The sequence below is a fragment of the Sinohyriopsis cumingii genome, chromosome 16 (genome assembly GCF_028554795.1).
Source record: "Sinohyriopsis cumingii isolate HCF-2022 chromosome 16, ASM2855479v2, whole genome shotgun sequence".
Taxonomy (NCBI): domain Eukaryota; kingdom Metazoa; phylum Mollusca; class Bivalvia; order Unionida; family Unionidae; genus Sinohyriopsis; species Sinohyriopsis cumingii.
This window is the reverse complement of record NC_142976.1, coordinates 87,133,880-87,278,058: the sequence shown is the minus strand read 5'-3', so window position 1 is coordinate 87,278,058 and position 144,179 is coordinate 87,133,880. Positions and strand designations below refer to the sequence as shown.

The 144,179-nt window shown below is 35.8% G+C and overlaps 1 protein-coding gene across 1 annotated transcript; it reads right to left on the bottom strand.

The window, feature by feature from the left end:
* Positions 1-60,552: 60,552 nt before the first annotated feature.
* Positions 60,553-126,861, bottom strand: LOC149780953 (putative G protein-coupled receptor CG31760). Its single transcript, XM_089938054.1, has 13 exons — positions 126,225-126,861; positions 91,260-91,443; positions 81,552-81,675; positions 79,919-80,062; positions 78,676-78,870; positions 74,796-74,864; positions 70,973-71,082; positions 69,557-69,702; positions 67,839-67,907; positions 67,062-67,200; positions 66,576-66,687; positions 63,167-63,379; positions 60,553-61,690 (listed from the first exon to the last, which is right to left on the bottom strand). Exons 1-13 carry the CDS (start codon positions 126,859-126,861, stop codon positions 61,481-61,483), a joined length of 2,352 nt encoding a protein of 783 aa, XP_089794180.1. The 3' UTR covers positions 60,553-61,480.
* Between the last annotated feature and the right edge of the window lie 17,318 nt (positions 126,862-144,179).

Sequence of the window (144,179 nt, the reverse complement as noted above, 5' to 3'; positions counted from 1 at the left end):
TACTTCGAGACAATTTCATCCCATTTCCCTTTTGAAATGTACACCATTAGCTGAATCCTGCAGCTATTTACTTGTAGATCGAACCAGTAAAGATTACATATATAGTTTCTTTGAAATCTTTTTGTCGGTTATGAAGATTTGTTCTAAATTGTCGAAATTACACTGAGCGTTACGTTCCATTTGTCACGCTGCGGAATACCAACAAATAAATATTTCTTGAGTTTTATTGTATTTCTCACATTTTTCCGAATTTAAAAATTGAATAAAACACTTTTAAGTAGTTATTGTTGATTTATCGGTGTAAATAGTATGACAAAGAAAGACATCCTGTCTGTATACACTTGTTGCATTCGTGTGTATGTGTGCGATGCTTTATTTGAATTAACGTTTGTCTTTCACCATTATTTTGCATTAAGTATGACAGATGGCCAGATGGGTGGAACACTACCTAGAGCTATACTCCCAAGAAATGTCAGTCACCGATGCGGCCCCTAGCAGCATAAAAACTGCTAACCATGGACGAGCTCAACAAAGTGCCCACCTTAGAGGTGCTCAGCAAAGCAATTGACTCCCTCCCAAACGACAAAGCACCAGGTAGTGACATCATCCCGCCCGAAGCTATCGAACGTGGGAAACAAACATTGCTTCAGCCACTGCATGAGCTACTTTGTCTCTGCTGGGAGGAAGGAGCGGATCCCCAAGACATGCGCGAGATACCGTTTACAAAAACAATGGCGACCTCAGTGACTGTAATAATTACAGAGGGATCTCGCTTGATCTCGCTTCTGAGCATCGTTGGCAACGTGTATGCCCGCATTATATTCAACAGGCTGCAGTTGCTGGCGGACAGTGTGCACCTGGAATCCCAGTGCGGCTTTAATGCAGGCAGGTCGACTACAGACAGGATATTTTCCATACGACAACTCCAAGAGAAAACACAGAGCAAGGTCAACCACTCTACATGATGTTCATCGACCTCACCAAGACCTTTGACCTGCATGATAATTAGTTTTATTATGTAAACTGAAGACTATTAAATGCATCGAAGAGGTCATCTAAGCTGTTATTTATTACATTTTGTTTACAATTGCTTGGAAGAGCTGAGATATGTAATAGTTTATTAGACTAGTTACAATTACCTCTAAGAGATGAGCTATGTAATCATTTATTGTACTTTGGTTACAATTACTTCAGAGAGTTGAGATATATACTCATTTATTACTCTTCTTACAGTTATACAGTTGCTTCAACGAGTTGAGATATTTACTCGGCTTTAGTACTCTGGTTACAATTACATCAAATTGTTGAGATACATACTCGTTTATTACATTGTTTATAATTACTTCAAAGAGGCGAGCTATGTAATCTTTTAGTACACTTTGGTTACAATTACTTCGAGACAATTTCATCCCATTTCCCTTTTGAAATGTACACCATTAGCTGAATCCTGCAGCTATTTACTTGTAGATCGAACCAGTAAAGATTACATATATAGTTTCTTTGAAATCTTTTTGTCGGTTATGAAGATTTGTTCTAAATTGTCGAAATTACACTGAGCGTTACGTTCCATTTGTCACGCTGCGGAATACCAACAAATAAATATTTCTTGAGTTTTATTGTATTTCTCACATTTTTCCGAATTTAAAAATTGAATAAAACACTTTTAAGTAGTTATTGTTGATTTATCGGTGTAAATAGTATGACAAAGAAAGACATCCTGTCTGTATACACTTCTTGCATTCGTGTGTATGTGTGTGATGCTTTATTTGAATTAACGTTTGTCTTTCACCATTATTTTGCATTAAGTTTGAAACATTTCAGAGAAAACACATGTTCATGCCACTGAGCATACTTGTAGAATACATTCATTGAACAGATAACAGGGTCGGATGTGAGGAAGTGGGTTTGCAGTACAATATATTTCCATTTATGCAATGCAATTCTTATAGCATAATGCTTGGTCAGAATAATTAACAAGTATATATGCTGCAGTAATAAGGATTATAACTGATTTTAAATATCCAACTGCTGTATGACACAGCCAGAATAAAAAAGATCAATCAAAGAATTTATAAATCTTACACGTGCACTTTTTGTAATAATTTATATTTAAAAAAAGTCTATTTGCATTATGTTTTGGTAATATATGAATCTTATTGGCTATTTTTTTCCTTTTCCATGGTACATGCGTTTATATAAGTAAAATGTGGCACCTGCAGAATTGTGCAGTTCTTTCATGTAATTTGCTTTTGATAACCTCGAACTAGAACATTCAATACCAATCAAATTATAAAATGTTTAATTGCATTTTGATTGAATGGTCGTACGTCTCTGAAACAATCTCAGAGCTGCACTAGTAGAATTGTGATATACTCTTGTATTGTCATACTAGCCCTGGACCAGACACTCCCGGACCTGCCAGACCACGATGCCACAGCCATGTGGAACGCCATGAAGGGTGCAATCTACAGCACAGCCATGGCCATGTTTGGCAAAAAGGAACGGCCCAGCCAGGACTGGTTCAACGCACATCTATCAAGGATGGAACCAATAATCGAAGACAAACGAAAAGCCTTCAAACGTTACAAAAAAATGCCTTAATGGACGGACGCTTGCTGATCTCAGAAGTGCTCGAAGCAACACCCAACACAATCGCTAGACAGTGCGCGAACGAGTACTGGTAACAACTATGTGAAGGACTCCAGCACAGTGCCGAGTCCGGAAACATCCAAGGTATGTACTGTGGTATCAAGAAGGCTCTAGGCCCTACGGTGAAAGGGGCCGTTCCCCGGAAATCTCTGAGGGGAGAGGAGATCACTGACTGTGAGGAACAGATGGCCAGATGGGTGGAACACTACTCAGAGCTATACTCCCAGGATATGCTAGTCACCGATGCGGCCCCTAGCAGCATAAAAACTGCCCACCATGGATGAGCTCGACAAAGTGCCCACCTTAGAGGAGCTCAGCAAAGCAATCGACTCACACCCAAACGACAAAGCACCAGGTAGTGACAGCATCCCGCCCAAAGCTATAGAACGTGGGAAACCAACATTGCTTCAGCCGCTGCATGAGCTACTTTGTCTCTGCTGGAAGGAAAGGAGCGGTCCCCCAAGATATGCGCGAGATACCGTTTACAAAAACAATGGCGACCTCAGTGACTGTAATAACTACAGAGGGATCTCGCTTCTGAGCATCGTTGGCAAAGTGTATGCCCGCATTATACTCAACAGGCTGCAGTTGCTGGCGGACCGTGTGCACCTGGAATCACCGTGCGGCTTTAAAGCAGGCAGGTCGACGACAGACAGGATTTTTTCCATACAACAACTCCAAGAGAAGAACACAGAGCAAGGTCAACCACTCTACATGATGTTCATCGAAATCACCAAGACCTTTGACCTGCATGATAATTAGTTTTTATTATGTAAATTGAAGACTATTAAATGCATCGTAGAGGTCATCTAAGCTGTTATTTATTACATTTTGTTTACAATTGCTTGGAAGAGCTGAGATATGTAATACTTTATTAGACTAGTTACCATTACCTTGAAGAGATGAGCTATGTAATCATTTATTGTACTTTGGTTACAATTACTTCAGAGAGTTGAGATATATACTCATTTATTACTCTTGTTACAGTTATACAGTTACTTCACCGAGTTGAGATAATTTACTCGGCTTTAGTACTCTGGTTTCAATGACATCAAATAGTTGAGATACATACTCGTTTATTACATTGTTTATAATTACTTCAAAGAGGCGAGCTATGTGATCTTTTAGTACACTTTGGTTGCAATTACTTCGAGATATTTTCATCCCATTTCCCTTTTGAAATGTACACCATTAACTGAATCCTGCAGCTATTTACTTGTAGATCGAACCAGTAAAGATTACATATATAGTTTCTTTGAAATCTTTTTGTTGGTTATGAAGATTTGTTCTAAATTGTCGAAATTACACTGGGAATTACGTTCCATTTGTCACGCTGTGGAATACCAACAAATACAAATTTCTTGGGTTTTATTGTATTTCTCAAATGTTTTACAAATTTAACAATTGAATAAAACACTTTTAAGTAGTTATTGTTGATCAGCCGGTGTATATAGTATGACGAAGGAAGACATCATGGCTGAATACACTTGTTGCATTCGTGTGTATGTGTGTGATGGTTTATTTGAATTAACGTTTGTCTTTCACCATTATTTTGCATTAAGTTTGAAACATTTCAAAGAAAACCGATATTCATGCCATTGAGGATACTTGTAGAATACATTCATTGAACAGATAACAGGGTCGGATGTGAGGAAGTGGGTTTGCAGTACAATATATTTCCATTTATGCAATGCAATTCTTATAGCATAATGCTTGGCCAGAATAATTGACAAGTAGATATGCTGCAATAATAAGGATTATAATTGATTTTCAATATCCAATGCCTGTTTAGTTTAAAAAACATTTCCTGTATGACACAGCCAGAATAAAAAAGATCAACCAAAGAATTTATAAATCTTACATGTGCACTTTTTGTAATAATTTATATAAAAAAAAGTCTATTCGCATTATGTTTCGGTAATATATGAATATATTTGGCTGATTTTTCCTTTTTCATGGTGTCTGTTTTTATTTAAGTAAAATGTGGCACCTGCAAAATTGTGCAGTTTATTCATGTAATAAGCTTTTAATAACCTCGAATTAGAACATTTAATACAAATGAAATTATAAAATGTTTAATTGGATTTTGATTGATTTTCGTACGTCTCTGAAAAAATCTCAGAGCTGCATGAGCATAATTGTGATATACTCTTGTATTCTCATACTAGCCCTGGACCAGGCACTCCAAGACCTGCCAGATCACGATGCCACAGCCATGTGGAGCGCCATGAAGGGTGTCATCTACAGCACAGCCATGGCCACGTTTGGCACTAGTTCAGTGCACATCTATCAAGGATAGAACCAATAATCGAAGACAAATGAAAAGCCTTCAAAGCTTACAAAAAATGCCCTAATGAACGGATGCTTGCTGATCTCAGAAACGCTCGAAGCAACACCCAACACATCGCTAGACAGTGCGCGAACGAGTACTGGTAACAACTATGTGAAGGACTCCAGCGCAGTGCCGAATCCGGAAACATCCAAGGAATGTACTGTGATATCAAGAAGGCTCTATGCCCTATGGTGAAAGGGATCGTCCGCCATAAATCTCTGACGGGAGAGGAGATCACTGACTGCGAGCAACAGATGGCCAGATGGGTGGAACACTACTCAGAGCTATGCTCCCAAGAAATGTCAGTCACCGATGCAGCCCTAGCAGCATAAAAACTGCCCACCATAGAGGAGCTCCACAAAGTGCCCACCTTAGAGGAGCTCAACAAAGCAATCGACTCCGTCCCAAACGACAAAGCACCATGTAGTGACAGCATCCCGCCCAAAGCTATCGAACGTGGGAAACCAACATTGCTTCAGCTGCTGCATGAGCTACTTTGTCTCTGCTGGGAGAAAAGGAGCGGTCCTCCAAGATATGCGCGAGATACTGTTTACAAAAACAATGGCGATCTCAGTAATTGTAATAATTACAGAGGGATCTCGCTTCTGAGCATCGTTGGCAAAGTGTATTCCCGCATTATACTCAACAGGCTGCAGTTGCTGGCGGACCGTGTGCACCTGGAATCCCAGTGCGGCTTTAAAGCAGGCAGGTCGACGACAGACATGATCTTTTCCATACGACAACTCCAAGAGAAGAACACAGAGCAAGGTCAACCACTCTACATGATGTTCATTGAACTCACCAAGACCATTGACCTGCATGATAATTAGTTTTTATTATGTAAACTGAAGACTATTAAATGCATCGAAGAGGTCATCTAAGCTGTTATTTATTACATTTTGTTAACAATTGCTTGGAAGAGCTGAGATATGTAATAGTTTATTAGACTAGTTACAATTACCTTGAAGAGATGAGCTATGTAATCATTTATTGTATTTTGGTTACAATTACTTCAGAGAATTGAGATATATACTTATTTATTACTCTTTTTACAGTTATACAGTTACTTCAACGAGTTGAGATATTTACTCGGCTTTAATACTCTGGTTTCAATTACATCAAATAGTTGAGATACATACTCGTTTATTACATTGTTTATAATTACTTCAAAGAGGCGAGCTATGTAATCTTTTAGTACACTTTGCTTACAATTACTTCGAGATAATTTCATCCCATTTCCCTTTTGAAATGTACACCATAAACTGAATCCTGGAGTTATTTACTTGTAGATCGAACCAGTAAAGATTACATATATAGTTTCTTTGAAATCTTTTTGTCGCATATGAAGATTTGTTCTAAATTGTCGAAATTACACTGGGCGTTACGTTCCATTTGTTACGCTGCGGAATACCAACAAATAAAGATTTCTCGAGTATTATTGTATTTCTCGCATTTTTTGTGAATTTAAAAATTGAATAAAACACTTTTAAGTAGTTATTGTTGATTAGCCGGTGTATATAGTATGACGACGGAAGACATCATGTCTGTATACACTTGCTGCATTCGTGTGTATGTGTGCGATGCTTTATTTGAATTAACGTTTGTCTTTCACCATTATTTTGCATTAAGTATGACAGATGGCCAGATGGGTGGAACACTACCTAGAGCTATACTCCCAAGAAATGTCAGTCACCGATGCGGCCCCTAGCAGCATAAAAACTGCTAACCATGGACGAGCTCAACAAAGTGCCCACCTTAGAGGTGCTCAGCAAAGCAATTGACTCCCTCCCAAACGACAAAGCACCAGGTAGTGACATCATCCCGCCCGAAGCTATCGAACGTGGGAAACAAACATTGCTTCAGCCACTGCATGAGCTACTTTGTCTCTGCTGGGAGGAAGGAGCGGATCCCCAAGACATGCGCGAGATACCGTTTACAAAAACAATGGCGACCTCAGTGACTGTAATAATTACAGAGGGATCTCGCTTGATCTCGCTTCTGAGCATCGTTGGCAACGTGTATGCCCGCATTATATTCAACAGGCTGCAGTTGCTGGCGGACAGTGTGCACCTGGAATCCCAGTGCGGCTTTAATGCAGGCAGGTCGACGACAGACAGGATATATTCCATACGACAACTCCAAGAGAAGAACACAGAGCAAGGTCAACCACTCTATATGATGTTCATCGACCTCACCAAGACCTTTGACCTGCATGATAATTAGTTTTATTATGTAAACTGAAGACTATTAAATGCATCGAAGAGGTCATCTAAGCTGTTATTTATTACATTTTGTTTACAATTGCTTGGAAGAGCTGAGATATGTAATAGTTTATTAGACTAGTTACAATTACCTCTAAGAGATGAGCTATGTAATCATTTATTGTACTTTGGTTACAATTACTTCAGAGAGTTGAGATATATACTCATTTATTACTCTTCTTACAGTTATACAGTTGCTTCAACGAGTTGAGATATTTACTCGGCTTTAGTACTCTGGTTACAATTACATCAAATTGTTGAGATACATACTCGTTTATTACATTGTTTATAATTACTTCAAAGAGGCGAGCTATGTAATCTTTTAGTACACTTTAGTCACAATTACTTCGAGACAATTTCATCCCATTTCCCTTTTGAAATGTACACCATTAGCTGAATCCTGCAGCTATTTACTTGTAGATCGAACCAGTAAAGATTACATATATAGTTTCTTTGAAATCTTTTTGTCGGTTATGAAGATTTGTTCTAAATTGTCGAAATTACACTGAGCGTTACGTTCCATTTGTCACGCTGCGGAATACCAACAAATAAATATTTCTTGAGGTTTATTGTATTTCTCACATTTTTCCGAATTTAAAAATTGAATAAAACACTTTTAAGTAGTTATTGTTGATTTATCGGTGTAAATAGTATGACAAAGAAAGACATCCTGTCTGTATACACTTGTTGCATTCGTGTGTATGTGTGTGATGCTTTATTTGAATTAACGTTTGTCTTTCACCATTATTTTGCATTAAGTTTGAAACATTTCAGAGAAAACACATGTTCATGCCACTGAGCATACTTGTTGAATACATTCATTGAACAGATAACAGGGTCGGATGTGAGGAAGTGGGTTTGCAGTACAATATATTTCCATTTATGCAATGCAATTCTTATAGCATAATGCTTGGTCAGAATAATTAACAAGTATATATGCTGCAGTAATAAGGATTATAACTGATTTTAAATATCCAACTGCTGTATGACACAGCCAGAATAAAAAAGATCAATCAAAGAATTTATAAATCTTACACGTGCACTTTTTGTAATAATTTATATTTAAAAAAAGTCTATTTGCATTATGTTTTGGTAATATATGAATCTTATTGGCTATTTTTTTTCCTTTTCCATGGTACATGCGTTTATATAAGTAAAATGTGGCACCTGCAGAATTGTGCAGTTGTTTCATGTAATTTGCTTTTGATAACCTCGAACTAGAACATTCAATACCAATCAAATTATAAAATGTTTAATTGCATTTTGATTGAATGGTCGTACGTCTCTGAAACAATCTCAGAGCTGCACTAGTAGAATTGTGATATACTCTTGTATTGTCATACTAGCCCTGGACCAGACGCTCCAGGACCTGCCAGACCACGATGCCACAGCCATGTGGAACGCCATGAAGGGTGCAATCTACAGCACAGCCATGGCCATGCTTGGCAAAAAGGAACGGCCCAGCCAGGACTGGTTCAACGCACAACTATCAAGGATGGAACCAATAATCGAAGACAAACGAAAAGCCTTCAAACGTTACAAAAAAATGCCTTAATGGACGGACGCTTGCTGATCTCAGAAGTGCTCGAAGCAACACCCAACACAATCGCTAGACAGTGCACGAACGAGTACTGGTAACAACTATGTGAAGGACTCCAGCACAGTGCCGAGTCCGGTAACATCCAAGGTATGTACTGTGGTATCAAGAAGGCTCTAGGCCCTACGGTGAAAGGGGCCGTTCCCCGGAAATCTCTGAGGGGAGAGGAGATCACTGACTGTGAGGAACAGATGGCCAGATGGGTGGAACACTACTCAGAGCTATACTCCCAGGATATGCTAGTCACCGATGCGGCCCCTAGCAGCATAAAAACTGCCCACCATGGATGAGCTCGACAAAGTGCCCACCTTAGAGGAGCTCAGCAAAGCAATCGACTCCCACTCAAACGACAAAGCACCAGGTAGTGACAGCATCCCGCCCAAAGCTATAGAACGTGGGAAACCAACATTGCTTCAGCCGCTGCATGAGCTACTTTGTCTCTGCTGGAAGGAAAGGAGCGGTCCCCCAAGATATGCGCGAGATACCGTTTACAAAAACAATGGCGACCTCAGTGACTGTAATAACTACAGAGGGATCTCGCTTCTGAGCATCGTTGGCAAAGTGTATGCCCGCATTATACTCAACAGGCTGCAGTTGCTGGCGGACCGTGTGCACCTGGAACCCCGTGCGGCTTTAAAGCAGGCAGGTCGACGACAGACAGGATTTTCTCCATACGACAACTCCAAGAGAAGAACACAGAGCAAGGTCAACCACTCTACATGATGTTCATCGAAATCACCAAGACCTTTGACCTGCATGATAATTAGTTTTTATTATGTAAATTGAAGACTATTAAATGCATCGTAGAGGTCATCTAAGCTGTTATTTATTACATTTTGTTCACAATTGCTTGGAAGAGCTGAGATATGTAATAGTTTATTAGACTAGTTACCATTACCTTGAAGAGATGAGCTATGTAATCATTTATTGTACTTTGGTTACAATTACTTCAGAGAGTTGAGATATATACTCATTTATTACTCTTGTTACAGTTATACAGTTACTTCACCGAGTTGAGATATTTACTCGGCTTTAGTACTCTGGTTTCAATGACATCAAATAGTTGAGATACGTACTTGTTTATTACATTGTTTATAATTACTTCAAAGAGGCGAGCTATGTGATCTTTTAGTACACTTTGGTTGCAATTACTTCGAGACATATTCATCCCATTTCCCTTTTGAAATGTACACCATTAACTGAATCCTGCAGCTATTTACTTGTAGATCGAACCAGTAAAGATTACATATATAGTTTCTTTGAAATCTTTTTGTTGGTTATGAAGATTTGTTCTAAATTGTCGAAATTACACTGGGAATTACGTTCCATTTGTCACGCTGTGGAATACCAACAAATACAAATTTCTTGGGTTTTATTGTATTTCTCAAATGTTTTACAAATTTAACAATTGAATAAAACACTTTTAAGTAGTTATTGTTGATCAGCCGGTGTATATAGTATGACGAAGGAAGACATCATGGCTGAATACACTTGTTGCATTCGTGTGTATGTGTGTGATGGTTTATTTGAATTAACGTTTGTCTTTCACCATTATTTTGCATTAAGTTTGAAACATTTCAAAGAAAACCGATATTCATGCCATTGAGGATACTTGTAGAATACATTCATTGAACAGATAACAGGGTCGGATGTGAGGAAGTGGGTTTGCAGTACAATATATTTCCATTTATGCAATGCAATTCTTATAGCATAATGCTTGGCAAGAATAATTGACAAGTATATATGCTGCAATAATAAGGATTATAATTGATTTTCAATATCCAATGCCTGTTTAGTTTAAAAAACATTTCCTGTATGACACAGCCAGAATAAAAAAGATCAACCAAAGAATTTATAAATCTTACATGTGCACTTTTTGTAATAATTTATATAAAAAAAGTCTAGTTGCATTATGTTTTGGTAATGTATGAATATATTTGGCTCTTTTTTCCTTTTTCATGGTGTCTGTTTTTATTTAAGTAAAATGTGGCACCTGCAAAATTGTGCAGTTTATTCATGTAATAAGCTTTTAATAACCTCGAATTAGAACATTTAATACAAATGAAATTATAAAATGTTTAATTGGATTTTGATTGAATTTTCGTACGTCTCTGAAAAAATCTCAGAGCTGCATGAGCATAATTGTGATATACTCTTGTATTCTCATACTAGCCCTGGACCAGGCACTCCAAGACCTGCCAGATCACGATGCCACAGCCATGTGGAGCGCCATTAAGGGTGTCATCTACAGCACAGCCATGGCCACGTTTGGCACTAGTTCAGCGCACATCTATCAAGGATAGAACCAATAATCGAAGACAAATGAAAAGCCTTCAAAGCTTACAAAAAATGCCCTAATGAACGGATGCTTGCTGATCTCAGAAACGCTCGAAGCAACACCCAACACATCGCTAGACAGTGCGTGAACGAGTATTGGTAACAACTATGTGAAGGACTCCAGCGCAGTGCCGAATCCGGAAACATCCAAGGTATGTACTGTGATATCAAGAAGGCTCTAGGCCCTATGGTGAAAGGGATCGTCCGCCATAAATCTCTGACGGGAGAGGAGATCACTGACTGCGAGCAACAGATGGCCAGATGGGTGGAACACTACTCAGAGCTATGCTCCCAAGAAATGTCAGTCACCGATGCAGCCCTAGCAGCATAAAAACTGCCCACCATAGAGGAGCTCGACAAAGTGCCCACCTTAGAGGAGCTCAACAAAGCAATCGACTCCGTCCCAAACGACAAAGCACCATGTAGTGACAGCATCCAACCCAAAGCTATCGAACGTGGGAAACCAACATTGCTTCAGCTGCTGCATGAGCTACTTTGTCTCTGCTGGGAGGAAAGGAGCGGTCCTCCAAGATATGCGCGAGATACTGTTTACAAAAACAATGGCGACCTCAGTAATTGTAATAATTACAGAGGGATCTCGCTTCTGAGCATCGTTGGCAAAGTGTATTCCCGCATTACACTCAACAGGCTGCAGTTGCTGGCGGACCGTGTGCACCTGGAATCCCAGTGCGGCTTTAAAGCAGGCAGGTCGACGACAGACATGATCTTTTCCATACGACAACTCCAAGAGAAGAACACAGAGCAAGGTCAACCACTCTACATGATGTTCATTGAACTCACCAAGACCATTGACCTGCATGATAATTAGTTTTTATTATGTAAACTGAAGACTATTAAATGCATCGAAGAGGTCATCTAAGCTGTTATTTATTACATTTTGTTAACAATTGCTTGGAAGAGCTGAGATATGTAATAGTTTATTAGACTAGATACAATTACCTTGAAGAGATGAGCTATGTAATCATTTATTGTATTTTGGTTACAATTACTTCAGAGAATTGAGATATATACTTATTTATTACTCTTTTTACAGTTATACAGTTACTTCAACGAGTTGAGATATTTACTCGGCTTTAATACTCTGGTTTCAATTACATCAAATAGTTGAGATACATACTCGTTTATTACATTGTTTATAATTACTTCAAAGAGGCGAGCTATGTAATCTTTTAGTACACTTTGCTTACAATTACTTCGAGATAATTTCATCCCATTTCCCTTTTGAAATGTACACCATAAACTGAATCCTGGAGTTATTTACTTGTAGATCGAACCAGTAAAGATTACATATATAGTTTCTTTGAAATCTTTTTGTCGCATATGAAGATTTGTTCTAAATTGTCGAAATTACACTGGGCGTTACGTTCCATTTGTTACGCTGCGGAATACCAACAAATAAAGATTTCTCGAGTATTATTGTATTTCTCACATTTTTTGTGAATTTAAAAATTGAATAAAACACTTTTAAGTAGTTATTGTTGATTAGCCGGTGTATATAGTATGACGACGGAAGACATCATGTCTGTATACACTTGTTGCATTCGTGTGTATGTGTGCGATGCTTTATTTGAATTAACGTTTGTCTTTCACCATTATTTTGCATTAAGTATGACAGATGGCCAGATGGGTGGAACACTACCTAGAGCTATACTCCCAAGAAATGTCAGTCACCGATGCGGCCCCTAGCAGCATAAAAACTGCTAACCATGGACGAGCTCAACAAAGTGCCCACCTTAGAGGAGCTCAGCAAAGCAATTGACTCCCTCCCAAACGACAAAGCACCAGGTAGTGACATCATCCCGCCCGAAGCTATCGAACGTGGGAAACAAACATTACTTCAGCCACTGCATGAGCTACTTTGTCTCTGCTGGGAGGAAGGAGCGGATCCCCAAGACATGCGCGAGATACCGTTTACAAAAACAATGGCGACCTCAGTGACTGTAATAATTACAGAGGGATCTCGCTTGATCTCGCTTCTGAGCATCGTTGGCAACGTGTATGCCCGCATTATATTCAACAGGCTGCAGTTGCTGGCGGACAGTGTGCACCTGGAATCCCAGTGCGGCTTTAATGCAGGCAGGTCGACGACAGACAGGATATTTTCCATACGACAACTCCAAGAGAAGAACACAGAGCAAGGTCAACCACTCTACATGATGTTCATCGACCTCACCAAGACCTTTGACCTGCATGATAATTAGTTTTATTATGTAAACTGAAGACTATTAAATGCATCGAAGAGGTCATCTAAGCTGTTATTTATTACATTTTGTTTACAATTGCTTGGAAGAGCTGAGATATGTAATAGTTTATTAGACTAGTTACAATTACCTCTAAGAGATGAGCTATGTAATCATTTATTGTACTTTGGTTACAATTACTTCAGAGAGTTGTGATATATACTCATTTATTACTCTTCTTACAGTTATACAGTTGCTTCAACGAGTTGAGATATTTACTCGGCTTTAGTACTCTGGTTACAATTACATCAAATTGTTGAGATACATACTCGTTTATTACATTGTTTATAATTACTTCAAAGAGGCGAGCTATGTAATCTTTTAGTACACTTTGGTTACAATTACTTCGAGACAATTTCATCCCATTTCCCTTTTGAAATGTACACCATTAGCTGAATCCTGCAGCTATTTACTTGTAGATCGAACCAGTAAAGATTACATATATAGTTTCTTTGAAATCTTTTTGTCGGTTATGAACATTTGTTCTAAATTGTCGAAATTACACTGAGCGTTACGTTCCATTTGTCACGCTGCGGAATACCAACAAATAAATATTTCTTGAGTTTTATTGTATTTCTCACATTTTTCCGAATTTAAAAATTGAATAAAACACTTTTAAGTAGTTATTGTTGATTTATCGGTGTAAATAGTATGACAAAGAAAGACATCCTGTCTGTATACACTTGTTGCATTCGTGTGTATGTGTGTGATGCTTTATTTGAATTAACGTTTGTCTTTCACCATTATTTTGCATTAAGTTTGAAACATTTCAGAGAAAACACATGTTCATGCCACTGAGCATACTTGTAGAATACATTCATTGAACAGATAACAGGGTCGGATGTGAGGAAGTGGGTTTGCAGTACAATATATTTCCATTTATGCAATGCAATTCTTATAGCATAATGCTTGGTCAGAATAATTAACAAGTATATATGCTGCAGTAATAAGGATTATAACTGATTTTAAATATCCAACTGCTGTATGACACAGCCAGAATAAAAAAGATCAATCAAAGAATTTATAAATCTTACACGTGCACTTTTTGTAATAATTTATATTTAAAAAAAGTCTATTTGCATTATGTTTTGGTAATATATGAATCTATTTGGCTATTTTTTTCCTTTTCCATGGTACATGTGTTTATATAAGTAAAATGTGGCACCTGCAGAATTGTGCAGTTCTTTCATGTAATTTGCTTTTGATAACCTCGAACTAGAACATTCAATACCAATCAAATTATAAAATGTTTAATTGCATTTTGATTGAATGGTCGTACGTCTCTGAAACAATCTCAGAGCTGCACTAGTAGAATTGTGATATACTCTTGTATTGTCATACTAGCCCTGGACCAGACACTCCAGGACCTGCCAGACCACGATGCCACAGCCATGTGGAACGCCATGAAGGGTGCAATCTACAGCACAGCCATGGCCATGTTTGGCAAAAAGGAACGGCCCAGCCAGGACTGGTTCAACGCACATCTATCAAGGATGGAACCAATAATCGAAGACAAACGAAAAGCCTTCAAACGTTACAAAAAAATGCCTTAATGGACGGACGCTTGCTGATCTCAGAAGTGCTCGAAGCAACACCCAACACAATCGCTAGACAGTGCGCGAACGAGTACTGGTAACAACTATGTGAAGGACTCCAGCACAGTGCCGAGTCCGGAAACATCCAAGGTATGTAATGTGGTATCAAGAAGGCTCTAGGCCCTACGGTGAAAGGGGCCGTTCCCCGGAAATCTCTGAGGGGAGAGGAGATCACTGACTGTGAGCAACAGATGGCCATATGGGTGGAACACTACTCAGAACTATACTCCCAGGATATGCTAGTCACCGATGCGGCCCCCAGCAGCAAAAAAACTGCCCACCATAGAGGAGCTCGACAAAGTGCCCACCTTAGAGGAGCTCAACAAAGTAATCGACTCCGTCCCAAACGACAAAGCACCATGTAGTGACAGCATCCCGCCCAAAGCTATCGAACGTGGGAAACCAACATTGCTTCAGCTGCTGCATGAGCTACTTTGTCTCTGCTGGAAGGAAAGGAGCGGTCCCCCAAGATATGCGCGAGATACCGTTTACAAAAACAATGGCGACCTCAGTGACTGTAATAACTACAGAGGGATCTCGCTTCTGAGCATCGTTGGCAAAGTGTATGCCCGCATTATATTCAACAGGCTGCAGTTGCTGGCGGACCGTGTGCACCTGGAATCCCAGTGCGGCTTTAAAGCAGGCAGGTCGACGACAGACAGGATTTTTTCCATACGACAACTCCAAGAGAAGAACACAGAGCAAGGTCAACCACTCTACATGATGTTCATCGAAATCACCAAGACCTTTGACCTGCATGATAATTAGTTTTTATTATGTAAATTGAAGACTATTAAATGCATCGTAGAGGTGATCTAAGCTGTTATTTATTACATTTTGTTTACAATTGCTTGGAAGAGCTGAGATATGTAATAGTTTATTAGACTAGTTACCATTACCTTGAAGAGATGAGCTATGTAATCATTTATTGTACGTTGGTTACAATTACTTCAGAGAGTTGAGATATATACTCATTTATTACTCTTGTTACAGTTATACAGTTACTTCACCGAGTTGAGATATTTACTCGGCTTTAGTACTCTGGTTTCAATGACATCACATAGTTGAGATACGTACTTGTTTATTACATTGTTTATAATTACTTCAAAGAGGCGAGCTATGTGATCTTTTAGTACACTTTGGTTACAATTACTTCGAGATATTTTCATCCCATTTCCCTTTTGAAATGTACACCATTAACTGAATCCTGCAGCTATTTACTTGTAGATCGAACCAGTAAAGATTACATATATAGTTTCTTTGAAATCTTTTTGTTGGTTATGAAGATTTGTTCTAAATTGTCGAAATTACACTGGGAATTACGTTCCATTTGTCACGCTGTGGAATACCAACAAATACAAATTTCTTGGGTTTTATTGTATTTCTCAAATGTTTTACAAATTTAACAATTGAATAAAACACTTTTAAGTAGTTATTGTTGATCAGCCGGTGTATATAGTATGACGAAGGAAGACATCATGTCTGTATACACTTGTTGCATTCGTGTGTATGTGTGTGATGCTTTATTTGAATTAACGTTTGTCTTTCACCATTATTTTGCATTAAGTTTGAAACATTTCAAAGAAAACCGATATTCATGCCATTGAGGATACTTGTAGAATACATTCATTGAACAGATAACAGGGTCGGATGTGAGAAAGTGGGTTTGCAGTACAATATATTTCCATTTATGCAATGCAATTCTTATAGCATAATGCTTGGCCAGAATAATTGACAAGTATATATGCTGCAATAATAAGGATTATATTTCATTTTCAATATCCAATGCCTGTTTAGTTTAAAAAACATTTCCTGTATGACACATCCAGAATAAAAAACATCAACCAAAGAATTTATAAATCTTACATGTGCACTTTTTGTTATAATTTATATAAAAAAAAGTCTATTTGCATTATGTTTTGGTAATATATGAATATATTTGGCTGATTTTTCCTTTTTCATGGTGTCTGTTTTTATTTAAGTAAAATGTGGCACCTGCAAAATTGTGCAGTTGATTCATGTAATAAGCTTTTAATAACCTCGAATTAGAACATTTAATACAAATGAAATTATAAAATGTTTAATTGGATTTTGATTGAATTTTCGTACGTCTCTGAAAAAATCTCAGAGCTGCATGAGCATAATTGTGATATACTCTTGTATTCTCATACTAGCCCTGGACCAGGCACTCCAAGACCTGCCAGATCACGATGCCACAGCCATGTGGAGCGCCATGAAGTGTGTCATCTACAGCACAGCCATGGCCACGTTTGGCACTAGTTCAGCGCACATCTATCAAGGATAGAACCAATAATCGAAGACAAATGAAAAGCCTTTAAAGCTTACAAAAAATGCCGTAATGAACGGATGCTTGCTGATCTCAGAAGTGCTCGAAGCAACACCCAACACATCGCTAGACAGTGCGCGAACGAGTACTGGTAACAACTATGTGAAGGACTCCAGCGCAGTGCCGAATCCGGAAACATCCAAGGTATGTACTGTGATATCAAGAAGGCTCTAGGCCCTATGGTGAAAGGGATCGTCCGCCAGAAATCTCTGACGGGAGAGGAGATCACTGACTGCGAGCAACAGATGGCCAGATGGGTGGAACACTACTCATAGCTATGCTCCCAAGAAATGTCAGTCACCGATGCAGCCCTAGCAGCATAAAAACTGCCCACCATAGAGGAGCTCGACAAAGTGCCCACCTTAGAGGAGCTCAACAAAGCAATCGACTCCGTCCCAAACGACAAAGCACCATGTAGTGACAGCATCCCGCCCAAAGCTATCGAACGTGGGAAACCAACATTGCTTCAGCTGTTGCATGAGCTACTTTGTCTCTGCTGGGAGGAAGGAGCGGTCCCCCAACACATGCGCGAGATACCGTTTACAAAAACAATGGCGACCTCAGTAACTGTAATAATTACAGTGGGATCTCGCTTCTGAGCATCGTTGGCAAAGTGTATTCCCGCATTATACTCAACAGCCTGCAGCTGCTGGTGGACCGTGTACACCTGGAATCCCAGTGCGGCTTTAAAGCAGGCAGGTCGACGACAGACATGATCTTTTCCATACGACAACTCCAAGAGAAGAACACAGAGCAAGGTCAACCACTCTACATGATGTTCATTGAACTCACCAAGACCATTGACCTGCATGATAATTAGTTTTTATTATGTAAACTGAAGACTATTAAATGCATCGAAGAGGTCATCTAAGCTGTTATTTATTACATTTTGTTAACAATTGCTTGGAAGAGCTGAGATATGTAATAGTTTATTAGACTAGTTACAATTACCTTGAAGAGATGAGCTATGTAATCATTTATTGTATTTTGGTTACAATTACTTCAGAGAATTGAGATATATACTTATTTATTACTCTTTTTACAGTTATACAGTTACTTCACCGAGTTGAGATATTTACTCGGCTTTAATACTCTGGTTTCAATTACATCAAATAGTTGAGATACATACTCGTTTATTACATTGTTTATAATTACTTCAAAGAGGCGAGCTATGTAATCTTTTAGTACACTTTGCTTACAATTACTTCGAGATAATTTCATCCCATTTCCCTTTTGAAATGTACACCATAAACTGAATCCTGGAGTTATTTACTTGTAGATCGAACCAGTAAAGATTACATATATAGTTTCTTTGAAATCTTTTTGTCGCATATGAAGATTTGTTCTAAATTGTCGAAATTACACTGGGCGTTACGTTCCATTTGTTACGCTGCAGAATACCAACAAATAAAGATTTCTTGAGTTTTATTGTATTTCTCACATTTTTGTGAATTTAAAAATTGAATAAAACACTTTTAAGTAGTTATTGTTGATTAGCCGGTGTATATAGTATGACGACGGAAGACATCATGTCTGTATACACTTGTTGCTTTCGTGTGTATGTGTGCGATGCTTTATTTGAATTAACGTTTGTCTTTCACCATTATTTTGCATTAAGTATGACAGATGGCCAGATGGGTGGAACACTACCTAGAGCTATACTCCCAAGAAATGTCAGTCACCGATGCGGCCCCTAGCAGCATAAAAACTGCCCACCATGGATGAGCTCGACAAAGTGCCCACCTTAGAGGAGCTCAACAATGCAATCGACTCCATCCCAAACGACAAAGCACCAGGTAGTGACATCATCCCGCCCGAAGCTATCGAACGTGGGAAACAAACATTGCTTCAGCCACTGCATGAGCTACTTTGTCTCTGCTGGGAGGAAGGAGCGGATCCCCAAGACATGCGCGAGATACCGTTTACAAAAACAATGGCGACCTCAGTGACTGTAATAATTACAGAGGGATCTCGCTTGATCTCGCTTCTGAGCATCGTTGGCAACGTGTATGCCCGCATTATATTCAACAGGCTGCAGTTGCTGGCGGACAGTGTGCACCTGGAATCCCAGTGCGGCTTTAAAGCAGGCAGGTCGACGACAGACAGGATATTTTCCATACGACAACTCCAAGAGAAGAACACGGAGCAAGATCAACCACTCTACATGATGTTCATCGACCTCACCAAGACCTTTGACCTGCATGATAATTAGTTTTATTATGTAAACTGAAGACTATTAAATGCATCGAAGAGGTCATCTAAGCTGTTATTTATTACATTTTGTTTACAATTGCTTGGAAGAGCTGAGATATGTAATAGTTTATTAGACTAGTTACAATTACCTCTAAGAGATGAGCTATGTAATCATTTATTGTACTTTGGTTACAATTACTTCAGAGAGTTGAGATATATACTCATTTATTACTCTTCTTACAGTTATACAGTTGCTTCAACGAGTTGAGATATTTACTCGGCTTTAGTACTCTGGTTACAATTACATCAAATTGTTGAAATACATACTCGTTTATTACATTGTTTATAATTACTTCAAAGAGGCGAGCTATGTAATCTTTTAGTACACTTTGGTTACAATTACTTCGAGACAATTTCATCCCATTTCCCTTTTGAAATGTACACCATTAGCTGAATCCTGCAGCTATTTACTTGTAGATCGAACCAGTAAAGATTACATATATAGTTTCTTTGAAATCTTTTTGTCGGTTATGAACATTTGTTCTAAATTGTCGAAATTACACTGAGCGTTACGTTCCATTTGTCACGCTGCGGAATACCAACAAATAAATATTTCTTGAGTTTTATTGTATTTCTCACATTTTTCCGAATTTAAAAATTGAATAAAACACTTTTAAGTAGTTATTGTTGATTTATCGGTGTAAATAGTATGACAAAGAAAGACATCCTGTCTGTATACACTTGTTGAATTCGTGTGTATGTGTGTGATTCTTTATTTGAATTTACTTTTGTCTTTCACCTTTATTTTGAATTAAGTTTGAAACATTTCAGAGAAAACCGATATTCATGCCACTGAGGATTCTTGTAGAATACATTCATTGAACAGATAACAGGGTCGGATGTGAGGAAGTGGGTTTGCAGTACAATATATTTCCATTTATGCAATGCAATTCTTATAGCATAATGCTTGGTCAGAATAACTAACAAGTATATATGCTGCAGTAAAAAGGATTATAATTGATTTTAAATATCCAACGCCTGTTTAGTTTAAAAAACATTTCCTGTATGACACAGCCAGAATAAAAAAGATCAATCAAAGAATTTATAAATCTTACATGTGCACTTTTTGTAATAATGTATATTAAAAAAAAGTCTATTTGCGTTATGTTTTGGTAATATATGAGTATATTTGGTTCATTTCTCCTTTTTTATGGTATCTATTTTTCTTTAAGTAAAATGTGGCACCTGCAAAATTGTGCAGTTGATTCATGTAATATGCTTTTGATAACCTCGAAAAAGAATATTTAATATCAATGAAATTATAAAATGTTTAATTGGATTTTGATTGCATGGTCGTACGTCTCTGAAAAAATCTCAGATCTGCACTAGTAGAATTGTTATATACACTTCTTTTGTCATACTAGCCCTGGACCAGGTACTCCAGGACCTGCCAGAGCAGGATGCCACCGCCGTGTGGAACGCCATGAAGTGTGTCATCTACAGCACAGCCATAGCCACGTTTGCCAAAAAGGAACGGCCCAGCCAGGACTGGTTCAACGCACATCTATTAAGGATGGAAGCAATAATCGAAGACAAACGAAAAGCCTTCAAAGCTTCCAAAAAATGCCCTAATGAACGGACGCTTGCTGATCTCAGAAGTGCTCGAAGAAAAACCCAACACATCGCTAGACAGTGCGCGAACGAGTTACTGTAACAACTATATGAAGGACTCCAGCGCAGTGCCGAATCCGGAAACATCCAAGGTATGTACTGTGATATCTAGAAGGCTCTAGGCCCTACGGTGAAAGGGGTCGTCCGCCGGAAATCTCTGAGGGGAGAGGAGATCACTGACTGCGAGTAACAGATGGCCAGATGAGTGGAACACTACTCAGAGCTATACTCCGAAGAAATGTCACTCACCGATGCGGCCCCTAGCAGCATAAAAACAGCTAACCATGGATGAGCTCGACAAAGTGCCCACCTTAGAGGAGCTCAGCAAAGCAAACGACTCCCTCCCAAACGACAAAGCACCAGGTAGTGACATCATCACGCCCGAAGCTATCGAACGTGGGAAACCAACATTGCTTCAGCCGCTGCATGAGCTACTTTGTCTCTGCTGGGAGGAAGGAGCGGTCCCCCAAGACATGCGCGAGATACCGTTTACAAAAACAAGGGCGACCTCAGTGACTGTAATAATTACAGAGGGATCTCGCTTCTGATCATCGTTGGCAAAGTGTATGCCCGCATTATACTCAACAGGCTGCAGTTGCTGGCGGACCGTGTGCACCTGGAATCCTAGTGCGGCTTTAAAGCAGGCAGGTCGACGACAGACAGGATTTTTTCCATACGACAACTCCAAGAGAAGAACTTAGAGCAAGGTCAACCACTCTACATGATATTCATCGAACTCACCAAGACCTTTGACCCGCACGATAATTAGTTTTTATTATGTAAACTGAAGACTATTAAATGCATCGAAGAGGTCATCTAAGCTGTTGTTTAATACATTTTGTTCACAATTGCTTGGAAGTGCTGAGATATGTAATAGTTTATTAGACTAGTTACAATTACCTCCAAGGGATGAGCTATGTAATCATTTATTGTACTTTGATTACAATTACTTCAGAGAGTCGAGATATATACTCATTTATTACTCTTGTTACAGTTATACAGTTACTTCAACGAGTTGAGATATTTACTCGGCTTTAGTACACTGGTTTCAATGACATCAAATTGTTGAAATACATACTCGTTTATTACATTCTTTATAATTACTTCAAAGACGAGAGCTATGTAATCTTTTAGTACACTTTGGTTTCAATTACCTCGAGACAATTTCATCCCATTTCCCTTTTGAAATGTACACCATTAACTGAATCCTGCAGCTATTTACTTGTAGATCGAACCAGTAAAGATTACATATATAGTTTGTGTGAAATCTTTTTGTCGGTTATGAAGATTTGTTCTACATTGTCGAATTTACTCTGGGCGTTACGGTCCATTTGTCACGCTGCGGAATACCAACAAATACAAATTTCTTGAGTTTTATTGTATTTCTCACATTTTTCCGAATTTAAAAATTGAATAAAGCACTTTAAAGTAGTCATTGTTGATCAGCCGGTGTAAATAGTATGACAAAGAAAGACATCCTGTCTGTATACACTTGTTGCATTCGTGTGTATGTGTGTGATGCTTTATTTGAATTAACGTTTGTCTTTCACCATTATTTTGCATTAAGTTTGAAACATTTCAGAGAAAACACATATTCATGCCACTGAGCATACTTGTAGAATACATTCATTGAACAGATAACAGGGTCGGATGTGAGGAAGTGGGTTTGCAGTACAATATATTTCCATTTATGCAATGCAATTCTTATAGCATAATGCTTGGTCAGAATAATTAACAAGTATATATGCTGCAGTAATAAGGATTATAACTGATTTTAAATATCCAACTGCTGTATGACACAGCCAGAATAAAAAAGATCAATCAAAGAATTTATAAATCTTACACGTGCACTTTTTGTAATAATTTATATTTAAAAAAAGTCTATTTGCATTATGTTTTGGTAATATATGAATCTATTTGGCTATTTTTTTCCTTTTCCATGGCACATGTGTTTATATAAGTAAAATGTGGCACCTGCAGAATTGTGCAGTTCTTTCTTGTAATTTGCTTTTGATAACCTCGAACCAGAACATTCAATACCAATCAAATTATAAAATGTTTAATTGCATTTTGATTGAATGGTCGTACGTCTCTGAAACAATCTCAGAGCTGCACTAGTAGAATTGTGATATACTCTTGTATTGTCATACTAGCCCTGGACCAGACACTCCAGGACCTGCCAGACCACGATGCCACAGCCATGTGGAACGCCATGAAGGGTGCAATCTACAGCACAGCCATGGCCATGTTTGGCAAAAAGGAACGGCCCAGCCAGGACTGGTTCAACGCACATCTATCAAGGATGGAACCAATAATCGAAGACAAACGAAAAGCCTTCAAACGTTACAAAAAAATGCCTTAATGGACGGACGCTTGCTGATCTCAGAAGTGCTCGAAGCAACACCCAACACAATCGCTAGACAGTGCGCGAACGAGTACTGGTAACAACTATGTGAAGGACTCCAGCACAGTGCCGAGTCCGGAAACATCCAAGGTATGTACTGTGGTATCAAGAAGGTTCTAGGCCCTACGGTGAAAGGGGCCGTTCCCCGGAAATCTCTGAGGGGAGAGGAGATCACTGACTGTGAGCAACAGATGGCCAGATGGGTGGAACACTACTCAGAGCTATACTCCCAGGATATGCTAGTCACCGATGCGGCCCCTAGCAGCATAAAAACTGCCCACCATGGATGAGCTCGACAAAGTGCCCACCTTAGAGGAGTTCAGCAAAGCAATCGACTCCCACCCAAACGACAAAGCACCAGGTAGTGACAGCATCCCGCCCAAAGCTATAGAACGTGGGAAACCAACATTGCTTCAGCCGCTGCATGAGCTACTTTGTCTCTGCTGGGAGGAAAGGAGCGGTCCCCCAAGATATGCGCGTGATACCGTTTACAAAAACAATGGCGACCTCAGTGACTGTAATAACTACAGAGGGATCTCGCTTCTGAGCATCGTTGGCAAAGTGTATTCCCGCATTATACTCAACAGGCTGCAGTTGCTGGCGGACCGTGTGCACCTGGAATCCCAGTGCGGCTTTAAAGCAGGCAGGTCGACGACAGACAGGATTTTTTCCATACGACAACTCCAAGAGAAGAACACAGAGCAAGGTCAACCACTCTACATGATGTTCATCGAAATCACCAAGACCTTTGACCTGCATGATAATTAGTTTTTATTATGTAAATTGAAGACTATTAAATGCATCGTAGAGGTGATCTAAGCTGTTATTTATTACATTTTGTTTACAATTGCTTGGAAGAGCTGAGATATGTAATAGTTTATTAGACTAGTTACCATTACCTTGAAGAGATGAGCTATGTAATCATTTATTGTACTTTGGTTACAATTACTTCAGAGAGTTGAGATATATACTCATTTATTGCTCTTGTTACAGTTATACAGTTACTTCACCGAGTTGAGATATTTACTCGGCTTTAGTACTCTGGTTTCAATGACATCAAATAGTTGAGATACGTACTTGTTTATTACATTGTTTATAATTACTTCAAAGAGGCGAGCTATGTGATCTTTTAGTACACTTTGGTTACAATTACTTCGAGACATTTTCATCCCATTTCCCTTTTGAAATGTACACCATTAACTGAATCCTGCAGCTATTTACTTGTAGATCGAACCAGTAAAGATTACATATATAGTTTCTTTGAAATCTTTTTGTTGGTTATGAAGATTTGTTCTAAATTGTCGAAATTACACTGGGAATTACGTTCCATTTGTCACGCTGTGGAATACCAACAAATACAAATTTCTTGAGTTTTATTGTATTTCTCACATTTTTCCGAATTTAAAAATTGAATAAAGCACTTTAAAGTAGTCATTGTTGATCAGCCGGTGTAAATAGTATGACAAGGAAAGACATCCTGTCTGTATACACTTGTTGCATTCGTGTGTATGTGTGTGATGCTTTATTTGAATTAACGTTTGTCTTTCACCATTATTTTGCATTAAGTTTGAAACATTTCAGAGAAAACACATATTCATGCCACTGAGCATACTTGTAGAATACATTCATTGAACAGATAACAGGGTCGGATGTGAGGAAGTGGGTTTGCAGTACAATATATTTCCATTTATGCAATGCAATTCTTATAGCATAATGCTTGGTCAGAATAATTAACAAGTATATACGCTGCAGTAATAAGGATTATAACTGATTTTAAATATCCAACTGCTGTATGACACAGCCAGAATAAAAAAGATCAATCAAAGAATTTATAAATCTTACACGTGCACTTTTTGTAATAATTTATATTTAAAAAAAGTCTATTTGCATTATGTTTTGGTAATATATGAATCTATTTGGCTATTTTTTTCCTTTTCCATGGTACATGTGTTTATATAAGTAAAATGTGGCACCTGCAGAATTGTGCAGTTCTTTCATGTAATTTGCTTTTGATAACCTCGAACTAGAACATTCAATACCAATCAAATTATAAAATGTTTAATTGCATTTTGATTCAATGGTCGTACGTCTCTGAAACAATGTCAGAGCTGCACTAGTAGAATTGTGATATACTCTTGTATTGTCATACTAGCCCTGGACCAGACACTCCAGGACCTGCCAGACCACGATGCCACAGCCATGTGGAACGCCATCAAGGGTGCAATCTACAGCACAGCCATGGCCATGTTTGGCAAAAAGGAACGGCCCAGCCAGGACTGGTTCAACGCACATCTATCAAGGATGGAACCAATAATCGAAGACAAACGAAAAGCCTTCAAACGTTACAAAAAAATGCCTTAATGGACGGACGCTTGCTGATCTCAGAAGTGCTCGAAGCAACACCCAACACAATCGCTAGACAGTGCGCGAACGAGTACTTGTAACAACTATGTGAAGGACTCCAGCACAGTGCCGAGTCCGGAAACATCCAAGGTATGTACTGTGGTATCAAGAAGGCTCTAGGCCCTACGGTGAAAGGGGCCGTTCCCCGGAAATCTCTGAGGGGAGAGGAGATCACTGACTGTGAGCAACAGATGGCCAGATGGGTGGAACACTACTCAGAGCTATACTCCCAGGATATGCTAGTCACCGATGCGGCCCCTAGCAGCATAAAAACTGCCCACCATGGATGAGCTCGACAAAGTGCCCACCTTAGAGGAGTTCAGCAAAGCAATCGACTCCCACCCAAACGACAAAGCACCAGGTAGTGACAGCATCCCGCCCAAAGCTATAGAACGTGGGAAACCAACATTGCTTCAGCCGCTGCATGAGCTACTTTGTCTTTGCTGGAAGGAAAGGAGCGGTCCCCCAAGATATGCGCGAGATACCGTTTACAAAAACAATGGCGACCTCAGTGACTGTAATAACTACAGAGGGATCTCGCTTCTGAGCATCGTTGGCAAAGTGTATGCCCGCATTATACTCAACAGACTGCAGTTGCTGGCGGACCGTGTGCACCTGGAATCCCAGTGCGGCTTTAAAGCAGGCAGGTCGACGACAGACAGGATTTTTTCCATACGACAACTCCAAGAGAAGAACACAGAGCAAGGTCAACCACTCTACATGATGTTCATCGAAATCACCAAGACCATTGACCTACATGATAATTAGTTTTTATTATGTAAATTGAAGACTATTAAATGCATCGTAGTGGTGATCTAAGCTGTTATTTATTACATTTTGTTTACAATTGCTTGGAAGAGCTGAGATATGTAACAGTTTATTAGACTAGTTACCATTACCTTGAAGAGATGAGCTATGTAATCATTTATTGTACTTTGGTTACAATTACTTCAGAGAGTTGAGATATATACTCATTTATTACTCTTGTTACAGTTATACAGTTACTTCACCGAGTTGAGATATTTACTCGGCTTTAGTACTCTGGTTTCAATGACATCAAATAGTTGAGATACGTACTTGTTTATTACATTGTTTATAATTACTTCAAAGAGGCGAGCTATGTGATCTTTTAGTACACTTTGGTTACAATTACTTCGAGACATTTTCATCCCATTTCCCTTTTGAAATGTACACCATTAACTGAATCCTGCAGCTATTTACTTGTAGATCGAACCAGTAAAGATTACATATATAGTTTCTTTGAAATCTTTTTGTTGGTTATGAAGATTTGTTCTAAATTGTCGAAATTACACTGGGAATTACGTTCCATTTGTCACGCTGTGGAATACCAACAAATACAAATTTCTTGAGTTTTATTGTATTTCTCACATTTTTCCGAATTTAAAAATTGAATAAAGCACTTTAAAGTAGTCATTGTTGATCAGCCGGTGTAAATAGTATGACAAAGAAAGACATCCTGTCTGTATACACTTGTTGCATTCGTGTGTATGTGTGTGATGCTTTATTTGAATTAACGTTTGTCTTTCACCATTATTTTGCATTAAGTTTGAAACATTTCAGAGAAAACACATATTCATGCCACTGAGCATACTTGTAGAATACATTCATTGAACAGATAACAGGGTCGGATGTGAGGAAGTGGGTTTGCAGTACAATATATTTCCATTTATGCAATGCAATTCTTATAGCATAATGCTTGGTCAGAATAATTAACAAGTATATACGCTGCAGTAATAAGGATTATAACTGATTTTAAATATCCAACTGCTGTATGACACAGCCAGAATAAAAAAGATCAATCAAAGAATTTATAAATCTTACACGTGCACTTTTTGTAATAATTTATATTTAAAAAAAGTCTATTTGCATTATGTTTTGGTAATATATGAATCTATTTGGCTATTTTTTTCCTTTTCCATGGTACATGTGTTTATATAAGTAAAATGTGGCACCTGCAGAATTGTGCAGTTCTTTCATGTAATTTGCTTTTGATAACCTCGAACTAGAACATTCAATACCAATCAAATTATAAAATGTTTAATTGCATTTTGATTCAATGGTCGTACGTCTCTGAAACAATGTCAGAGCTGCACTAGTAGAATTGTGATATACTCTTGTATTGTCATACTAGCCCTGGACCAGACACTCCAGGACCTGCCAGACCACGATGCCACAGCCATGTGGAACGCCATGAAGGGTGCAATCTACAGCACAGCCATGGCCATGTTTGGCAAAAAGGAACGGCCCAGCCAGGACTGGTTCAACGCACATCTATCAAGGATGGAACCAATAATCGAAGACAAACGAAAAGCCTTCAAACGTTACAAAAAAATGCCTTAATGGACGGACGCTTGCTGATCTCAGAAGTGCTCGAAGCAACACCCAACACAATCGCTAGACAGTGCGCGAACGAGTACTTGTAACAACTATGTGAAGGACTCCAGCACAGTGCCGAGTCCGGAAACATCCAAGGTATGTACTGTGGTATCAAGAAGGCTCTAGGCCCTACGGTGAAAGGGGCCGTTCCCCGGAAATCTCTGAGGGGAGAGGAGATCACTGACTGTGAGCAACAGATGGCCAGATGGGTGGAACACTACTCAGAGCTATACTCCCAGGATATGCTAGCCACCGATGCGGCCCCTAGCAGCATAAAAACTGCCCACCATGGATGAGCTCGACAAAGTGCCCACCATAGAGGAGCTCAGCAAAGCAATCGACTCCCACCCAAACGACAAAGCACCAGGTAGTGACAGCATCCCGCCCAAAGCTATAGAACGTGGGAAACCAACATTGCTTCAGCCGCTGCATGAGCTACTTTGTCTCTGCTGGAAGGAAAGGAGCGGTCCCCCAAGATATGCGCGAGATACCGTTTACAAAAACAATGTCGACCTCAGTGACTGTAATAACTACAGAGGGATCTCGCTTCTGAGCATCGTTGGCAAAGTGTATGCCCGCATTATACTCAACAGGCTGCAGTTGCTGGCGGACCGTGTGCACCTGGAATCCCAGTGCGGCTTTAAAGCAGGCAGGTCGACGACAGACAGGATTTTTTCCATACGACAACTCCAAGAGAAGAACACAGAGCAAGGTCAACCACTCTACATGATGTTCATCGAAATCACCAAGACCTTTGACCTGCATGATAATTAGTTTTTATTATGTAAATTGAAGACTATTAAATGCATCGTAGAGGTGATCTAAGCTGTTATTTATTACATTTTGTTTACAATTGCTTGGAAGAGCTGAGATATGTAATAGTTTATTAGACTAGTTACCATTACCTTGAAGAGATGAGCTATGTAATCATTTATTGTACTTTGGTTACAATTACTTCAGAGAGTTGAGATATATACTCATTTACTACTCTTGTTACAGTTATACAGTTACTTCACCGAGTTGAGATATTTACTCGGCTTTAGTACTCTGGTTTCAATGACATCAAATAGTTGAGATACGTACTTGTTTATTACATTGTTTATAATTACTTCAAAGAGGCGAGCTATGTGATCTTTTAGTACACTTTGGTTACAATTACTTCGAGATATTTTCATCCCATTTCCCTTTTGAAATGTACACCATTAACTGAATCCTGCAGCTATTTACTTGTAGATCGAACCAGTAAAGATTACATATATAGTTTCTTTGAAATCTTTTTGTTGGTTATGAAGATTTGTTCTAAATTGTCGAAATTACACTGGGAATTACGTTCCATTTGTCACGCTGTGGAATACCAACAAATACAAATTTCTTGAGTTTTATTGTATTTCTCACATTTTTCCGAATTTAAAAATTGAATGAAGCACTTTAAAGTAGTCATTGTTTATCAGCCGGTGTAAATAGTATGACAAAGAAAGACATCCTGTCTGTATACACTTGTTGCATTCGTGTGTATGTGTGTGATGCTTTATTTGAATTAACGTTTGTCTTTCACCATTATTTTGCATTAAGTTTGAAACATTTCAGAGAAAACACATATTCATGCCACTGAGCATACTTGTAGAATACATTCATTGAACAGATAACAGGGTCGGATGTGAGGAAGTGGGTTTGCAGTACAATATATTTCCATTTATGCAATGCAATTCTTATAGCATAATGCTTGGTCAGAATAATTAACAAGTATATACGCTGCAGTAATAAGGATTATAACTGATTGTAAATATCCAACTGCTGTATGACACAGCCAGAATAAAAAAGATCAATCAAAGAATTTATAAATCTTACACGTGCACTTTTTGTAATAATTTATATTTAAAAAAAGTCTATTTGCATTATGTTTTGGTAATATATGAATCTATTTGGCTATTTTTTTCCTTTTCCATGGTACATGTGTTTATATAAGTAAAATGTGGCACCTGCAGAATTGTGCAGTTCTTTCATGTAATTTGCTTTTGATAACCTCGAACTAGAACATTCAATACCAATCAAATTATAAAATGTTTAATTGCATTTTGATTCAATGGTCGTACGTCTCTGAAACAATGTCAGAGCTGCACTAGTAGAATTGTGATATACTCTTGTATTGTCATACTAGCCCTGGACCAGACACTCCAGGACCTGCCAGACCACGATGCCACAGCCATGTGGAACGCCATGAAGGGTGCAATCTACAGCACAGCCATGGCCATGTTTGGCAAAAAGGAACGGCCCAGCCAGGACTGGTTCAACGCACATCTATCAAGGATGGAACCAATAATCGAAGACAAACGAAAAGCCTTCAAACGTTACAAAAAAATGCCTTAATGGACGGACGCTTGCTGATCTCAGAAGTGCTCGAAGCAACACCCAACACAATCGCTAGACAGTGCGCGAACGAGTACTTGTAACAACTATGTGAAGGACTCCAGCACAGTGCCGAGTCCGGAAACATCCAAGGTATGTACTGTGGTATCAAGAAGGCTCTAGGCCCTACGGTGAAAGGGGCCGTTCCCCGGAAATCTCTGAGGGGAGAGGAGATCACTGACTGTGAGCAACAGATGGCCAGATGGGTGGAACACTACTCAGAGCTATACTCCCAGGATATGCTAGTCACCGATGCGGCCCCTAGCAGCATAAAAACTGCCCACCATGGATGAGCTCGACAAAGTGCCCACCTTAGAGGAGTTCAGCAAAGCAATCGACTCCCACCCAAACGACAAAGCACCAGGTAGTGACAGCATCCCGCCCAAAGCTATAGAACGTGGGAAACCAACATTGCTTCAGCCGCTGCATGAGCTACTTTGTCTCTGCTGGAAGGAAAGGAGCGGTCCCCCAAGATATGCGCGAGATACCGTTTACAAAAACAATGGCGACCTCAGTGACTGTAATAACTACAGAGGGATCTCGCTTCTGAGCATCGTTGGCAAAGTGTATGCCCGCATTATACTCAACAGGCTGCAGTTGCTGGCGGACCGTGTGCACCTGGAATCCCAGTGCGGCTTTAAAGCAGGCAGGTCGACGACAGACAGGATTTTTTCCATACGACAACTCCAAGAGAAGAACACAGAGCAAGGTCAACCACTCTACATGATGTTCATCGAAATCACCAAGACCATTGACCTACATGATAATTAGTTTTTATAATGTAAATTGAAGACTATTAAATGCATCGTAGTGGTGATCTAAGCTTTTATTTATTACATTTTGTTTACAATTGCTTGGAAGAGCTGAGATATGTAACAGTTTATTAGACTAGTTACCATTACCTTGAAGAGATGAGCTATGTAATCATTTATTGTACTTTGGTTACAATTACTTCAGAGAGTTGAGATATATACTCATTTATTACTCTTGTTACAGTTATACAGTTACTTCACCGAGTTGAGATATTTACTCGGCTTTAGTACTCTGGTTTCAATGACATCAAATAGTTGAGATACGTACTTGTTTATTACATTGTTTATAATTACTTCAAAGAGGCGAGCTATGTGATCTTTTAGTACACTTTGGTTACAATTACTTCGAGACATTTTCATCCCATTTCCCTTTTGAAATGTACACCATTAACTGAATCCTGCAGCTATTTACTTGTAGATCGAACCAGTAAAGATTACATATATAGTTTCTTTGAAATCTTTTTGTTGGTTATGAAGATTTGTTCTAAATTGTCGAAATTACACTGGGAATTACGTTCCATTTGTCACGCTGTGGAATACCAACAAATACAAATTTCTTGAGTTTTATTGTATTTCTCACATTTTTCCGAATTTAAAAATTGAATGAAGCACTTTAAAGTAGTCATTGTTGATCAGCCGGTGTAAATAGTATGACAAAGAAAGACATCCTGTCTGTATACACTTGTTGCATTCGTGTGTATGTGTGTGATGCTTTATTTGAATTAACGTTTGTCTTTCACCATTATTTTGCATTAAGTTTGAAACATTTCAGAGAAAACACATATTCATGCCACTGAGCATACTTGTAGAATACATTCATTGAACAGATAACAGGGTCGGATGTGAGGAAGTGGGTTTGCAGTACAATATATTTCCATTTATGCAATGCAATTCTTATAGCATAATGCTTGGTCAGAATAATTAACAAGTATATACGCTGCAGTAATAAGGATTATAACTGATTTTAAATATCCAACTGCTGTATGACACAGCCAGAATAAAAAAGATCAACCAAAGAATTTATAAATCTTGCATGTGCACTTTTTGTAATAATTTATATTAAAAAAAAGTCTATTTGCATTATGTTTTGGTAATATATGAATGTATTTGGCTGATTTTTCCTTTTTCATGGTGTCTGTTTTTATTTAAGTAAAATGTGGCACCTGCAAAATTGTGCAGTTTATTCATGTAATAAGCTTTTAATAACCTCGAATTAGAACATTTAATACAAATGAAATTATAAAATGTTTAATTGGATTTTGATTGAATTTTCGTACGTCTCTGAAAAAATCTCAGAGCTGCATGAGCATAATTGTGATATACTCTTGTATTCTCATACTAGCCCTGGACCAGGCACTCCAAGACCTGCCTGATCACGATGCCACAGCCATGTGGAGCGCCATGAAGGGTGTCATCTACAGCACAGCCATGGCCACGTTTGGCACTAGTTCAGCGCACATCTATCAAGGATAGAACCAATAATCGAAGACAAATGAAAAGCCTTCAAAGCTTACAAAAAATGCCGTAATGAACGGATGCTTGCTGATCTCAGAAGTGCTCGAAGCAACACCCAACACATCGCTAGACAGTGCGCGAACGAGTACTGGTAACAACTATGTGAAGGACTCCAGCGCAATGCCGAATCCGGAAACATCCAAGGTATGTACTGTGATATCAAGAAGGCTCTAGGCCCTATGGTGAAAGGGATCGTCCGCCAGAAATCTCTGACGGGAGAGGAGATCACTGACTGCGAGCAACAGATGGCCAGATGGGTGGAACACTACTCAGAGCTATGCTCCCAAGAAATGTCAGTCACCGATGCAGCCCTAGCAGCATAAAAACTGCCCACCATAGAGGAGCTCGACAAAGTGCCCACCTTAGAGGAGCTCAACAAAGCAATCGACTCCGTCCCAAACGACAAAGCACCAGGTAGTGACAGCATCCCGCCCAAAGCTATCGAACGTGGGAAACCAACATTGCTTCAGCTCTGCATGAGCTACTTTGTCTCTGCTGGGAGGAAAGGAGCGGTCCTCCAAGATATGCGCGAGATACCGTTTACAAAAACAATGGCGACCTCAGTAACTGTAATAATTACAGAGGGATCTCGCTTCTGAGCATCGTTGGCAAAGTGTATTCCCGCATTATACTCAACAGGCTGCAGTTGCTGGCGGACCGTGTGCACCTGGAATCCCAGTGCGGCTTTAAAGCAGGCAGGTCGACGACAGACATGATCTTTTCCATACGACAACTCCAGAGAAGAACACAGAGCAAGGTCAACCACTCTACATGATGTTCATTGAACTCACCAAGACCATTGACCTGCATGATAATTAGTTTTTATTATGTAAACTGAAGACTATTAAATGCATCGAAGAGGTCATCTAAGCTGTTATTTATTACATTTTGTTAACAATTGCTTGGAAGAGCTGAGATATGTAATAGTTTATTAGACTAGTTACAATTACCTTGGAGAGATGAGCTATGTAATCATTTATTGTATTTTGGTTACAATTACTTCAGAGAATTGAGATATATACTTATTTATTACTCTTTTTACAGTTATACAGTTACTTCAACGAGTTGAGATATTTACTCGGCTTTAATACTCTGGTTTCAATTACATCAAATAGTTGAGATACATACTCGTTTATTACATTGTTTTTAGTTACTTCAAAGAGGCGAGCTATGTAATCTTTTAGTACACTTTGCTTACAATTACTTCGAGATAATTTCATCCCATTTCCCTTTTGAAATGTACACCATAAACTGAATCCTGGAGTTATTTATTTGTAGATCGAACCAGTAAAGATTACATATATAGTTTCTTTGAAATCTTTTTGTCGCATATGAAGATTTGTTCTAAATTGTCGAAATTACACTGGGCGTTACGTTCCATTTGTTACGCTGCGGAATACCAACAAATAAAGATTTCTTGAGTTTTATTGTATTTCTCACATTTTTTGTGAACTTAAAAGTTGAATAAAACATTTTTAAGTAGTTATTGTTGATTAGCCGGTGTATATAGTATGACGACGGAAGACATCATGTCTGTATACACTTGTTGCATTCGTGTGTATGTGTGCGATGCTTTATTTGAATTAACGTTTGTCTTTCACCATTATTTTGCATTAAGTATGACAGATGGCCAGATGGGTGGAACACTACCTAGAGCTATACTCCCAAGAAATGTCAGTCACCGATGCGGCCCCTAGCAGCATAAAAACTGCTAACCATGGACGAGCTCAACAAAGTGCCCACCTTAGAGGAGCTCAGCAAAGCAATTGACTCCCTCCCAAACGACAAAGCACCAGGTAGTGACATCATCCCGCCCGAAGCTATCGAACGTGGGAAACAAACATTGCTTCAGCCACTGCATGAGCTACTTTGTCTCTGCTGGGAGGAAGGAGCGGATCCCCAAGACATGCGCGAGATACCGTTTACAAAAACAATGGCGACCTCAGTGACTGTAATAATTACAGAGGGATCTCGCTTGATCTCGCTTCTGAGCATCGTTGGCAACGTGTATGCCCGCATTATATTCAACAGGCTGCAGTTGCTGGCGGACAGTGTGCACCTGGAATCCCAGTGCGGCTTTAATGCAGGCAGGTCGACGACAGACAGGATATTTTCCATACGACAACTCCAAGAGAAGAACACAGAGCAAGGTCAACCACTCTACATGATGTTCATCGACCTCACCAAGACCTTTGACCTGCATGATAATTAGTTTTATTATGTAAACTGAAGACTATTAAATGCATCGAAGAGGTCATCTAAGCTGTTATTTATTACATTTTGTTTACAATTGCTTGGAAGAGCTGAGATATGTAATAGTTTATTAGACTAGTTACAATTACCTCTAAGAGATGAGCTATGTAATCATTTATTGTACTTTGGTTACAATTACTTCAGAGAGTTGAGATATATACTCATTTATTACTCTTGTTACAGTTATACAGTTGCTTCAACGAGTTTAGATATTTACTCGGCTTTAGTACTCTGGTTACAATTACATCAAATTGTTGAGATACATACTCGTTTATTACATTGTTTATAATTACTTCAAAGAGGCGAGCTATGTAATCTTTTAGTACACTTTGGTTACAATTACTTCGAGACAATTTCATCCCATTTCCCTTTTGAAATGTACACCATTAGCTGAATCCTGCAGCTATTTACTTGTAGATCGAACCAGTAAAGATTACATATATAGTTTCTTTGAAATCTTTTTGTCGGTTATGAACATTTGTTCTAAATTGTCGAAATTACACTGTGCGTTACGTTCCATTTGTCACGCTGCGGAATACCAACAAAGAAATATTTCTTGAGTTTTATTGTATTTCTCACATTTTTCCGAATTTAAAAATTGAATAAAACACTTTTAAGTAGTTATTGTTGATTTACCGGTGTAAATAGTATGACAAAGAAAGACATCCTGTCTGTATACACTTGTTGCATTCGTGTGTATGTGTGTGACGCTTTATTTGAATTAACTTTTGTCTTTCACCATTATTTTGCATTAAGTTTGAAACATTTCAGAGAAAACACATATTCATGCCACTGAGCATACTTGTAGAATACATTCATTGAACAGATAACAGGGTCGGATGTGAGGAAGTGGGTTTGCAGTACAATATATTTCCATTTATGCAATGCAATTCTTATAGCATAATGCTTGGTCAGAATAATTAACAAGTATATATGCTGCAGTAATAAGGATTATAACTGATTTTCAATATCCAACTCCTGTTTAGTTTAAAAATCATTTCCTGTATGACACAGCCAGAATAAAAAAGATCAATCAAAGAATTTATAAATCTTACATGTGCACTTTTTGTAATAATCTATATTTAAAAAAAGTCTATTTGCATTATGTTTTGGTAATATATGAATCTATTTGGCTATTTTTTTCCTTTTCCATGGTACATGTGTTTATATAAGTAAAATGTGGCACCTGCAAAATTGTGCAGTTCTGTCATGTAATTTGCTTTTGATAACCTCGAGCTAGAATATTCAATACCAATGAAATTATAAAATGTTTAATTGCATTTTGATTGAATGGTCGTACGTCTCTGAAACAATCTCAGAGCTGCACTAGTAGAATTGTGGTATACTCTTGTATTGTCATACTAGCCCTGGACCAGACACTCCAAGACCTGCCAGACCACGATGCCACAGCCATGTGGAACGCCATGAAGGGTGCAATCTACAGCACAGCCATGGCCATGTTTGGCAAAAAGGAACGGCCCAGCCAGGACTGGTTCAACGCACATCTATCAAGGATGGAACCAATAATCGAAGACAAACGAAAAGCCTTCAAACGTTACAAAAAATGCCTTAATTGACGGACGCTTGCTGATCTCAGAAGTGCTCGAAGCAACACCCAACACAATCGCTAGACAGTGCGCGAACGAGTACTGGTAACAACTATGTGAAGGACTCCAGCACAGTGCCGAGTCCGGAAACATCCAAGGTATGTACTGTGGTATCAAGAAGGCTCTAGGCCCTATGGTGAAAGCGGCCGTTCCCCGGAAATCTGTGAGGGGAGAGGAGATCACTGACTGTGAGCAACAGATGGCCAGATGGATGGAACACCACTCAGAGCTATACTCCCAGGATATGCTAGTCACCGATGCGGCCCCTAGCAGCATAAAAACTGGCCACCATGGATGAGCTCGACAAAGTGCCCACCTTAGAGGAGCTCAGCAAAGCAATCGACTCCCACCCAAACGACAAAGCACCAGGTAGTGACAGCATCCCGCCCAAAACTATCGAACGTGGGAAACCAACATTGCTTCAGCCGCTGCATGAGCTACCCTGTCTCTGCTGGAAGGAAAGGAGTGGCCCCCCAAGATATGCGCGAGATACCATTTACAAAAACAATGGCGACCTCAGTGACTGTAATAACTACAGAGGGATCTCGCTTCTGAGCATCGTTGGCAAAGTGTATTCCCGCATTATACTCAACAGGCTGCAGTTGCTGGTGGACCGTGTGCACCTGGAATCCCAGTGCGGCTTTAAAGCAGGCAGGTCGACGACAGACAGGATTTTTTCCATACGAAAACTCCAAGAGAAGAACACAGAGCAAGGTCAACCACTCTACATGATGTTCATCGACCTCACCAAGACCTTTGACCTGCATGATAATTAGTTTTTATTATGTAAACTGAAGACTATTAAATGCATCGAAGAGGCCATCTAAGCTGTTATTTATTACATTTTGTTTACAATTGCTTGGAAGAGCTGAGATATGTAATAGTTTATTAGACTAGTTACAATTATCTTGAAGAGATGAGCTATGTAATCATTTATTGTATTTTGCTTACAATTACTTCAGAGAGTTGAGATATATACTCATTTATTACTCTTGTTACAGTTATACAGTTGCTTCAACGAGTTGAGATATTTACTCGGCTTTAGTGCTCTGGTTACAATTACATCAAATTGTTGAGATACATACTCGTTTATTACATTGTTTATAATTACTTCAAAGAGGCGAGCTATGTAATCTTTTAGTACACTTTGGTTACAATTACTTCGAGACAATTTCATCCCATTTTCTTTTTGAAATGTACACCATTAACTGAATCCTGCAGCTATTTTCTTGTAGATCGAACCAGTAAAGATTACATGTATAGTTTCTTTGAAATCTTTTTGTCGGTTATGAAATTTCTTCTAAATTGTCGAAATTACACTGGGCGTTACATTCCATTTGTCACGCTGCGGAATACCAACAAATAAAAATTTCTTGGGTTTTCTTGTATTTCTCACATTTTTACGGATTTAAAAATTGAATAAAACACTTAAATAGTTATTGTTGATTAGCCGGTGTAAGTAGTATGACGAAGAAAGACATCATGTCTGTATACACTTGTTGCATTCGTGTGTATGTGTGTGATGGTTTATTTGAATTAACGTTTGTCTTTCACCATTATTTTGCATTAAGTTTGAAACATTTCAGAGAAAACACATATTCATGCCACTGAGCATACTTGTAGAATACATTCATTGAACAGATAACAGGGTCGGATGTGAGGAAGTGGGTTTGCAGTACAATATATTTCCATTTATGCAATGCAATTCTTATAGCATAATGCTTGGTCAGAATGATTGACAAGTATATATGCTGCAGTAATAAGGATTATAACTGATTTTAAATATCCAGTGCCTGTTTAGTTTAAAAAACATTTCCTGTATGACACAGCCAGAATAAAAAAGATCAACCAAAGAATTTATAAATCTTACATGTGCACTTTTTGTAATAATTTATATAAAAAAAAGACTATTTGCATTATGTTTTGGTAATATATGAATATATTTGGCTGATTTTTCCTTTTTCATGGTGTCTGTTTTTATTTAAGTAAAATGTGGCACCTGCAAAATTGTGCAGTTTATTCATGTAATAAGCTTTTAATAACCTCGAATTAGAACATTTAATACAAATGAAATTATAAAATGTTTAATTGGATTTTGATTGAATTTTCGTACGTCTCTGAAAAAATCTCAGAGCTGCATGAGCATAATTGTGATATACTCTTGTATTCTCATACTAGCCCTGGACCAGGCACTCCAAGACCTGCCAGATCACGATGCCACAGCCATGTGGAGCGCCATGAAGGGTGTCATCTACAGCACAGCCATGGCCACGTTTGGCACTAGTTCAGCGCACATCTATCAAGGATAGAACCAATAATCGAAGACAAATGAAAAGCCTTCAAAGCTTACAAAAAATGCCCTAATGAACGGACGCTTGCTGATCTCAGAAGTGCTCGAAGCAACACCCAACACAATCGCTAGACAGTGCGCGAACGAGTACTTGTAACAACTATGTGAAGGACTCCAGCACAGTGCCGAATCCGGAAACATCCAAGGTATGTACTGTGATATCTAGAAGGCTCTAGGCCCTACGGTGAAAGGGGTCGTCCGCCTTAAATCTCTGAGGGGAGAGGAGATCACTGACTGCGAGTAACAGATGGCCAGATGAGTGGAACACTACTCAGAGCTATACTCCGAAGAAATGTCACTCACCGATGCGGCCCCTAGCAGCATAAAAACAGCTAACCATGGATGAGCTCGACAAAGTGCCCACCTTAGAGGAGCTCAGCAAAGCAAACGACCCCCGCCCAAACGACAAAGCACCAGGTAGTGACATCATCCCGCCCGAAGCTATCGAACGTGGGAAACCAACATTGCTTCAGCCGCTGCATGAGCTACTTTGTCTCTGCTGGGAGGAAGGAGCGGTCCCCCAAGACATGCGCGAGATACCGTTTACAAAAACAAGGGCGACCTCAGTGACTGTAATAATTACAGAGGGATCTCGCTTCTGAGCATCGTTGGCAAAGTGTATGCCCGCATTATACTCAACAGGCTGCAGTTGCTGGCGGACCGTGTGCACCTGGAATCCTAGTGCGGCTTTAAAGCAGGCAGGTCGACGACAGACAGGATTTTTTCCATACGACAACTCCAAGAGAAGAACTTAGAGCAAGGTCAACCACTCTACATGATATTCATCGAACTCACCAAGACCTTTGACCCGCATGATAATTAGTTTTTATTATGTAAACTGAAGACTATTAAATGCATCGAAGAGGTCATCTAAGCTGTTGTTTAATACATTTTGTTCACAATTGCTTGGAAGTGCTGAGATATGTAATAGTTTATTAGACTAGTTACAATTACCTCTAAGGGATGAGCTATGTAATCATTTATTGTACTTTGATTACAATTACTTCAGAGAGTTGAGATATATACTCATTTATTACTCTTGTTACAGTTATACAGTTACTTCAACGAGTTGAGATATTTACTCGGCTTTAGTACACTGGTTTCAATGACATCAAATTGTTGAAATACATACTCGTTTATTACAATCTTTATAATTACTTCAAAGAGGCGAGCTATGTAATCTTTTAGTACACTTTGGTTTCAATTACCTCGAGACAATTTCATCCCATTTCCCTTTTGAAATGTACACCATTAACTGAATCCTGCAGCTATTTACTTGTAGATCGAACCAGTAGAGATTACATATATAGTTTGTGTGAAATCTTCTTGTCGGTTATGATGATTTGTTCTACATTGTCGAATTTACTCTGGGCGTTACGTTCCATTTGTCACGCTGCGGAATACCAACAAATAAAAATTTCTTGAGTTTTATTGTATTTCTCACATTTTTCCGAATTTAAAAATTGAATAAAGCACTTTAAAGTAGTCATTGTTGATCAGCCGGTGTAAATAGTATGACAAAGAAAGACATCCTGTCTGTATACACTTGTTGCATTCGTGTGTATGTGTGTGATGCTTTATTTGAATTAACGTTTGTCTTTCACCATTATTTTGCATTAAGTTTGAAACATTTCAGAGAAAACACATATTCATGCCACTGAGCATACTTGTAGAATACATTCATTGAACAGATAACAGGGTCGGATGTGAGGAAGTGGGTTTGCAGTACAATATATTTCCATTTATGCAATGCAATTCTTATAGCATAATGCTTGGTCAGAATAATTAACAAGTATATATGCTGCAGTAATAAGGATTATATTTGATTTTAAATATCCAACGCCTGTTTAGTTTAAAAAACATTTCCTGTATGACACAGCCAGAATAAAAAAGATCAATCAAAGAATTCATAAATCTTACATGGCACTTTTGTAATAATTTATATAGAAAAAGTCTATTTGCGTTATGTTTTGGTAATATATGAATATATTGGGCTCCTTCTTCCTTTTGCATGGTATCTGTTTTTATTTAAGTAAAATGTGGCACCTGCAAAATTGTGCAGTTCTTTCATGTAATTTGCTTTTGATAACCTCGAACTAGAACATTCCATACCAATGAAATTATAAAATGTTTAATTGGATTTTGATTGAATGGTCGTACGTCTCTGAAAAAATCTCATAGAAGCACTAGTAGAATTGTGATATACTCTTGTTTTGTCATACTAGCCCTGGACCAGGCACTCCAGGACCTGCCAGAGCACGATGCCACAGCCATGTGGAACGCCATGAAGGGTGTCATCTACAGCACAGCCATAGCCATGTTTGGCAAAAAGGAACGGCCCAGCCAGGACTGGCTCAACGCACATCTATCAAGGATGGAAACAATAATCGAAGACAAACGAAAAGCCTTCAAAGCTTACAAAAGATGCCCCAATGAACGGACGCTTGCTGATCTTTGAAGTGCTCGAAGCAACACCCAACACATCGCTAGACAGTGCGCGAACGAGTACTGGTAACAACTATGTGAAGGACTCCAGCGCAGTGCCGAGTCCGGAAACATCCAAGGTATGTACTGTGGTATCAAGAAGGCTCTAGGCCCTACGGTGAAAGGGGTCGTTCCCCGGAAATCTCTTACGGGAGAGATAACTGACTGTGAGCAACAAATGGCCAGATGGGTAGAACACTACTCAGAGCTATACTCCCAAGAAATGTCAGTCACCGATGCGGCCCCTAGCAGCTTAAAAACTACCCACCATAGAGGAGCTCGACAAAGTGCCCACCTTAGAGGATCTCAGCAAAGCAATCGACTCCCTCCCAAACGACAAAGCACCAGGTAGTGACAGCATCCCGCCCGAAGCTATCAAACGTGGGAAACCAACATTGCTTCAGCCGCTGCATGAGCTACTTTGTCTCTGCTGGGAGGAAGGAGCGGTCTACCAAGACATGCGCGTGATACCTTTTACAAAAACAAGGCCGACCTCAGTGACTGTAATAATTACAGAGGGATCTCGCTTCTGAGCATCGTTGGCAAAATGTATGCCCGCATTATACTCAACAGGCTGCAGTTGCTGGCGGACAGTGTGCACCTGGAATCCCAGTGCGGCTTTAAAGCATGCAGGTCGACGACAGACATGATCTTTTCCATACGACAACTCCAAGAGAAGAACACAGAGCAAGGTCAACCACTCTACATGATGTTCATCGACCTCACCAAGATATTTGAATTGCATGTTAATTAATTTTTATTATGTAATATGAAGACTATTAAATGCATCGAAGAGGTCATCTAAGCTGTTATTTATTACATTTTGTTTACAATTGCTTGAAGAGCTGAGATATGTAATAGTTAGAATAGTTATAATTACCTCTATGAGATTAGCTATGTAATTATTTATTGTACTTTGGTTACATTTACTTCAGAGAGTTGAGATATATACTCATTTATTACTCTTGTTACAGTCATACAGTTACTTCAACGAGTTGAGATACTTACTCGGCTTTAGTACTCTGGTTTCAATTATATCAAATGGTTGAGATACATACCTTTTTCTTACATTTTTTATAATTAGTTCAAAGAGGCGAGCTATGTGATCTTTTAGTACACTTTGGTTACAATTACTTCGAGACAATTTCATCCCATTTCCCTTTTGAAATGTACACCATTCACTGAATCCTGCAGATCTTTACTTGTAGATCGAACCAGTAAAGATTACATATATAATTCCTTTGAAATCCTCTTATCGGTTATAAACATTTGTTCTATATTGTCGAAATTACACTGGGCGTTACATTCCATTTGTCACGCTGATGAATACCAACAAATAAAAATTTCTTGAGTTTTATTCTACTTCTCACCTATTTTAGGAATTTGAAAATTGAATAAAACACTTTTAAGTAGTTATTGTTGATTAGCCGGTGTATATAGTATGTCTGTATCCACCTGTTGCATTCGTGTGTATATGTGTGATGCTTTACTTGAATTAACGTTTGTCTTTCACCTTTATTTTGCATTAAGTTTGAAACATTTCAGAGAAAACCGATATTCATGCCACTGAGCATACTTGTAGAATACATTCATTGAACAGATAACAGGGTCGGATGTGAGGAAGTGGGTTTGCAGTACAATATATTTCCATTTATGCAATGCAATTCTTATAGCATAATGCTTGGTCAGAATAATTAACAAGTATATATGCTGCAGTAATAAGGATTATAATTGAATTTAAATATCCAACCCATGTTTGGTTTAAAAAACATTTCCTGTATGACACAGCCAGAATAAAACAGACCAATCAAAGAATTTATAAATCTTACATGTGCACTTTTTGTAATAATTTATATAAAAAAGTCTATTTGCGTTATGTTTTGGTAATATATGAATATATTTGGCCCTTTTTCCCTTTTCCATGGTATCTGTTTTTATATAAGTAAAATGTCGCACCTGCAAATTTGTGCAGTTCTTTCATGTAATTTGCTTTAGATAACCTCGAACTAGAACATTCCATATCAATGAAATTATAAAATATTTAATTGGCTTTTGATTAAATGGTCGTACGTCTCTGAAAAAATCTCAGAGCTGCACTAGTAGAATTGTGATATACTCTTGTATTGTCATACTAGCCCTGCACCAAGTACTCCAGGACTGCCAGAGCACGATGCCACAGACATGTGGAACGCCATGAAGGGTGCCATCTCCAGCACAACCATGGCCACGTTAGCCAAAAAGGAGCGGCCCATCCAGGAGCGGTTCAACGCACATCTATCAAGGATGGAACCAGCAATCGAAGACAAACGAAAAGCCTTCAAAGCTTACAAAAAATGCCCTAATGAACGGACGCTTGCTGATCTCAGAAGTGCTCGAAGCAACACCCAACACATCCCTAGACAGTGCGCGAACGAGTACTTGTAATAACTATATGAAGGACTCCAGCGCAGTGCCGAATCCGGAAACATCTAAGGTATGTACTGTGGTATCAAGAAGGCTCTAGGCCCTACGGTGAAAGGGGTTGCCCCCCGGAAATCTCTTACGGGAGAGGAAATCACTGACTTTCATCAGCAGATGGCCAGATGGGTGGAACACTACTCAGAGCTATACTCCCAAGAAATGTCAGTCACCGATGCGGCCCCTAACAGCATAAAAACTGCCCACCGTGGATGAGCTCGACAAAGTGCCCACCTTAGAGGAGCTCAGCAAAGCAATCGACTCCGTCCCAAACGACAAAGCACCAGGTAGTGACAGCATCCCGCCCGAATCTATCAAACTTGGGAAACCAACATTGCTTCAGCCGCTGCATGAGCTACTTTGTCTCTGCTGGGAGGAAGGAGCGGTCCCCCAACACATGCGCGAGATACCGTTTACAAAAACAAGGCCGACCTCAGTGACTGTAATAATTACAGAGGGATCTCGCTTCTGAGCATCGTTGGCAAAGTGTATAACCCCATTATACTCAACAGGCTGCAGTTGCCGGTGGACCGTGTGCACCTGGAATCCCAGTGCGGCTTTAATGCAGGCAGGTCGACGACAGACAGGATTTTTTCCCTATTACAACTCCAAGAGAAGAACACAGAGCAAGGTCAACCACTCTACATGATGTTCATCGACCTCACCAAGACCTTTGACCTGCATGATAATTAGTTTTTATTATGTAAGCTGAAGACTATTAAATGCATCGAAGAGGTCATCTAAGCTGTTATTTATTACATTTTGTTTACAATTGCTTGGAAGAGCTGAGATATGTAATAGTTTATTAGACTACTTACAATGACCTTGAAGAGATGAGCTATGTAATCATTTATTGTACTTTGGTTACAATTACTTCAGAGTGTTGAGATATATATACTCTCTTATTTCTCTTCTTACAGCTATACAATTACTTCAACGAGTTGAGATATTTACTCGGCTTTAGTACTCTGGTTTCAATTACATCAAATAGTTGAGATACATACTCGTTTATTACATTGTTTATAATTACTTCAAAGAGGCGAGCTATGTAATCTTTTAGTACACTTTGGTTACAATTACTTCGAGACAATTTCATCCCATTTCCCTTTTGAAATGTACACCATTAACTGAATCCTGCAGCTATTTACTTGTAGATCGAACCAGTAAAGATTACATATATAGTTTCTTTGAAATCTTTTTGTCGGTTATGAACATTTGTTCTAAATTGTCGAAATTACACTGTTCGTTACGTTCCATTTGTCACGCTGAGGAATACCAACAAATAAACATTTCTTGAGTTTTATTCTATTTGTAACATTTTTCAGGAATTTAAAATTTCATAAAACACTTTTAAGTAGTTATTATTGATTAGCGGGTGTATATAGTATGACTAAGAAAGACATCGTGTCTGTATCCACTTGTTGTATTCTTGTGTATGTCTGTGATGCTTTATTTGAATTAACGTTTGTCTTTCACCATTATTTTGCATTAAGTATGAAACATTTTAGAGAAAACCGATATTCATGCCACTGAGCATACTTGTAGAATACATTCATTGAACAGATAACAGGGTCGGATGTGAGGAAGTGGGTTTGCAGTACAATATATTTCCATTTATGCAATGCAATTCTTATAGCATAATCCTTGGTCAGAATAATTAACAAGTATATATGCTGCAGTAATGAGGATTATCATTGATTTTAAATATCCAACGCCTGTTTAGTTTAAAAAATGATTTCCTGTATGACACAGCCAGAATAAAAAAGATCAATCAAACAATCTACAAATCTTACATGTGTATTTTTTGTAATAATTTATATGATAAAAAGTCTATTTGAGTTATGTTTTGGTAATATATGAATATATTTGGCCCTTTTTCCTTTTCCATGGTATCTGTTTTTATATAAGTAAAATGTCGCACCTGCAAAATTGTGCAGTTCTTTCATGTAATTTGCTTTAGATAACCTCGAACTAGAACATTCCATATCAATGAAATTATAAAATATTTAATTGGCTTTTGATTAAATGGTCGTACGTCTCTGAAAAAATCTCAGAGCTGCACTAGTAGAATTGTGATATACTCTTGTATTGTCATACTAGCCCTGCACCAAGTACTCCAGGACTGCCAGAGCACGATGCCACAGACATGTGGAACGCCATGAAGGGTGCCATCTACAGCACAACCATGGCCACGTTAGCCAAAAAGGAGCGGCCCATCCAGGAGCGGTTGAACGCACATCTATCAAGGATGGAACCAGTAATCGAAGACAAACGAAAAGCCTTCAAAGCTTACAAAAAATGCCCTAATGAACGGACGCTTGCTGATCTCAGAAGTGCTCGAAGCAACACCCAACACATCCCTAGACAGTGCGCGAACGAGTACTTGTAACAACTATATGAAGGACTCCAGCGCAGTGCCGAATCCGGAAACATCTAAGGTATGTACTGTGGTATCAAGAAGGCTCCAGGCCCTACGGTGAAAGGGGTTGCCCCCCGGAAATCTCTTACGGGAGAGGAGATCACTGACTTTCATCAGCAGATGGCCAGATGGGTAGAACACTACTCAGAGCTATACTCCAAAGAAATGTCAGTCACCGATGCGGCCCCTAACAGCATAAAAACTGCCCACCATGGATGAGCTCGACAAAGTGCCCACCTTAGAGGAGCTCAGCAAACCAATCGACTCCGTCCCAAACGACAAAGCACCAGGTAGTGACAGCATCCCGCCCGAATCTATCAAACTTGGGAAACCAACATTGCTTCAGCCGCTGCATGAGCTACTTTGTCTCTGCTGGGAGGAAGGAGCGGTCCCCCAACACATGCGCGAGATACCGTTTACAAAAACAAGGCCGACCTCAGTGACTGTAATAATTACAGAGGGATCTCGCTTCTGAGCATCGTTGGCAAAGTGTATAACCGCATTATACTCAACAGGCTGCAGTTGCTGGCGGACCGTGTTCACCTGGAATCCCAGTGCGGCTTTAATGCAGGCAGGTCGACGACAGACAGGATTTTTTCCCTATTACAACTCCAAGAGAAGAACACAGAGCAAGGTCAACCACTCTACATGATGTTCATCGACCTCACCAAGACCTTTGACCTGCATGATAATTAGTTTTTATTATGTAAGCTGAAGACTATTAAATGCATCGAAGAGGTCATCTAAGCTGTTATTTATTACATTTTGTTTACAATTGCTTGGAAGAGCTGAGATATGTAATAGTTTATTAGACTACTTACAATGACCTTGAAGAGATGAGCTATGTAATCATTTATTGTACTTTGGTTACAATTACTTCAGAGTGTTGAGATATATATACTCTCTTATTTCTCTTCTTACAGCTATACAATTACTTCAACGAGTTGAGATATTTACTCGGCTTTAGTACTCTGGTTTCAATTACATCAAATAGTTGAGATACATACTCGTTTATTACATTGTTTATAATTACTTCAAAGAGGCGAGCTATGTAATCTTTTAGTACACTTTGGTTACAATTACTTCGAGACAATTTCATCCCATTTCCCTTTTGAAATGTACACCATTAACTGAATCCTGCAGCTATTTACTTGTAGATCGAACCAGTAAAGATTACATATATAGTTTCTTTGAAATCTTTTTGTCGGTTATGAACATTTGTTCTAAATTGTCGAAATTACACTGTTCGTGACGTTCCATTTGTCACGCTGAGGAATACCAACAAATAAAAATTTCTTGAGTTTTATTCTATTTGTAACATTTTTCAGGAATTTAAAATTTCATAAAACACTTTTAAGTAGTTATTATTGATTAGCGGGTGTATATAGTATGACTAAGAAAGACATCGTGTCTGTATCCACTTGTTGTATTCTTGTGTATGTCTGTGATGCTTTATTTGAATTAACGTTTGTCTTTCACCATTATTTTGCATTAAGTATGAAACATTTTAGAGAAAACCGATATTCATGCCACTGAGCATACTTGTAGAATACATTCATTGAACAGATAACAGGGTCGGATGTGAGGAAGTGGGTTTGCAGTACAATATATTTCCATTTATGCAATGCAATTCTTATAGCATAATGCTTGGTCAGAATAATTAACAAGTATATATGCTGCAGTAATGAGGATTATCATTGATTTTAAATATCCAACGCCTGTTTAGTTTAAAAAATGATTTCCTGTATGACACAGCCAGAATAAAAAAGATCAATCAAACAATCTATAAATCTTACATGTGCATTTTTTGTAATAATTTATATGATAAAAAGTCTATTTGAGTTATGTTTTGGTAATATATGAATATATTTGGGTCTTTTTTCCTTTTCCGTGGTATCTGTTTTTATATAAGTAAAATGTCGCACCTGCAAAATTGTGCAGTTGTTACATGTAATTTGCTTTAGATAACCTCGAATTAGAACATTCAATACCAATGAAATTATAAAATGTTTAATTGCATTTTGATTCAATCGTCGTACGTCTCTGAAAAAAATCTCAGAGCTGCACGAGTAGAAATGTGATATACTCTTGTATTGTCATACTAACCCTGGACCAGGCACTCCAGGACCTGCTAGAGCACGATGCCACAGGCATGTGGAACGCCATCAAGGGTGCCATCTACAGCACAACCATGGCCACCTTAGCCAAAAAGGAACGGCCTAGCCAGGAGCGGTTCAACGCACATGTAACAAGGATGGAAGCAATGATCGAAGACAAACGAAAAGCCTTCAAAGCTTACAAAAAATGCCCTAATGAACGGACGCTTGCAGATCTCAGAAGTGCTCGAAGCAACACCCAACACATCCCTAGACAGTGCGCGAACGAGTACTGGTAACAACTATGTGAAGGACTCGAGCGCAGTGCCGAGTCCGGAAACATCCAAGGTATGTACTGTGGTATCAAGAAGGCTCTAGGCCCTACGGTGAAAGGGTTCGCCCCCCAGAAATCTCTGAGGGGAGAGGAGATCACTGACTGTGAGCAACAGATGGCCAGATGGGTAGAACACTACTCAGAGCTATACTCCCAAGAAATGTCAGTCACCGATGCGGCCCCTAGCAGCATAAAAACTGCCCACCATGGATGAGCTCGACAAGGTGCCCATCTTAGAGGAGCTCAGCAAAGCAATCGACTCCCTCCCAAACAACAAAGCACCAGGTAGTGACAGCAACTCGCCCGAATCTATCAAACTTGGGAAACCAACATTGCTTCAGCTGCTGCATGAGCTACTTTGTCTCTGCTGGGAGGAAAGGAGCGGTCCTCCAAGATATGCGCGAGATACTGTTTACAAAAACAATGGCGACCTCAGTAACTGTAATAATTACAGAGGGATCTCGCTTCTGAGCATCGTTGGCAAAGTGTATAACCGCATTATACTCAACAGTCTGCAGTTGCTGGCGGACCGTGTGCACCTGGAATCCCAGTGCGGCTTTAAAGAAGGCAGGTCGACGACAGACATGATCTTTTCCATACGACAACTCCAAGAGAAGAACACAGAGCAAGGTCAACCACTCTACATGATGCTCATCGACCTCTCCAAGACCTTTGACCTGCATGATAATTAGGTTCTATTATGTAAACTGAAGACGGTTAAATGTATCGAAGAGGTCATCTAGGCTGTTATTTATTGCATTTTGTTTGCAGTTGGTTGGAAGAGCTCAGATATGGAATAGTTTATTACACTAGTTACAATTACCTTGAAGAGATCAGCTATGCAATCATTTATTGCACTTTCCTTACAATTCCTTCAGAGAGTTGAGATATATACTCATTTATTACTCTTGTTACAGTTATACAGTTACTTCAACGAGTTGAGATATTTACTCGGCTTTAGTACTCTGGTTTCAGTTACATCAAATTGTTGAGATACATACTCGTTTATTACATTGTTTATAATTACTTTAAAGAGGCGAGCTATGTAATATTTTAGCACACTTTGGTTACAATTACCTCGAGACAATCTCATCCCATTTCCCTTTTGAAATGTACACCATTAACTGAATCCTGCAGATATTTACTTGTATATCGAACCAGTAAAGATTACATATATAGTTTCTTTGAAATCTTTTTGTCTTTTATGAACATTTGTTCTAACTTGTCGAAATTACACTGTGCGGTACATTCCATTTCTCACGCTGAGGAATACGAACAAATAAAAATTTCTTGAGTTTTATTCTATTTCTCACCTAGTTTACAAATTTGAAAATTGAATAAAAAACTTTTAAGTAGTTATTGTTGATTGTCGGGTGTATATAGTATGACGAAGAAAGACATCATGTCTGTATCCACTTGTTGCATTCGTGTGTATATGTGTGATGCTTTATTTGAATTAACGTTTGTCTTTCACCATTATTTTGGCATTAAGTTTGAAACATTTCAGAGAAAACATATATTCATGCCACTGAACATACTTGTAGAATACATTCATTGAACAGATAACAGGGTCGGATGTGAATAGGTGGGTTTGCAGTACAATATATTTCCATTTATGCAATGCAATTCTTATAGCATAATGCTTGGTCAGTATAATTAACAAGTATATATGCTGCAGTAATAAGGATTATATTTGATTTTAAATGTCCAACGCCTGTTTAGTTTAAAAAACATTTCCTGTATGACACAGCCAGAATAAAATAGACCAATCAAAGAATTTATAAATCTTACATGTGCACTTTTTGTAATAATTTATATAAAAAAGTCTATTTGCGTTATGTTTTGGTAATATATGAATATATTTGGCTCTTTTTTCCTTTTGCAGGGTATCTGTTTTTGTATAAGCAAAATGTCGCACTTGCAAAATTGTGCAGTTCTTTCATGTAATTTGCTTTAGATAACCTCGAACTAGAACATTCAATACCAATGAAATTATAAAATGTTTAATTGCATTTTGAATGAATGGTCATACGTCTCTGAAAAAATCTCAGAGCTGCACGAGTAGAATTGTGATATTCTCTTGTATTGTCATACTGGCCCTGGACCAGGCACTCCAGGACCTGCCAGAGCACGATGCCACAGCCATGTGGAACGCCATGAAGGGTGCCATACACAGCAGAACCATGGCCACGTTAGGCAAAAAGGAACGGCCCAGCCAGGAGCGGTTCAACGCACATGTAACAAGGATGGAACCAATAATCGAAGACAAACGAAAAGCCTTCAAAGCTTACAAGAAATGCCCTAATGAATGGACGCTTGCTGATCTCAGAAGTGCTCGAAGCAACACCCAACACATCGCTAGACAGTGCGCGAACGAGTACTGGTAACAACTATGTGAAGGACTCCAGCGCAGTCCGGAAACATGGAAGGTATGTACTGTGGTATCAAGAAGGCTCTAGGCCCTACGGTGAAAGTGGTCGTCACCCGGAAATCTCTGAGGGGAGAGGAGATCACTGACTGTGAGCAACAGATGGCCAGATGGGTGGAACACTACTCAGAGCTATACTCCCAAGAAATGTCAGTCACCGATGCGGCCCCTAGCAGCATAAAAACTGCCCAGCATTGATGAGCTCGACAAAGTGCCCACCTTAGAGGAGCTCAGCAAAGCAATCAACTCCCTCCCAAACGACAAAGCACCAGGTATTGACAGCACCCCGCCCGAAGCTATCGAACGTGGGAAACCAACATTGCTTCACCGCTGCATGAGCTACTTTGTCTCTGCTGGGAGGAAGGAGCGGTCCCATAAGACATGCGGTAGATACCGTTTACAAAAACAATGGCGACCTCAGTGACTGTAATAATTACAGAGGGATCTCGCTTCTGTGCATCGTTGGCAAAGTGTATTCCCGCATTATACTCAACAAGCTGTAGTTGCTGGCGGACCGTGTTCACCTGGAATCCTAGTGCGGCTTTAAAGCAGGCAGGTCGACGACAGACAGGGTCTTTTCCATACGACAACTCCAAGAGAAGAACACAGAGCAAGGTTAACCACTCTACATGATGTTCATCGACCTCACCAAGACCTTTGACCTGCATGATAATTAGTTTTTATTATTGAAACTGAAGACTATTAAATGCATCGAAGTGGTCATCTAGGCTGTTATTTATTACATTTTGTTTACAATTGCTTGGAAGAGCTGAGATATGTAATAGTTTATTAGACTAGTTACCATTACCTTGAAGAGATGAGCTATGTAATCATTTATTGTACTTTGGTTACAATTACTTCAGAGAGTTGAGATATATACTCATTTATTACTCTTGTTACAGTTATTTCACTCAGTTGAGATATTTACTCGGCTTTAGTACTCTGGTTTCAATTACATCAAATTGTTGAGATACGTACTCGTTTCTTACATTGTTTATAGTTACTTCAAAGAGGCGAGCTATGTAATCTTTTAGTACACTTTGGTCACAATTACTTCGAGACAATTTCATCCCATTTCCCTTTTGAAATGTACACCATTAACTGAATCCTGCAGCTATTTACTTGTTGATCGAACCAGTAAAGATTACATATATAGTTTCTTTGAAATGTTTTTGTCGGTTATGAACATTTGTTCTAAATTTACAAAATTACACTGGGTGTTACTTTCCGTTTCTCACGCTGCGGAATATCAACAAATAAAAATTTCTTGAGTTTTGTTGTATTGTAAGAACACAGAGCAAGGTCAACCGCTTTACATGAAGTTCATCGACCTCACCAAGTCCTTTGACCTGGTCAGCATGAAGGGCCTTTTTAAACTTCTCAATAAGATTGGTTGCCCCCACCCAACTCCTCAGCATGATAATCTCTTTCCATGACGATAAAAAACGAGCAGTGCTGTACACGAAGGCATGATACATTTCACCCAACGGCTGTGAAGTATTGGTCGAGGTCCCAGGCACCTGGAGACGTTAAGCAAAGGCATAGCAGTCGCTGATGCGAGGAGAGGCCAGTTGGCGGCAAAGAAACGTGAGAGAAAGAAGAGCGCATCAGCAACGCAAGTAAGTCAAACTTTCCAGTATGTCTGCACCAACTGGAACAGGGACTTTCACTCGCGCATAGGCCTGCACAGCCACAGCAGACGATGCCAACACCCCAGAGACAGTTGAAACCCCAAAGGCGCTTTTCGCATGGTCTCTCGAGACTGAGCCGCCAATGATGATGATAATAATGGTATGTTAGTGTTTTTAGCCATTAGTATTAGTGCAAATTATTATTCATTTCAAGGGCGATACAGTCATTTGACAGTTAGAATTTGGCATGTGTCATTTCATCGTCCAAGTATCATAATACATTAGAAAATCTGACTGTAATATTGTCGTCATCGTTATCCTTCTTTTTCATATATGTTGTATTTTCTTTGTAGTTTACTTTTTTGTCTTCTACGATTTTGTTTAGTACCGTCAAATATTGTTTATAAGCTTTTGAAATAATATTTTTTTTTTACCTCGGTTTTGATGATTTAATTAAATTCGAGTTTAAATGATTCACTAACCTTTTCAAATACCACTGAGATCCTATGATCCTATACAATTTCCTGATCATCTCACTGAGAAAAGATAGCAAAAATATTCCTCTTTTTGTAATTTTAATATACAGATATGGAATCGGATCGTTATATTTTCATCTTAGTTGTAAATTTACTGTCCTAAAATAAATGTATCAATCATCATTTGTATAGTGACTGTTACTGTCTGAACAGACTTCATAAGTCTTATTCTGCTTCTAAATTGTGCAGCTACAATGCAGATTATTTCAAACTTTGTAAAGTGATTTGGTCTTTCTATTCCACCATGTTCCAGACAGTCAATATCGTTCAGAAAGAAGTCCCACCTTTTGGCTTTGTTATCGCCTTGTCGATTAATCTTAACATGTAATTATGTAACACTGTAACTGCACCTGCCAATTAAGGATCCATTATGGACAAGAAGTTAATGGGCACAAAACTCCTCAATTAAATTTAATGAACATCGATTAAGAAGAGGAAATTAGAAATATAAAATACATATAATTGATGAATATATTTCTAACTCGTTTGTCTTAAAATCACAGGATGATTGCTGTTGCAATTCAACACATATTAATTTACTTAAAAGTCAGGAATAAGAAAATAACAGAAATTATCATGTGAATCAAAACTGTTTGTCATCACATAAATTAGTCTCTTTTCGTATAAACGATCATAAACATGGTTACAGTCATTGTTTGCAGCGTTGAAAAGTGCATCCGTTCAAGTAAAAAATACGTTTCAGAAATGCAATTCAGTAAAAATTATATCTTCACAAGTTTTTTCTAAAGGAGTAGTAGAATTTGAATATATTTCCGTTTTATTTCTGGTTTATGGAATTTCACTTAAACATCTGAATAATACTACTTCTGCAAAAAAATCTATAATATGCAAAATGTGAAATGAAAATACATACATGTTTACGTGTTTCATTTGTATTTATTATGTGACAAATACGAAATTTATTTTTACACCTTTTTAGCGTTATTAAATTTATCCTCCTAGCAAAGTTCTATATTCTTATTTTGAGAGTTAAAAATCATAAAAAGAGTAGAAAACAAATAAAGTTTTACCTCTTCATTGTTTCGGAATGTTATAGCAGTGTACTTTAAAAATCAGAAATATCCGATGCAAGTTTATTTAGAGGGGACACAACTACCAATAGAAGATTAATCTACAGTTCCTATCTATCAAATTCGGACATGATATCATTGTTTGAACATATCTTGCAAACTCCCCCAATAATTTGCAAAAGTGGAAATATAACGTTTCACGAAATAAATGTAAACTGGTTCTGCATGACAAAAGGAAATATTGATTATGCAAGATAGAAGTAAATCATCAATATTCAGCCATTTTCTGGAGAGAACAGTTCGCTATCATATGATAAATTTTCATAAAAATAGATAATGGGTTCTAATCTCTATAGAGTAGGAATTACAATTTATGTCATCTGTATGATAGTATTATTTGTATTAATATTAATTTTGACAACTATTATCAAACATTCTATAGAATCCAGAGAACGTACTTTCCGTTCTGTCTGGTGTATATTAATATTACTCTCTCTCTCTCTCTTTATATATATATATATATATATATATATATATATATATATATATATATATATATATATATATATATATATATATATATATTCTTATTATTGAGTAGAGTGAAAGATTCTTTGTAATGTGATTTGCATACTGTCTTAAACCTTTTTAGAGATTTTGCTTTAGCATAGGTTGAAAAATCAGAAGCACTTTACATTACACGCTACCAATATATTACTTAGTACATGCATTATTTTCAAAATGGGTTAATTTCTATGTAATTTTATTGGTAGTTAAAGATATCTACATTGAATTTCTATATATTCTTTGACAAACATCAGTTTTCAGACAATTTCTATAACACATCAAGTTTACCTCGCAACCCATCTTTTGTGGAGGAAACTAACATAACACCATTACTTAATGAGTGATACGTTATGCATAGACATCGAAAGATAATCTGATATATTATTCATAAAAAGTTCAAACATGTTTTGTCCCATCACACCGCATTACCTATTGCTACAAGTTGACATGAAATAATTAATTACTTGATTATTTCTTTTTTCTTTACAGAAGATCAATTTAGTACACATGTTTGAACAATATATATATATATATATATATATATATATATATATATATATATATATATATATAACCATTACTATTAACACTAAGCATTTTAATATAAATTGCAGAGTAAAGAAAGGTACTCTCTTCCAAAGACTAAATATAATGCCAGCATATTTAAACGAGTATCAAACATATTTCAGAACAAACATTAGATGACAAGCTTTTGAAAGGACATTAAGTCAAGGATTAATAATTTAGTGTTACGTTAGGATTATGACAAGCATATTGTTGAAAATATTATTGAATAACACATTTATACAATCAGATATAATAAAAATCATATACTAAGGACATAGTGAGCGAAAAGAAGAATCCAGGATCAATCTTGAATTGTCATTAAATAAAATAAACTATTATTTTTAAAATGTTTCGAACTGATAAGGTAAAAATATTAATTAAAGGCTGGAAAAATTTTCAACGGTCATCACTGACCTTGAATACAGATGTCATGATAATATGCAAAAAAGTTTCGTTAAACAATTTATTTGTTAATATTTGTGAATTTAATTTAAACTTATATGCAAGTAACATTGTCATTCTGTCAATTAACGTTTATAATTGTTGTGAACTGCTTGCTAATTGATTTTTCCAAATGTATTAAATAAATTTATACCCATTAATGATTCAGGGCCATACCAGTGGTAGAGGATCTGAATTAAAAACGTACACACAAAAACATGCAGTTATTTGTCATTTGAAATTGGACAATCCTTTTATTTTTTCGCATGTGTATTGAACATTATGCACACATTTAATAAAAAGACACACATCTATTTACTTGTGTGCCATTTCTCAAGCGTACCCATCTAATAAACATATTAATGAAGTTTTTGCATCGTATATGTCTGGCTAGGTTTTATTAACTTTAATCAGGTCGCATATCGGTTTGAGCACAGACATTCGCACTACAGACAATTGGAGCGCTAGGGGTTGGGTGAGAGGTTTGAATGGTACATGATTTGTTTTGCAATTTGTGTCAGATATTATTTCCATTTTGATTTATTTTAATAGTTTGCCAATACCATAATTTCTTTCAGCCTTCCATCAATTATTTGGACTAGGAGACCTATAGTGTCTGCAGGCTTTCTGACCTACATTTATAGTATTACACATAAAGTAAAGAAGTTTTGCTTGCACATCACATATCTCATTAAAACACATTTGCTACAGTATCATATGTTAGGTGTAGAAAACATGCAGGTTTAGAACAATACATAGTAGCCTGTGTAAAATAAGATCTAAAATTGAATCCATAGTTCCAGAACCTATCTAGAGTTTATAGACTTTATCCAACACAGCTACAACATTTTTCTGAGACGACCCCTTAGTCATGATAGGACAGCTTTAATTTGATCGATTCGTAAATCCGGATAAAGAGTATGATACTCTTCTGTCTATTTTGGCAACAATTGTCTTACATGCAAGGTGGCAGTATAATTGAGATAAAGGACACGACTGAATCTAGAATTGAAAGGAACTTCTCAATCGAATTGTTGGATTTCAACCTTAATTTAAATGATAAAGTCAACGTCAGAAAATACTGCTAGCTTAGTAAACTAGCAGAAGATGAATGCTAATAAAAGATCCAGAAATGTTACGTTTTAAGTCGACACATCAATGTGGCAACGTTATTGTCCAAACCAAGGACGGTAACCCAGGAATCCCTAAAATGGAAATAAGGGCACAGACGTTAACAACAGGTGAGTGCCTCGTTTACTCCGAGTGTAATCTTCTACACGCGTTTGTCAATGTCACGCACTATTTGCATGTACTATTTTGTAGGTACAATTTTGACATGTGTAGAAAAGGAAATTATATCCTGCTGTAATCTTCCACTCTCTTTTCTCTACAGTATGTCAATGCACCCTCTGCACTTTGACCTATTGCAATAAAAGCAGATGAAATTGTTAAATGCATGGTACGAGCTATTAGAGTAAATTATGTGAAAGCAATACCTGGTAAATGAGAATTCTCGACGTATAAGTGCACCAAAGAGAAACAAACAAGTCGTATGTATGAATTTGTCTAAGATATATAGGGGATACTCCAGAGAAAAAATGCGGAAACAAATATCAAACTGTTCGGAACAATGCTACTATAGTTCACGGTGGACCGAGCCCAGAAGATGTTATAACGATACACGATTCATCCAGAAACGATTTTATGGTGGAACTTTTTAAGGTCTTATTATACATATCCTGCTTGTTCAGCATGTGTCCAGAACACTTGCACTTCTTCAAATTTATCAGAGTTCTTTGATTTCTTTCATTTTTTTCTATGCATAATAAGATTTAGGGAATCATCGATGCGCTTATAACTGCTACCTATATTTATAATTTCAGATCTCTTCTAATAAATTTTCATTTTTGCGGTCAATTTTCAAAAGGTATTTTATTTTTCGTTTTACCTTGAATTGTTAGAAATCCTGCTATATCAGCGAGAGAGAAAAACGATCTTATAGTTTTTTTTATACCGGTATGTATTTCCTTTCGGTTTTTAAGGTATTTTTCCTTCAGAAATAAGAAAACGTTGAGCGGCAGAAAGTTCTGTAAATTCCTGAGCCTGCAACTGAGGCATACCTTTGTATCGCAGTAATAGCCTCAGTAGTTACGAATGGAGTATAAAATAAAAAGGAATAAAGGTCATTAGCATTCCTTTTCTAACAAACTTAGATTTTCAAAATATATCCCACTAAAACAGGTGTCTTAGTATTAGACCACTATTGTAATGGTGGAACTTATAGGCCGATTTTACATATATTTAAAACAAACCTACATACATCTCATACAAAAAGCAAGATGCACTATTAATAAAATTATGAGTGCCGTCAGCATTGTAGAACCAGAGTCCTTACATAATATCGCTGCAATCAGTCTTTCATATACACTGTAAAATGTTACGACGTGACAACATTGAGAGTTACCGTTCAGTTGTGCGTGAGTATGATAAAGATTGTTGATGAGACATTTTGTTGTCAGATGTAAACATAAAACTCTATGTGCATCAAATTTCCGAGCAGAATGTTTTGCATCGCATGAGATAAAGATTCTTGACCGTGAATTAAGCATGGTAGATTGTAACAGGCCTCTTATTCCCTTGACCACCAATGACGCTTGTTCAGCTAACTTGCTGGAAACTATCAGATGTTCTTTTCAATCAAAGCTAAAATGTGCAATATAATCGTTGAATCAGTCTATCAACTAGAGACTAACATTCGTGAAAACAAATGGAGGAAAATCCACAACTTTTGATATAGTCATCACATACGACCAAAACTAAAAAGTTACAGTATATTGAGGCGCACTTGATTTTGGTTTAGGTATCATTTCTTGCCGAAGAAAGGTTAACACATAGGACTTAAGGAGAAATTAGAGTTTGTTTGATATTACCTTTCAAATTAATTATACATAATATATATTGATCAATCATTTAACAAGTTAAATAAAATTCGACCAAATCGTTTATGATTCCTTTCGTCAGCGAGATAGTAAGAATACAAAGGTGCAGACGACAAAAGAAATTATATATAAGGACATAGGACTAAGGACATAACCAAAGAATCGATTGAATAACTTAAAAATGATGTGTAAACATGTTGAAACGAACACCTCAATCTGTAATGTTACTTGAATATTAAATCAAGACTATAATAAATGCATTTAAATGGCATGGAAAATGATAAATTTTAAAAGTTAAATTGATTTACCTCTTGCTCCTTTGATTTCATGTAAACGTTCTTTTAATCGATATATATCAACATTCACTATGAAATATAAACGATGAGATTAAAAATGTTTCCTACTTTCCTAAATGAGTTTATTAAAAAAACATTTTCGAAGGGTTTTCTGATGTGTTTTTTTTTATGTTTTTGTTCATTTGATGGTTAAAATAGATTGTCATGAAACTGGTTTGCGATGTAGCATGATTTGTTTTACGTTCCTTTTACTGTCTTTATTCATAAAAGGCATGTCTAGTAGCAACCCATTTAGATTATTCCTAGTGTAAATTTAAAGAAAGGGTACTTGTACGAATTTTTGACAAAGACTCCTGTTTCTGTCTTCTTTTGAAAATTTCAGGAATATGTGAAGTTTATCCATACTAATCTAGCGATATACATGAAAATGGAAGACTAAGGATTCCCTTTGCTGAATTTATTTTGTTTATCGCGCACATTGAGATGACGTAATCAGTTAATATTTAATGTTATAAAATCGAGGTAGGAAGCAAAGTGGTTAAAACTATGAGAGACATTAAACATAATTATAATGTAATAACATATAGCTTTGTTATTAATTGATAAAAGAGATAGATCGAAATACCATCATATGAAATGAATAACATTATTGTTAATGTCAACCAATAATAGACGTCAAGCATACGAAATATTATCAAATCTTTGTCATTGTAAGAAGTGGTTATTGATGCTGCAAGGAAATGTTTCACAAATGAATATAACGGAAATATTCGATCCGCAACATACATTTCTTGATGTATAAAAAATGAATTTCAACCAATTAAAATTTCTTAGATTTGTAATTACTTCTAAAAGAATTATTTTCAGGACATGTATCGAAAGTATATCATTTCCTACACATTTTGATGTCATTATGCGTGTTCTGTCATATATGTTTACAGAGCTTGCAAACTTTGCACATTGATCTTATGATTTATTTACGTGTTTAGACTGTTTAAACTTTTACCATTTCAAAATTATTTTAACAGCGAATATCAATCTCTCCTCTCATCGAGCTTTTACACTTATTACTTCAGTAAGTAAAGGCATGAATTATAGTACATGAATTGTCTTTGTTTAGCCTGCAAACGTACACATTGAAGCAATCAAACACGTTATTCATCATTGTTATATTATGGAATCAAGCAAATTCAAACATCACATTCTTAAAAGGGCCTGCATAATTTGGTTCTTGTGTGAATATGCCTGATGCACCATTCTGTAATACTTTTGCTACGAATTTTCAGACAGAGATGTAAAATGAAGGTAGATAAAACCAGGCCTTCTATTTGTGACTGCCCGTAATATTTTCGAATTAATTATCTGCTTCTAGCGAATCAATGATGATCGTGTCCTCGGACATTGATATGAGTGGTTCTATATTTAGTTTAATGGCTCTCTTTCGTACCCGGTGCTGTAGTCGACTTCTGATTTTGTCAGTTTCCTGAATATTCAAAGACATGTAATATTCAGCATTTAAATAATTGCATATCGACCGCTTAGAGAGGCATCTTCTCACCTCATTATATATTAGTCTTCACACAACTTATCGGTTATATTAAAGGATCACGCTTGCATTCTTTCTACAAACTCTTCTCACAGTTAAATAGAGTGACGACCTCTAATTACCTCTCAGCAACTGGTCTGCTGTTAGGCGACATCATTAACTTACTCTCACCATGAATTATAACGTGCTCAGTGTTTCAATTTTCAACTACCACTAAGATTGCTTCAGCTAACTCAAACGAATATTTTCAAGTTATGTCACCCTTTTCAATTACATAAAGCTGTTGGCTTTATGTTGACAATTTCCTTCAGCCAGCTGCTACAAGGTTGTGCTCTCGTGATAGTCATCAAGGTTAATTACAACTCGTTTGCCGTTCATATTGGGAGAGGTTGGCGTTGAGTCCGGACTGTCCTCTTTCTGAGCGGCCTCTGTCATGGCCGATAACTTGTGCTGTAAATGACGGTTGCCTATTTTCATGTTCCTTTGTTTCAGAAGCTCTAGCTGCGTATAGAGTCTTCGAAACTCCTCCTGAAAAGAAATATATAGGAAAAGAAATGAGGACGTATCTCAACTCAAGAAACCCAGTACACTTATGCCTTGAATAATACTTCATCGGGGACTAGAATTATACAGGGATTTATCTATCTTACTTTCCCTCTTTAGGTTTACAGTCACTTGACATATTTTCATACAGTACCTACCTTTGTATATATACAACGTCTTTCTTTAAAAGATTACAGATTACACAAGTACCTTTACATCTGTAAAGATATGAAATGTGCGGATATAACTTTTGTGTGTGCTGTTTATAATAACAAAATTCCAAAGAAAAGTGAACATTTTGAATTCTCTGAACATTTTGCATACAGTTTTGAGAACTTCCTTGCTCCATATGCATCTATAACAGATGAATAAAAGTTGTACTGATGTATTACGGACACATTAAATTATGTAATGTCATTTTATACATTTCTTTCCCAATTGTAAAAAGAAGTGAAAACTCATATCTGGGGATCATGTTGATACTATTTGATTTCATCATGAATACATATTTTCAAACATAAATAGTTAAAACATACAAATTTGTACAGAAGAGATTCGACTTTCTAGCGTTGAAATTTAAACTGATTGTGAAACTTTTATGTCATAAAAATAGAGTATCAAAGCAATATCTCATCTATCACAATACAGAATTTCACCAAAGGAATTCTCATAAAAAGGTAAAAGAGGCCCAGGTAAATTTCCCCAGGGCATAAATATCCTACTGCTGCGTGATTGGTGTTTGTCTTCAATTGCTAAAATAGTGTTTAGGGACCTCGTTTGCATATCAATAGGGATTAAAAAATAGCTTTTAAAAGGGCTTTTATACCAATCCCATTGTGAGTATAGTCCCAGTATCATCCATATGAGTTTGCTATATATATATATATATATATATATATATATATATATATATATATCTGATTATGAAAGTAAGATTTATATGATTCTGATGTATAGTCTACTTAGTAAATTTGGATATATTCGAAGTTTATATTTGACTATAATATTGGCCGTGATGTTACATCCAAGGTTCCAAGCATAGCCTTGTCCTAAGGGTGCAGATATGTTTATGATGCATTTATGTTTGTCACATTACAGGTCTCGGTAGGTAATAGCACCTCAGAAAATGAGCTAAATGCAGATCACTTCAGTGCAAAATATAGATTACCGTGATTTCAGTCTGTTTTAACTGAGTAGTTCTCTTTATGGAGTTGACGTATCTCTGTTTCAAATTACAAAATTATTCAATCAACAGCATATGGGATCTTGGGCTATCGATAATATTAACCACAGCGTTTACGTTGGGCAGACGGACAAACTGTTAAATTCCCTTTAAGCTGCTTTGCAATCCGACACTAATTCTGCCTTTTTGCCCTACCATCTTTGTTAAGTTTGAGTCTTTCGAATCAGTGGGTTTGCATAAGTTATATGTCCTTTGAAGAATTGCAAATACACAAATACCTGAATATCTTTCTCCAGCAAGCTTTCCGACTCGCCTGCGTCTTTCTGTTTGTCGCCGTACTTCTCATATGTGGAGTCTGCATTTGTTGTATTGTTGTCTGTTGCCAGTGTTGGCGATTTGGGACCATATGTATGTTTTGAGCCTTTGGATACCATGGTAGTGTGTTGTACCTCATTTTGGTTCTTACCGCGGTATTTGTACACCAAATATGCCTGGAGAGCACATAAAGAAAGCATATATTTTATGTTTCACGGTCATATTTTGAAATAAGAGCTAAAATATTGTGAAATATAAAATTATTGGGAGAGATGTCATCGCGAAATGAAATTTATCTATAACAACTAATTGAGCAACTCTCATATGAACTCGCAACGAATACCAATAAATCTGTTTAACTAGTGGAAAACCAAAATAATTAAATTTTGCCTTTTTGAGTCTAACTTTGATCTGACCTTATTGTTTAGATGTACCAGCTGCTAATTTCTGGCATGAAATACAGTCATTACAATGTTTACATATGGTCGTATCATATCCGACACAAAGTTTGAATTTGAACACAGTTTTAAAAATATGCAAAGGTGGTCGATGTTTAAAGATAATTGTTTGACATTGCTGACTACATGTTGCGCACATTATTGAAGCCCTACAGCCCTACAGGGCTCTGTATCTTTTGGTCTCTATGTATGTATGTATGTATGTATGTATGCATGCTGTGGGGTTTAACACCATTTTTCAGCACAAGATTGGCTATGCATGACGGCCAGTATTAATGGTGGAGGAAGAACCCGGCAAAACCCCGGGAAGAACCACCGACCACGAGAAGCTACTGGCAAGCTTTCTCACATACCCACATTGACCAAATCCTAGATTCGAACCCACGCAGACAGACGTGAGATGGCAGTGATCCTAAACGGAGAGCGCGTTAGACCACTCGGCAACTTGGGGCCCCTGTATGTATGTATGTATGTATGTATGTATGTATTTATGCACGTATTTACGTACGTATGTATGTATGAAGGGAATTTGCAAAGTTCTGAATATTTTGTTATATCATTTTGCTTCCTTAAACATGTCTGAAACTTTAACGCAAATCGATCGAAACAATAACGCTATATAAAATTATCTGGTGCAGCAAGTGAAGCGCGCTTGACGCTTATATATATATATATATATATATATATATATATATATATATATATATATATATATATATATATATATATATCTGTGTGTGTGTGTGTGTGTGTGTGTGTGTGTGTGTGTGTGTGTCGTACCATAGGTAAATAACAGTGACGTAAAAATATCCGAGGTGAAACAATTACGCTACTGTGCAAAAAGCCAGAAAGCACACTTTCAACTCAGAGCGCTTTTAGGGTACTTTCCGACTGATATCAAGGTTGACGTGCACAAAATCTTCGGTTACATTGTTCTGCCATATGCTTCAATTTCGATGCGGTTTCATCGTGTTGAAGATGATAGCGAATCCATGGAAAATAGCATACGTTATGGAAAACCTATATCAGTGAGTTGTGAGCATAATGATGCTGCGGCGAAGGTTCTAATTGATTAAGATGATCGAAGAGACAATGGAAGATGGTTCTTTTAAAGCCGGCATTAATTCGTCCCAGTTTTAAATACACTAGTATTAAAGACAGATTTGAAATTCCAAAAGGTTTGTGTCAGATATGTCCTGCATATTTGTGTAAGACATGTCCTGCATATTTTGACGATCGACCATAAACAAATTCGAATTAAAATCGCCAAAACATCTACTCGCCAAATATGAAAAAGATGGCCAGACACGTTTGAATAAGATTATCACGGGTCATTAAACATGGATATACTTTCCAGAACCCGACTCATGAAAAAATAAAGTTTGGATTGGACAAAACAGCCAGGACCGCAAATCGATGTACGTAGTCGCACTGTCACGAGAGTTTTACACGCATTATGTGTTTGATGCAGAAGGCCTGATCTTGCAAATACTTGTGATTGGCTCTGCTAGTGTAAATGGACACTTTTGTGACTCCAAAGGGCTGCCAAAGGTTCAAGAAGACACCGAGCATTCTCATGGTGCGCAACATCGAAACTTAACACATTCTTCATGCAGCACAAACTTAGTTTCACCTGAATTTTGGCTGAATCCCGTCAGCGATTTTTATAGTCATCACAATTATAATCATATCTGAAATCATGCAATTGATAAGTGTCGATTGCAAACCGAACTTAAGTGATAATCGAAATTTAGGTGCATCGTTTCCTACAGAAATAGACTGGAAGCATGCCAAGACACGCAAAGTCAAGTCTGAAAGCAAACACAGGAACCAAAATATTTACAGGTAAACTCACAATAATTAAAATTTGTTGTTCAATGATGATACGCTCTGAAGTCTAATGGACCATTCTGTCATGTTTGGACAGTAACCCCCCACCCCCCCACCCCCCCGCAAGCTTCACTGCATCAATCAGAGCAACAAATGTGTTAACGCAAATAGTAATCTTTCCAGTTTTGTACGAAGACTTCAATTTGACAATATGCATAATTTAAAGAATTATATTTACAAACTACATTTGTAAAAAGTCCCTGCCCTATCGATTTAGTATTGCAACTGATAATTGCATTGATACAGAATCAAATCCATACAAATAAATATTTTTGCCCTAAAATATTACATAATGAAAGAAAACATAAAATTTGATTGTATATAAGGAAATATTTCCTGATATCTACTAAAACGTATAGGTCTTCTATGTACATATGAAGTACAGAATAGATGTAGAAAATGTCACGAGGATTCACAGACAATCATAATGTATGAACGATATATAGTCCTACAAATGTTTTATAAGCTGACCGACACAAAATGTTAAAATATAAACAATATCAAAGGTCAAAACTTGAAGTGTGGAAATGCAGTAGAGTAAGGAATACACGAATAGAGTCAATTTAATCCCATCAAAACAGTTGTTTTTGTATGATGAATATGCATCAATTATCTATATTCAAGATGTTTAATTTTTCTGGTCATTGCTCAGGTTTTCTTGAACTTATATCTAATGCCATTATTGGAGAAGTAGGCATGATTAAACGATTAGATAAAGAAAGCAAGGGAACACGGTGAAAAATGACAAAGATTTACTTAGGGTAATAAAGGTCGGTAGTTTTAAGGAAATTGGAATAAAAGAACATCTCCTTCCGAATCCGTTTCATCCGCCCACTCACCCCCTCACACATCCTTTCCACTTCCACCCACCCACCACCCACTATCCCTACTTAGATGGTCTTTATGTTTAAAATATTTCACATATCTTTCCTCCACCACTCTCCCCCCACCCAAAAAAAAAACAAAAAAAAACACAACAACAACAAACAAACGAAAAGGATCCCCCTCTGGAAATAAATCTTACCTTACTGCCAAAAAGAAAAGTAAGCGTGACGGTTGTGCTTAAATTTGCATGTATAAATATCACTAAATATAACAGATCTGGATTGGCGGGAAAAGGATCCTGAAGAAATATCCTGAAAGAGAAATGGTCTATATTTCATTTTATCCATGAAAATTTTGATTTCTTGAGAATATTGTGGCTCCATCTAATAACTAAATCTGGACAGTTGAATTTCTGAAGGTAAATTATTGAAATACAGTTTCAGATATCAAACAAAAAACTACAAACACGATATAGAAAGTTTCTGTTCTCAAAAAAAAAAGAGTTATATAATTACATAGCATCGGAGACAATTATTTAAAGTCGAAATTAATGAGATAAAAAGTGACATTCAAAAGTTAAATTTAATATTCACAGACACCATTGAGATATAACTTGATATTCAAAAGTAAAATATAATATTCACAGATACTATTGAGACAGGAGAAAGATAAAAATCGTACTCACATAGAAACATTTAAAAATAAAGAAAGAAGCGTTTCATTGTATATCGCCCAGCTTATGAATCGGCTTTCGTTGAACTCCGAGGGTGCTTTTCTTACAACTATACACAATCGTATGCCCCAGAGTAGGAAAAGTAGTTCACCTAAAATGGAAGTTAAAATATCCTGATAAAGTTATCAAGTTTTTTTCTGTTGTCATGTTTATTTGAATGTATTTAACACAAATTAAATCTTTTGTGATTTAACTAGGAAAGCGATGATCAACACTAGCGGAAAATTCATATAACACAGATTATACGGATGCTTCAGATGTGATAGTAAAACGTTGCTAATCAAAACTTGTTGCCGCTACAAGAACGGTTTGAATACTGGAGAGGTTAAATAACCACGTCTGTAGCTGCATAGAGAGGTGTAATAGTCCTCTGTCATTTTCAAAAGTTTTAAAAATTCGTTACAATAGCAGTCACAATACTCAACATCATAACCATCATTATCATTATCATCATCAATTTTGTCGTCAACAAGACTACTTTCGTCTTTCTCGTCATCATCACAATTGTAGTATCGTATTGTCTATTTTGGTCATCACCATCTTCATCAATTATCAATATCATTATCATTATCGTCGTCTTAGTGTCTTGATTATCACCAGTACCAGTAGCACTACGACTGTTTTTGTCTTGTCATCATTGCATTTCGTTTAACTTCGTCGTCGTCTGTATCGTCATCATCATCAATCTTCTATGTATAGAATAGGAAACGAATCAAATAAAAAAGTTACCTATGGCTGCTGAATGGTCCCACCAGTCAGAAGAACACTGAAAAGCTTTAAGGCCACCCACGTGTCTCCCTTCAAGGAAAATTGTAACACGCATTATCTTAAATTTTAATCTCGATAATATATCGTCCAAATAATATTTATACATAGTTCACAAGCTTGTTCTATAATAATAAAAATACAAATAATAATAATAATAATAGAGTCAAACAATGGCAAATGCTACCGTGCTCCTACATGCAAAGAATTCGAGAAAGAGACAACATGTTGATACCGTATTGTTGAAGAAAGAGAGGAAGCAATTAACTTTCGTTTAATATCTGTGCGAGGGAAGCCAAATTCTAATTTCTTTTATCCTTAGCTAAGAGTAAGTTTAGTTTTAGGTCGTTAAAGAGAATTAAACTAGATTGCGCTTTATGCCATTACAGGAGTAATCTTGTAATATGAAACGGTTTGACAATTCAAGATAACACTTATCATTGGACACATTTAAGATTATTTTAAGGTAGTACCCGCTTTCAAAATCAACGCTTATTGTGTAGCTCACGATGCAATCACCATTACGTGATAAAGTAATCACAATCAGGTCAGTTTTCCTAGGCATGCCTCAAAATGCTCTCCAGGTGGAACACTCGCTTCCATCGATGGTCACTGTCGCCACAAGTTAAAATCAATTATGTTTCTGTGGAAACTCATGCTTATGTTTATACTTCTTTTATAATCATTAGCAAGCTGTTATTGTTCACTTTTCATCGATTTTTCTGATAACTAAATTAGAAACTGAAAACTAGGCTAGCTAAGTCATTGGAGAGGAGTTGGATGTTGTACGTGGGATATTATACGTGAAATAACGTGGCTGCAAATTTATCTCTTAGCAAATAAAAAAGTAAATATTTGTTTTTACAATATTATTAATTGTGATGATAATCCTATAAAAGAAATTGATGAAATCAACGAATCCATACAAGACACCTTTGGAAATATTTGTAGCGAGGTGTCTCGTATGGATTCGTGATACCTTTCTCTTGAGGAATTTTGTTGTATAAGGAACATACATCCATAGTTAGGAGGAGAGTGTTGTGTAGAATGTTAAATCTGTGTGTTTATTTTAGATGGTCCGTACGTTGATCTAAATATCTTTCAGAGAGTCGGAATTACTTGACCCTCATCGATAATATCACAAAATAGTTCGATTGCTCTCGAAACGCCCCTGCCACCCCAAGTTAGTATAATATTTGTTACTTTTAATGCACGCCAACTCTAGTTTTTACAATATATATATATATATATATATATATATATATATATATATATATATATATATATATATAAAGTAAGAGGGAATAGAAAAGTTTAAACTTTGGCCAGAAACTCAGCACTGTAGTTGTTAACATATACTATTTTATCGTCTAACTTCAACATTGCAGTATCGCTCTTTACCTGCTTCACTGAATGGTAGTTTTGTTTGTATTATACTCTTCTTTTGTTCTGTTTCGGAGCATGCACGAAACAAAGGTAGATAATTAAACTTATAATATAGACACTTATTACGCCAATATTTTCAAAGTAGTAGGGATCAAGCTTTTCGCAGACCATGTTTTACAGCGTTGAGTTTGTTATTTTTAAAGAGCTCGCTAAGCGAGGGAGTTCTTAAGATTCTCTTGTATTAAACATTTGAAAATATAGAACAAATGAAACTAAATTCACATAGTCTTGATTACCTTCAACTACTCTAGGCGTCCCTGCTACTGTCCGGGCGGTTAAATAAGCAGCAAACACCAATACAACTACTATCAACCTCTTGATGAGATCTGCATCAGAGATTTTTATCCTCTGAGCAGACCGAACCCGAAATACCACAGAGATCCTAAAACAAAAACACACAGTTCTTGGCTTTTCAAATCTCAAATAATTTACTATAAACTGGGGAAGAAGAAGAACATGGATGCATACTTAGCTTGTAAATGAACTCAAATAATGAATATATTGCTTTGTTTTAACACAAATATCCGAAATGAGCTTGCTGTAGATGAAGGAAAATTTCTGCTTAGCCACGAAGAATTAAATTATGCGTTTCAATTTTTATATTATCACCAGCACTTACTTCTGAACGTGTATTTTTGTTAGAAGATATTATGTATTTTTGATTTAATAATATCTAATTTAATATATATTTATTTCAGTTGTATTGTTTGTTTGTCAGTTTAAATTTGTTTTAAATTTTCATTACATGCTCTTGTAAGGTAAGTTTATCCATTGGAGATGATACTTTTTCCAGAAAATAGTTTGACCTTGACCGTTCGTTTTAGTAAACATCAGGTGTTGACCTGGATCTTAACCTTTAGTAAGAGCCACGTCAGCAAGTTCTCTTTTTATTTATCTTTATTGTGGGTCTTATGAGAGCTAGATCGAGGCGGCATTGAATAAGTGACCCTTGACTTGTAAATAGATTTTAGTGAAGTAAAAATCTTTTATTTTCGGAGTAAAATGATTGGGTCTTATCAAGGACATACATGGGCTACGTGATTTTTTATATGTAAACATGACCACGTAACCCTTATCCGGGGCGCAAAATTCAAGTTTTAAACCATGGTATTAGAGAAGTAAACACAGTTGGTTTTTTTATTTACGCTGGAAGGAGTTATGTCGTTTGGAGTTATATCAAATTACTTGGATTTAAAAGAATTAATTCTTTTTTCTTGGAAAATACGTTGTCATATGAGATTCTTGAACAAAGAAAGCTCTTATAAAAATTTGTTTCTACAAGGAACTGTAGACTTCAACACTACAGGTTACAGCATACGTCATTCGTCTCGCATCTAGGATTCTTCGTCGGGACTCAAACTTGAAATGATTAGAACATTTTATTATTAGGACTTCTAAAATTGTATTCGTGGATTATTCCTGGATTAATTTTAGATTTGATTCTTAAAACCGTAAGTTCTTATATTTTCATTTTTACAGAATTTTTTCACGGAAATAAGTTATATTTTTCAAACCTTGTTGTTTTCACTCTTTCTTGTGTTACTGTTTATTCCAGCCTAAACATGCAACACAAAAGAATATCACTGGTTGTTTTGATATGAAGAAGATGGTCGCTTGAAGTAGAGGGAAGAAAGAAACAGGTTAAAACATACCGCCATGTTTTTAATAGCAGGGCCCCATATGATATTGAAAATCCGATTTCCCGAAACCAAAATCTTAAGCAGCATGTCCAAACGCTGGCCTCAAAGTAACCAACGATAAGCTGAAAATAGAATCGAAATACATCAATATTTCCGACCTTTAAAAATAAATCGAATAAAGTGAATATAGTTTCTTACTATCCATCTGAAACCTGAACTATCTACATACTTAAAGATAAATAATCGTTTACAAACTAGATATTTATAATCCGAAAAAAAGCAGACAGTGTGTACTATAAATTATTAACTTGATGATGGATGTTATGTTAGGACAGACTTTCCTAAATGAAACAAGATTTTTTTAACCTAACCCAGATTAGGTAAATTTGCTTCATGTGCCAAAGTATCAAACATTTATGAGCCGACACATTATATAAATGTGTATTACGGGCTATGACGACCGGTCTCATGAGTTTAAAACAACACCAAAAAAAAAAAAAACGTGGAGATACAGTAATACCTCGTGCATTCGCGTTTCTGCATTCGCGAATTCACGGATTCGCGAAATTTTCATTGGTACCCTCTACGTACATCTTTTCTTTATTTTATTGAATTGTACCTTCGTTATATGACTTCTGTGACATATGAAGTTTACCTAGTTTACCTTCCTGACAATGACAAAGAAAACGTCAGTCATTAAGTTTACAGTCCCATTCGTTACTTGGTTTTACCTTACTGTGAGTGCAAAAGAAAACAGCAGCCAATGAATTAGTATAGGGGTAATATTAGTATACCGTACTGTAAATGCGCTAGTGTGGCAAATACCCATTAGGCTATACTGTACTCTATTTTTACGTCAACCATTTATTTCTCTTTTAAAGGGTAATGTATTAAGCTAACTTTAAATGAAATTAAAGTGCTTTGGGAGCATGATTTGGGTCATATTTAGGGTTTAAACCCTAGAAATAAGCATTTATTAGCATTTTTAGTGACTCGTACCAAACATTCGCGATTCCTCCTGATCCGCGACTGGTTCTGGAACCTAACCTCGCGAATGTTCGAGGTATTACTGTATAAGTATACAAACGACAAATATTACAAACAAAAGCGTTCGTTTGGGAGTTCCGTGTGCTTCTAACCTAAAGTTGTATGTACGTGTTTTTATAGCATTCGAAGATATTCTACGACTGCCGTTGCTTGCATACTTTTCCGATGAGTTACTTTCTATACTGACTGAATGGGCAGATTAAGTTAGAAAACTCACATAAAACATTTGAACATTTAAGAAAGAATACAAAATGAATTATATTCTGTTTGCAATAACATTAAGCAGTTGTGGAAAGGTTCGGGGAATATGGGTCTGATTATGGGTTTCAGATCTCGATCTGGTAATGGGTTGATGTTTTGTATTAAGGTGACATAAACTAATACAGGTTTGTTTATAAAATATAACTAAAAGAAAAATGGTATAGTGTCTCAGATAATTTTATTAATAACCACAAAAGATAAGGAAGTTCATGCAAGAGAGTTTGGGAATTGGTTATTTAGACCTACACTACAGAAGTTGTTTCCTCCAGGCTGGTTGCTACATGAATTGTGTACTAGATGGGACAAGACAACGCCTATGTGTTATGCCATTACATTATTTCTCTCGAATAAATGAATCACAGTTCCTCAATATAGCTCAATACACGCTTACCTGTGTATGTTTATGCATGGATATATATATGCATATTTTACCTAATTATTCTCATTTGAAATGGAAAATGCAGAAAGCATCGGTCTCTTTTGTCTAAATATATTAGACAGTCTTACTGTAATCTTGTTTTTTATATATGGTAAAATGCTAGTAACGTTCCGTCTAATGCTTAAATTTGTATTCTTTTATACAACGGCAACTCCACATGACAAAAGAAAACCAAAACGTTCAGAAATTGGGAACAAACCCTGTGTGTTCTCTTATCTACTGTCTCCAGTTATACAAGCGTATGTTTAGCAATATTGTTTGACATATAAATGCATACAGGTTTGTTTTTCTTGTTGATCTAGACTAAACTGATAAATGAAAATACCAAAGTAACCACTCATTCAGCATCCTTGCTAGACCCTGTTATTGTATCACATAATCACATGATATAGAAATTCGTTATTCGTGATTTATGTCAATAAGAGACCACCGGACAACTAATTTAATAACCAAATTATATTACAAATCAAATTCATGTTTTAGACAAAAGTTGTGGCTTTATAAATATGCAGACTTTCAAAGGCTTCATACTTTAGTAATAAACTTTGACCGGAACAACATTTTAGTAAGTGCTCCGATATCAAATCAATTGACATCCACTTTATTAGCAATGGATGACAGATGTATCCTTAAAAGGCTAACAACTTTCCAACCTTCCGATTGAGGTTGGTATGAGAGTGTTCTACTAAGATACACTAGGAGCAGGCCTTTTTAAAAAAGGTAAGCAGATGTCGTCTGGAATGGATGTTCCAAAGCAGAGTGAGATAAATGAGAGAGATTTCATTTAGAGGCTGCCATGAACGTTACAGGTATAACCGTAAGTGCCCATGCATGCATTGCGTATGAGAGTGCGCCTGGCGCCAGGTCTCAGAAACCAGAAACTCTCACAAATTCTGCACTTTTCATATAAATTTTTTATATGATTCACCACGTTTTTAAATGAAGCGCTATCCACATTGATGATAGAAATGACAAGATATAATTTACGTAATCGCCCAATCCTTTCCGCATTAAATTTCAGGCTTGAAATAAAAAAATCATGCCTAGCTTGAAAATGTAAAATTGGAAAGCGACTTATTAATATTTTCAAATGTATATTACGCCACTTAACAATAGCTTTTCTTTTTATCTTTCTGGTGATCGCAAATACAATATTATTCATATTAGGATCTTAAATCAATGTGGCGACCTACACCAAATCAGAAGGACAATCACCTGATAGACAATCCTTTATGTAACTGTTGGGTCGAAACAGAAAGTGCATATCATTTCATTTTCAAATTATTAAACAATGTACTTCAAAGGAAAAATAAATTCTTGGTCTCAGCGACATGCCCGTCCCATCCTCTGTAGACCCTCTTTTATCTGGCACAGTTTCTTGCAACTGAGCAAAATTTGAAGATCTTTATGTTGTTTGAAAAATACTTTACGGATAAGAGACGTTGTAGGCAATGTTGCTTCGTTTGATCCTATATATAAACGCTACTTTAATATTGATCTTCTATAGTCTGTATAATGAACAATTAATTGACAGTGATGTAGGTACATTATATGTTAAAGGCAGTCTTTTAACTTCATTGTTTACTTGTCTAGGATATCTCTCCTCTATTTTCCTTTTTTTCGAAGCATTAACTATCAGCAAACCTTTGCTTGGTTTCTGTTTTTTATATACATATTTTTGCCACGTGTCATATGTAATTTGTACCACTGTATTTGTATGGGGAAGCGATTATATAATGTTGCGAGAACTTAAAGCCCGATCCCTTTTGCATGATCATAGGATTCACCTACTGGTTTCCTACCGTCCTCTACCGGAATAAACAAAAACTGTTTCCAAGAAAATTATCAGTAGGCTATATGCGAAGAAAAGTATTGTTTATAAATAAATGATTTGCCCTTCTGAGACCCGGTATCAAGTATATACATGTATTCTAGATGCACACCAATAAGACTTGACCACCTGCTTCCACAGCATATGACAGTATGATTTGTTGTTTTGTATTTGCCTTTTAAGAGTGCGAATATGTCATGTTGGACATTTTCAAATACAATTATGTACTAATTTTATACAGATACACTGTTACTTACTGGGCAATATAATAAGAAAGCACCAAGAAGAACTATTCTCAGAAGAACCGGACTGGCTGCTTTTAGCACCTGTAAATTTAGAAAACAAGTTATATATATATATATATATATATATATATATATATATATATATATATATATATATATACTGCTGGTGTCTGTTATAAAGTGACATGTGGAATAAAGGAATCCATGTAAGTTTTGATTGATTTTAAATCGTACAGAATCTTTCATACATCTTCTTAAATACTGAATGTTTTCGATCGTATAAGAAATAGAACTAGCATTTAATGGCTTGTCTCATATTTAGTTGGTCCACGTCTTAGATAGTCAAAACATATAGTCTACATACAGTAATAATAAAACGATATTTTTGAGGTAGATGTGGGGAGGGGGTTGGGGGGGCAGAAAATTATTCTCTCAATGGAATCCCACATGCAATGAACAGTGTACAGTTCTAATGGTGCATTTTCAACGTATACATTTTGGACTGCTTCTACTGCTGCTGTTGCTGCTTATTATTATTATTATTATTAGTAGTAGTAGTAGTAGTAGTAGTAGTAGTAGTAGTAGTATTAATATCATCATCATCACTAGTAGTAGTTGATGTAGTAGTAGTATTAGTCGCAGTAGTTGTTGTACTATAGTAAAACATCGCTGAGATATTCGACTTACAAGGGACTCGCAGTTTTCAGTTTGACATGAACGGTTGTACTTGCACCAAATTAATATCTCTGGTTATTTTGAGTTTATAATTGGAAAATCTAAACTACAATTAGTTTATATTTTTTCCCTTCACTTTTGAGGACAAAGCTCGATTAGCCGTTCATTTTAGATTTCATTCAAGTTATTCTCAAATCAGATTTATTCTATATTTTTGAATATCGCATGCCTCAGATTGATTTATCTGACTAGTTGTAAATTTGCAACTTAAGTAGAAAAATCCCATAAGATTGAAATGCAGGATCTTATTCTTTCCCTTTGTATTCATAGTTTAAAATATCTTTGAATGCATGGTGTAATTTTATGGGTTTTGTATGAATGGCTTAAAATGTACATTTTTGTGTGCATGGTTTAAAATATCTTGGTAAGCATGATTTAAAATGTACGCTTTTTGTATGCATGGTTTAAAATGTACGCTTTTTGTATGCATGGTTTAAAATGTACGCTTTTTGTATGCATGATTTAAAATGTACGCTTTTGGTACGCATGGTTTAAAATGTACGCTTTTTGTATGCATGGTTTAAAATGTATGCTTTTTATATGCATGGATCAAAATGTATGTTGTTGGCATGCATGGTTTAAAATGCATGCTGTTTGTATGCATATTTTAAAATATATGGGTTTTGTATATATAGCTTAAATGTTTGCTTTTTGTATGCATGGTTTAAAATGTATGGGATTTTGTATGCATGGTTTAAAATGTATGGGATTTTGTATGCATGGTTTAAAATATTTGGTTTTTGTAGGCATAGTTTTACATGTATGCTGTTTGTATGTTGTTATGTATATTTATTTTAATTGTTTGTCTGTTAGTTTTAATTTTGTTTATTCCATTACATGCTATTGTAATGTAACATTGTTTACTGGACTTGACCTTGTCCAGAATTGAGTTCAGTTATGTTTGACCTGATTGACTTTTGTAATGGTTTTTTGTTTCATTGATGTAAACAACTAATAATAGATTCATTATCCTCTATGGGTAATAAACCATTGTATCTAGTTACGGAGATTGTTCCAAAATCAGTAACAGTTTTGGTAAACAACTTCTTAAGATTGTTTATCTTTTTTAGAGTAAGAATCATTAAGTTGAGTCAAGATCATACCTGGACTACGTGATATTTATCATGTGCCAATTATTAACAAACTTATGTTTTTTCCATAAGAATAAACTTTTGACCCTCGTCCTGGATTCTGTTTTGCGTTTACATGATCGTACAACTGATGTTTTGATAAAGGTTTATCTGTTGGACTTAAAACATTTGACACTTTAAGTAGATTATGTTGTGACTAGTTGGACTGAAGTTAACTTTATTTAAATTATTGAATTCAAGTGTTTATTGTCTATGGAAATACAAAAGTGCTCTGACAAAATTCTTAGACAAAGATATTCACTGGAATTTATACTGAATTCAAAATTGGAATAATACTTTCTGTGATTCAACAAAATAAGTACATTGACATTGACACATCTGCACTTCGTAGGTTATTATAGACGTCAACTCCCTCAATTTCGAATCTCTTTGGTTCTCAAAGTGAGTTTTATTCAAAACTTTTATTACTACGACTTGTGTTTTTAATTCTTGCATTAGAATTCGGATTTAATACTGTAAGTTTCTTTTTCTCATTTTTCACTTTGTAGTCTAGGAAATATAAATTATTTATTATATTTCACAAAGCTTTTTGTCTTCAATTTTTTCTGGTACTTATTTTAAGAGCATAGACTCGTAACAATGCATGGTTTAAAATGTATGTCTTTTGTACTCATGGTTTAAAAATGTATAGGTTTTTGTATGCGTGGTTTCAGATTTATAGGTCTTGTATGGATGATTTAAAAAATATGGGTTTTATATGCATGGTTTAGAATATATGGGTTTTGTATGGATGACTTAAAATATAAGGATTTTGTATGCATGTTTAAAATGTATAGGTTTGTGTATCCATGGTTTAAAATGTATAGGTTTTGTATGCATGGTTCAAAATATATGGTTTTTGTATGCATGGTTAAAATGTATAGGTTTTTGTATGCATGGTTTAAAATGTCATCTTAGCATCTCATGCATTTACATATATGGATTTCCTGGAGCATATATATGTTTCCTTGGATTGCAGTCACTTATTGACAAAATTGTTTCGTGAAAGTTTATCGGCTGAACGAACTTTTTAATTTTTTAAAATTTTTCTTTATTATAATTTGGTCAGCAATTACAAACAGCAGAAGTTCAATCTGCCTTTCCGAGACCCGTCATTTTCATTTATGAACAATAATTTCCCATGTGTTAGACGACGCAGGCATTGACTTGCGTGTTAGGATATAATACATCACGTTGCTCAACTCTCACAAGTGAATGGTGGATCCCAAGAAACCAAAAAGAGATAATTGCTCTCAAGACAACACAATAAGCCGCAGAGATGTTTAGTTAATAATTGTCTTTGCCTTTTTCCTTTCTGACATTTAGGGGAGTCCTAATCAATGCTATTCGCTTTTTAATAGTTTTGTATTGCATTATGATTATAAATCCGTAATGGCACATGGCGCCTGTGTGTAATGGTCTAAACACGATGCACATACAATGCCGGTATACAATGGTCTTAACACGATGCACATGATGAACCTGAAAATAAAGGTCTAAACACGATGCATATACAACGCCTATATATAATGGTCTAAACACGATGTACATGCAACGCCTGTATACAATGGTCTAAACACGATGCACGTACAACGCCTGTCTATACTAATGGTCTACACACAATGTACATCGAACCTTTACAACGAATGTTCATAATCTGATATGCTCCCTGCTGTTAAATTTCTTTAAAAGTTAGCTAACAGTACTAACAGAACTGAAACCTGCAATGACATGTTTATTTTGAAGTGGAACTGAAGTAAACATATTCTTTTAGAATCAGACCGATGTTTCATTGTAAATCCGTATGTGCTTAATATTTCAGTGTATTCTTATAATAGTTGTATTTGGAAAAGCAACCGCATATGGTGTGAATTAAAATTATATGATCGGATCGTATCCAGGCAAAAGAGAGATGGTCCAAGGTCGATTTAAAGGAGGCCACGCCTATCACGGAAGCCTTTGCGATCTTAAGTACATAATACAAAAACAATGCTATCTCCCAGGTGACTGATGGTTCCTTTACTTACCTTGACATCTTTGTATTGTACAGTGAACCAGACAAGGGCAGGAATGCAGCACATGATGAGTCCGGATATTCCCAATATAATACTTCTTTGTAGCCAGTTGAGTGTAATGACGCATGGACTTGAGTCCTCACATGTGTCGCATCCCGGGGCACATGGAAGACAACTAAAGCCTATGTCATACATACTGGGTTCACCCTGAAAAAAGATAGAGCCTTCACGTGTGAGTCGTGTGTACTATGTTCTCTTTTAAATATTGTAACAAAGTACAGAGATACCAAATGCATGATTTAGGATGTATTTTATTTCCTTTAAATCGGAATATCTAAGGTATAAAAGACTGATGATAACTTGTTAAAACAAAAGATATAACACAGATGTACAGAAGACAAGACTCAGACTGAAATCTCTAACCTGGCGTAATCTGTCTTAAAATCTAATACTACAGTGTCGTTCTCAGAGCAGAACGTGACCAACAGCGGCCAATAACATCAATCATGCCTCTTTTCGAGCAATTGAGAGTATGATTTTTTTTAAAAGGGGGGATTGATATCATTTATCCTAGGATGATCGTCATTATATTTAGTTAAGATTTATGTAGTTATATGATTAAAATAATAAATTGCAACAATAGTGGAAAATAGTTGATACACATTGTCAGTAATTCATCAAGGGATTATTCATAGCAGATCAATATCATTTAAGAAATTTGGAACGCCCAGATCCCAAAATCTTTTCTTGTTAAATATGTCGTCCCAGTATCACACGACTCATGACAGATAAAGGACAATGGGCTTAGTTCCATGCCAGATGCGCCCTTGGCCTTCTAGAAAGCTTGGTGAAATAACCCTACCATAAATGACAATAAATTCTCTCAATTGCAGATCTCTACTATTTGTCACTTTGATTGAATCCATTCATAATGAAGCACGACTGCTCTAAATCTCCAAGACACTCCAAGACTCTCTCACCAATAACTGGATATCAACTCAGCGTAAATAATAACTTCTCAAATCTTTAGCTAACACAATTATTAACGTTAAAATTGGTACAATGTTCACTTTACTGAAATTGCATAAGATTGTCCATGTAAAGGTTTGCATCTCAATTGACCAGTAACACAAGAGATTACAATGTGCCTCATATGGAAAGAAAAGGGCATTATCACGATATACAAAGCCTATTGTCAACGGAGAGTGTATTCCACATATTTGTTTTCCACACAGTAGCAATAAGATCATGTTACCCTTTTCTTCTTTGCATATTCATACTCAATTTCCGTGCCGTTAAAGTATTTTTGTGATGATGTTATATCTGGAAAGTAGAACCCATCCTTGCATAAGCATTTATAAGATCCTCGTCGAAATCCTAGTCCTTGAATAGGCTCACACTGAAAAAGAATTTGTCGGCTACCAATGATTTTCATCATTACAATATTTCAGGCAAGAAGACGCCATACTTTTAATCAAGTACTGAAAGACATGATTTTCTTAGTGTTTAACCTTTTGTCGTTTTGAACTTAGATAATGTATTCAACAACACCAAATATATATTTTTGTGATGAAACTATACCGTAAATAGCAGTTTTATTCTTTTGCGAGAGTTATGACGATTAGTTTGAGAATTTATTCTATCAAAACATTTGGGAAAATGATTAAAGGATACGATTTTTCAAAGTCAGAATGTGTCGCCCATAGAAAAGTTAGTAAATGCATATTTAGTTTGTTTCGTCAAGGAATGTAACTGTATTCATGAATGCAAGACCTAACTCAATCATAATTGATCGAAAGCAGAATTTCTAATACAATTCAAAACATGGAATAAGTTAGTATAAGAATGTTTATAAGATACATATTTGTCTTTATATAATACATGTTTTTGTTTATAGATTTGTATAAAACATATATCAAGTTTTTCGTTATGTAAATTATAGTCATATTCATATAAAATATGTATGTGTTTATACAAGTCTTGCTTTTATCTATATAAAAGTTCGTTATAAAAGACATGTTTATATTTATATAAGACGTATTTGTGTTTATGTAAGAAATATTTGCATTGGTATGAAACTTGCATTTATATAAGCCATGGTTTCACTTTTATAAGACATGCTTGCATTTATATAAAATATATTTGTACCTACTTGAGATGTTTGTATTTATATAAGACATGTTCATGCATATAGAAGAATGTTATTATTTAGATGACATGTCTGAGCTTATATAAGACATATTTGTCTTTCTATAAGATATAGTTGTTACAATACAAACATATTTTCATTTATTAAAAACAATCAGTCATATATTTTTGAATTTACATAAAACACATTTGCATTTTATATGATATGGCTTATTTATGTAAGACGGGATTATATTGATATAAAATATCATTGTATTTATATGAGAAATATTTGCAGTCGGATAACACGTGTTTATATACAACCTGATTGTATTTTCATAAAACGTATTTGTACCGATACAAGGCATTTAAACATATTTCTATTGATATAAGCCATGTTTGCTTTTATATAAGATATGTGTTCATTTATATGACACATATTTCTATTTATATATGACAAATTTGTTTATTTTTATATAAGACTTGTTTGTATTGATAAAAAACTTGACGTGTTTATATATGAAATATTTGTTTTGATATATTACATGTTTGTATATATATAAGAAATTTATTTGTTGATGTAAGAAATATTTATATTAGAATATTTATTATAGTAGCTATAGAAGTGAACAATTAAACGTAATAATCTGAAATTTTAAACAAATAAGAAAATAAACTATTTCAAACAATGTTTGTTTTACTTTTCTCAGTTTGAATGAGATATAAAGTATGTGTTGTTGCACCTGCTTCACTACTCATACCTGTGTTGTGTCTGTCTTACATCTGGCAGAGTTATTAAATACATTTTGTTCCGTTGAGCCGGGGGGTAGAGGACACTGGTCAATGTCAACATTCTGTAGTGCAATGTCGATCCCACTTGTACCTCTTTAACAGGAAAATTAAAGTAGTGTGTTAAAATAATTCACGCCGACATGAGATCATGTATCTATCTATCTATCTATCTATCTATCTATCTATCCATCCCTCCATCCATTCATCCATCCATAGATCCATCCATCTATCTATCTATCTGTATGTCTGTCTGTCTGTCTGTCTATATATATATATATATATATATATATATATATATATATATATATATATATATATATATATATATATATATATATATCTGTCTGTAAATTACTGTCTTCTGTTTGTTTATTTGACTGTCTGTCTGTCTTTATGTCTGTCTGTCTCTCAGGCTCTGTCTATGTCTGTCTGTCTCTCTTTATATATATATATATATATATATATATATATATATATATATATATATATATAAAGAGAGAGAGAGAGAGTTTATGGGAGATAGCTTTTGTATTGAAATGAAAAAGTTCGTGAAAATATTAGGAAATATGTTCACTGCTCCAGTGCACATATGTAAAGAAGAATACCACATGGCCTCTAAACTGAAATGCTACACAATTAATATGGATTTGTCTTTCAAGATTTGCATAGCTTTTTGATAACAGAGTTTATACTGCGTATCACAGTCGACAAATGTTTGTGGGTGTATAATGATAACTGGTCAGGTTTAGCGGTGATTTGGAACAATACATGGAAGATCTTAACTGACTTTTCTTTTCATTGATAAATACTGGTTTTATTTGCCCAATGCGCATAATTTTGACTTTCAATGACATACGCATGTCTTCAATCTTTATGTCTTACCCATGCACGACGTTATTACGTCATGTTTGAAATCATCTTTGATAATTGTTGTGCATATATATAACACGTGCAAGAGCCATTTAGTAAATACCATATTGAATACCAATTTTGTTATATGGTTGTGGTTTTGTACTTTAGGATTAGGTAATTTTAGTAAACACATTACGTAGTTTCAGGATTAAGTAAACATGTTCATGATATCTGAGTTCAGGCCATTGTTTTTAAAAAAATATATGGCTGACTTAATTCTGATTGGCTAGCTGCTAACTAAAGTACCTGACAAAGTTAGACTGACCTAGAATGAATATTCGACTCTCATCCGTTTATGAGTCACGTCATAGGGTTTGATATCGAGAATTATTTACTACAAATTATTTTCCTTGCATAAACAGCAGTCTTCGAAAAGTTAAATAGTTTTGTTCACTATCGTTGAGATTATTTAATCTATTTATTTCAATCTTTCATTAAAATTACTAAGTGCTCAGACTTTAGGATTTAGTAACTGTTTTGATATTACTGTGAATCAATTTAAATAAGATTTTGAATTATATCATTGTGATACATCGAGACTATTTGCACATGAGCACAATGGATTGAATTTATTTCTTAATACCACTTGATAATTTGGATCTGTGATATAACGTTAGGATTATTTAGGATATCATTCACCATGCTGGAAATTACATTTAATATTTTACTTTGAAGTTTATACTAACTTAAAAACAAAGTATTTTGAGAAAATACGTCCTATCAAGCTGCTCGAAGTTTTGCCGAAACATATTTTTGCTCCGCAATTTAAGAATACACACGGTACCAACTCGCAACGCGAAAATAATCATATACAAAACTACATCGAAAAGTTCTAAACAAAATTCAGTACTTGCCAAACCAAGCAACCCAAAGTCATTACAATTCTCTTGACATATACTTGAAAACGTCCCAGTGCAGGATGTGATGCTATTTTCTCAAACATACGACATAGATATCTACCTGTGTTGCTGACCTTATCTTTCCTATCTCATTCTGGTTATCTCAAACCTGCTGTCTCAGTCATGGTGTCCACATGCCAGAAAATACTTTTTTATATAAAAGAAACCATTGATTTCTTCGTCCACAACGATAACAGGAGATATGTTGTTATGTATATTTGATTTAATTGTTTACTTGTTAGTTTTAAATTTCTTTTATTCCATTACATGCTATTGTAATGCAACTGTATTTACTGAATTTGATATTTTCGAGAAAATCAGTTCAGTTCTATTTGACCAGATTGTTTTTCATAAACAACTAATAATAGAAACTTTGTATATAATGCTTACCTAGTTCCTGACATTGATTCAGAATCAGTAAGAGTATAAGTAAACAACCTTTTTTAATTTCTTTTTTTGTTCTTTCTTAGCGTAGGATTCATAAAGTAAAATCGATGCCATACTGGGAGTACGTGATGTTAGACATGTAAAACGCTTCTATGTTGTTCTAGAAGAGCGATCATGTGACCCTCATACAGGAATCTGTTTTGCGTCTTAAATTAGTGTATAACTGTATCCTATATAGAATTTGGGTATTCGGGCTTTAAACCATTGATACTTAAAGGTGTTTTGTTGTGACCAGTTTGAGCTGAATATTTTATTTTATTCAAATTATTTGGAATCTAAGAGATTATTTTTCCCTGAAAATACTTGTGCTCTAAATTAACTATTGGACAAGGACAGTTATCGAAAATTTACACAGAATTTAAACACTGGAATATTATATTCTGTGATTCAAGAAAGAACTGTTGACACATCAGTACGACGCAAACCACAGCATACGTTATCGCCTTCCAGTTTGGATTTCATCGAGATTCGAACTCAGTTTCATTAGGACATTTATTAGTAGGACTTCTAATTTTTTAATTTATGGATTATTCTTGGATTATTTTTGGATTTGATTTGTAGAACCGTAAGTTCTTTTCCTCATTTTTACTTCGTTGTTCTAGTGAAATAAATTATTTGTTTAATTTTATAAAGCTTGTTGTCTTCACTCTTTTCTTGTTACGTTTTATAAAAGTCTAAACATAACAATATAAAAAAAGAAATTCACTCCTAAAGCAATTTAACGTCTCTCCAATTTTAATAACACCATATAAAACATGTTAAGACACACAGACTCATACGCCGAGCTATTAGACACAACTCCTGACCTACAGGTAATACACTTAAGTGGCCACACAAAATACAAACTCTCTCAAGTGCGACTGCAAAGCTGGCAGCAACCGGAAATGTGATATGTCAAACTGGTTTCTTCTAACTTTTTCGAACACCCACAATCCACCCCAGTTTTATCAAACATAACAATGCAATTGTAATGGAAAACTCCTGCAGTTAGCAGCCAGGGTGGTTTATTCATCAGTCCACATGTCATTGCACAAAAAGATTTCTATGTAGCGCATCCTTGCACTATTGATAGCAACTCTTGCCATATTTCCAGAACAGAAAATATAAATTTCCAAGAAAGTCATGAATTATAAATTTCCTAATGTCACCACACACTTCCTTAGAACTGTATCAAGTGGACATATTGTACTGCACAGTATGGTACCATGGTCTACCATATAAAGTTTTCCAAATTAGAACTGATGAAAGTTAAAACTTAACCGTATAAAATATATTAATTATTTGTTGTCAGTTTCAGTTGACATACATCGATTAAATGTGATAATGCAATAATAATATTATCAAATGATTTTATGTTTATGTTTTCCCATGAGTAGAACCTGTGTAGTTAGGATCAATAGGTCACCCAATTTCCCTCATTAAAATATTCGTCCTAATTCAAAAGTACTTAGCTCGAAACATTCTTTTGCGTAATACTTCTAGCACATATTAATCATAACTTTTCTCTTGACTTTTTTCCTTTTCTAAGAGCGGCATATATAGTTAGAATCCATATAGAAAATTATTCAGATGTTCATAAATGAGTAAACAGCCCGCTAACCTTTATATAGAGTGAGAAAGCAATACTAGTACCTGATGAATACTGTGTTTTGAATCTGCTAACTAAATTGCAAAGGCTCAGAGATATTTTAATTTTGTTGGAACAAAATTGGGTGAGAAAAATAATCTATGTCGGTGTTTGTGACAAGACAAGGAAATGCAAGTCCCGGGGTTACAATATTTTTCTCTACATGAGGCTATGCCGAGTGTGTAGACAAATAATGCAGCACATTGACTGAGATTTCCTTCTTTCGGTTCAAATCCCATTCTATTAATCTATATTGATGATATCACAGGCTTAGTGATTTCATCTTTTTATATCATCTTTGTAGACTCAGTTGCAAAATGGAAAATTAGTCCATTTCAGAACAAAGAATTGCTATAACATTTTCTGCAAATTAGGACAATCCTTCACGTAAATAAAAACTAACGCGGATGCTGTTTATGGTCCTAAAGCACATAAAGCTACATTTCAGATATGTAGATATATGAAACACTTTGTTGTATGAAGGAGACTACTAAATATGATTTAGAAAAAGGCTAGCCATGGACATCTTTTTGAAGAGATGTAGTCGATTTTGAGAAAGTATATATCGAGGAAGACAGGCATATATTTTCAGATTTGCTGGTAATGTAATTTGATTCGTCATTTAACTAATAGTTTTGATCCAAACAAGACGAGAGATTACTAAACAATTAATGAACACTATTATGCCACAATAATCCGATTAAATTTGCGCAATAATATGTATTTCCTTTTTGCACCAGGATGATACTCCAGCACGCACAAATTTCACCCAACCCCCAAGAGATCTCACAAAACCTGGTCTTGAAACCCTAAATCATGCACTATACAAGAAATATTGAGCCCCTTGCGATTTCTGTTTTTCTTCTTCAAAAATATTTCTTTACGTGGAGATTATCACGAAAACAGAGAAGAACTAAAGGATGCCATTACCAGAATGCTACAAATGCGTTCAGGACATGGATCGCAAGATGCAGGAATCGTATTAACTCAGAAGGAAGTTATATCGAAAAAGTCTTTTAATCTATTGTGAATTGTTACGGAACGTTTTCTTTACTCCGTTTGTTATATAAAGCTTTGATCAATCCTCGTACATGTTAGATTTAGTCAAAATTATGTTCTTCATATAAATAAATTCAATAAGAGTACATTGTTGATAATTGTTGATAAATAACAAGCAAATCGTACTTGTATTCCCTGGCAGAAGCATTTCTTTCGTATTATTGAAACTGTTTGGAGGAGTAGGATTGTTCGTTAATATAGAATATTGAGGATAAAGTGTCTGAAAACTCTATCCCAAAAATATCGAGCCAAACTAAGGCTGAAATACACATTTTAAATTGCTTGGAAAGTATGTGAAGCTGCTAACGAGCGTAAAATCTTTGTACCAGAGCACCATACAGCTTCGTTTCTTCAAAGAGATTAACCACAAATCCGGAAGACATTTACGATATGAAATAAAATGCAACTTCAGATACACTTCAGAGACTATCTCAATGTCGCAAGATGGAACTGAACGACAAAATGTTCAAATTAAACTTTCAGTTACATACAATCAACTATGATGACAGATGCTTGCTTAAAACAAAATAATGAATAACTTAATACATGACAATGTACATGTACCGTATCAATTTGCTTTCTACTGTAATGATATTTCTTAGGTTTTCTCCGATAGTTCTCCCAGACCAGAACTATTCGTCAAAATTAGACTTCGTCACAAAAGTAATAGTAAAATAATACTGAAAGAGTTTTCCTGAGGGTAATAACTTTAATCAATCATCATAAGGCAATATATCCTTGCTATATCGATACATAGAAATTACAGATCTTGTACTTGGATTCACTTCTCCATTAATACTCATAACATTTACGAGGTGCATGTTGTGATGCTTGTGCTATAGAATGTGGTGAATGGCGGTGGTACAAGAATCTCAGGGCTTTGCATAATACAATGAAAATCGTGAGGATTTCCTTCATTATTAATGGAAGTAGTTATTGTTGTACATATATTATTAACGAAAGTGTTGAAGAATGCATACACATCTCCCCAACTTCCAATTATACAGCAGCCGGCCACTCGGTAAAAATTGGCTCCTCCCAAATGAATGTAGAAAAGTTGTCGTTGATGCATGACTCCGATTCAGAAAATATATGTGACTTATCAAATTGTAATAAAAATGTTTTATTACAGAGTACAGTATGCCATTGTCTCGGCAAGCGTGCAAAATAATATTTTCACGAAAGAATGGACTATTACAACCGGTGTTAATGAAAATGTCGTCTCTTCATTTTCTTCGATCACGTGGCATTCGTCATTTATCGTAATTATGGAAATCCTCTACCGAAGGGTGAAACGGGCGAAACCAGGTGAACAAGGGAACCAATGATAATTCACACTGCTACATTCTTACAGCGTACTATTGTTTTGGCCGCTTCATACAGATAACAAAGTATGAAATCTTTGTTAGCTTTTAAAATACTTTTAAACATACGTGGGAGAAATTAAAACGACTAATGCAAACTTTTGACAGAGGGACTAGGTTGGTGTTCTTGAGACGCTTTCGACGGCAATTGAGTCATATTTACTTGCTATTTGGCAATTATTTGGCGGGTAAGGCCATGATAAACATTTGCCTGATAAGTTTATGTTTATGAGTATTTATAGGTTGTAATGAAAGTTATAAATTCTGAAAGACTTTGTTATGGAATATAGTTGCATTTTCTACTGTTATTTTTTTCTTCAACAACTGTGCACTGAATCATAAATTCATTGTGTCAGAGTCATCAACTTCTGGCTCTGTTAAAGAAAGTATATAGGAATGGACAATTTTGAACCAGTTAACCGATTAAAGCAACCTCATCATCTCCGTAACCCTACACGAGGACATCGCTATAGCGTTAATATATCTTGAAACAATCAACTATTTAAAATTGCTATTTACTGGAACAGATTAGGTCAACCCAATTGTACCGTTGTCTTACGTCAAGTATATTTTATACAATAAGCCTATGAAAGTGAGGTGAATTTATGAAAACGGAGTGGGAGTGAGCGTATTGTACCGACGAATGAGATTAATTTTTTAAACTTAAATTCTGGTACAAGATTGGTATATAATAAAAAGAAAATTGTCTTTCCAACATTAATACCGGAAATATTTCATCTTGTGATCCAAAACAATATATTTTAAATTGTGACGTCGTGGCTTTTAGTACCTTACGATGAAATAGATCCGGAATTAACGTAGGAAAAGAAAAATGTCCTCTATTTATTCCGTCTTGATACTATTCGTTTTGATCACTTCCTCTGTATCTGCGTATTAGGTGGTTATAGTCTTGAACGTTTGTTATATCTCTTTTTTTCTCAGAGATCTAACATATAGTTGCTTCGTTCAGATGTTTTCCTATACAACCACCATAAGAATTGCTTCATTTAACCTAAATTCATCTTTTATTAATTTTGCAAACCTACTCAGACAGATTCAAAACACATGCAACCAGCACCTTCTAAATGATTGTCGTTATCTACAAACGCTTGTTTTGTACAGTTCTGCTCTTCTTTCTTTGGGGCACTGTACCTTTTTCAACGATTCTTTGATGTTACAGATGTAAATTGGACTTGCCCACCCCCTACAAAAAGGTACAACGCTATTAGAATTTGGTGGAATGATGATACATTCAAAATCATATGTAATACACGGAACCTTTAATTTGTATAGAACCTAAAAACTGAAGATTATTTTTAAACATAACAATCAATGTAATTTAAAACATGCATATAAATCCACACTCGTCAGCATTGTAAATAAATGAAGCTATGTCCTAAATGATACTCATGTTACCATTCTGATCATTCACACGTTTAAAGTTTTATTAAGATAACAATGAAAGAGGCTATATATTTGTATTTCCGTTTTAGGAATCCGTATAGCATTTATCGAAATCTGCATCCTTGATTTTAAAAAAATAATAATATTTTAAATTTTAATTCACTAAAACTTTTTGAGAACGAAATATTCAGTAAATGTTTTAAATTATTTTGATTTATGGTATAAAAGTCTATATTTCACTATATTGGTTAATACACGTTAATTTAAAATAAAATTAAACTACTTTATTTAAGTCAGAAATTGTCACAACTATCGATGATTAGAGATGTATAAAAGCTATATTTAACTTTTGAACATTTGTCATAAAGTTTTAAATAAAGTACTAAACAATCCGTTCAAAATGGTCTCTGTATATTTAACCGTCTCTACAGATTCATGGTACACCATGGTTTCTACATGCTCTGTAATTTTAAATAATATAATCTCACAGCTTAAGCATCTATATGATGTCATGCTACGTCAGCTCAGGACCGAACAACCCAACCCAATTCCATCTAAATTACAGGGTGAAGTCATATATGTAAAATACAAAATTTCTTTGTACACTTGAGTAAATCAATTATTTAGAGAGTACAATTCAGCCCTTATATTAAACAGATTAATTTTTTATGTGCTGTTAGCATTATGGTTAATTTACAAAATGGTATTCGGTTTAGTTCAACACATGTTTTGCCAATTATATTTAAAACATACAATCCGTTTGTGAAGATTATGTAACAAAGGGAACACAGATAACAGTTTTATTTTATCCTAATTTTCGTTTTGTTTTGAAAGATGGTCCAGAACTATTATATACATGCATCTACAGAAAGGGGAGTAGCTTATAATAGTAGAAACACACTAAGATTTAGTCCATGTGACTATTAAATACGCAGTATTTCCGTTTAGCTCGATGCAAAATCAAGACATTTCAATGTGAGTCAGGGACAATTGTGTGGCTGGGTGTATTTTTTAGCTGTTTTGCAAATATGTCAGTATTGGAAAGTTGTTCATGTATTGCGTTGCGATGAGGTTGAAACCAGTTTACATTTTCATAGCTGTCCATTGCGACGTATTGATAAGATGAAATCTTTCTTACAGCTGTACAACCGTAAATACAATACGTCAATTAATAAAGCTAGCACTGTAATATATTAACATTATGAACCAAATCAGGCAGCTTTTATTTTCTGTCTTTGAAGTTTCGACCAAACGACGATGATTTAGTCTTGACGCCACAGCTGTGATAGGCTGGTATCGAAACGACACACTCGTCCGACAAGGAAATGCAATGTACCAAACCTAGCCAGTGGTGAAACTGTAATGTATTACGTATAGTTGTAGATACGATTAGCTAACATGTAGTTTAATTCTTTCTATATCCACTATATATTATAAATATATGGATTATATATATGATCGGGTAAAACGAACACCGATACAACGAATTTATAATTCAGTGCCAAGTGAATCACACGCCTTTTGAAACATAACGAAGACATAAAACTAGTCTATGGATGTGTGTGTGTGTGTGTGTGATTTGGATTTGTAATGTAACTTTGACAATGTATCAGTCACATCGCTACTATATCTGACTTGTGGCAGTTTATAGTAATGTCTAGCACTGCAGCATCATGCCGCAGACATGTAGCATGATGTCCCACCCAGTCACATTATCCTGACACCAGTCCGAACACTAAACTCTTAATGCTGAGCGCCTAGCGAGGCAGCTGTTAGTACCAATTTTTATGTCTTTGCTATGACTCTGCGAACCCGCGACCTCTCGCATACCGAGGCGAGTATATGGATGTAATGAATGATACGAATATAACCAGATATTAGAGTTGTTACAGGGGTCGACCCAAAATGGGACGTAAAAGCAACTATCAAGAATATATGACATTGTTAAACAAACACAGATCTTACTTAAATTGAAATGTTCCATGCTTATATCCGAAGAAAGGCACAGTGTACGTGATCATCCAGATATTGGCACCTCCGCAGTCGAAGTATGGGAGAGACCAGTGTCCGTCGTCATATGTAACAGTTATGGCAGACTCGTTTGTCAGTGGACCCTGCATCGTTTGGTTGTGTCTGTATTGTGCAGTTCCTGAAATGGGAAAGAATAAGTTAAATAATCAGGGGTCTTAAATTCAGTAACTTCTAAGAAAATTTAAAATGAGTGGAAAGTTCGTTGGTTATGCCTGAATTGGTCCTTTCGTTCATAATTTAATCAGCTAATAATTTAGTACAATGTATTTACTAACTTACTAGTTGATAAACTGAAGGACAAGCGGACCAATAAAGTTTATAGATGGGGAAAACAGTGATTGTTTACATCCTCGGTTAAGTGTTTGAGACATAATTTTAGGCGAGTTCAGATGGTTCCCATTCATCGTCAAGACTAATATTGTTAATATTTATGATAAGTCTTGCTGCCAGCATTTGTACCTTTCCTGTTCTAATTTATACAGAGAACCTGTTCAATGTAATCAGATATGACCTCTGCTCAGACTAGGTGATTTTACTATCTTTTTCACTGTTATATGTTGACATATAAACTTACTAAACTTAAACACCAGCTTCTGTCTTGCAGCAATGACAAATTGGACTGGTGTTGCGTCTGCCTCTATGTTATTGCATTCTTGCCAAATCTTCCTTGCCCTTTATAGAAACGGTGCCGTCGCCTATCATCACTTTTCGGCATACTATTTTGTTGGACAGGGTTTCTTGCTCAAATCCTAACGAAATGTTGCAGCTTTCCACGACTTGACTTTTCAGTCAAACAGATTGCTTTGACTGAAAAGTCAAGTCAGGGAAAGTATTCCATGAGAGAGTAAAACAGTGGCTTCCAATTAACCTGTTTCTGTAAAAAGCATTTTTTTAAAAAATTACATTTGAAATCGGGTTGGTGACAACATTTTAAATAAGCCACAGTGCCATATGAAAATGTCTAAATATATTTACATTTAAAGTGTTTGTCATTTTTGCCCCAAAAAATCAAATGGAGGTTTTAGAACGAGACTTCATAAAAGGGCTAATATAGTTTTACAATTCAAGCGGTCCAATGCATTTCAACACAAATTCCAGCTCAAAAGCATGCTCCAAACTATTCGTTATTTAACTATCTCAAAAAGTACATTTTTTAAATTGACGTCGTAAAACATGAACATGAATAAATCGAATTGTCAGTTTAGAAAATTAGAGTTGAACAAGGAAGTTCAGCCAGAACTTCTTTTTTAAAACGGCACATTTTTCTAAAATAACTGTAATAGTAGGTAACATTCGAATCAGGCGTTAGTCACAAGAACTGAATCGGCATAACAGTCACCACGAAATCAGGTAGTATGCTCACACATAATTTCGCAGTACGAACATGGAAACATTCTCCTGCTCTACCCAATTTGTTTTACTGAAGTAAAAACATAAAACCACAATAGCAATACAAAAATAAAATAAAATACCGCTTGCTTTAGAATGCCATACAAGATTTGACTTCCTCTTTTATATTTATTTCCCTGGTATTATTTTATTCATGCAGAGGAGTATACATATCATCGCAGCCTCCCTCCACAAGTTGTTTATCTGTACCACATAAAGGACAAATGTTTATAATAATATACTTCATTAACTGGATATTGCTCTATGTGCTTGTACACTCACAGAGGGAAGCAAAATGATAAACAAATGTAAAATTTCTGAAACAAAACAAGACAAAATGACAATACAATTTGTTCAATTTTATTTGGATGCGGAATGTTTTTATAAATAAATTGTGTATCAGATCAGGGATACATATTGGTATGAACTCATTAGGTGCATTCTCAGGTCGACTGGTCTGCATATGTTATAGCCGAGAGTTGTGAATGGTTACAAATATTACAAATGCTCCACTTGTATGTAATGCATGCGTCTAGCTATAGCAGCTATCGTGACTATAACTGGATTGTCATTTTCCTGGATAATATATTTTGTAAAAAAGCAAAACGTCTGCCTTAACCCTAATTTTACAACAACATAGTGTCTCGTAATATCTCACTCTTGTCGATATTTTAAATCAAAGACATTATCTTATACCGCAAAAGGTAGTGCTACCAATGATATACTGTTAAAGTGAAACATTAGTTTCATTTATTAAGAAGGTCTTAACAGTCTTCCAGTTTCGGAATGTCACTTTTCAGGCAGTTCGACCGTAAGGAAAAACTAACAGAGTCAATCTAATAGACTGTTTTTTTAAAACAAATTCTGACCTGCTTTTGAAAATCGGCATTTGTTTTAAATTGCTGTCTGGGGTTGATAGAGGCTTATCTTCCCCTGGGACCACGTATGTCAATAAATGATATCCTAAGTACGTGTAATTAGTAGATAATCGGCACTCTGGTAGACTAAGTATGGTAGATTCGATACAGATATTGACCTCAGAAATTGTATTCAAAGACTCGCTCTCACTGACTGAAGTACACGTTAATTCCGCAATGATTGGTACTGCCTAGAAAAGAAATTACATGCAGTCTTTTCTTCCCATGTAATATCTTACTTGTATAAACAACTCAGCGTGAAATAATCTAGAATGCATGGTTTGTTGTACATTCACAAAGCTCCAAATTCAAATTGTTCAATGCATATGACTTGAGAATGTCTATTATCACGTCTTGAATTAGACTGAAGTGTAGCGTGTACCTTTATGGAATTTATGCATCATGAATGCACGGCTGTACTCTCTCTAGCTCAAAACCAACTATATGCATCGTGTTAGTGGTAGTTTTACATTTAATGTCGTCATCTTTTAGAGTTCAGATAGTAGAAGGTGTGGAATAAATATCACTGCAGCGTTGTTATACTGATGGGCAGTCAACGTCATTTCCTATCCGGCGATCTGGAACTCACAAACCAATCACCTCCGATGGCCAGAATAGCAATGCAAATTAGCATGGCCTGTGGCTGAAATGACAACCAAAACATACTGATTGGCAGGGTGGCAATGCAAATTAGCATGGCCAGTGACTGAAGAAGTGACAACCAAAAGATACTGATTGGCAGAGTGGCAGTGCCATTTCAACATGGATTTGAATAATTTAAAATGGTTATCTGTTGATGGGAAATTATAGTGTTATGTCCAGGTTCTTTTTGCTGGAGACCCTGATAGATTATGTACACTAACTAGTTCGAGTGTAAATTAGATTAGTAGCAAGCTTATTGCTGACCAGAATTGTTTCTACTGTAGAGTGAAATCGGCCGGGAGGACGTAAACCATGCTTAATAAATTTGGAAATCACAACGTTCCTACCTTGAGGTCAAATTCGTAAGTTTCATAGCAATGCACTGACCCTGAGTTAGACATTCAGGTCCTAGCATTCTTTTGTTTTTTTGTTCAAGTATGTTTATCTATATTAAACAGATGCTTTGTCAGACATTAGCGCGAGTCGTCCGATGAATTTAAGACGTTTAAGAGGATATCAGATATCATTGAACATACAACGTAGGACACTGAGGATAATCGACAGTTTATAACCGCTAGTGATATCAATAGCGATACACGTAATCTATCTGAGTTTGGTTATACGACTCTGTCTCCGACGATTTACATTTTGCCCAATAATTACGTGCGGTTTTCTATTATGATTGAAATAGCTCCTAAGCGTACCTGGCCGTCAAATTATGAAAACTACATAAATTCGTTTTGGCCTTTGCATTATCATTGGTGGTGAAGGGTGAGGCAAGGGTTAATGTATCAAATACTGGACGGATACGTATTCGAATCCTGCCATTTAATCAGTTCTGGTCGGGCGCTTTGATGTGTCCCTTACCAAACACTTTGACTATACAATTTAAACTTTGTCTCGCAAAACATGAAAAACCAAACCAAAGAAACAATTTCAAATTGGAAAGCATATTTCTTTTCTCATAGAAGCCATACAGTTATTTCATGAAACTACATGTAGTGGAATGAACAATTATTTACCTTCGTCCTTTGTGTTAAAGGAGGAACAATGCATACATTCAACACCTTCCTTGATGCTGAGAAAATAACTGTTAATGCACCATAGTGCGAAATTCAAAACAAAATAGGAGAGTTATACAATTTATCATATTGCAAAAGTAAGCTTTGTGTACGTTGTAAATTAACTCTTTGATAATATCATCGGCTAATCGCTAGAGTGGTAAAAACATTTGTTAAACTCTTTGAATTTGACATTAACGCCAATGCATAACACAATCTGGAATGTATTTATTCATAAACACATTTTTAAAACGGTTTTTGTTCTTCAAAACTTGATATTTCATGAAAACATTTTATCACAAAGCTCTAAATTCAAAATGTTCAATGCATATGACTTGAGAAAGTATATTATCACGTCTTGAATTAGACTGATGTGTAGCGTGTACCTTTATGGAATTTATTTACTAACAAAAGTAAACTGGAAAGTTAGCTGGGCCTATGTTCGAGAAGAATCTCTGGCACAAAATCTAAGCTTCAACTAAAATGATAGCATTTTAATTTAAGCAATACTATTTTGAATGGAAGACCAAATTTCTAAATCAGCAACATGGCATTTGTTTCAATGTTTTTTGTTTTAAAATTATAATTGGACTCCAGTTGAGTTTTGGTATGCAATGTTTAGTTTTCGTGTTTAGACTGTGTATTCAGACAGCTTGCACGCTCAAAATGATTTGCTGCTGACGAGTGAAAAGTCAAATGTACTCAGCGTTTTTCGGGTTTTCGACAACAATACCAACAATTATTTGTATGGTTACTTCAAACATATCAATTGTTTGGCAGGAGTATAAGCCTCAGAGCAAGTATATGAAATGTTGATATTGAAGCAAAATGAACAAACTAACCTACGAACGTTTTGTATTATAATGAGAGAGAGAGAGAGAGAGAATTTCTCCCTAATTAGTTTGAATCGCTAAGTCTCAAGTCTGCTTTAGATGAACGGGATCTCTAGTCACCTGGTCACTAATGTAGCTGTAATAGCCTCGGATAATACAGAAGAAAACTATAAAAGCTGCTATGAATGATTTTCAAAACAAGTGTACCATGGCTTAGTTGTTTAACGAGAAACGAGCGTTTTCTTAACCAGCTTCAATGTACTTTTTATAGAAACTAGCATAAGTTCTGTCAGTAGACCAAAATTACAGACAGAAAGAATGTTTTGCGTTTAATTATAAATAAGATTTCGCCTTCAATCAAGTACTGTAATGTAAGCATCGAATAGTTTTTAAGAGATATTTTAGAGGGAAAATCTAAAGATTTTACCATTGTCATTAACTGAATGTCATGCTAAATCAATGATTCAAAAAATGAGAAATCGCATGTGAGAATATCAAAATTATCACCTATTTAGGAAGGCACTGTAGCCTTTCGGACATGCTTTAACGCATTGTATGTGAACATTTAAATTCAAATCTATTTGTACGCAATTTGTGACAAAATAAAGCGACAATATCCCAAGTAATAGTGGAATTGCGTGCTTTTGTTCGATACTGTCGATTTAATTCATAAACAGGATTAATAGTAGCTACAATCCAATTTATTCTGTGCAGACATTTGGTTAATGACACACTACTATAATAACATCTCGAAACTTCCAGGAAAACGTAACAAACAGATTTACAGCTACTATTTACTCGTATTTGTAACGTGTACCTTGATAGATGTACATCCATGCTGTATTTAAAAAAGCTTCCGAAAAAGATACAAAATTGCGGATGAAAATTATCCTGGACCGATAGTCTTAAATTTAATGCTCTTAAAACACGAATTCGTGCCGCAGCAGAATGAACAATGCCAAATCCGTATATTTTTAGGAATTGAAAGATTTGAAAATTTCATGGATATTCAATTCACTTGCATTAAATAAACCAGTTACGCACTACAGTCTGACCATATTCCATTTGGTGCACAAGTATAACAAAGTTCACATCTGCTTTTTACTCGACGAAAACAGAGCTTAATAGCTAATTCAGATTTAAAATGGAATTGTAGCGGAGATTTATTAGTTTTGTTGTTTTCTCTTGTCCAATGTACTGTGTAGTTAAAGTGCTTATAGTGGTGAATAACGAGAGCAAAAATAAAATACCAGATTTAAATGTTCCTGTTCTTGCTTTTACAACGGAATGTAAATATGAACTTAGTCTTTCGTTTAGAATCTAGCAATATCAGTTGAACCGAAGTTTAACTAATCAATTTCTTTAGTCTGGACTAACAGTTTTTATTGTGTCATTTATTTTAAAGACAATACAGAAAACTATGGCAACATGACACTGATATCAGGGAATGGTGCACTCCAGTTCTTTTCTCCGATTTGAGAATTTGAAATAAGCCAAAATATCAGTGTTCTGATGCTGCAAGCCGAACCTTGTGATGTGTGTATTGGAAACGTCTGATTAGAACCCGGCTTAATGGTAAAGTGTCTCTGAAGTTTGATTTGCTTAAAGCAGAGACCCGTCTTGTACCATTACCGTCCTCAGAGGTTTATTAAAACGGAGTTTATATCTTACAGAGAAGAAAAAAAATAATCGGAAAGTTTGCTATAAAAACGCTAACAAGCCTGGAGTTAAATGAAAGTACTAGGAAAATAGTTTTCAATACTGATTAAAAGATTGGAGGTGAGCTAGAACCAAGAACTCCATTATCTGTTACATGACAACAGATCTGAATATTTCTTCTGAGGATTATACAGCTTGATCATCAGTGTTCATTTGCATTGTTCCCACATTAAGACATATGGAATGCATTAACGTAACTTTAAAATATATAATATCTAGCTTTCTTACGTAATATGTATCTTACTTATGTATGTACGAGCCCTATTTTATTGTTTTAATGTACTCTCAGTAATATAGTAAAATGGACTATTTGCAACTATCGTCTTCATCGTCTTATTTAATATTAAAATATTTGTTTCCAAGATTCCCTTGAATGATCCTAATATATTTTTTTAGTCACATCAGCCTATAGGTTTATTGTACATCATGAAAACTAGCTGTTTCTATATCGGAGGCTATCTCCGAGCTAAAGAGGGATTCGAGTAACAAAACTATATAAAAATATTTATTTGTGCAAGACACTAAAATAGCTAATGGATAAGCATTGATTATGCAGAAATTAAAGAGTATTTCCACCGCATACTATAATCATGCCACAGTTAGCTATGCATGAGAAGAGACAAAATTAAAGTACTACCAGAAAATTATTAGAGATTTATTCTTCATTGAGAACATTTGGAAGATAAAAAAACTGGCATGCAATGTACTTGTTAATGTTTTATATTTTTATTTTTTTGTATATCAAAATCAGGCTTTTTCTTTTCTTTCCATGACTATATCATTTGCAAATTGAAGAAAAATTGGAAATGTTCTGAGTAATAGCTCCCCCCCCCCCCAGCAGAAACAAAGGAAAAACCATTTTTCAGACTACATGTACTGAATAATTCTTATAAATTTGGAGAATCATAATTTACATTCCAAAATGCGCTGACAGCAGACTAATGCGTATAGAACCAGGATGATATTTTGATTTGATCAGCTATTGGCTCGGAAGAAATGCTATACGATAGCATACGTGTTAAACTAATTTATAATGCTTCATCGATGGTAAACACCAGTTCGACAACATGGTCTTCTGGAGAGTTACAAAAGTCCCACCTCAAAGTCATTAATCTGCAATTCTTACGTCTATTTTGCTGCGACGAAGGAAGGAATGCAATCTCGAATCGAAGCATATATATGTTTACTGACATTACTTTCGTAACTTACAATGATTAATACGTAAGGCGAAAATGTTTGAGGATTACGCAAAATCCACTAAAATTAAAGACATCAGTATATATGTATAAACATGGAATAACGTGAGCCACTCAATGAATAAAATTAATGATGGAAACTCTGGCAACTTTTTTCTTAAGACAATTTCAATCGTGCTGAAACAACAAGATGGGCAACAGTTTAACTCGAAATTGATCACAAAAACCATTTCATATTTGTGTTCGACTCTCATAATTTGAACTGATCCATATGAAAGAACACATTTTTGTATATTCAAGAATGTCGTCTTAGTCACGTAAGCTCTAAAATGAAAGAGATATATCCTTGCTTTTAATACCTCATTGCTTTGAGTAAATTGTAAGTGTCTAGGCTCGAATAAACAGTAACACAAGAAAGAGTGAAAACAACAATCTTTGAAAAATATAATAATTTATTTTCCTGGTAAATGAAAAATATGAACTTAACGTTTCTAAGAATCAAATCCGAAAGTAGTCCAAAAATAATCTACGAATACAATTTTAGTAGTCCTAATAAGAAAATGTTCTAATTATTTCAAGTTCGAGTCCCGACGAAGAATCTAAGATGGAAGACGATGACATATGCTGTAATCTGTAGTACTGAGGTCTATAGTTCCTTGTAGAAACAAGAAATATCACTCCGGTTTTAGAAATCTGAACAAATTTTTATGAGAGTCATCTTTGTTCAGGAATTTCGTATAAGCACACGTGTTTTCGAGGAAAAAAATTAATCCTTTTTAATCCAATTATTTGAAATAACTCCAAACGACACTAAATACATTCCCGTGTAAAGAAAAAGCCCAACTGGATATATCTCTTTAAAACGATGGCTATATCATATTCTAAAACACAAAAGGGGGTCAAGTGATCATGTTCCAGAACCTCGTCGAAAATATTTACTTGTTAACAATCAGGTACACCCAGCGTGGCCCTGACGAAAACTAATCATTGTACTCTAAGAAATAAAATTTAATAAATTGTTTACATCTTAAAACACGTAGTTCCATCATGACCTTGACAACAACCAATCATTTTAAAATTAAAATAAAACTTACGTGGTTGCTACTAATTCTGAATCATGGTCAGGATCTAGTTCAACGCCTGTAAACGAACAGTCACGATCAAACTATTTTCCAAAAACAATATTAAGTTCCTAACAAACAGAGCTACATTATCATGACATATAATGAAATTTTTAAAAAAAAAGATTTTGAAATTTACAAACAATTAAATCAGGTATAATTCAAACAAATATAAATAACATAAGCCATCGACAAAATATATCTGAAAAGTATGATCCTCTCGAGCATTGAAAGTGCAATGACGTAACAAAACTAATATTTATTCTGCAAGCTTTCTGATATTCATATTCAGGACAGTATTGTTGGTTCTTGGCTGTATTTTAGATTACAAATGATGTAAATAAAAGATTTTATTTTAAACCAAAATAATCTTCCACATATTCTCTTTTAATTCAGAATGAAAATAATACATTTATATAAAATTTGAATGAAACCTAGATAATATTTCTTGAGGGGACCTAACTGAGAAAACCTGTCTTTTCCTTCAAACAGAGCGATTGCAAATGTAAGTACATCTTGCTCGATTAAGTGTGTGGTTGTGTGTGTGAGTGTGTGTGTCTGTGTAGTATTAATGAGTGCTTATCTAATTTTATAAGAGAGATGTGATGTTTCAACAGGGTACATTTGCAAATAAAGGCAGCAAATATTTATGAAGTCAACTTAATTTACAGGAAATTAGCTACTCCAAAACCATTAATATGCGCCGGCTGTATCACTGTTGGACTGATACCATGTTTTAATATCCGTGCCTGGAATACAGCATCGTCAAATCAATGAAGCTTTCATGTCATCAATGGCAGTTCTGGCGTTATTGAATTTCATATTGGTTAAGTGTTCAGCGCTACAAGTACATTAGGGGATATTATTTAAATGTTATCAAGCCAAGTTTATTGATAAACCGTAACATACCATACAACTACTATTGTCTGGTGTTTCATAAAGAAGACGTGTTGTAATAGATTAATATGTGCACTATCGTATACGTTTACGAATAAATTTGCTTTTCCACGGTGTGTTTTACATGAACAATTACTTTTCCCCAGAAATTTATGTTGTATTGTCAATATATATATATATGGTTGAAATTCCACTTCACAAGATTGATCTTGATCAACATGTTCTCGGTTGTTAGTGCATAATCGTAAATAAATTCAAACTTTAATATATCTTGAGTCGAAAATTACGAGGACAACTATTTCTTTCTTGATGTTTGAAATCATATAATTTTTGTCACCACTTTTATTCTAACGAATGTATTTATTTTTTTTTTGATAAAGAAAGTTTTAGCACAATTAAATTTTGTCGAAACTCGTAGACATATAAGCATTGTCGAAACAAAGTTGCATATAATGCAATACTTATATCACTTAACTGAAAACAAATGGATGCAATAAAATATAGTTTTGTGCAGTTGTTTATAATGTGTACACCATTTAATTTATTTTTTCTACGTTGTTCCCTTACCTGGTTTAGTAATTTTTATTTGTGTACTATTCAAGTATGTTTGATCTCGTAAGCTTTTGAATTGGGCACATCATTTGTTAGAGATCTGGAAATATAACATTGTGTGTATATTCTTATGTGTATTTCGTTTTGCACATTCATATTAATTTTGCTATACTCCAGAATTAAAATTGCGCAAAAAGACCAATATTTATCTAGCAGTGGAAAGCTTACAAATAGCAAACAAATTGATCTGACATGACATTTATGTTCTCTTTAAATTACCAAAGGATTCTTGTCATCATCAAACTGGAATTCATACAAAATAGATTTCACAGCATTATCTCAAAGAGAACACATAAAAGACAACATGTTTAATATGCAAGAAAGGCATGTTTTGCTATTTAGATATTTAACTCTTTTTTTTAACTTCTTATGTAACACTTAGTATGTATTTGTAACCTTAAGATATATGTAAGCACAATAACGCTAAATGGTGCAAATCAGCAGAAAAACAATAAGAGTCAAACAAGTTTTTATGTTCAGTTTTTTCATTATTGTATAAATCGTAACGTAGGAATCACTTAAAGAGACACAGACTTAGTAAAAGCTCATGGATGTACATTACTATGTGCGCTTTAGTAAAAGAAATCATGACGTCATGCCATTTTATACGGATATCACCCAGAGGTAGAAGTCAACAATTAATATAGCAGAGAATAGACGTAACCACGACGTTTGAAAAATTATTTAAGGACGGTTCGACAGTGCAATCAGCAGAATATAATTCCAATTTTATTTCGCCGTCATCATCATTATTATCACCGCCATAACCGTCATCATTATAAAGCAAAATATCAGTAATATCAGAAACCGACCATTTACTTTCCCGAAGGCTTTATGTTGTTTGGGAATATATTGACCCTCTAATAGCTTGAGAAAAAGTACTCATACTTTGATTAGTGTAACATCTAAAGTCTTCAGATTATGTTGGATTTTTCTTCTCTTGAAATAACGAAAATGCACAATATAGTCGTCTGATCATTACACAGTCGGTCTCTAACTCACGGTACTTAGTCAAAATACAGTGCACTCGTAGTCCTTTATGGAGGATAATATTATATGGAAAATTAAATGGAAAGATTATGAATATAATGTCATTCATTTCAACTTACTAGTTAGGCTTTGATTTGTAAAGGCTTGTATTAGATTTGCCAGTTTCGTTTGTAAGCTATCTGTTGATTTGAAAACTGCTGGCTTCACGGGTTAACGGTGAGACAGGCGTTCGAGAGGATTCATTTTCATTCCTAAAATAAAGCTGGCATCGAGCAATAGAACTCCCAGTTGAACGAGTGTGTGGCCCTACGATTTATTTGCCAATTTTCGAATAGTCTTCAGCAAATTTCTATAATCCACATTTCCGTGCAAATCATTCATTGACATGACAGCTGAGCTCGTAAATAACATTTTCCATTTCCACGCATTGTTTGACTCTCCATCAAAGTTATATTTGATTTTAAAAACTGAACACCCTCTGATCGTTCTTTTTTATTACATACTCTTACTGGAAAAGATTGATGTACCACTGTGTATATTTCATAGATAAAAACATATTCTTTAGCGAGATGTTCGAGAATGTGTCTCTGGCGGAGACCCACATGTCAACGTTTTGACGTCATAGCCATCTTTTCCTAAGACTCATATAATGACAACTTGTATCTATCTAAACTTTACATGAATAATTCGGAATATAATGATTGCTTAGAGCAAATCAGCTGTTAAATTTATAAGGTTACGCAAGCTTTCAATAAAATCGATACAATTGTTTTCAGCAATGGCAATACATTTGAATTGTACCATATTGCGGAAAATCAAACCTTTTCAACTGTGTAAATTTTCAGTTTCTTCTTAAATTCTTCCCTTCCTTATAGTTCATTTTTATTGGAACGTGTTGACGAGCTATGATTAAAACTTGATTCAAAAGTAAACATTTTCCTAACACAATACAGGCTGAACCATTAGAATATCCAGTTATATTTGAACTTAAATCTTTTCGTAGCCATTAAGCTTTCCAAACTTAATATAATGTTTACTTATAACCATCTTGAAACATCCAAGCCTAAAATCTTGAGAAATCAAGAGTCTTTTAATGTGTTTGGACCTTTTATAAAATAAATTGAAGTTTTACAGTGAGACATTTTGGTGGATCATACAAAGTTTGAAAGAGGTACTTGTTTAGATTAAGCTAATTATTTAATTATATAAATACAGGTCCTCGATCCAATTTGAACGAACTTATCCGCATGGGATAATTTTACATTGGATGTTTAAAATCCTTTAATTAAGTTTGTTTGAGACTTTTCTTTTTGATGGTTAGCCCTGATATGTGTAACACTTCTGACGTATGTAGAAGAGATACGACTTTGCCATCTTAAACTGGTTAAGAGTCTTCACTTAATTTATTTTCGGCATTATTAATATCAAACGTTTAATAAATAATGGTTTCTATATATTTAGACGTTGTTATTCTCTCACAAAAGATGTGACTATACGAATGAAATATGTATGGAATAAATGGATCGACTTGTCTACAACCCTGTTATAGATTAATAACGGCTGACACATATTGGGTTTGCTGTATAAATAGAATAGTTCTCTTATAAAATTTGCTTTGAGACAACAAAACTGAAGCAATTAAAAACATAATCATTTAATTTCCAAAAAATAAAATCTGTGGACAGAATTCTAATGTTTGATCCAATAAGTCTTCCAAAAATAGATCCATTTTGATCCTCGTTAGTTAGATCATCAAAAAACACGTTTTATATGCTATACAACCTAAAACCATTTTGTAAATAACTTTAATTGATGATATTGATTGCTAATTACACAAAAGATATACAACATTTATATGGAATTCATTCATCTTCAAGGTTCGACTCGTCCACTATTTTATTATAATAATTGTTCGTTGTTCTAAAATATTTTGCACCTGTATGTTCATTTCAAATTCATCTATCAACTGATATTATTTTATTGGTAAAATTAAAAAGTTCTAGTTTAAAGAGGTATATCTTTTCCTTGCAATTTACCATTGAAAAATACAAATTCAAGGGTAATTAAATTTTATAGCTGCAGGACTATAAACAAAACCTTTATTTTTAAATTTACGGCTTGCTAAAGAGCAAATATAGCAGTAATTTTAGCATCACTTTAGAAAGCTATACGTTATGTCTTTGCCAAAAAACCACACTGTTTAGCATTTTGCACAGAATGAAACTTCTTCAGACTCATTATCCTTCAAGATAAAAGGCCATAACTTTGTGTCACGAACTCTTGGAAATTGATGAATGATGTGTATATGGCCTGTTGAATGTATGATTATGTCGTAATAATTAAGGAATACCATTAAACTGAGATGGATTGAAGTAGCAATTCATATTATTTCGTATAACGTTTGTAAATAACTTAGAAATACCACTTAAACATCTAATTGCTAGCTGTAAGAAACGTAACTAGCAGATTTCACAGTTTCTTTAATTATTTGTATCACCCCACCCACCCGCGAATTAGGAGTTTAGAACAATCAATTGTGTATGATAGACAATACACAGATAAGTGAAGAAAGTTAGATCATTACTACTCGACTGTTTCTTACATTTACGCTTTCAGAATGATAATTCCCGATGCAGGAGTGTTATGAAAGCTTTGTATTTGTACACGCGTGATGAGATTATTCTTCATTCTTTTAGCTTCTTTTTACTGGTCATCTCTGACTTTGTGTTTTCCTCTCTCTCTCGAACATCTCTGTCTGGGTCGTTTTCCTTTCCTGGACATCTCTACCGAGGTATTTTTCTTGCCTCTCATGAGCAACAGTGACCCGAGTTTTTTATTCTCTCTCCTTGACATCACTAACTAGGTATTTTTCTTATCATCTCTGACTGGGGCTTTTATTATATGGACATCTCTGACTGGGTCTTCATGTGTGGATGCTTTCTAACAAATCAAATCTAAACGTTTAACTTTATTAAACGTTTGCTTGGAACATTAATGATTAAGATCACCGAAAGCCCGAATTCTTCATACGTAATCTGAATTGACGTTGCCGTATCAACTAAGACTTTGCGTTCATCACTGAATAACAGAAATACGTAAACCATTATTAAATGCAAACACTAATTGGTTTTGAAGGTCAAAACGAGTGATGTTAATGTTGCTCACCATTGCTTTGCTTTTATATAATAAATATTTGTTTCTCGAACGCAAAGAATAAGTGCACGAATAATTGAATCTTGCATTAAAATAACACGCTACAACAGTACCCCAGAGGCCGTATTTTGTAAGTGAGAAACATGTTTATTCCTACGAGGCTTGTATGCTTCGATTTTAATACCTACGCAAAAGAACAATAAAAGAAAGCAATCGATGGGCAATAGTTCCTGATGATTTTCATATTCCATTATATATTAATTTTCAAAGAATCCGAAGGTTAGTGATTTGCACCTTCTTCTTCGACTACCTTACAATGATGTAGTCAGTTCCACGCCTATTGAAAACAAAATCTTGCTCTTGCCTTTCTTTGAAAGATATGAAAGTTGATTGTATGATAGCGAAAACACATCTAAAATAGAATTGGTAATCATCAACATGGTGATCGTTAATTCATTAATTGCGTTGAAGTTGGTTCTATGAAATGCATCTCAAAGTAAAATAATCAAATGGAATGATACTTCGTAAACACAGATTTAAGTAAAAAATTTCCTATGTATTAATGTTATATATATATATATATATATATATATATATATATATATATATATATATATAGAGAGAGAGAGAGAGAGAGAGAGAGAGAGAGAGAGAGAGAGAGATAAACACACATGGGAATGGGAAATACATATATTATCATTATTTCCAAATTTCGTCATAACCGAGATATAATATTATGATTTATACTTACTTTAGATTTCGTTAGAAACGGAATTGTCCGTAATATTTGCTATCGGTTATGTACTAATATTAGGGGGCCCAGGGTGGCCGAGTGGTCTAAAGCGCTCATTATTACGGATCACTGCCATCTCACCTCTGTCTGCGTGGGTTCGAGTCTAAGATTCAGCGTGGGTATGTGAGAAAGCTTGCCAGTAACTTCTCGTGGGTCGGTGGTTCTTTCCTGGGTTCTTCCTCCAACATTAATACTGGCCGCCATGTATCGCCTATCGTGTGCTGCAAAATGGCGTTAAACCCTACAACAACAACAACATAATAATAATAATAATAATAATAATAATAATAATAATATTATTAGTTACATATGAAGGCCTGACCTGCATAACTTGACTACACACAATGCATTGCCTTTAAATGTGAGACCATGACCTCAAGATCCAAGCTCTAAGAGCACCTGTTGTACAATGAATCGTGCTGGCTTCGCAACGGTTCGTCCATAGCATGAATGAAATGGATGTACGTTTAAGGATACAAAACTAAATACAAAGACTTTAGCCAAATCTTCAACTCATATTTGCTATGACCGTGACTTTGTCCCCAGGATCAAAACGGGAAGAGTGCTTATCACATATATCTTTGTCTTAGCGTCATAATGCTACATCCTGATTATCAGATAGATGTAAATGCCATACAAATTATGTTCCTTGGCTTCGTTGGACAAGCCAAATTACCACTGCCAGAGTCGGGGGCGTGTAAAAGCTTTTCAAAAAATTCTATCTGCTTATATTAGAGTCTTATTTATTTCGTTCTTAAGGAAACAACCGTACCAAAGAAAAGCAGAATTAGCAACTTATTTCGTGGCTGATGTGCCAGAACACTTGATTTGTTGGAGTTTCTAAGCATACAAGATGATCGAATATCAAATAACCTATTGGTATGTAATGACCTTGTTGCAGGAGGATTGATACCATGTTTCTAGCACGTGCTTTGACTCCAATGTTCTAAAATAAGGGGCATACTTTCATTGCTTATGTCGTTCCTGGAAGCTGCGGTCCAATCAACCAGAAATTTACCAAGATTTTCCATTAACTATGACATCATACCCAAGTTGATTACGAGGAAAATCATACGTCAAGAGCTATACTTTATCCTGATTTTGTAAAGAACCTCATTGATTTTCCTGCACTTGAACATGGGTGTTATTTTCAAGCCGGAAATGAGTATTGTTTCTCATAAACAGTCATGAAAATAGGTCCTATTTCCGGATTTAAAGCAGGTGATAGTTTGGCTCGCCAAATAGTATTAAATCAAGGTCAATTGACTACATCCTAACAGGTTAATTACATTTGAATACCACCTCAACGTACATTGTTAATAACCCTTACAGCTGAGTATTTACACATTTCTTTAACTGTCTTTGCAAAATGTATCTGTTTTCAATAGCAGAAGTCCTTTAGAGTGTATAAGAAGCAGGAACCCGGATGTCACTCATACTATTATTAAACGTCATAGCCGAATTACATTTAATGTCGATTCCCACTATGAACAACATCTATTCAGGACTACTTGATTATCTTTCAAAAGTATTTTTCAAAAATATTTTTGCTTTGCCATACAAATGAAACTAAAACGATTAAAAATTTTTCACACCTACCGCAATCTTGTTTTAGTAACATAATGGTTCCAAGCTAAAAACTGCTTCCTCTTAGTAGGTCTTTTGCTTAACAATGCATGTCGAAACATGAAATATTCACTCATAGAAACTCTCAATAGTTGTGATAAAACAGTTTTATAAACTATATATATATATATATATATATATATATATATATATATATATATATATATATATATAAAGATTGATGCTATCCAAATCAATAATACAGCAATGTCTCTGATTCATTCAGAAAATAATCGCTCTCACAAGGTTCGAAGCATCGAGTGGAAATTTCTGCGTCTCACATTTTTCATAATTATCATTAAACAAGAACAGAAAAGAAACAGGCTAAACTTAAATCTGTACAGAACAAATATTTATTTAGTTACCTTTTTTGCCAGCGGTAGCGGTACCTTTAATGAAAGGTGTATTTTATATCTCCTGTTTTAAGCCGTGTAAAAACCTGGGTGTATATATTTGTCCGTGCAAGATGGAATTATATGTCACTTACTTGCACATCAAAACTCATTCTTTCAGCGCTCTTAACGATAACATATTTTCCAAAGCTTATTTTCCTCTAAAGACAAATTTTCATCAACTTATAACGGACCATATTGGGAAAATATTCGATAACTTCACATTCGCGTGAAATATCTTTGATTTAGTACCATTGATCAAAACATAATTAAAAGCAAATTTAAAGGGGGTTTGGTATTTTTGAAAATGTCCAGTATCTATAAATGGACAAGAAACATGTCATTAATTTTTTCTGCTTCACCTTACTTGCCAAATAGTGGGGAAATATCGACACCTGCGGCTTCAGTCAAGTTATTAACAGTTGTTAACACTGAGTGCATGCTACAGGGCACAGATGCTAATTTAAGAATTCAAACGATGAATTTCAACTGCAAAAGCATGCTAAATGTTTCAGAGCTGTAGATGTTGCTCAATGTAGCCGGCCAGACCTTCTCCTTGGTCATTACTTTAATTCAATTAATTTATTTTCGTATGTATTTATTTATTCCTTTTTAATACTTGTAAGATGCGTCAGTATGAAATGACAAATGATTGGTATAAAGCACGGGTACTTAATACTTGTAAGATGCGTCAGTATGAAATAACAAATGATTGGTATAAAGCACGGGTACTCCGCATATGAACATCCATACTATTATTTTCTATAATCTCAAGTACTAAACAGGTGTTATGTTAATTTAAATGTGTCTGTTTTAAGTCACAATTATCCATAAAGTAAGACCCGTGAATATGATGCAGCTATCGTGATCTACATCTTTGCCCTAAATTAGGAACACATGCACTGGCATACCCGCAGACTGGCGGAGACACAGTGTATCGAATTACCATTTTGTGATAGATATTTTGTTTTAGTTTCTTAAAACAGACACAAAGATATTGTAATAACAGTGATCCATGCACTGTTTGTGGTTTCCGTTCATGAATCACAACACAATATTACTTCTTGCATTCGATAAAACCAATAGATACTGAGCTTTTACAAAGCGATTGCTTGATATTCGGTATATGTCTCGAAAATAACACTTGAAGGCTCTTAGCAGTAAACCTGTAATTACATTCTCTCAATTGTCAGAAACATTCAACGCATCGAGCAAAGTCCTTCATGTAAATGGAAAACACCCACCCCCATGATGCCAATAATCGTAAACGTCCAAATGTACGAGTTACTAAAGCATTAGCTACATTAGCTTCATATAAAAATAACACCTGTCAAGAATACGTTCATGAACTTAACACGCATGATACAGGTCTCTCATCAGTTTAATGTTTAATGCCCATTAAGAGATAGTTACATTTTCCTTCCCTAAGGACAGCTACAACTAATGATTTTGATCTCGTATTTTATTATCGAGTAAATAGGTCTGACTCATTAGATGAATGTTAAGAAAAGAGCTCTATATACGCATGTATATATCCTTCATAAGCGATATTAAGAAGGGAAAGGTATGCTTGCATAGGAACGAAGTTTAAAATTAAATTACAGACTGAATAAACCGCAGTAGCGTAACATAGTGTAACCAATTTATAACCGTTCACTTCCTTAAGCGTATATACTATAAAGCACAATTCTTATAGTTGCGAATAGGTTTAAAACTAATAAATGTCAAGAAATAAATTTTAAACATTGTTTGTAAATTATGTCCAACACAAAAAGGGCATATAAAATACATACGCATTTTCTTTCCGGGATTTCACATTTCCTGCGACACATTATGCGGTTTAAACCAATCTAAACCCTGGTCACAAAAGCTTGGTAAATGTTTTCAGGACAGTATTTGGTTCCTTGTGATGCGTATAAGTTCAAAATAATTTAAAATGGATTGCACTCTGAATCCCCCTTATAAAGCTTACAAGTGAGCGAAAATAGGACTCAGCAAATAGGGAATCCTTGTCATTTAACAACAGTTTCTTTGCTCACTAGAATCTTAGATATAACACTAAGATTTTAAAATCGAGAATAGTTTGTCAGCTTACACGTTCAAATCATAACTTTTCTGTGTTTGCCTCTTTGGGTTAAAAGAAAGAGTTTTTAAGTAGAAACGTACAATACATCGAACAAGTTTTGAGTAAATACAGCAAACCTGAGCTTCTTATATTTAAGTTCGATATTCTTGGCTTTAGTCATAAATGTTCTATGTTTTATGCGCTATAAAGACGTCGGCAAGTTTTAGTTCTACTGTTAAAAATAATACACCATATTGGATATAATAATAATAATAATAATAATAATAATAATAATAATAATAATATAATTGCAACGAAAACGATATAAATGTTTTCAAAGAAACCTCATAAAATAATTAACTTATCAAGTAGAAACAGATTCGAACTTAGTTAAGAGACTGAAGGTCGGGGTTCGTGTTATTCGCAGTCCAGTGCAAGTGCAAGTTTTTGCAAGTTTTTGTTTTGAATCTCAATCACGGTCAGGGAAAGATTTATGTTGATCGATATGTTCTATATTGTCCATCACACACAGACAATGCAGCTACAACACTATAATCTGTGAAGTTTTCCGCACTGTGCACTTTTTCATAACCCATGGAGGGCAAAGGACAAAGACTTTCAAAGTATGCGTGCAATCTCGTGCAATTTCTTTGTCGTGAAATGTCTTCGCAATCTAATTGGGAATTATTAGTTTGACTATATGTCATAATTTCCTTCCGACTGGAGAAGGTTTATTAACATTTTAGTGGTATTCAGAGGTACATCAACACATCATTATATTGGAGTAAAATGTTTACACCTGAGACACATTACAGCGTCTGACCTGTCCTGGTCAGCAAACGGGTTAAATGTTCGTGAGTTCAGCATGCTAAACAGTCAGTATACGCAGTTCCAGAGAGATGTAAGGAATGTATTAAAACTGTTCTGCAAGTACCTTTTTGCAAGTACGGTGTTATAATGATCGTTCAAGAGATGCTATCAAGAACAATGAGCACAAGTGTAAACGAGATTAACGGTTTTCTCGTCAAACAAATACTTATATTATACAGCCTTTTCACACTTTCAAAACATTTCGAAGGAGGGGTGTGCTTGCTATTCAGGTACATACAAGTAAGTGAAGTAATATTTGTCTGCGTTAATGTGCATGCTTGTCTCTCTTCTTTCTGCCACTGAAAACAAACAAAGAAACGAAGAAACAAACCAACAAACAAAACAAAAAACAAAACCCCAGATGGAGACTGGTTAAAAATGTCAAAACATGCTTGGTCTAGATTTTCTGTGAATGAAGACATTTAATGTATATGAGAGGAGCAGCCTTTTGTAATGCATGCGCAAGTACTTCCATTACTCGTTGTAATCCAAGTATCTGAATGAGTAACAGCAGTTACAAGCTTTAATGTACGCTTTGACCGCAAAATATCTTCTAATCCACCTACAAAAAGACCCACTGGCTGCTTCGATAGGTCGCTATGTTATAAATGTTGATAATAGACCAATTGAAGTTACAATCTATTACTGGAAAGTTTAAAAATGACCGGAACTACAGATAAAACAACAACAGCAACAACAATAAAAACAATAAAAATTTAATTAAAAGGACGCAATTTTTCTTTAGCGGAAACTATTTATAATACTACTTCGAAAGTTCTAAAACTGTAATGGATTACAAATAAAATGTGCTTCTATTCTTGTCTAAAATACTTTTTTTTGAGACCGCGGGTGCGGTAGGTCGTGGGTTCGATCCCGTGTTAGTCATAGCAAAGACTTACAAAAATGGTACTAACAGCTGACTCGCTTGGCGCTCAGCATTAAGAGGCCAGTGTTACAACTAGTCGGCCTGGTGTCAGGATAATGTGACTAGGGGGGACATCATGCAACATGTCTGCGATACGATGCCCCAGTGCTAGGCATCACTATAAATTGCCACGCTGCATACATTGTAGCGATATGATTGAAAAATTGTTAGAGCTACCTTAAAATCGACATCACACACATACTTTTTAAAAACTTGAGCAATATGTGTTACAGGTAGTTGTGTGTTGGCTATCTCCAGTTTGAGAAAGTGTGCTTCTGCAATTGAAAACCAAATGCATGTAACATTACTTCTTGCAGAGTTGACTGCGAACCGCTATAAATAAAAAACAAAAAGATGTTGACGTATTTATCTCTAAATATATCTTAACCGCCAGACAGGAATCTCCTAATCATGTGCTTCAAGAAAGGAAATGTTCTGATGGAGAAAATAATGCCTTACCTACAACTCACATTTGCTATAGCGTGAGACAACAGGTCTCTTACACAAATTCCAGATTAAGTGTGGAAATATTGAAAACAATTTACGTATATCATTCTCTCATAAGCCAATTCTTTTCATTCGCACATTCTCGTTGATTGAATCTAATTATCCATCATTCCTTCTAGTCGAAAATAAAATGTCAGCTTTATATACAAGTAGTTTTAGTCTTAGATCGGATGGAGAGAGAGAGAGAGAGCAATGGAATGAGTGGTAAGGAAAATTGAGATATGTCTTTGACCAAATCATTTCCCAATATATGCGCGAAACCTTATCACATAATTCTGTTCATTGCTAATATGCAGCGTTGACATCACTTCCTTACGCAAGACCTCAAGAATGAAAGCCAATCTGCTCACTTTCTGAAATATCAATACAGTCGGGCTGCTAGACTTTTGGACTGCAACCATAAAACTAGACTAGTTGTTTGACTTCTAATTCGTAAGATAAATCTTGCAATCTGATAATAGACATCAATAGCAATAACAGCAATAAAAAAAGCAAAAAGTCAGTGGTGAGAGTTTTCATTAACGACGCTTACTTATTCAATCCATTACAAGTTCTATAATAGGATAATGAGCTGTGATTTCCATCACTGTGACGAATTTGTTTTATTTATCTTTTTTGTAGTATATATTGGGCATTTTGATGATCGCATTCGATATACAGAGCGAGGAATTTTCCACTTTCGTCATTTATAAGAGACGATCCATTGGTAAATTTAAATATTGTGTAGTGAAATTCAATTTGAGGTAGCCATTAATAAAGAGTATTTCAGTATCATAATAGAATTGCTTGAAGACTCTATTTTCCATAATTCCCAAGACCCCGGTTTCAATAAAATTCACTTTTTTCTTTCTGTTTTCAGATTGATATTTTTTAATATATTTCTTATCCAATGAATATTCAGTAGAAATTACGAATTAAAATAAAATCATACTGCATTTTCTGGAAAAGAGCTCGTATTTTATATTTCATAATCAGATATTTAAATATACTGGTGGGAAATTTTTTATCGTCCAAGTAGCGATACCACATGTATCGCCCCAGTGGCGATATAATTTTAACATTTTTGAAACTACTTTCTTCTTCCATTTATGAAGCATTATTTGGCAACGCACATGTATGTATGTATGTATGTATGTATGTATTTACATAGTGTGTCAGTATTATAGGAGTTTTAAATGTTAGGAAAACGTTAGAAAAATGTAATGAACACTTAAAACATTTAAAACTCCCATAATACTGACATACTATCCAATAACATATTCCTACGAATGTTCAGTCCCATAAAATGACAAAGCCGTTTAAAAATACAACATGTAAAAACACTATGCACGTTTGATACCTGTAAATTGCAGTCGGAGTTGGAAACTGAATATCCTGTTATGAAGATGAAATTTGCTATTTAACTTGTTTGTTCTCTTCAAATATCGGTCGAACCCTAATATTTCGCTGTAACGAGAGTTGATTGTATGAAGAGAACAAGCACATGTGTAATGTTCATTCGACTGACTCAGTATCAAGAGGATTATGTTTGGATTATAGCCGTATATTATAAGAAACAAATGATCCAGTCAGACACCAATCCCAAAATATGCTGTCTTTCCAAGAATAATATTATCTTAATTATCCATTGACGAGAATAATTTACATGAATTTAAAACAAGGCCGTGGCCATGATATGCAGTGCTATATTGTTTTCCAATAAAACAATCGGTAGATAGAAATCTGTTGCATTTATCTTTTAAGTCTTTTTTCTCAAAAGATTCGCTGAGGCAAAATATTTTTCTTCCTGCCAGTCATTGGAGATATACCAGGCGTCTGGAATTAATACAAACGAGTTAAATGAGTATCTTAGAATCGTATTTTACATAGATCAATTTGACTGAATCGTAACTGTTGCTAAACAGGTTAATATTTATGTGTCTGAGCGTTCTGTTGAAATAACGCATTCATGGATACTCAATGGTTTCTGTTCCGACTTGAAATGGATAGACTGCGTATGATGTTGTCAAATGCATCTCTCATACCACTTCATAAACGTCCATTCTTTGTGATCAGGAAATGGATCTCATTTAGGCATAGGTGTTGAAGATTAAAAGCTTCGAAATCTCCTTTGGTACATTTATTAGATAAAAAGAGTCATGATTATTGAAGGCTTATATTGGATTTTGTAGGATACAAATAAAAACAAACCTTACGGTTGGATTGACTTGAGCATAGCATTATATAATTTTTTTAAAATTCATGCAAACAAAACTATGGAGCAATTCTTTAAAAAACACAAAAAAGAACCTCTGATACAAACCTGGACATATTTAGATCTTGTGGATGTCAACAATATTTCAGATACCATTTCGAAACCCAGAAACAGTTGAAGGAAACGTTGACACAAACAAGATATGTCTAGAGCGGAATGAAATATTCTATCGACAGGATATATTCAAAGTGAGTATATTAATCAATAATGTATAATTTCACATTAACGTTTCATTTATAAAGGTCATAATATCACTTTTGATTCTTTAAGAAAATACTGACAAATACAATATTATCACAGTTAACATTCGTAACATTTGAACTAAAATCGCACAATGTATGCAGAGACTAGACATTATTAGCTTGTAACACAATACAGAAACTATTCTTGTATTTACGTGCCCTTCTTGTTTGCTTTGACATCATTTCTTATTTATTTTCTGTCATCCAATTTTATTAGTAACTGAAATTACATAACTTGACATGCTACTGGATTCTTGATGTCATGAAGCTTGAAAATCAGATCGGCATGATACATGAAGTACCTTCGCTTCCTTCTGCGTTTCATATTGCCTGTAATCAATTCGACACGATGCAGGGAGTACCTTCACTTCTTCTGACCGTTCATATTGTTTGTAATCGATTTCCAGGGCTGCCGTGAACTACGATGTTGAATCATTACATTTTAGTTTCCTAATTCAGTTTTGTAAAACATAGCTGCAGCAACACACTCCGGATGCTACCATATCACTATTAATGTCTGTCTTCGTAGACATGAGTAGGCATTCTTTTGTTAAACACTTATACCGTGAAATTATGGTGATGTCAGTAATATTTCATTATAGTGTTCTTCATGCTATGTTATGTATATTTGATATAAATATATCTATTTCAGTTTAATTGTTTGTCAGTTTTATTTCTTTTTTTATTTTTCATTACATGATATTGTAATGTAAATGTATTCACTAGAGATGATACTTTCTTTTAGCAAATAGTTTGAACTTGACTGTTAGTTTATAAACACCAGGCGTTGATCTAATGACCTTGTTTCAGAATTTGTAGCAACCTTCGCAAACAAGTTTTATTTTATTTCAAAATTATTGGTTCCTTCCAAGGTCATGATGGGACTTTATCTCTAAGATGTAACAAATATTTTTATTTATTATTTTTTAGAGTGAAATGATTGGTTTTTATAAGGGTCACACTGGGTAAACGTGATCTGTAAGAATTACTTGCTTCTATAACCTTCCAGAAGATGATCACGTAACCCCTTGTTTGCGTTTTAGAAAGACCATATAACCCATGTTTTGGAGAATTAATCTCAGTAGACGCTGGGCTGTTAAACTGTTATTTGCATGTTGTGCTGTTTGGAGTTATTTCAAATTACTTGGTTTGGAGTTAATTCAAATTACTCGGATTCAAAAGGATTAATTCTGTTATTTATCTGGAAAATACGTGTACTCGGGTAATATTGTGGAAAAAGAACAGTTTGTTTATAAAAAATTTATTCAGCTATCAGAAACCAAAGAGACAATTCTTGTTTCTACAAGGAACTGTAGACTTCAGCACTACAGATTGAAGCATACGTCATCGTCTTTCATCTTGGATTCTTCGTCGGGATTCCAACGTGAAATCAGTAGAACATTTTGTTATTAGGACTTCAAAAATGTTATTCTTGGATAATTTTGGATTTGATTCTATAAATCCGTAAGTTCATATTTTTTCATTTTAACATAATTTTTTTCCAGGGAAATAAATTATTGTGTCTTTTCAAAGCTTGTTATTTCCACTCTTTCTTGTGTTACTGTTCATTCGAGCCTAAACAAGTTACATAAGAAATTGTGAAGCTCGTCCTACGAATTATTTTGAATTAATGATAGAATATTTCAGAAAACCTATTTTTGTTAATGAAAGGTCATTTCCCAACGTTTTGAAATATTTAGTGAAATCGGCAGTCTATTTCTAAAATGTCATCAAAAGTAGAAATCTTTCTTTCAAATCCCACCCAGGAACAATTAGATCTTTTCAAAAAGATGACTTGATTTAACTTGCCAGACAGTACGATCTTTCTGAAGTAAAGGCTTCCTTAACGAAATAGGAAATAAGAAATAATTTGGTTCAGTATTTGATAGAATAGAATGTTTAGGATAAAAGTGCTTTGGTTTTAGTCAGTAAGTCTCTATCAGACTCTGACAAACAAAAAGTAAGGAATTAGAATTAAAATACAAGATGGAATTGGAGCTTCAGAAAGAAGAAATAGAAACACAAATGCAGTTACAGTTGGAGAAACGGAACTAACAAATGATATTGGAGAAATAGAAAGAACAAATGAAATTGGAGAAAGAACAAATAGCAATGTTATTGCAAAAAAGAATAAACAAAGCAGCAATTTGAGAAAGAGGAGAGAGACAGGAAGAAAAACATATGCAAATGCAGTTAGATAAAGAAGAAAGAGAAGAAAAAAAGACAAATGGAGTTACAAAGAGAAGAAATGCAAATGGAAGAAAGAGAGAAAGAGAGGGAACACATATGTAAAATGAAGGAAATGGAACTGGAAAGTGAACAACACACTCATACTTCAAATCCAAATTTAAATTTTGATCTTGCAAAGAATATTAGATTAGTGACAACTGTCAGAGAAAAAGATGTAAACAAATAGTTTGCTCCTTTTTGAAAAGGTCGCTGAAAACTGAAATGGCCTAGGGAACATTGGACTCAGTCATTACAATGCGTACTCCCTGGTAAGGCTAGTGATATCTACAATGCATTGCCAGTTGACCAAAGTGGTAACTATGATATGGTTAAAGAATGCATCTTAAGGGGTAATGAGTTAGTCCCTGAAGCCTATCGGCATAAATTCAAAAAGTATACAAAAGAAGCTGGACAAAAACATGTCGAATTTGCTAGAGAAAAAGAGCAGTTATGTGATAGATGGTGCTTAGCCAAGACAGTTGAATGAGATTATGAAGGTCTCAAACAACTTATATTACTTCAATATTTCAAAAACTGTGTCCATGGTAACAGTAAGTCTTATGTTGACGAGCATCAGATTGAAACCTTGGAAAATGTTGCTTGACCTGCTGATGAGTATTCTTTAACTCATAAAGTTCCTTTTGTAAATAAGACTTCTACCAACCTGACTTCTGGCAGAAAAGTATTTCAGCCTTATACAAGCCCTTCTAAAACTCAAACTACCACAACGTCTGAAAAGCAAATTTCCGAGTAGCTTGATTCAAGATCATTGTCTCTTTATACGTGTACCTATTGCAAGGAAAAATAACACATTATTTCTGATTGCTACATATTTAAAAATAGGCATCAGAATCAAGACAGATCTATTCCAAATTTTCTAATTTCTAAGAGGTCAAGGTCACGGTCATGTAGTGAAAGCAAAACATTTGTTGGGTCTAATAAACTCCAGTCTGATTTGAATATGGAGAATTATGTACCTTTCATATCGAAGTGATTCGGCCAATCGTATCTCTATTAATATTTTAAAGGACACAGGAGCTTCTCAGAGTCTTTTATTGTCAGGTGCTTTGCCTTTTTCTGAAAAGTCTTCTTCTAATGAGAGTGTTCTTATTCAGGGAGTAGAGTGCGGCTTTGTTAATGTTCCTCTCCATTGTGTAAATTTCTCATCAGACTTAGGCTCAGGACCAGTGACTATCGGAACAGCCTCTGTTTTACCCGTTGAGGGCATTCATTTATTACTAAGAAAGGACCTAGCTGGAGACAAGGTTGTGGTTAATCCACTTGTAACTGACACGCCTTGCTTGGATCAGAAAGTCGATCCAATTGAAAAAGAATTCCCAGATATATTTCCTGTTTCTGCAGTTACCAGAGCTATGGCAAAGAAAGCCCTTGAGAATGATGTTGATAATGAAAGTATTCCTTTAGCTAACACATGCATTGGTCAGGTTTTTGATGAGGTCACTTTCACTCCTTGTTTGGATCAATCAGAAGGTATCGATCACAGTGATCCTCTTTTAACAACTCATTCTCTTTGATCTAATCAGGGTGATAAACTGCAATCACATGTCTTTGAACAGAAAAAACAATCCTGAAATCTCCTGTTTGTTTCAGAAGGATATTAGTGAAACTGAAGATACTGAAGTTCCTGCCTCATTATCTCATTAAAAATGGAATTCTTATGAGAAAATGGAGACCTCCCGAGGTACCTGCTGATGACGAATGGTCAGTGAACTATCAAATTGTAGTTCCAAAACCTTACAGACAGGAAATACTTAGTCTGGCCCATGAAACTCCATTGGCTGGATATTTAGGAGGCAATACAATTTATCACAAGATTGTAACTCACTTATATTCGCCAAAAATCAAAAGGGATGTTGGTAAATACTGTAAATCTTGTCATACCTGTCAAATGGTAAGAAAACCAAATCAGAAAATTCCCAAGGCTCATCTACAACCTATTCCTGTCTTTGACGAACCATCCAGTAGAATTATGGTAGAATGTGTTGGTTTCTTACCTAAGACCAAGTCAGGTAACCAATACCTCTTGACCATCATGTGTGCATCAAGAAGGTTTCCAGAGGCAATTCCCTTGAGGAATATAAAATCTAAAATGATAGTAAAAGTTTTTGAAAAGTCTTTTACTCTATTTTGCCATTCAAACTCTATCCAATCGGGTCAAGGGTTGAATTGTAGGTCTGGAACGTTCCAGCCTATTCTTCTTGAATTTGGCATTCAGCAATTCAAGTCAGAAGTGAAATTATGGTTTGACAGAACTAAAATGTAGAGAACTGTTGAGTTTTGTAAAAATGGAGTTCTGTCTCTCTTGCTCATTCTTCAAATTTTTCTTCAGATTAGACATTACGACACTTACTAAGTTAAGAAGAAAATGAATGAGTTAAATTATAATAATAGTGCCCCTGGTATATAAATAAATTATAGGAATACCAGTATATTGAAAGAAAGCCAGGTTAAACATGACATTAACGTAGTTGTACCTGTCACACTCAGTGAAGATTTATTGAAGGAATATTGGATTCTACTGATATTGGAGTGACAATTCTTCGGAATTCAGACATCATAAAAGATCTAGACCAGAACCTTTCCTATTTGCAAGAGCAAGAAAGAAATGAACTTAAACATTTATTATTTGAATATGAGCACTTATTTCCAGATGTTCATACAAGGACAAACAAAATGTTCCATGACGTTGAAATTGTAAATTCCAAACCTGCCAAACAACACCCGTACAGGATGAACCCTCTCAAACAGAAACATTTGAAGAAAGAAATTCAATGTTTGCTAAAGAATGAGTTTATAGAGCCCAGTAAAATTGACTGGAGTTCACCGTGCATCCTTTTTCCAAAACCAGATAAATCTTTCCGTATGTTTACAGATTAAAGGAAGGTGAATAGTGTGACAAAACGGATTCATTCCCATTACCAAGAATCGATGACTGTATTGTTAAGATCGGGAATGCCACGTATGTCACCAAATTTGACATTCTAAAGGATTTTTACAGATTCCACTAACGGAAAGAGCAAAAGGAAATTTCGGCATTTGTGACTCCATATGGACTTTATCAACATAAAATAATGCTGTTTGGGATGAAAGGGTCCCCAAGTACATTTCAACGCCTCAAGAATATGATCACCTCTGGTCTAGACAATTGTCATGCTTACATCGATGGTGTCATCATCTACAATGACACCTGGAAAGAACATTTAGGAACAATTCGGAAATTCTTTGGCAGACTCACATATGCTACATATTTAATTTGTATCAGGGTGAATTCTGGCTTGCTAGTGTTACATTTCAGGGACACATCGTGGGACATGGACATGTTAAACTTATAGATGCTAAGTTCAAGGCTATCTCTGAATTTCCCGTGCCTGTAAATAAAAAGAAACTGATGCGATTTCTGCGTACGGCCGGATTCTATAATTGCTGAACCCCTGACACATTTATTGAGAAAGAAAAACAAGTTCCTTTGGACTGAAAAAAGTCAGGATGCTTTTGACAAATTGAAAGTCATACTTAACAGGGCACCAGTTCTTACAGCTCCAAATTTCAGCCAATCTTTTAAGCTGTCTGTTGATGCAAGTGATGTTGTGGTTGGATCAGTTTTGATTCAAGAAGACGAAAGTGGTATTGATCATCCAGTGTGCTATTTTTCTAAGAAATTAAATAAGCACCAAAGGAATTATTCAACAATCGAGAAGGAATGTTTGGCTTTGATATTGGCATTACAACATTTTGAAATTTACCTTAGTTCAGCTCCTTTATCGATTATTGTATTTAGTGACCACAACCCCCTTACTTTCATCGGCAAGACAAAACATAAAAATCAAAGACTACTAACATGAAGTTTATTGTTAAAGAAATATAATCTTGACATCGGACACATCAAGCGAAAAGCTAATTTAATAGCAGATGCACTTTCCCGTGTATTACAATGTAGTATTTCATGCAGTCTGTGTAATTTATGAGTTCATTTCTGTATGGGGGGAAGTGGTATGCATATTTGACTTAATTATATCTATTTCAGTTTAATCTTTTGTCAGTTTTATAAAAAAAAATATTAATTACATGATATTGTAATGTGAATTTATTCACTAGAGATTATACCATTTTTTTATAGAAAATAGTTTGACCTTGACTTTTAGTTTATAAGCACCAGGTGTTGATCTAAATCCTGACTTTGTTTCAGAATTTGTAGCAACCTTCGTAAACATATTTTATTTTAAAATGATTGGTTGTTTTCAAGGTCATGATGGGACTTTGTCTTTAAAATGTAAAGAGTTTTATTTATTTTTTTGTTTCTTAGAGTAAAAATGATTGGTTTTCGTCAGGGTCACACTAGGTAAACGTGATCTGTAATACTTACTTGCTTCTATAACCTTCCAGAAGATGATCACGTGACCCCTTGCTTACGTTTTAGAAAGAACATATAACCCATGTTTTGGAGAATTAATCTCAGTAGACGCTGGGCTGTTTGTTAGTTGTAAGTTGTGCTGTTTGGAGTAATTTCAAATTACATGGTTTGGAGTTAATGCAAATTACTCGGATTCCAAAGGATTAATTCTGTTATTTATCTGGAAAATACGTGTACTCAGGTAATATTGTGGAAAAAGAACAGTTTGTTTATAAAAGTTTATTCAGCTATCAGACGCCGGAGTGATAATTTTTGTTCCTACAAGGATCTGTAGACTTCAACACTACAGACTACAGCATACGTTATCGTCTTCCATCTTGGATTCTTCGTCGGGATTCGAACGTGAAATCAGTAGAACATTTTGTTATTAGGACTTCAAGAATGTTATTCTTGGATAATTCTCTGATTATGTTTGGATTTGATTCAATAAAACCGTAAATCCATATTGTTTCATTTTTGCATACTTTTTCCAGGGAAATAAATTATTGTATCTTTTCAAATCTTGTTGTTTTCACACCTTCTTGTGTTACTCTTTATTCCATCCTAAACAAGTGACATAAGAGCTATTACTTGCTGAGAAACACAATATACTTGGTACACAATCTATTCAAAAATTTAAACAAAAACGAAACAAACGAGACAGGTTAAGTCTGAATGCTGTGAGAAGTCTGGGTTAATGTCTCAATTTATCGACAAAGAAAATATTTATAAAGGTTGAACAATATCCAGAAAATAAGAGACACTCTTTAGAACAGAGAATACAACCAATGCAATTTTACTAAACGATGCTAATGGTGCATGCTGACGATTTAAATATTTGAATAAAGGATGATACACATGATGCTCTTCTAAAGGGAGGAAGCATTACGTACTTTTTGCATTCGTAGCTTTTAGTACCTTCACAGATTCTACACATATATCATATTTTAGACGTAAGCGAAGAAACAATGTGAAACGTTCACTGTTTATATTGACAGGCATCATCCTTGTTCAGTTTTTATTGCTGTAGGAGTGGTAATGGTAAAAAAGTATTTTCTAGATTTCCTTCGCTCAACAGTTCAATTAACATAGATACAGCTTATTATGAAATATCAAATTACTGTTGTTTTGATTCTTGTTGCAAAGGTTATATCTTACACAGTACTGTATAGTCCAGTGTCACAAGATTCATCAACTCAAGAATATTGAGACAAAACAACTGGATAAAGAATTGTAGCAGAGAATGTATTCTTACTCAGTGCAATAATAAACCAGTTAGTCCATTCAGTACGTGATTAATGGTTGTAGGTTGTAGAAAACTAAGCTGATAAACATCAATAATATATATCAATGTCGATTCTTGGATTGTATGAAAATATTGCTAGCGGAAACCAGGCTGCCATGATGGGACCTTGTCGTAATTATGCAAACGTAAGGTATAATATTAAGCCCAACTATTGGTACTGGATTTGATAAATGTTGGTAAGGCTTAAAATGTAGTCAGTCAGATTGCTGGATTCCATTCTTCACTGAAAAGACTTAACGGTTGTCTAATCAGCCTGCGGGATACAATTGTTCAGTTAATTCTAAACTTAAGGTAAGTTGGAGAAATCAAGGTCTTATTAACTACAACCTGTCAGATACACATCAAAATACATATGTTGAGTGTATGTTGACTCTGACAAAACGGCATGACATATTGATAAAGCTTGTTTTGTTGTGGCATATATGTAATAACATGTTGAACCGTGATGCGACATAATATGCATTCTGTTAACAAACTGGGAGAAAGGAATTTCAGTAACAAATGATTTGCTAATTGAAGCTAATTTATATAAATTAGGGTAACCATTGCTAACCGGTAGTGTAAAATTCCATCGTATTCTTCTTATATGAGTACTAAAATGAGAAACTTACTTTTGTGTTATAGATATAACAAATTAAACAGAGTATATGTTTTTATATTTTAAAAAGGATTTTCTATATTGGTTGTAATACTGAACATTTATTTATGAAATATTTCCCACATACTGCAATAAACCAGCACACTTCAATTAGGCAATAAAAACGAACGATAAATATGTATTTCAATTCAAATTCGAAGTTTTCAGAAACCCAAGATATATCCAATATATTTTAATTCACTCCATATTAATGACTCAAAAGCTAGGTTCTGTAATACGAAATAGCGGGAGAAAATGTTTGACTCCAAATTCAAATATTGAAGCTGGAGAAATTGACCTGTATGAAACCATTGTTAACAGAAACAAGCAAAGCTTGATTGCCAAGTACAGTATATATATATATATATATATATATATATATATATATATATATATATATATATATATATATATATATATATATTGAAGTTGACTGTAGTTCCAGTGGTTGGGCAAGCATTCCAACTTCGATAATTACACAACTACAGTCACATAATCTTTATCCTTAAATTGTTTCCGTTTAATTTTATTTCTGCTGAAATCTTTTGAGGAACTTAATGACTTAAAATCAAATTTAGCATGATGTTTTCGATTAAAAATACGCTGATCGTATTTAAATATCACTACGTTGTAATAAAATGTTACAAAGAAATGGTCCCTTTTGATTTAACGATTTGTCGTTTAATTTCCGCTGAAAAACATTTAAAGAACTTCAAAGATTGAACTCAACATGAGGCTCCATTTTAAGAAGACTTAATGTATATTTAATATTTACTTCAATATTTGTTGGAATTATGGACACTGTTTTTACTGAGACATTCGCATTGAAACTGTACCATTTTGGTGGAACATACTTAGCATGTGGGTACATTTCTGATTAGTGAAAATGACCAGGTTATATATATATATATATATATATATATATATATATATATATATATATATATTTAAAGAACAATGTTGGGTTTTAGTTTGTATGATAATAGTGATGATTTTATAGCATTTTGTGTACATATTTCATCTGCCTCTCTTTTATTGACTAAGTAACCCGTTTTTATGTCATTTGGAATGGAACTGTAGACGAGAATATATATACAAACCTATAATATGTTTTCAAAAAAAAATTTCATCTAAAGATACACAACAAAGCCATGTAAACGTTCTCGATTTATGGTGGGATTACAGCTTCTTGTATTAAAAACAAATTTTCCTTGCCCAACATAATTTAGCATGCTCGTGTGCAATGTTTTATGAAGATGCGTGTAATTCGTTTTTAACTCTTTAATACATAAAGAAGGATATGTTTATACTTGGTATTTGTCAGAAATTAAATGAAATTGTTATAGGGTTTCAAGCGTACATGATTAAAAATAATACTCAAAATATTAATATTAAAAATGTAAATATTCCACACGAAAAATGTACTTTATTGTAGCACGCTAGTATATATCCGTGGAATTAACTAAAACCTTCTAATGTCGTTTGATTTATTACTTTATTAAATACTATAAAGAAAAAAGATATCTCGAATATTTAATTGCTTATTAATAATGTTAAAAGCATACGATTTACCCTTCATGTAAAATAAAGGTTTTGTGTTGTGACTAATGTTGAATTTGTTTAGATATGACATCCAAAATGCCATTGAAATAAATTAAATTCGTTAATATAAAGGATCGTTCGTACCACTCGTGAATGCATTAATTTACCCACCTCAAATTTTAAAAATGGAAAAAGATTGACATCTTTTTCTTTTCTCATGATAGCGTTAAATCAAGGACATCAACTGAGATACCATTAGTTCCGAATCATAGTGCAAACAATCTATTGACAAGTGTTATCATATACGTACAACATTGGAATTGCATTAACTAACTAGGCATATACTCGGATAAACTAACACGAATGTATTTCATTGTGCAATTAACAGATTAAACAAAACTTGTGGAATTTGTGTACTTTTGGTCTTTTATAAGACTCAAGAGATCAACAGAAATATGTGAGAGAGAAAGCAAGTTTGTGACATTACATCAATTTTGCATACGTGATATTGCAAGATGTATACATTAGTCATTAAGTGTAACAAATTATAATTACCAAAATTGTACTTACCAACAGTAAAATTGAAGTTTTCCAGCTTGCTAGCTCTCATTCTGGCCATGTAATAAAATTCAGAATCGTTGCCCAAATAGTCATATTCAACAGACAGATCCTTGACATTAATCTGGCCGTTTTCTGTGCGGTACGCATACGGACAGAATAGATAATAATTCTTATATTCTTCTTTGTCATAACAGTTTCCTGCTGCAAATATCACTGGATCCCCCTCCACCATCGACCGAACTTGAGTATAGAAAAGGTACTCTGAATTCAGCACTTCAGGGCTGGCTTTCATCCATATTCTTGTTAAAAAATTCGCTTTCGTAACTGCAACTAAGGCTTGTTGCCTGAATCTGTTTTTGCCATATTGTTGGATGACCCCTTGACCAAGGTTGTATTGTGTCCCTGCAGTGCAGTTTTCTTTGTTTCTTTCATACTTTTCCAGTATCTCCAAGAATTCAGCAATAACGTCTCTGTGTTGTCCTTTCGAATACGTCGTTTCTTCCGTCGGCGTCGTGATATCAATGTCGAATTCTTTAAACACCATAGCCGGCGTATGAATAGTGTAGTTGACCACATAACTGGTGACGTGGGACAATAGTTGCAGATAGAAAACATATTTTAGAACTTCGCGGCCAAACACAAACATATCAACATTCATTACAAGTTGCCTGTCACAAATTCTGAACACGTGTGATATCTACAGAGTATTATCCTTCTTTGTGATGAAAATTTAACGTATGATTAGGGAGTGAAGTTGTCGGAATAAATTCATTTCTCAGCTACAATTTACACTCACACTTAATATACATGCATTTATATATATATAGATACATAAATTCTTAAGGAACGTTGCACTGATTCACACTATTGCAATTCGAAACTATAACAATTCTAATTCCAATCCACGATCATCTTACAGCTGAAATCACTTGGGAGACGATGTCTTTCCAATTATTCATCATAATAAATACTGTGTAATGGAAGTCAATATGTTGTTCTCTTTAAACACGTTTCACCAGAGTAGTTTAATATCTCAAATCACCTATCAATGCGAGCGATGTTGAGACCTGGACCAAAGAAACACATGATCGATATTCTCAGCCACGCAATATGTGTCAACGCAAGGCTTAACACGGAGGTTCTTATTATTGGTACTAATGTTCGTGCGTGTTTGGAGCTGCTTTCATGTTCAACAATCGATCATAAGTGGTAGTAATTTCCAGTTACCTGTGGTCTAAATTATTTAAATCCATATAAAGATTTCAAAAGAATTTTGGCTATCACAGAAAACATTCGTATTTATGTATACATTTAAGGTCTCAAAGAATATGACGAGCATATGTGCAGTAATATTTTAGTACCATTACATCTTTTCCTATGATGAATGACAGGTGGGTGAAAAATACTTACATTTTCCATTTCTAAATATGTTTCCATTATTTAGCTGCCTGATGTGAATAAAATTTACCATGTCCTACTAATAACATAAAACAAATGATATGTCCAAACTGTTGTATGTTTTCTATTATCTCCAAAACTACCCATCGGTGCAATAGCTGTTCTTATAGGTTACCATTTTCGTTGCATAATAAACTAATTATGATTATTATTATTATTATTATTATTATTATTATTATTAAAGCAGATTAAATAGATTTTACTCTTTCAGACAATGAATTTTGGAAACGTTATCAAGCAATACAAAGTATGACGTTTCAACAGAGAACATAATTTGATTTTGCTTGGCTGGGAGCGCACAAAGAAACGTACAGTCAGACTTTATCGATGAGTACAATGCAATAAACTTCTTTTCTGTCTTTTCCGAAATATGGACTACACTGTTTCCACAATTGTTGATTTTTATTTCAGCGCAAGCGCCTTATCATAACTTTAATTCTCCTCCTTATTTTAGATTCTATGGGCGAGTCAGGAGTGACCACAACTTTTCTTTTTCTGCACTTTCCTTCCTTCTTTGTGCGAATTTGACAATATAGCTAACGCTTTGCATTTGTCTTCACTAAATTGAAGAAAGATGATGTTTTGAAGCTTACTTCGGCCTTCTGCCACTGTCGCCTGCACTAAAATCTCTTTAGGCGGAAGATTCCTCGCTTATCTCTAGGCAAAGATCTGAAAAGTAAATAAGAAAAATGAAATCAAAGAGAGACTTTGCCATATTATGAAACATTCATCACAGATTTAAAAAAAAACATCGCTTTTTCTTGATAGAATAAATAATGTACCAAATACTGTCTACCAAGGCGAGTTCTTACCCGACAAATAACGCACAACCGCTGATAAAATTGCATAGAAAATTGTATTAGGTACTCCAGAGCAAAGGATCCGATTTTAGATTCATCGAGCAATTCAAGAAATTCCGAAGGAAATTGCATTGTCTAAGTCACGTCAGCGCTTTGGCCATTAGTTTTGTGGAAAACGATTATTTTGTTCATTGGTGATGTGCATTTACTGCTGCTGTCACGCCATTGGGCAACGAAGAATGCTTTCCCTCATTAGGTCTACGTGGGTTCAGATTGGTCTGTGATACCATAGAAATCAAATGATGGTCAAGACAAGAACTTAATGTTCACTTAGAAAGAAAAGGGAAAGAGCAGTCATTAATTGAGGTCTCTTGCTTTAACAAGACTAGTCATTACAAGTTTCCCTACCTTGCCTTAAGAAACATAAATGGACGTTAAGGAAGTACCACTTAAGGCCATGGAACAGGAACATTTTAACACGCCAAATAAACTATACGCATCCGCAGCTATAAATTAGAGAACGACGTCATGACGGGTGGATTAATCCCATTTAATGGTCATCATAATGAGAATATACACAGCAAAATTACGACTAGATCATATTTGAAATAATAACTCAGAATGATGTAAATTTCTCCAATGTTAATTTATCAAATTTACTTAATATGTTTTAAAAATAAATATACTTTATAATGCGAAACTTTGAACAGAGAAATATGCAGACTAACAGATCCACTTAATGGCAATGCACAATATATAAGGCTCCAAATACATGTACAATCGGTAATAATCTAATATAAAACCATAAATAGACCTTGATATTGGAGATTACGCGGTTCAGATTTCAACTTTTTAATGCTGGCGTTTGAGGTAAGAAAAACAGAACTTAATAAGAATCACTTTTCTAAAGTTCAGGCATTGTTTGACAGTGGCTGGTACGGGACTATTGCATTTGGAAACTAAAACATCTTTATTTGGATGAAGGTGGACGTGACTACAACGCTAGTATTGATTCTTCATGCGAATAGGACATATTGCAATGAATCGTTTACTTTCATTTGTCTATAAATCTTGTAAAATGTAGCTTCGATTATCGTGCGGTGGATGTGTAAATTACATTGCGCGTTTAATTACTTGATGCGGTACAGGACAGAAAACACATTCGTCTACAAGAATTAGAACCCAAAGGCATGAACTTTAAAAATGAATGGTAAATGATAATATATGAGAACTTGTCAACCACTAAAATTAAAGTCAAATACATGCACATAAAATTTGTAAATGTTTCCTCGTGGGCAGATTTCAGAATACACATTCTGTAGCTAGATGAACATCACCATGAATTAGTGCCGTTAGATTTAAATGGGGCACATAACTACATGATACTGTGGAAGTTGCTATCATAACGATTTTAGAAAATGAAAAACCTCAAAACCTCGTACAGTTAACTGGTTTGACACTAATTCATGCTTGAAAGTATAGAACAATTACGACAGCAATAAATGAGAGTATATATATATATATATATATATATATATATATATATATATATATATATATATATATATATATATATATATATTGTGTGTGTGTGTTAAATAAGATTTTTGGCAGCTGGACAGATCAGCAACTCAGTGAAATTGGCCAAGAGCTTTCCATATACACTAATCCCTTTTCAAAGCGGAATAAACAAAATTGAATTACAAACACAAGAAACGTTAAACAAATTTCTAACACCATTTACATATCCTAAAAAGCAACAGCAAAAACAACAACATCAAAATTCCAAGCATAAAGCTGTTCAGGATTTCATTCAAAGGGTGGCACATGGAAGTTTTCAGGAATATTGTTTTTAGTTTTTCAATCGCATGTATGTAGTTTCGTCCTTCTGTTTCTGTCTCTCGCTACTTAATGGATTAAAGCAACTGTGGATATTAGTCCGTACAGGTACATCCTTCTATTTGATTGGTCAGCTTCCACCACATACCGGACGGGAAAATCTTTAAATGCTACTTTATATGGATTTCTCTTACTGTTATGTTTGTTGATCTCCACGATTTACTGAATTGAACAAATTGTGAATGCTATTCTGTATAGATATGTAGCCTTCTGTCCAGTTTGTCGGTCTCCGCCAAGACAGGAGAGGAGAAACTTTACATGTTATCCCATGCAGAATAATTTTTCATTTATGTTACCTGGTCTCACCCACGTACTGTGTTTAAGAAACTTTGCATCTGAATAAAATGATCTCCCTCATATAATCGGATTGAACAAATATACAGATACAGTCTGTCTCGCTTGGTGCTCAGCATTAAGAGGTTAGTGCTAAGACTGGTTGACCTGGTGTCAGGATAACGTGACTGGGTGGGATATAATGCTACATGTCTGCGGCATAATGCCCCAGTGCTAGACATCACTATAAACTGTCACACTGCAGACATCGTAGCGATATGTCTGAAAAATTGTTAAAGCTACGTTAAAATCCAAACCACACACACACACACACACACTGAATAAAAGTATCTCCCTCATATAATCGGATTGAACAAATAGACAGATACATACGTAAAATGAAAAAGATACTAAATGTTTTTATATTTTACAAAATATATTACAAAATGCAAGTAAATACTTACTATATTAAAATATAATTTAACAACGTCCATGGTTATATTATGGTCAAATTCAAATTGCATAACGTAAGAAAATATTTCTTTAGTGATTAAAACATTACTTGCAACATACATAAAAAGCTCAACTACGTACAATTTAAAATTATTATAAATGTCCTTTGGCGGCGGAGGGCTGAATCCTACAACTTTTAGAAGCCTCCAAACGCCGAAATAAGCCCTTTAAAAAAAACGCGTTGACGCTTCGTTGTAAACGCAATTGTCGCTGCGTTTTGTTGTCGTCGTCGTCAGAGGGGCACCGCCTACAACTTCCAAACGCCGAAATGGAGAGCGGATCCTACGCCGTTGTTGCTGCGTTTTGTTGTCGTCAGCCCCCTCTGCTGCTCTCTAGCTGAAAATCGTATCTAACCCAACTCGAGGATATAAATTAAAAATTGCTTATACCAAATAATGGTACACTCAGAATCTTACACAGCCAGGCTGTCTAAGGAGCGGACAGAGGCACTTAAAAAATATATCCCTGTGAAGGAAAAGTTTAAAAAGGATGTGCAGTTGCAACAACAAGCACAAGTTGAGCATACAACTGAAGCAAAGGAATTATTTCGACTCGTCACTGCGGCCACTGAAAAGGTTTTAACTGCTATTAGGGACCCCGAAGAAAAAAGAAGTCTTGCTCAAATATTGCGAGCAGAATCTACATCTGACAGGCGAAAAATGGTTGCTCTTGAATTGAAATTTACCCCCGAGGGCATAGAAAAAATTGAGAGTTTTCCTCTGACAGAAGAGGCTTTCAGCAGGCATGCTTTTGGAAAGTTTGCTGCCGAAAATTATCATCGACGAGAACAATTTTTAAAACCCGAGTATGTCAAAAATGTAAAGAAAGATACCTGAGGGGACTGGGTGTATAGAATAGCTACGGGTAAATCTATAGATAGAACGGATACTTGTTATCCATTTTTCACTAATGGAATGGTAGACTACGATGCAGAACAAAAAGCAATAGCACAGCAGAGAAAAAAACAGGAAAAAGAACTAAAAAAAAAAAAACAGCGCGTCAGCAGCAACTGGCGGAAAAACAAAGAATAACACGAGAGCAAAATCAACAAACAAAGAAACGTCAACCTTCTCCGCCGGGACAGGAAGACCTTTCACTTCCTGCGCCATTGCAACAAATAGAGAAAAGACGACGAGGAAAACCTAAAAAACCACCAAAAATAACAGTGCCACACGTAGATGTACCTGATCCATCTTCACCGTCAGCAATCTCCTCCGATCTAGCTTTCTTAAATCAGTATCCCGGTGTTCGTCCGCCGTCTTCGGAAGAATCCTCGCGTCCGGAAGCTAGTGCACCTGATCCAGTTGATGCATTGTTTGGTCTGCCACCCCGGGTTCCGTCCCCACCATCGTCACAAATTACACTACCACCTGCTACCTTCCAGAAACAACTGAATTGGAAATCGGATCAACCACCCACTGGCAGCGGTTTTGGAATTCCCTGCCCTGATAATATTTTCAATGATGTGTCCCGGTTAGAAGTTCTTATCGGAGGAAGACGTGCCGGAAATAACTCCCCGGAAATAATTAATGAGGCCTCTGATATTTGTCGGAGATTATTTCAAGGCGGTGTTATAGATGCTCACATATATCAAGAACTCGTCGATGAGCTTGTTGATAGCGATTAGATACATGACAATAAATAATATAACATGGTCATATATAACAGACATACACCTGTGCAGGTCAGAGCAGTAAACTCACGATTACCAATCTATAGAGCAACTTACGAAGACGGACTTGGCGATACCGCTCAGCGATTATTTGCACGATTAGCACCAAAATTGGGCCCTCTTGCAAAACAATTATCTATGAAAGCCATTAATGTTGTTGGTGAAAAAGCTCCTGGTGCAATTGTTGGTGCTGCTGGCAAGGCACTCTCGGCAATCAAAGAAAGACTAGCGCGACTAATGAGACGCAAACCGGTGAATTTACCAACCACCGAAACCATCCCCGCGGATGTTAGTAAAATAATAAATCAAGCCGCAAATCAAAAACTAGCGGCGATGGAATCCGACGCGCAAAGAAATATTACAGCAAATTTAATAGCAGGATCATCCATTTTAAATTACACGCAGTAGTATAAAATGTTCAAACCGATATCCAATACAGCATTCAATATAGATGAGCCGGTCAAGCGAGACAGATCGGTGCGTGATTATCAATTTTATTCCTACGATGCACGAGATCCAAATCAGCGAGGGTGTATTGAACTTCAAGTTCACGATACAAATAGATATTTCTTGCCATCTGAGGCGTTTATTGAAGTAGAAGGTAGCCTTACAAAGGCGGATGGTACTAACTACGGTGCTGATGATCGAGTTGGTTTTGTCAACAACGGAATCATGGCGTTGTTTGATAGCGCCGCATATATGATTGATGGGAAAAATATTGAAATAATTCAGAACGATCTCGATGTTGCCACAACAATAATTGGTCTGGCGAGATATTCTGACGACTTTACAAGATCATCCGGTCCATCAAAGATGTTTGCAAAGGATATCACCGACCGCGCTGAACACATTCAGTATGTTATAGGAACTCCAAGAAAAACCTCTGACGCTAACGCTAACGCAGATATGGGGCCGCGACTTACAACCTGGGATTTGCAACACGCCGAGCAGCGCTGTCAAGAGATACCAGAAATTTTTCATGCGCGATTCCACTCACTCACATCTTTGGATTTTGCAGAGATTTCCGAAAGGTCATCTTTGGAGCTAAACATACAGTTATGCTTCATAGAAAACCCCACGACAATGATGCGATCCGGCGAGGAGCTGGTGCTGCTAAAGCTGGTATGGTAACAATAACGAAACTTTAACTGTGGATGCCAGTGCTAACTCCATCAGTCACAGAAGAGCCGCGATTGCTTTCTTTTATGAATCAAGGCGGTAAATCATTTCTATCATGGTTTGCAGTGAACACAGACACCGTCTCAAGTCGAGTCAGGGATGTGTTTACTTGGCATATAGCATCACAACAGGGAGTTTCTGCGCCACGACATATCTTTATTGCGCTGCAGGATGTTTCCCGGACAAATAATCAACTAAAGTCTCATATGATATTTGACAAACTTGACATTACTGAGGTTTCGCTAAGAATAAACGGTCAGCAAGAACCATCCGAAGATATATCACTGAGTTATACAAATAACCATGTGGCGCGCGCATATCATCGCTGGCTGACATTCCTGGCGCGTAACCTAAATATAGATACTGGCACTCAAATATCACAGCTTGATTTTACAAATTTGTATCCGATTTATTACTTTTCACTGGAGCATCTTGACTTATCCAAGCAGTCTGTTGTTGATATTCACTTCCGAGCGCGTTACCAGTCCCCGATCCTGCTCATTCAGCTGTCCACGGGGATTACAGAGCAATCGTGGTCATACTCTCCGACAAAGCAATGTTGCTTGAAGGTATTAGTGGCCGAATGAGAATCGTTGATGCACCAGTAGAAAACATGTAATATTTTCAAAAACATGTAAAAAGCAGCGTGTAGGACAATTAGATCGATCACGTTAATTATAAAAATGTCATACAGTCACGTTAATATCACTCTGACTCCTGGTCAGGCCAAGAAATTACAATCGAAGAACGCGAGCACATGTGGGACAAAAATAACACTAAAACATGATCAAATCGCTAATGGTGGCCCAAACAAACTGTCATTAACTAAAACACAACTTAATCATTTCAATAAGGCGAAACAAGCGAAAACTGGGACTCAGCTTGATTTCTCTCCTGCAGCTGTCAAAAATATGGTTAAAACAGGGGGTATATTTCCTCTTCTCGCGGCAATACCAGCATTGATAGCTGCTGCCGCCCCAGCTGTTGCCAAAGCCGCCGCGTTAGGAGCTGTTGGAACCGCTGCTGGAATGACACTAAAGAAAGCCACAGGGAAAGGATACAATAAAAAAGGGACGCGTAATAAGACTTCCAGGAACTCCACCATCATGGTACCCAAAACGGTTCTGAGGGCACAAAGTGTTTTTACTCCGATGTCCAATTTTGATTTGCTCGATGCTGTTAAACAATTAAATATAAAAAATTTCATAGGCGTCTTTATGCGAGATCAATTACCACAACAACCGAATAATCCAGAAACCGGAATTATTAATCTTGATAACAGCGATGGTCCAGGAACTCACTGGGTTGCTTACGCGATCGATCCACGTGGAATTATCTATTTTGATTCGTATGGGTTAGCACCGCCAGTTGAATTCCTCAAATATACAAAAGACATCCCCGCGTCAGGGACAAAAGTTTGGTACTCGACGCTACCAACACAAACACTGACCGATCCTCCGATATGTGGTCAACAAGTATTGAATGTTCTCGATGCGATAGCAGCGTCAACTAAACCACCTCACAAAGTCGTGTACGAGTATACCACGGGTCGATTTAAAGTTTCCTATTAAATAATGGTTGATATTCAAGGAAGATCTCTTCTAAACAGAATTGTGAAGCGCGCTGATATACATTTATCAAAATATGCAACCAAGGATGAAATCGATAATCTTTTAAGTCTGACCGGGATAGACCCAGATGAGGTTGTTATTTTTCAGGACCGACACGGAAAACTAAAAACCAGTGATATCAAATGGCATGAAATAATTCGTAGGGTTATTGGAGCTACTCCGGGTAAATCCTTGTGTTCAATGATAGCGGAAAATCAGAGATTCGCTGATATCAATCGCGGCGCTGCGAGATGATATGCAGAAAGTTGCAGTAAAAAAGACCGGTGATACAATGACAGGTGAACTCAGCATGAACGGTAACAAAATAACTGTGTTAAGAGATCCAACATCCCCAGAAGATGCCGCGACAAAAATTTATGTTGACGCCATTGACGGTAAATTATCCACGTTGCGGAAAGCGTATGACAAGCACGTAGACGCGTTTACAAAACTTCGTAAAAACTTTCAAAAAGCCGATGAGGGCGCAGATAATTTCTTTGGTACTCCACTCACCGTCGATATGAAACTTTCTGATATCAAGACCAACATTGACACGATCAAACAAACACAACAGAATATTGTAGCGGGGATTCCTGAGATCGTTAACAAAACCAGTTTGATTAAAGTCCCCACTGAAGTTACTCCCGGGCATATTGCCAACATAGTATACACGATATCATCTGGATTTGCAACATGGTCTAAACAAAATAATACTATCAAATATACAGCAACAGTCACTGGAGTGTATAGACTGTCTGTGTTCAGTGCCGCTAAATTTGAAATCTTCACAACATATCCCTGGAGACATTCCACCGACAAGTTTTCCGGGGTTGTGACTATCATATTAAACAAGGGAGCCGAAGAAACATTTATACTGGAATCCGCCGACAAGAAATTAACCGCAACATCTTACTGGTGGTGTTTGGAATTTGTAGCTGAAACGCCTCAATTGGTTACTGCATAAAATAATAAAATGGCATTAATGAAGTCAACAATGGCAGCATCAAAGACTACATTGGATGCGCAACAATACAGATATGATCAAGTACGCGAATGGCAGTCAGAGTTAAAAAATACCATCAATGAATGCACAGCAAAGGTAAAAAAATACAAACGGCGTGTAACCATGTTAGACACAATAGTGTATTCAGTATCCGCGATAGTCGCATCTACGGGAGTATTATTATCAGCGTTAACACCAGTGACAACTGCAATCGCGGTCACAATTACAGTTTCAACATCAACGACAATTGCAGGAGTTGCTAATATTATCGCGAAAAAAATATCCTCATGCGCGCTAACAAAATTGTACGAGTATGAAAAGTTAAACAGCGCCTACTCGAAATTGTCGTCGTTGATATCATCCAGTCTTGACGATACAACAATATCAGATTCCGAATTCGCCGAAATGGCAAAGATGTATGAAGACTACACTGGTCATTTGAAGCGACAAAAGATAAATAATGACGGAATTACTTCAACAGATAGTCGCAAATACAAGCCCAGCGCGAACTTCTTTAATAACAGTAACCTCAACTAAGCCAGAATTCAGTATTAATTTTCCAACTGCGATTCCAGTAAACGAGATCGCGTTGGCACAATTACGAGTATATCACAGTTGGCCCAAAATTAGATCAAAATCGTTTGGTGGATTGCCAGCAAATAATTCGTTTGTGTTTGCACATACAAATAAACCCGATGGCACGCCAGACTGGAACGTCATTGGGTTACCAACCGGGTCTTATCAAATCGAAGAAATCAATGAAAAATTACAACGTCGAATAAAAAATATCACAACAAAGGAATCCAAAATAGCAATAACTGTTCATGAGCCAAGGCTGTCTTCTGCCATTGAAATAAACACCCCAGACTACGCCGTGGATATATACAATAGTTCGATCAGAACAGTGTTAGGATGGCCCGAAGTTGCTCCATCGACGCCGCCATCGTCATCAGAACCGAAAAAGTTTGATTTTACCTCCGACAAAAGATCGTATCATAGTTATATTCCAAAATATGAAAATAATCCGTTATGGAAAGCCATAAATGTTAAATCGGATAGGGGCAGATTTGTTACCACATCGGATAGTATTAAACCTTGGACGTGGTATAATGGATCACCGCTGCGACCGTATATCGAGCAAGATATCAAAATTACTTTTGAAGAAATTAGTCGCGAGTATGAAACGCAACAAAAAAAAATTACATCAAATATTAACCGAGTATCTCCTTGACATGTCGTCGGCAAAACATGAAATTATCAAGCAAATAGAAATATTAAATCAAATACAATTTGATTTTGAATTTATTCATCAAAGGCTTATAACAACAGGTAAATCAGCCTTTCTCAGTTATTATAAAATAACAGAGGCGGATTGGCCAAATTTTAAATATCCGGGATATAACGCAGACGAACTAAAGAAATCAAATGACAAAATCGTTAGTGAGTTCTTTGATGACATACTTGCACAACACAGAAAAACACTACCGGAGCCAACTATCCTCAGACACAACAATAGCCCAACCGGAGAAGGCAGGCATGTATCCCCGGGCATCGTAAATATAACTGAAGTTGTCGCGGTCAGTCTTGTGTGTGATGTCATTGATAGCAGTTACAGCACGGACACGACAGTATCAAATCAAGCCCAGAAAGGATTTATTCTTTATTCATTTAGTCCGAAAGATGTACCACCTGGATTTCTGATTGTGCAAGAGCCGATCAATCCGGTCTATCTACGATGTCATAATCCGTGGCTGACCAGAATAAATTTCGCGCTGACAGACCAGCGTGGTCATCTTTTTGATTTTCAGTGAAAAATTAATTTTATTTTATATTTTGTGCAACGCTGACAAATTCACTGAAATTTAAAGGGTAATTACTAATAAAATCAGAGAAATCGACCAATTTCTCAATGTGGAAAGGTAATTTACTAGTAAAAATCACAGAAATCGACCAATTTCTCAATTTTGATAGGGTGTTTACTAGTAAAAATCATGCGAATTTAGTAAAAAGCATTAAACCCCACCGACTAAGGGAAATATTATCTAACTCGGACTGATGCAAGTAAAAAAAAGTGATATACTTTTTTTACTTTCAATTTCATTTCCAAGTACTTGACTTCATCAAGGTGACTTCTAAGTAAATCAAGGTGAGGTATTTACTTCCATGACTTCATCATCCTTGACTTCGTCAGCGGACATACAATTCTTTAATCCTCTCACACGAGTATTTATTATCTTTTTTGTTTCATACTCTTGAGCTAATTCCAACCTAATTTTTTCAATTGCACGAGACAATGAAACAAATTCATTTATTTGTGCTTCTTCTACTGTAGCCAGCGATTTAAACAAATTGTTCTGAATTCTTTTTATAAATCGATACTGAGCAGGAAGAATATAACGCCCTGCGCATTTAGCTTCATGTAGTGATTCAAAATCAGACATAATTGTTTCAGGATTTAGTGATATATTAAATCCGCGCTCTTCTAATTTGTTAATAGCAACAATCACATCATTGATATTCTCGTAATTCATATATATAATATTATATATTTAAAAGAAAAAAAATTGATACCACATCTCCTTGAGTCTCTAGCTTATCAAATGATAGGCTACCAAACTCAGAAGCGGAAACACAACCCCCATGTGAGCCCCTAACCTGTCAAATAAGTCTAGAGAGCCCAGAGGGTGTGTTTGCGAAAGACGAGACATTCCCCGTGTTGAACCTCTAACTTACCCAATTGACATGCTAGCAGGTTCATATAGGGACAGTTCAACATATAGTATTTACATGTATTTACATTTGTAAAGCTTCTAAAGTGCCACCGCATCTTGTCAAGCTTACAGTAGGACATTGTATTTACATGTATTTACATTTGAAAAGCTTCTAAAGTGCCACCGCATCTTAGCAAGCTTACAGTAGGACATAGTATTTACACGTATTTACAGTAGGATATATAGTAGCTAAGGACGGCACAGACAGATACGGAGTTATATTCTACGCTCAACAAAGTTACATACCCTCCCCCAAAATCAATCCCGCGGAGTGCAAAATGTCATTCCGTCAGGGTGATAACGCGGAAAGTTGTGCAACTTTGTTGGGTTTCGAAACCCCGTACATAATTCGGACGCTTTAGTATATAAACCGACTGATACTTGGAAGTTCAAAAATAGCTCACTCGGTTTTTTGTATTTGTTTTCTTAAATATAATCGCAGAAAAAATACAGATGAACCATAAAACCGAACAAATGTAATAAAATAAAGATTTATCGGTGAAAAAAAATATTATTTATTGTACACCCGCCCGCATTTACAGTTTTTGATAAAGTCACCTTGATGAAGTCAAAGGGGAAGTAATTGGAGACCGTGTTGTGATCGTATAGGTAACACGGAGAACCGTTTACCCGTTTGTAGTATATATCGTTAACAAGTTCTGAACTGAATTTAAATTCTGAATTTGAAAAATACTTGTACTTGTAAACGCGGAAGTGTCATAGTTAAAAAAAAACATAATTGTATACCGCTCTGGGTATTGCACAATCTCAGGGAGTGTTGCGCAATCACTTTGACAAGGGAGAGGAAACTAATTGCATGAGATATGCTTAACGGAGTTATCTCCCTTTTTTACATTAAAAAATTCAGGATTTCTAACAATCATAAAAAAACTGTTTTGTTTATTATATTTTTTTGAGATGGCGGATTTGTATATTTTTCTGCGACTTTTCGTACTGAGGGTTCACAAATATCAAAATATTTGCCAGCTGAGTTCATCGATTGAAATATTATTTCTTCATTTGTATCCAAGTTTATGGATACAACTGCCCCAGACTCTCTTTTCCCCCCAGCATTCCCACGTACAACATTTTGGCGTTGTGTGATAGCTTGTAAATTTTGAAGAGAATTATCAAGTTTATTGTTGTTAATATGATCAACTACAAGATCGTCTTTGATCTCTCCAAAGAAACACTCGAACACAAATCGATGATTGTGATAATGTTTCTTTCCAACAGTAAATCTAAGATAACCAGCATTAGTAACAACACCAACTGGTTTTTTCCGCCTATAATTTCTGACTATTCCATCACTATTCGCTTCGTAATTTTCAATGATAGGATGTGGGACAAATTCTTGGCTCATTTATATAATAATATATTTGTCTAATCTATAATTTGTCTGAAAACTTAGTTATATAATCGCGCTCGCATTTTAGCGCAACGTCGTTATTTTTTTGTTATAATATCGCTTAAGTTCACGGTATCTCTTTCCTCCGAAACTTGCACATAACTGTGTTTTTTACCCCTGACCCCATCACCACATCGCAGACACGGTATTGGCCCTAAACTTCCCCTTCGGACGCTTTGGGAATGGTTCCGCAGAATTCTTTTCTGCAGAATTTATTACAAGGAATTACGGACCCAACTTGAAGCCACTTGCTTTTATTCATTATATATAATATTTCTTATTTAAATGTTTGTCTTAAATATAATATGGAGGAGTTTGAAAGATTATCTGCCATTGGCACCGGGAAAGCTTCCAGATTCGATCTTGACAGACTAACCCCTAACTCGCGGAGACGGGCCCTGACTGATCTGTTTGATATTATCAGGAATGCCAAAAAAGAATTTCGTAACGACGGTGCATCTCACGTATGGTCCACATTTAAAATCATACGCGACATTGACAGAGTCAATGTTGACGAAGTCATTGATGCTACAATGAATGATGCACGAGCGAAAACAATTATTGATTACCTTGATATTCATCAAGGTAGTCAGAAATATATTTTCCGAATAAAATTTATTGTGCAAGCAGATTCCGATACGTGGATTATCCGTGACAAAAATGACCCTGTCCTTGCTAATGGAAAAACCGTTCTGTTAAGTAAAGATTCCAAATCAGGAATGCTGACTGGTATTGATAAACCATATTACGCTTGAGCGTATCCTGTGACCGCGGTCATTTATGGAATCTATCCAATAAAAAAACCAAAAATCAATAAACTTACCCCAATGAGATTGTCAAGGCTGAATTGTGTAGCCGAATGAGTAATGGAACATTTCAAAAATGCGATGCGCGGAAACGGTCTAACTGATTTAAGACGTTCCAAGATAGCAGCGTGGGCTGAAAAGGTCAAGGACACAGGAGCGTCAATAAACGATGTCGCCGAGCTAGAAAAAGCACTTAGATTTCCCATAACCGTAACAACGATAACAGAAGAAGTATTATACAAATCGAAATATAATCGGAACGGAGCTCCAATAAATATCATTGATCATAATGCTCATGCTTGGACTAACGCAGTTACGATATTTCCGCGGGATCGTGTTGTGAAATATTATTCGGGAAATATATTTGATTTTATTAAACAAATAAGCAAAAACGACCCTGTGTCGATGTGTTGTTTAAAAGCTCCGAAGATGGCGAGTATGATCAATTTGTAAGATCTAACGGTGAATTATACCGGCCGGAATCTCTGCAACAACAAATGAAAAAACTCGCAGAAAAATATTCAGAAAACACTGAGCAGTTATTAACTAATGTCTTACAGTTCCGAGTGTTGCCGCTCACACCGCCAGAGAAAGAAATTCGTGGAGACCAACACGAAGTGAGTTTCTCGAGGATATACAATTGAGTTGTCTCGAGTATGGACACGGTGGTTTGTGGAATACTAAGTATGACCACAGCGAGATGATTTCCGTGGATATGATTGCGTGTTATCCGGGAAGCTTTCTCGGAATGGGAGAGTGTAACGAATACTTTAAAAGATTTGGACATCCCACGAACTCCATGACACGAGTTGCTATAAATGGTCCTTTACCCGAATTTTCCCTGACAGGATTTGCTCTTCTGACTTCGTTTGAATTTGCTGAAAAACTTCATCCATGCTGTTATGTTTGGTTTGGCAGGCACTTTAGTGAAAAGCGTTGGGTACCAATAGTGTTATCGCGATATATGCGTGACAGCCGAATACTGGTATCGTTGACTGTCAGTGAAGCAGTCATATAATATCGACCGCAGACTTTAGTTTGGTTACCAACACCGGAGCGTATCAGTCTCGATGAAGTCACTGAAGAGTATGCACGAGAGAGTCCAAATACTCCCATGGATGTCATTGTCGGTGAGGCTCCTAAAGTTCTTAAGATTAAACTCAGCAATAGTGAAAAAACAGCAAAGGATCTCGGGAGAAGAATAATCGGTAAATTTACTCAAGGTGGCGCATATGATCATAAACTACATCACTCACGATTGATTATCGATGACGCTGAATTAAATTTTATAATTGCTGATGCCGCTGAGAGAAATATATTTTGTAATCGGGAGGACGCGCTCTTGTCCGACGGGAAAAAGTTAGGCACAATTGTAAGTTATATTAATGGAGAATCACCTCAATACACACATTTAAGATCTTCAATGCTGGCTTATGTTTCTATAAACTTGCTATCAATGATAAATCGATTTCCTGACACTGCAGTTAGAGTTGCAACGGATTCATTTTATATCAGTAAAAGATATTCAGAATCACTGGCTCGTTTTACAAGCAATGATGAATCATGGAGTTCGTGGAGAATAAAAAAGGAAATGTTACGTGGATACTGTGAATCCGCTGATGTTGAAATTAAGGATGATTATTGCAAATCAGAATTATCAGAAATGTCGAATGCACCATCTGTGTATGATCCAATCACCAGACACAAAACCGTTTATTTGAACGGACCGGATGGGTCTGGTAAGACAACTCGAGCGATTGAATTATTTCGTGGAAAATCGAATATGATTGTGCTAACACCTACACACAGATTCGCCAGGGAGATGAAACAACGAGGAGTCAATTCTTGTACTTATCACAGCTTTTTCAAATACAGCGGCGGTGTGTGGACTCCAGATCGAATGGAAACAAAATACATTCCTGGGAAAATAATTTGGGATGAGATATGCACAGTGTCGTTAGATATATTAAAATTGTTCCTTGATTGGCTGCTAACAAAAAATACAGCTGTGATAATGTGTGGCAATCATGGTCAGCCACCACCTTTTGTTGGTCCATCTCCGCATTTGTGGTTAAAAGATTTTGTTGATTATTATGAAGAAGTGTCTGATGATCATAGAGCACTTGATGCAACGTTGAAGGAATTTAAAACATTAATCAGATTACAACCGAATAAAATTCAATGCGAAATTATGCGCGAGATGATTCCTGAAGCTTCAATGAGCGACTTTTGGAAAACGTGGAAACCAGACGATTTGATAGTGGCAAGTAGAAAGATAGTCAGAGACACACTTCAACAGCAGTTATTTCAATTACAACAAGAAAAATTCCCAATGTTGCCAACGCCGCTGTGTTATAGACCAGCTGATACGCGGTTACAGAATATAGATGTTGATATTCCTGGGACAGAGTCAAGGAAACAGAATTTAGTATTGAATGATATTGTGCTAGTTGATATTAATGCTGTCAAAGACGCACTGCGCATGAATAAATCCCCGTGGACGCTAGGATACGCAATGACGATACATTCATCTCAAGGACTAACTATCAGTGATACAACTGTCTGGATCGTT

Bases quoted from the DNA above. Each gene is read 5' to 3' on its own strand.
- LOC149780953 (XM_089938054.1), bottom strand. From the start codon at position 126,861: ATGTTTGTGTTTGGCCGCGAAGTTCTAAAATATGTTTTCTATCTGCAA. The intron at 74,865-78,675 runs GTAAGTAAAGGA...CTAAATTTACAG, and splicing joins TACAATACAAAGATGTCAAG to GTGCTAAAAGCAGCCAGTCC. The intron at 66,688-67,061 runs GTGAGTACGATT...TTTCTCTTTCAG, and splicing joins TTATTTTTAAATGTTTCTAT to GATATTTCTTCAGGATCCTT.